At 44.9% G+C, this 140,507-nt stretch overlaps 3 protein-coding genes and 1 long non-coding RNA gene across 7 annotated transcripts; 1 reads left to right on the top strand and 3 right to left on the bottom strand.

Annotated features, from left to right (window-relative positions):
* The first annotated feature begins 5,166 nt into the window (after positions 1 to 5,166).
* LOC128324734 (uncharacterized) lies at positions 5,167 to 62,968 on the top strand. 4 transcript variants are annotated; one of them, XR_008307065.1, is made up of 5 exons: positions 5,167 to 5,269; positions 25,288 to 25,501; positions 26,883 to 27,107; positions 28,176 to 28,306; positions 58,152 to 62,968. It is a non-coding gene; the product is annotated as an uncharacterized LOC128324734 (long non-coding RNA). The 4 variants fall into 4 exon arrangements; XR_008307063.1 differs by having other exon boundaries at positions 25,288 to 25,371; XR_008307066.1 differs by having other exon boundaries at positions 25,288 to 25,371; positions 26,883 to 26,956.
* Positions 38,332 to 43,824, bottom strand: LOC128324733 (proton channel OtopLc-like). Its single transcript, XM_053249642.1, has 8 exons — positions 43,703 to 43,824; positions 43,166 to 43,189; positions 42,400 to 42,434; positions 40,422 to 41,174; positions 40,123 to 40,248; positions 39,902 to 39,943; positions 39,582 to 39,818; positions 38,332 to 38,616 (listed from the first exon to the last, which is right to left on the bottom strand). Exons 1-8 carry the CDS (start codon positions 43,732 to 43,734, stop codon positions 38,441 to 38,443), a joined length of 1,425 nt encoding a protein of 474 aa, XP_053105617.1. The 5' UTR covers positions 43,735 to 43,824; the 3' UTR covers positions 38,332 to 38,440.
* Positions 62,969 to 70,263: 7,295 nt separating the features above from the next.
* LOC128324202 (uncharacterized) lies at positions 70,264 to 75,680 on the bottom strand. Its single transcript, XM_053248438.1, has 8 exons — positions 75,565 to 75,680; positions 75,009 to 75,032; positions 74,248 to 74,282; positions 72,351 to 73,031; positions 72,044 to 72,169; positions 71,823 to 71,864; positions 71,512 to 71,739; positions 70,264 to 70,537 (listed from the first exon to the last, which is right to left on the bottom strand). The coding sequence occupies exons 1-8, from the start codon at positions 75,594 to 75,596 to the stop codon at positions 70,362 to 70,364; spliced, it is 1,344 nt and encodes a 447-aa protein (XP_053104413.1). The 5' UTR covers positions 75,597 to 75,680; the 3' UTR covers positions 70,264 to 70,361.
* A 35,856-nt stretch (positions 75,681 to 111,536) lies between these two features.
* Positions 111,537 to 116,745, bottom strand: LOC128322698 (uncharacterized). Its single transcript, XM_053244468.1, has 8 exons — positions 116,644 to 116,745; positions 116,092 to 116,115; positions 115,329 to 115,357; positions 113,633 to 114,097; positions 113,326 to 113,451; positions 113,105 to 113,146; positions 112,790 to 113,020; positions 111,537 to 111,824 (listed from the first exon to the last, which is right to left on the bottom strand). Exons 1-8 carry the CDS (start codon positions 116,673 to 116,675, stop codon positions 111,649 to 111,651), a joined length of 1,125 nt encoding a protein of 374 aa, XP_053100443.1. The 5' UTR covers positions 116,676 to 116,745; the 3' UTR covers positions 111,537 to 111,648.
* Between the last annotated feature and the right edge of the window lie 23,762 nt (positions 116,746 to 140,507).

Below are 140,507 nucleotides of genomic sequence, written 5' to 3' on the forward strand. Positions count from 1 at the left end.
TAGCCCGGTTTTGCACGCATGTGCGAATAGCCTCTTCAGCATGCTTCTGATCACCTAACCATGGCTAAGAGACTTGTAGCGGCATCCTTCTTCCAAGCTGTGGGGCTGTTAAAAGGACAGGAATGTTATCCAGGGTGTGATCCACAATGCTAGATTATTTTCAAATGGTCAGGTTACAATGTGGTTTCGGTGTCTACATGGACCTTTCAGAGGGGGTGGGGGAAATAAGATGAATTTTACTATTATATTTGTATGCTTCCCTTCCTCCAATGAGTTCAGTGTGTCCTTCCCCACCCGCATTTATCCTCATAAGAACCCTGTGAGATTGAGTGGGCAAATAAATGGTGACTAGCCCAAGGCCACCAAATGAACATCATGGTTGAAAAGGATTTGAAATTGGGCCTTCCTAGTCCAACCATCTTGCCAGTCCAACAATCTTGCCACTACACCATATCACAGAGGTTTCCAACCTTGGGTCCCCGGATGTTGTTGGACTCCAACTCTCATCATCCTCAACCACAATGGCCTCCATTGGGAACCCCTGCCATATTGGATACGTTCATACAATTCTAACCCATGTTACAAAAGGTTAATTGTTCATTGGAGCTTAATCTAGTCTATACTAAACAGCTCTGAGTTTTATTTCACTTTTAGAGGTTTATGAATTCATAAATTATGAACCACATTATGAACCAAAAGTAAGTAGCAGCTACTTAAAAGACACAAAGTGCCAGACGCAAGAGGGTGTAATACTTTCTAGTCCCTCTGACAGATGTGTCATATCATCAACAAAGAGAACACAAATTATTTTGGTTCCTAAGTAACACTTTAAAGAATTCTCACCAATCATCAGCAAAGAGCAGAGGGGTGTATATATTTCCATGACAATAGCCTTCTTCCTGATAGTATCTGATTCTGAACCAAATTACCCTGGCCCGCAATCACACAGCTTCACAAATACACAACTGGCACTCTCTGATGAACAAGGGCAGTGTAAAAAATAAAAATAAAAATGCAGTGTCAGGTCTCCCCCCCCCGCCCCCACTTCCCACACATCTTGCTGACTCTTGTTGTGTAAGCCAAATTCATTCCTGCTGTAAGTCCACTTACTGAATGGAGTAACAGCTCTAGATCAAGCCCCAGTTGGAGCACTGGGAAGCATTAAATGGATGTCTATGAAATACATATTAAAAACACACACGCGTCTGTGTCCTTTAGCCTTTTTCTATGGCTTTTGGAAACAGAATCTGGCTTAACCAGGAAAGGATCTTAATATGTCATTTATCATTTAAAAGCAGGGATGCCCTGCTAGTGAGGAAAGGTGAGGCAGCCACATCAAGCAGTGGATTGGTGGAGGTGGCTGATTGGCTGCCTCCATAGACCTGTCCCTGCCCCTGCCCTCTGGCCCGCTGCCCTCTGGCCACCTCACCCTACCTAGACCACCTACTGCCCCTCAAAACATTTTTTTTTCTTGTGACATGCCAGTCCCCACTGCAGTTATCCAGGGCTCCTCCTCCATCCCAGATTCACCCTCTTTGCAGAGAGCAGGAAAGCTAGAGCTCCGGGAAATGATTAGACACACTTTCTGCTGCTCCCACTTCCTCACCCTCTGCTTTTTGAACAGGCAAAGGGCAGGACATGGCAAGGAAGGAGCTGGGGGGAGGGGTCACCACCACAGCCACCAGCAGGGGTGACGCTGCATATAGGGCAGACGGGTTCAAAGAACTCACAGTGCCCTGCGTTGGGGAGCTACAGAGCCTCCGGAGGCTAGAGCTCCCTCCACTGCCACGGCTGCCTCCCTCAGTAACTAGCCTGACTCTGCCCTCCTCCTTGCGCCGGCCTGGCTCCTAGCTGATGCAAAGAGGAGGCACAGAGCCACGAAAGGAGGTGGCTGGTGGCAGTGATGAGCCCCATGGGCCTCCTCATTGCATCAACTTCCAGATGATGGAAGGAGACTGGGAGGAGCTGTTTGTGTGGGGTGCGTGTGCATATGTGTGTGCGCGCGCTGTCACGGGTGTGTGTGCCCCAGGGAGTGGGGAGGTTGCCCATGTAGTGAACACAGGCCTACTCTCCCCTCGCTACTCTTCTGGCCACCAGGTAAGTGGGGCTCACTTTACCTCCAAGGGCCTGTGAGGGTTGAATGGGAAACTCCTGAACTGGCCATTGCAAACCTTTGCAAGGGCACAGCATGAGGAGGGAGGCTGCTGACAACCTTCCATCTTCACATTGTGCCCCTGCAAAGGCTTTGAAAGAACTCTGCACACAGAGAGAAGGTTGCCAGCAGCACACACTCACACACACACACACTGCATAGTACCCAAGCTACTCCTACTGCATTGTGGCTTCCTGCTGTCCATTTATCTATCCGTCTTCCTTTCTCTCTCCACCACTTCTGGCACACTGCAAATTGTGTTTCCCAGCTCTGGGTCCGGCAGCTGGTCCCTAGGCAGCACTCACTGTAGCAAGCAGTGGGCAAGGTAGGTGCAGGAGGAGGAAGAATAAACAGATAGCTTCAGAATGAAGTTTTAAGGAGAAGGGGCTAATTGCTGGTAGCTTCTTCTCATTGCCCCGCTCCCCATTGCAAGCCCTGAAAAATGGCCGGGATGACAAGAGGCTGTCAGCAAGTAACCTTCTTTCCTCAACCCATGCATTGCCTAAATACTCTAGAGCAGGCATCCCCAAACTGCGGCCCTCCAGATGTTGCTAAACTACAACTCCCAGCATCCCTAGCCACAATTTATTGTGGCTGGGTATGCTGGGAGTTGTAGTTCAGCAACATCTGGAGGGCCACAGTTTGGGGATGCCTGCTCTAGAGCATAAGAACAGAAGAACAGAAGATCAGCCCTGCTGGATCAGGCCCAAGGCCCATCTAGTCCAGCATCCTGTTTCCCACAGTGGCCCACCAGATGCCTCCGAGAAGCCCACAGGCAAGAAGTGAGGTCATGCCCTGTCTCCCTCCGTTGCTCCCCTGAAATTGGGCAGGGCAAGGAAACCTTGGCTCTCCAGCCACTGTTGAACAACAACTTCCATCATCCTCAGCCACAATAAATTGTGGCTGGAAATGATAAACAGCTTTGAGAGCCAAGCCTGGTTGGCTTTCCAAACCCTTGGAAAGTCAAGAGTGCCTCCCCTGCTCTAGGGGGAGGAGCAAGGTAAGGCAGCATTTTGTGTCTCACTTCAGGTGTAAATTCCTGTGTAAATGTATGTGTATAGCATAAGATATGTAGAAGCCACTTTATACGAAAGAAGGTTGTTGGCTATTCTACCCCAATAACATCTACTCTGATTAGCAGAAACCCTCCAAGGTGTTTTCTAGATTACCCGCTACATCGGGTAAAATGCTTCAGCTTGGCAAGATCATATTGAACAATCCCCAGAATCTCAAACTCCTACAATGGGAAAATAGAGCTATTTTTCTGCAGTGGACTTGCAAAGCTGTAGCACTATAACACAAAGATAAAATCTGAAAGAAGGCATCGGAAATGTGAACGGAACCTTGCTGTCAGTGCAGGGACTGTGGTGTCACAACACAGGAAGTGTGGGAACACACTTAGCAGTTCCATAGTGACACTGTTGTAGGGTTTAATCTGGAAAGTGCCCAGGTCTCAAGCAGCAAACTGCTAGCTGAGAACTCTGAAGTGCATGCAAAGCATGGACTCTACCACTGAGTCATGGCCCCTCTACAAGCATGCTAATTTGCATCTGGTATCGTCCCACATTTCTTACTAGAAGTCTTAACACACATCCGGAAAATATGGGCATAATCCAGCCAAAGCTACCCAGGGCCTAAGCTTTTTAGGGCTTTATAACCAGCACCTTGCATTTTGCCCAGAAACATATTGGTAGCCAGTGTAGCTCTTTTAGGATAAGAGTAACATTGTCTCTCCGAGGTGATCTGGAGACCAACCTGGCTGCCACATTCTGTACCAACTGCAGTTTCTGGACTATATACAAAGGCAGCCCCACATAGAGCACACTGCAGTAGTCAAGTCTGGAGGTTACCAACATATGTACCATTGTTCTGAGGTCATTTATTTCAAGAAATGGATGCAGCTGGTGTATCAGCTAAAGCTGATAAAAGGCACCTCTGGCCACCACCTGAACCTGGGACACCTGGGAGAGGTTTGGATCCAGAAACACTCCCAGACTGTGAACCCATTCCTTCTGGGGAAGTGTGACTGCATCCAGAACTGGCATATCAAAATCATCTCTTGAGTTCTGACCCTGCACAATAAGTACCTACATCTTATCTGGATTCAGTCTCTGTTTATTATCCCTCATCCAAGCCATCACCACCTACAGGCAGGCATTTATGAAGGTTATACCTTCTCCTGATGATGTTGACATGGAGAAATAGATTTGGGTGTCATTAGCAAACTGATCATACTCTGCACCAAATCTCCTGATGCTCTCCCAGTGGTTTCATGTACATGTTAAAAAGTATTGGAGACAGTATGGAGCCCTGGGGGACATCATATAAAAGTTCAGATTTTGAAGAGCAACAGTCTCCAAGGGACACCATCTGAAATCTGCCCAAGAGATAGGAGTGGAACCACTGCAAAGCAGTGCCCCCCCCCCCACAAACCCCTCAAACACGCCAGAAAGATATTATGTTCAATAGTATTGAAATACCGAGAGATCCAAAAGGACCAACAGAATCACACTCTCTCTGTCAATTCCCAATTGGAGATCATCCTTCAGGCCAACCAAGGCAGTCTCCACCCCATAGTCCACCCGAAAGCCAATTTGAAGAGGGTCTAGATGATCAGTTTCCTCCAAGGCTGTCTGGAGCTGGGAGGCCACCACCCTCTTAATTACCTTGCCCAGCCACAGAAGGTTGGAGACAGGCCTATAATTGCCTAACTCTCAGGGATCTGATGCAGACTTCTTCTGAAGAGGGGGCCATAGGCGTAACTGGGGGGGCAGGGGGGGCACGTGCCCTGGGCGCCATTGAGGTGGGGGCGCCATACCAGTCCCTGCCACCCCCACCCCATTGCCCACCTGCCCAGCCCCAGGGCCCCTCAGCCACTTGGCTCCAGCTCCGGCTGATCGGCAAAGAGGCCTAGGATCGGCAAGGCCGGCAAACTGCAAAGCTCTTCTCTCCCTGCCTCTCAGCTGATCGGCGGGTGGGCGGGGCTTCCAGAGAGGCCTCCCAGTAGGCCTCCCTGAAGCCTGAACTCGAGTAGGCCCCAAGCAAGGAAGGAAGGAAGGAGGAAGCAGGCAGTAGACCCTCTGCCCAGACCAGACCATCCAGAACAGCTATTGCTAGGTAGGCTGTGAATTCCTTTTTGTGGTTACCCCCATATATAGGGATCTGCTTGCCATAGGGCTTTGATATGGGGGGGTGAGGCGAGACTGAGAAGTCTCTGAATATTTAATTTAAAACAGACTGAAAAATGTGCTGGCTTTAAAAACAAAAACTATCTAAAAAGGCCTATAAGTGGCTTGTTTCATGTCAGAAAATTACAAACACTTCTGGAACAAGTATATTTTATTTATTTTCATTCATTCATTCATAAATGCAATTATGTTCAAGTTGTTTTGCAGTCCAGAAGGTCTGAGTGAGAACTGTGAAGCATGTGTTGTGATTTTATTTTATTTTATTTTTCTTGTGTGTGAACTGCTCCCCAATAACTTGCAGGGACTTCAGGGTCAATCTGGCCAACATGTGAATGCAGCACCTCCATTCCAGAGGAGAGGTGTGTTAAAGGGCTTTAAAAGCCTGGTGTGAAAAGACTCCTGGAATCAAACTTGACTGAATTTGTTCAGAATTCTGAGAAAACAAACATAGGCTCACCCTGCATGGTTGAAAGTATCATTTGCTAATCTGCAGCGAGGGGTCCATTTTAATAATTAGCATTGCTAGTGTGTTCTAGGCATTAAAAGTAGCACAAATATATAGTACTCAATGTATATCACTATATACTGTGAAGTGTGCATGCATGTATTCAGTGAAATGTATTTCCAGGTAGCATACTTATTTTGAAATATCAGACTTAAATCCTTGGGGGCCTGGGGTGTGTGGAGGCCCTGGACTTTGAGGGTCTGGGGGCCCATTTTGAAATCCTGTCTCTGGACCCATTCCAACCTTGCTATGCCCCTTGCGGAATAGTTACATATGTATTGATCACTACACATGGGTTTCTGCACAACACCTGCACAGAAGAAACTTCCATGTAGAAAATGTGTCTCTTGTAAATTGACCCTGAATTTTCCATCCATGACTGGGATATCTGAGAGTTAGAGTCAATAATAAAACAACAGCACACTGCTTGTGACAGGAAGGGGCAAATTACAATGATTTCTTAGTTTGGCAGGGGCTGGTTTTGGCTCTGGCAGAACTTGGCTATCTGCTCCTGTTGCAAATGCCTCTGTCTAGTGTGGCAAACTAATGTATCCTCCTTCCTCTTGGTGTCAAAGTAAGCACTAGTGTGGTGAATGCACATATACCCCATCATGAGCCAACAGTCATCATAAGACAAAGGCTGGCAGGAATCATTCACTGGTTTATAGACACACACACACCCCACCACCTTCTTCTTCCCCTATTTTGCTAGTGGCTATTTGGGCAGGTGATCCTCTAGGACAAAGTCGTGTTTTTTAAAAAGAATGAGATGAGACAGAGAAAATGACACTTGGAATCCTCACATAACTCCTGCCTGTTGTTCTAAGTCTTTTACAGAGATGGCTCATGTTTTCAGGTTTTGATCAACAACCATGTCTAGATGGTACAGTGTTCCTTTTAACAGGGATTTCCAGAGATTGCTGACTACAAGCCCCATCATTCCTGCTTGGACAGTGGCGCAATTTCAGTGCTTGCCCTAGGCGCTATTTTCCCTAGTTACGCCTCTGCAGGCGGCCGAGTGTGATTATGACCTGTGCCAGGGGCTTTAGAGACAGAGGGGAGAGTGGAGAAAGAAATATGTGGGATAGAATAGGGGGATGATGCTTAACTTGCGGAGGGCGGTGGCAGGGCCTCCAACGGCCTTTAGGTCAGGGCTTCAAAATTACCTAGGTGCACCTCTGGCTATGATTGCCTCCTTAAGACAGGGAGACATCCTGCCGCTCCTCAGAGAAGCATTTATAATATCTACCAGGCCTTCTACAATAGCCCCCCTGCCGGATAGCATGAGCCATGTTGGAAAAGGGTTAAGAGAATAGTTGGTAGGCTGCACTGTTCCTAGCAGCTTGTCCACATCCTCAGGAGTCAGAAACTGAAGCTGATCCAGCCTAACCACATAAGAGGAGTTGCTGGACATCTCTGCATCAGACACTGCTGTAATTGCACTGGGGATTTGGTCTCCGGTGCCTGCTATTTTAAAGAGATCCCTACCCACCCCAAAGACAGACAGTGATTGTGTGTAATGCCCCATCCAGTCTGGTCCACTTCATAAGAATTCCTTTTAAATCCATTTCTGGGAAGAGCATCACCTGGTTTGTGGCTGTTGTGTTGTGCTATTGTTTGCCATATGCATCTCTCTGCAGTGATCTGCACAGCATTTGATTTGCCACTTTGGTGCCTGGTGTGAAGCCGAGCACAAAGACTCTGCCAGGTGGTGAGCAAGGGGTGACTGGGAAAGAGCAGCAGCACAGGCCATGTTTTCAGGGGAATCCGAGCATTCCTCCACCACCACGCAGCCAGGGCGAAGGGATGACAGCACACCATGCCCCATCACTCCTCCTGCAGCTGTACAAATCACAGGAGGAAACAAAGACCCCCTGGTGAGTTTGCATCCCCATTAGATCAGGCACCTGGGCCTCTGCCATTGTTTGTTCAAGCAGCTCATTAAAAAGCATCAGCAGCTCTTTTCTACTTGGGGGCATTTGTTTGGTGGAAATGGGCTGCAAATGGATAATAGCCATTGTGTTTGATTGCCTATTGCTTTGTTTCCGGGCATTTAGACAGCCAAAGGGAGGAAGAAGAAATGCAGTAGAGCTGCTGGTGGCTGCTGGAGGACTGGCCGAGGTGTGGCCCCGCACAGTGTTTATGAGATTCTAATCAGGACTCACAATCCCTTTTTGCTCCTATGTAGACATGGAAACAAAGAGATGCTGGGTGAAAGGAACATGAGCACAACATACCTCTGTTGATTATTGTTTTCTTGATGTATTTTTACAATATCATTAGAAGGAACCATTAGGGGCCCTCCCCCTTCGTCCATTGATTAATTTCTAGAAAAAGAGATGCTGGGATCAAAATTGTCTGGAAGCAGTACTTGCTGATCCAAAAGTTGTTGATGAGGCCATAGCTTAGTGGTAGGGCATCTGGCTTTGCATGCAGAAGGTTCCCAGGTCAATCCCTGGCATCTCCAGGTAGGGCTGAGAAAGACTCCTGTTGGAGACACTGGAGAGCCACCGCTAGATGAACCAATGGTCAGAGATGCACCTAGGTAATTTTGGAGCCTGGACCTAAAGGTCTTTGGAGCCCCCACCCCACCCCACCCCCCGCTGCAAGTTAAGCATCATTTTTTAACACGTAGGTACTTGGGGGCACAAACCACACCACCCAGTTCAGACTAAAGAGGATTTGGGGGCCCTCAGGGGGTGTGGAGGCCCTGGACTTGGGCCCCGAAGTCCAGGGGTAAGAGCGCCTCTCCCACTGGTCTGACTCAGTAGAAGGCAGCTTCCTATGTCCCTATGTGTCTGGATTCTCTTTGATTCTACAATATTGCGAGGAATAGAATCTGATTCTGAACCTCTTCAGGACCATTGTAATATATTTAAGGCTGTTGAAGACACTCCTGGCTGTGCTGCGAATGCAGTGCTGGCCATCTAACTCCTGAATGGGGCCGTGTGGCTCCATTCGGGAGCTAGATCGGGGACAGTGCTGCATTTGCAGTGTGGCCAGAAGGAGCTCTTCCTACCTTTAAGGCAGGGAAGATCCACTCCTGGCCACGCTGCGAATGCAGCGATGGCCATTTAACTCCCAAATGGGGCCGCACAACCCCGCTTGGGAGCGAAACCAGCTCCTCCCCCACATCTGACATCAGACGTGAGGAGGCGGGCGTGTCGGGGCTGTGAGGTGCGGCCTCTGAGGGGCAGCGGCCCAGCTTCTTTGAACCCGGTCGCCCAGTGGTGGCTACGCCCCTGGTATGCCGCTTTTCAACAACAATAACAACAAAACAAACAAAATTCAGAAAGCAGTTTGCATAGCAAAAGGAGTGAGGAAATGAGAAAAAGAAATACGAAAATGGTTTCAAAGAGGCTCACCATCTGAAAAGAAACAAACATAAAGAAGATATCATCAACAAAAAAGGTAATTTTGGAGCCTGGACCTAAGGGCCTTTGGAGGCCCCCCTACCCTGCATATTATGCATCGTCATGCTCCGCCGAGGAACTGCACCACCCGGGACATACTAAAGAGGATTTGGGGGCCCCCAGGGGTTGTGGAGGCCCTGAACTTTGTCCCTGAAGTCCAGGGGTAAGAGCGCCTCTGGCTGACCTGGACAGCAGAATCAATGAGGTGCATTAAAACTGAGCAAGTACACCATCTCTGGAACCCACTGAGTTTACAACCACTGTCCACAGAAACATGATCCACCATTTTCCTTGCCCCCAAAGTACTTCATGCCATGAAACAAACTGCTTATCCCTCACTCTCCACACTCTTCCCCAGAATTATAGGGCAAGTTCTGACAATACTTTCAGCACATGATTAGATTCCTCTACACATGTACAATTGATCATCCAAATTGAAAAATGTACATTCTCTACCCAGGATTTAAATACTAGATATACAGTGATGTAGGATTTAAAATATCATGTGATTAGATGATTGTTCAGATGGCTAAGTGGTGTTTTTTTATCCTCTAACCATTGAGTTCAAATTGTTAAAACAACAAAGCCCAGAATATAATCATTTACTCTACCCACATTAGTCTGTTTATCTGAATTTGTTTTCCAAGTGGGAATGCAACAAAAACCTCAGCTATACTAATCGTGCCACACATTTAAAGGTATCATCTGAACTGTGCCATACAGAGTAAAGATTAAGCAGGGTAGAGGAGAGAGCTGTCCTATTCACTTGTTAGCTGCAACACACGTACAATTTGTTTTCAATGCAAGTACCAGGGGTGTAGCTAGGGGAGAGGGGCCCCGTGTTCGCCCCTCTCCCTGGAGGCTCCTCAGAGTAAGGGGGATAATGGAGAAAATAGGGAGGGGTGGAGCTGGGGGGCCCTCAGGAGCTGGGGGCCTGGGTTCTCTGAACCTGTCCGCTCAATGATAGCGACACCCCTGGCACATACATACAGCTCTGCATGCATGTACAGTTATTCACACATTATGTTGAATGCACGTACAGTAGTACACTTCCTATCCGTAGCATGTATTTGAGAAGCTAACTTCTCACCCCTGCTAACTGGACAAAGAGGCACATTATTAATGTGGTGATTCTCTTTATTGAGCAGGGGGAGAGTAACTGGCCCTATTCATCCCAAGCACAGTACCTCCCCTCCAGTGACTGTTGCTGGTGTCTATCTTATGGTTTCTTTTTAGACTGTGAGCCCTTTGGGGACAGAGATCCATCTTATTTACTTACTTACTTACTTACTTACTTACTTACTTGTCATTTCTCTGTGTAAACCACTTTGGAAACTTTTGTTGAAAAGCAGAATATAAATATTTGTTGTTGTTGGCCTGTAGCCAGGTTGTCTTTTTAAATGAATGCATGCACAGTAACTCTCACAAAAAACATATACATGTGTACAGACACTTGAACACATGTACAACATACTGTCTGGACAGGGCTACAATTTCTTTGCATTCAGAAGCCACTTTCCGGTAACGTGCTAAAAGATAACACACCATTGAAATGGGAATAGTGGGCTGAAGCTCTTGCAGGAGGACGGGTGGAGCCATCATTGAGCAAACGCATCCAAAGAACCCGGGCCGCCACCAATCAGGGGCTGCAAGCCTGACGTCAGACGCGGGGGGTGTTATTTCGGTCCCAAATGGGGCCACGCGGCCCCATTTGGAACCCAAACCGGCCCATGCTGTGTTGGCAGTGCGGCCAGAGTGACTCTCCCTGCCTTAAAGGCAGGGAGAGCCACTCCTGGTGCCACTGCCAACGCAGTGGGGCCGATGGATCTCCCTCCCAAATGGGACCGCGAGGCCTCATTTAGGAGGGAGATCAGCCCATGCTGCATTGGCAGAGCAGCTGGAATGGCTCTCCCTGCCTTTAAGGCAGGGAGAGTCACTCCGGACCGTGCTGCCCAATGCAGTGCGAGCCGACTTCCTTTCCAAACAGGGCCATGCGGCCCCATTTGGGAGGGAGACCGTGCCCCCATGTCTGATGTCAGATGCAGGGGCGTGGCTAGCTGGCTCCCTGCATCTGATGTCAGACACGGGGGCAGAGCCAAGGGGCTGCGGCAGCTGCCGCACATGGGCCGCCGCCAGCCTCCCTACACTCCTGTGCTGGAGATCCCCCCCCCACACTAATATGTTTTACAATATCAAGCCATTTAAATCTGCAGAATTGCTTTCAATAGTCACCCTCCGCAGATGGATGCCAGTTCCCAGAGACTCCAAGCCAATCCTGGAAGGCTGGCAACTCTCCCTGTGGATTATTCCACTGATTGCCAACTAATTGTTAACAGGAACCATATGTTCCACAGAGCCACGTCTGCAGGGCCAGCAACATTGGCTCCTCCCATGGACTGCTGCTTTAACCCCCCTCCCCCCCAATACAAACAGCATCACAGGCTTTGACATCATCCTTCCTACAAGCAGCTCAGCTGCACACTGCCATGCCCCCTTGTCTTTTGGCTTGCACACAGCTAAGGTGAATGATAAGGTGAAGGCTCTATCAAAGCCACCCTTGCCATTCACATTGCAGGATTGGAGGCTGGAGCTCTTTGACTGTGCCTGAGATGGCGGCAGGGCAGGGGAGTGATTTAAGGGCCCAATATTGGTGGTGGACACCTTTGGGATCAGGGATGCTGCTGCAGGTCAGATGGAAAGACACTGGGGGATGGATTTGTCCCCCAGGATTCCAGGTTCCTATTCGTGCTCTGTTACATCTATTCTGTTCTTATATCCAGGTACGTACCACAAAACTGTACAATGTCATTCAGATCTTGGCATCTTGTTAGTTTCTTGTTAGTTCAGCCTGTACTTTTCATTTTTTTAAAAAAAATTAAGTAAGAATATAGGTCCCTCAGTGATAGAGAGAAGTTCAGAAACAAGTGACAGGGTCCACAGCAAAAGCAGATGAAAGTTCAGCTGGCCGTCTCAAGCAATTTGTGAATGCAGGCAGGATTGTGTCAGCATCAGCAGGCACGAAGAGACTCTGGAAGGAGGAGAACAGCTTTGCAAAATCATGAATTCAATCTAAACTCCACACATCAATTTCCACTTAACTCCCTCCCCCTCCATTTTTTATAATGAAAACAGCCAATTGAGACTGCAATCAGGAGTGAACAAAGGTCAGGTCAGGGGATTCTTAACCCTTTACCTGCTGGTGAATTTCCTCTCAGAATCGCCTCCCAGCTACTGTCCCCCACTGCAGAGGAAAAGATACAATCTCAGATGATCAGCCCATCACCTCCACTATAATGTAAGGGGAGATGAGGGAGATTACATGGAAGAGATGGGATGAACTGGCACACTGTGAGGAAGGGAACTGTGTACTGTGGGGAAGGGAAGGCTAGCGGGGAGGAGATCAGCTGGGTGTAAATCAGGAGTAGTGGGAAGGGATTGTGAGGTTGTGGGGGTATCAGCAGTGGTGGGGGACGGGGAATAGTTGAATAGTGTCACCTCAGGCACCAGTGTGGCTTGGGCCAGGCCTGATTGCTATAGATCAGTGGGTACATATGGGAACAAAGAGAAAAGGTCTATCTGAACTATATTTGAAAGCTGAGCATTCCTGAGGTATGGAAAGAAGAAACCAAGGGCTGTTAAATCCCTAGTAAATTCAGAGATAATTTGCTGCATTTCATCTCCTGTTTATTTTCTGTATATATTTGATAATGCTCCTTTCTGACAGCGTACGGTTGTGTGGTGTGACAGAGCTCAAAACAAAACAAAACACCCTTAATCAAACACAGAACACTTTATGTAGTCATAAGCAAATGTCTGTACTATTTTCCTCATTTCAAACAAGAAAGTTAACTCTCCGTCTAGACAAGCCTCCTGGTAGACCTTCTCCTGCAAACCTTAAGCCCTGAAGGACACATCAGCTCTGAACATGTTTCTTATTTTCCAGACGAGCCCAGGGGATCTGCATCCTTCAATAAAATTCCTGTCTGCCTTAAATTGCCCTTTAGTACTGATTTATACAGCAATAACATGATTTTTGAAAACAACACCAGGAGAAGCAGAATCAGTTTTAATCATGCAAATGACTTGATGGCAAGCCATATTGCTGGTGATATTTTATGTGACAGTTTTTAGCCTTTCAGATTAAGCTATAGAATTCTATAATTTTTAGGCTTCTAAAAGTGTATGAAGAAGCCTCTCCTTTTTATCTGCAAGAAGAATAAGAAAAGAGAGCAATTGGGCATTGTCCATTTACTGTGCCATCACATCATTTAAGGTAAACCTGGTTACATGTATTTAATTTCAGTCAAACGAAAATTGTGCAATATTATCTTGCCCTCTCCTAGTGCTACTGCTTCTCAAATAGGGTTACCAACTGCTGGATTGGCTAGATTCTCCCTGAATCAGGATCCAGCATCCAGGAGAGTATTAGGCAATCCGGGGGGTTTTAATGGCTCGATATTGTGAAAAACATTGAGGGGGAAATTAAGAAAGGGGGAAGATCTCCAGAAATATCATCAGCCAGAGTTGGCAAACCTAAGAAGACATTTAGATATGAACCTGAAATCTTATGTGTGTTTCCATAAGAAGAATATGCAACTTGCCCATTCTTCAGAACTTCAGTGGAACTTTATTATGAATCCAAGTATTTAAATACTTTCTGGAATGTTTGGATGTATGACAAGGCCTTTCTTTCCAGCTCCCTTCCAGCCCCCAGCAAAACCCAAAGGCCTTCATATTATGACTAAATCCCAGGGTTCAAGATTGTGAATTGGTCTCTAAAATATTGAGTTCATCTTATTTTGCTTTTGCTTTTCATTTCTAAAACTTTGAGAGACAGCCACTTTTTTGTTTTTGTTAATTCTCCCACTGCCATTTAACCATTAAGGTTCTTTTATTTGTTAATGAAATCTGAAATTCTTGTATGTTTAGGGCCCATGAGACTACATATGTATTATTACATCATAACATACCCTCCAACATCCCACCAATAAAAATAGAGATATTCCTGTTGTGCATCCATTGACATGCAGGTTCACTAGACATGATGCAACCACTAGGGATGTGCACGAATAGTGATTTGACACGCGATTCGGAACACATCCCCGGTCCCTTTAAAATGGAGGAGAACAGGTGAATACCTGCTCCTTCACCGCTCGCCGCTACTTCCTGAATTGGCAGCGCTCCTCCCAGCTATTTTCGCTTGCCAGTAGCACTCTCCCCCAGCTGCCCTTGCACAAATACCACATGTGCAGCAGCCATTTAGACAGTCAGCAAAAGGCCGTGCCCGCTGCACATGCGTGGAGGCCATGTATGTGCTGGTATTGCATGAGGGCAGCTGGGGGAGAGTGCCACCTGCACTCGGAAATAGGAAGACACAGGAAGTTGCCTTATACCAAGTTAGACCATTGGCCCATCTAGCTCAATATTGTCTACATAGACTGGCAGGAGTCTCTCCCAGCCCGCTCTTGGAGATGCCAGGGAGGGAACTTGGAAAGCATGCAGGTGCTCTGCAAGCACCTGGTTTCTTGGAACTTGGAAAGCTGCAGGTGCTCTTCCCAGAGTGGCCCTGTCCCCTAAGGGGAATATTTTACAGTGCTCACACATGTAGTCTCCCTTTCAAATGCAACCAGGGCAGACCCTGCTGCCCTGATTGCATTCAAAAATTCACGTTTGCTACCATAAGACCAGCTCTCCTCCCCTAAAGGAGAGGGGTGCAGCTGAATCAAAATGTGGCAGTGAGTGATGAAGGAGCAGGTATGCACCTGCTCTTCTCCATTTTAAAGGGGTTAAGAATGTGTTCCGAACCACATTTTGAATCATGATTTGTGCACATCCCTAGCATCCACACACCCAGTTGGGAGATTTAATTTGAAGACTCTGCAGAGCTGAATCTTGAAGAATGACAACTCAAGGACTGTCCCTAGTAAATAGGGACAATTGGAGCCCTGTCATAAATGTTTTGCAAGCTGCACATATCTTTTCTCATTTTAAAGATTCAGAATAGATAACAAACATATTTGAAAGGAACAACCACTGAAACAGATATAACAAACATATACAAACATATAACAAACATATGTACAACCACTGAAGCAGACTGTATTAAAAATCTCATACCCTTCTGGCTTAGCCTCTGCTGTGAAAAACCAGCCCCAGAAACAATGGTTTAATGTAGTCTTGTAAAAGAACATTCTCCTACATTTTTTAGCATAGGAAAGAATATTTTGGAGAATTAGTCTACCCATTCTACTAAATGTATTGGATAATATTCTTCTACAAGTCTAGTTTAATGTGTGCTAGGGCAATTTTAAATGTTACATGAAACATGCAGCCACCACCACTCCATTTCTCCTGGTAACATTGAATGGAACATTGAACAGCAGATGTGTGATGTGGAATCATAACATTCTCCCGGCATGTGGCAGCCAATAAAATGGTGTGGGAGAAATGCTGAGTGTGATAATGTCATTCTTCAGCCAGACATTACTTGGAGATGCAGGAAAAAGATGGGGATAGGAGAGAACCAAATATTTTCAGTTTGAGTTTTCCAGCTGTCCTTCAGACCATGTCAAGGTTTTAAGGAAAGAAACAATTCATCAACAATTATGAGTTCACCAATAAAAGTCACTTCAACATTGCTGTTTTTGTACACATCTAGTAAGTCATTCCCTTGGCAAAAACAGCATTATCAAGACGACTTGTACCCATGCCTGCCTGCAATCAGACACAAATACGCCAGTGTTCCCAAGGGCAGATGGCTATTCCCATCATGTCTGATATAAGAGGAAAGACACATATAAGCTCTTTTGCTTCATTGTGGGTGGTCTTCCATAAGCAGGGATGACATGATCATGGGAATGTGGCTCTGTGTGCCCTTGTTGGATGAACCTAGCAGAAAAAAGATATAATCAAGATGGCGTTCTTGGATGACATTCACACAATGCGTTCCTAAAGTTCTGAGAACTTTAAATCATGTAGAGATGTGGCACTGGCAGGCTGCCTGCTTTTTGGATGGATTCTTTGGGCTCAAGGGAACCTTTAATTATTTAGTGGATTTATGTTTTGTGGCACACTAGCTGTTCTCTTACAGTTCATAGTTTGGGAATTAACTGCATTAAAGGCTTGGACTAGAAATCATAGAAAATGAATTAGTCTAGTAAGAATGGAATGTCCGGCCTAAGTAATTGCAAATAATTTATAGATCAGAACCAGTATGTTGAATTGTTCCCAGAACTATAGAAAGCTGGAACACCAATAAAACATATTTGGGGTAGTTGTGTTGCTATCCACTCATACCACTCTTCCCATGAAAGTGGGTTTCCAACTCTTGGGTGTCCAACATGTAATAGTCTCCTTCTTGTTGGTCTGCTGAGGAGAACTCACTGAGTGAACTTGCCTCTTGATAGGTCTGCCCCAAAGCCAGAAAACAGGAGAGACCAGACTATATTCCAGCAAAACAAAGCATGCACAGCTTGTCCAAATGGTTGCAATAAGACCTGGAGTAACTGGTTCCAACCAGACTTGGAGTAAAAACTCCACCCATCTGCTAGGGAAGGGGAGGCAACCAACTACACTTGGTCTTAAAGCAACATAGGCACACACACACACACACACTCACACACACACAATACCACACAACCTGTCTCCAACAGTGTAAAGAAGCAGTTGTCTTTAGCCTGACTACATAATTAAACCCACAAGGCTTAAATATGGAATAGACTATGGATGAGGCTGTCTGTCTCCTCAGTTGGTTAAATGGTAGGCCTTTGGGCAGGTACCAAGAGGTTCCCTGAAGAGTGTCTTGTCAGAATCCATCCTTTTAAAAGACAATTGGACCAATACGATTACCAAGCCTCTGATTTTCTTTATCAGTCAGGAATTGTCCCATGAAAAGGAGATTAGTCCCTTGGTCAGCTACAACCACTTTCTTCTGACACACTAAAGTTACACATTTTCATCAACAGAATAATCTTTAGTGCTGTATCAGCCCTTCTCTGCCCCTGTGGTATGTACTCCAGGCATTTGCCCTTTAACAACAACAACAACAACAACAATTATTATTATTATTATTTTAATTAATTGTTATTGGTATTGTTGTTGTTCACCACCTAGGGTCTTTGGAGGAGGCAGTATATATGAAAATTTGAATAAATAAATTAATACTCCACTAATTACAAGCTTTCCCCATGAATTCCTCCTCCTCCTCCCCCCCCCCCCTCCTCTAAATTGCCTTGTTAAGACAGGGTGCATGCACATTCTCTCATTGCCACTTGGGAACTGTACTGCAGGGGCAGGCAAGAACAGTCTGTTTCACATGAGCAATTGCACTGTACTCCTTTTCTGCTGTGCCCCTGACTGGTTGCTAGAACATGGAGGAGATGGAGACATCAGTAGTTCAGGCAGCATTGGCAGCAATAGTGAGTGAGACATGGATGGCAGTGTCATCCACCAGATGGTGGTTGGATCTGCCATCCCTGATCATGTTCTGTTCCAGAAGCACACATCTTCCATTTCCCCTCTCTTTCTCCCCTTGATGAAATGGAGCCTCATGCCAGCATGTGATAGCAAGAGTTTCTGGGAGAGGTGGGAATGGCAGGGTGGGAAGATTTCATGACTCCAAAATTGGGATGGAAAGCAACCAAACCCTGCCTCCAACAATGTGAATATTAAGGCAGGACTAAAAATGAAGCTACAAGGAAGAAACAACTGGAAAGTATCAAATGCTAAGCATGCATCAACAGCAACTAATGACCTTGCACTGTAAATGTACAAAAAGAGGATATCAGTTCAAAATGCATCTTGTTGTTAATCACTAGCTGTTTAAAGTTTAAGGTTAAGGTTGCCTGACTCATAATGAAAGCACATATTACAGGCTAGGGATGTGCGAAATGGTTTCATTAGAACCGTGGTTTGAATCAAACCGGTTGGGTTTGGCTGGTCCGAGTTCAAACCAAACTGGCTCCAGTTCTAAAAGAACCAGTCCAAACTGGTTTGGGGGATATGCCTGTAAAGGAAAATCCGGAGAGGATTCCTCTTTACAAGTAAAGGGCCATTCCCTATACTAAGGCAGTGTGTGTGTGAGAAAAGGGGTACTTAGTGGATAAAGGTGATCCAGTTGACATAGTCTACCTGGACTTCCAAAAAGCTTTTGACAGAGTTCCTCATCAAAGACTCCTGAGGAAACTTAGCTGTCATGAGATAAAGGGACAAGTACATGTGTGGATTGCTAACTGGTTGAAAGACAGGAAACAGAGGGTAGGTATAAATGGAGAGTTTTCACAATGGAGGGAAGTAAGAAGTGGGGTCCCGCAGGGATCTGTACTGGGACCGGTGCTTTTTAATTTATTCATAAATGATCTAGAAGCAGGAGTAAGCAGCGAGGTGGCCAAATTTGCAGATGATACCAAACTCTTCCGGGTAGTTAAATCCCAAACGGATTGTGACGAGCTCCAAAAGGATCTCTCCAAACTGGGGGAGTGGGCGACAAAATGGCAAATGCGGTTCAATGTTAGCAAGTGTAAAGTGATGCACATTGGGACGAAAAACCCCAACTTCAAGTATATGCTGATGGGATCCGAGCTGTCAGTGACGGACCAGGAGAGGGATCTGGGGGTTGTGGTTGACAGCTCGTTGAAAGTGTCGACTCAATGTGCGGCAGCTGTGAAAAAGGCAAATTCCATGCTAGGGATCATTAGAAAGGGGATTGAAAATAAAACGGCTAACATTATAATGCCCTTATACAAAACTATGGTGCGACCACACTTGGAGTACTGTGTACAATTCTGGTCACCACATCTTAAAAAGGACATTGTTGAACTGGAGAAGGTAGAGAAGAGGGCAACCAAGATGATCAGGGGCCTAGAGCACCTTTCTTATGAGGCAAGGCTACAACACCTGGGGCTTTTTAGTTTAGAAAAAAGACGACTGCGGGGAGACATGATAGAGGTCTATAAAATCATGCATGACGTGGAGAAAGTGGAGAGAGAGAGATTCTTTTCCCTCTCACATAACACTAGAACCCGGGGTCACTCCATGAAATTGATTGCCAGGAGGTCTAGGACCAACAAACAGAAGTACTTTTTCACACAACGCGTGATCCACTTGTGGAACTCTCTGCCACAGGATGTGGTGACAGCCGACAACCTGGATGGCTTTAAGAGGGGTTTGGATGACTTCATGGAGGAGAGGTCTATCAATGGCTACTAATCGGAGGGCTGTGGGCCACTTCCAGCCTTGGGGGTGGGATGCTTCTGAGTACCAGTTGCGGGGGAGTAATGGCAGGAGAGAGGGCACACCCTCAACTCCTGTCTGAGGCTTCCAGCGGCATCTGGTGGGCCACTGTGCGAAACAGGATGCTGGACTAGATGGGCCTTGGGCCTGATCCAGCAGGGCTGTTCTTATTTTCTAGTATCAGTATCAGTAAGCTTTATCACGGTCATTGACCGAACAACACAAAAAAGTACAGAACACAGTAAGGATAATACAAGTAGGGCAAAACATAGTGTCAGGGTCCATTGCCAATTACCATTGCCTCCTCCCGTGCAGTATGAGATGATGCCTTTCAGCATCTTCCTATATTGCTGCTGCCCGATATAGGTGTTTCCCATAGTCTGGGAAACATAGTCTGGAAACATACCAGTGGGGATTCGAACCAGCAACCTCTTGCTCCCTTGGCAAGTCACTTTCCCGCTGTATCATTAGGTGGCTTGTACCTCCCCATTAATCTGCCTGACATGCTTCTTAGGTATGATTTTAGACTTTGGGGCATTTAGACTTTGGGGCTCCTCTTCACAGTACTGAGCTAGCCTACGTAAAGCTCTTCTCAAGCCAACAGATGTTCTAGATAGAATAACCATGTCGTCAGCATAAATAAGAACTGTAATAGGTTTACTGGCTAATTTAGGAGGGTGGAAATCTGGGTTAGCCATACACTCAATAAGAGAGTTTATATAAAGATTGAAAAGGAGTGGGGTCAAATGCATCCCTGTTTTACTCCCTTCTGTGTGGGTATAGACTGGGTCAAATGTCCTTGGGCACTGCACCTCACTCTCAGTGAGGTCAGGTGTTCTCATGCAGCATTTGAAAAAGGAGAAGCAGCCGAAGATCAATGGAGGCATTGGCAAGTTTACTCCACAAACATTCCCAAGAGATGGAGTCAAACACTGCCTTAAAACCAATAAAGGCCGCATACAATGGTGAATACTTTTCAGCCAGATGTTGTAATACTAAGGCCTGATCAAGAGTTGACCGACCAGATCTGGACCCTGCCTGTTCCTCACTTAGTATATTCTCCTGTTCCAGCCAGTCCCTGAGTTTAATATATAAGATGTCTAGAATATAATTTGCTGATAATACTCAGCAGACTGATTGGATGATAATTAGAAGGGCTGGGGTAATTAGTACATTCTCTTTGCAGGCGGTGGCAGAGACATTGGAGGCACACATGCAGAGGCACATGTGTGGAGGTCACGAAAATGGCCTCCAAACATGCGCAGGCACCAGAACCAGGCTGCAGCTGGCCCGGGCCGATCTTCAGGAGGCTGGCAGGGATTTGGAGGAGCACCTGCTGCCTCTGCTGCCAATGTCTCTGCCACCTGCAAAGAGAAGGTACTAAGTACCCTCTCTCTCACCCCCGCCTTAGTATAGGGCATACTCCCTTACTTGTAAAGGGGAATCCTCATTGGATGCCCCTTTACAAGCATATCCTCCACACTGGTCCATAAACCAGTTCTTGCTGGTTTGGTGTCCGAACCGGACTGGACCTGATTCAGCCATACATAGAACCAGACTGGAACCGGGTTGGTTCAAATTTGGTCTGAAATTGAACTGAACCAGCCAAACTGGTTCTGTGCACCCCCCAATTATAGGCAGTGAAAATTCATGATTTGAAAATTTCATCAGCATCACAAATAATTTTCAAGATGAACCAGTGATGTTTGAGGACTTGTCTGTGTGTTCAATGAGCACACCTAGGGCAGGGATGGCCATGCATCAGGGATGGTCGTGGATGGAGTGCATCCACTCCCACCCTACATTCATTCAGCTCAGCTGTCCCTAAATGTCTGAAGAGGAGTAGTGAAAGCAATCTCTCTGACTGTATAATTTTTGCACTCTGTCTTTCTCCTCCTCCTTCCCAAAGTTCTTTAAAGGGGACAAATTGAATCTGACTTCAGCTCCATGATCTGAAGGCTGGCTGAGCTCTGAAGTTTAGCTGAGACATTCTCCAATGATGGCCTAATTGGTAAAACGATCTCATTTGGTCAAATGTTATGTAATGCTAATGATATATAATTATGAAGCTTGGACGTGCTTACGTACGCCAGTCATATTCACACAAAATCCCACAGCTTAGTCAAGGAGGTTTGTGCTTGAGCCAGGAATGCAGCTCTTGTCAATGTTTTTGGTCAGCAACTATTTCCAAGTATTCAAACAGCAGCAATGTTTAAATAAGAACACGGAGGCCTCAAGATAATTACTAGTGGAACCCTTCAATGGAGAAAGCCAAGGCAGTGATAATAGCATTCCTGCTTGGCTCACTTTCAGTCAGCCAGACCAGTTTGTTTGCTGTTTGGCTGGATTAGAACAAAATGTATATCCTTAAGAGTGGATGGTATGTGCCCTGACAAAGCTGCAAGCCCATGTGGGGCTGAAGGGCCCCAGAGGTAGCTGACTTATGACATCCGTCCAATAGAAGGAAGCAGGTATCCAGGGTCCAGGTAGCTGGATCAGGCTGAGCAGGGCTCAGTCAGGACAGATCCTAGTGCAGATTCCCAGTAGCAACAGAAGTTGCTTCATCAAAGGCCTAAGCTCAACTGAGCACCTACACAGTGAAGTGGCTCTACTGTATAACCAGGTCCCACCCCCAGCTGCAAGTTTTTAGCAAGAATTTAAAGGGATAGAACTTTGGTTTCAAGTCTGGTATTCCTGCACGGCGGCCTCCAGATGCACTCTTTGTTTTCTCTGCCAGGAGATTACATAGGGTCATTGGGTAATTGAAGGTAGAATGGAGCTGTGGATTCTGGTCCTTTATCTGAGGAGTAAGAACCCTGGACTCTCCTTCTGGGTGGCCTTCAGATTATACCTCAGGCTATCCTGGAGCAGAATTCTGCTGGCCCACCTAAGTCTGCTCTGAATGAGAATTGCTGTCCAAGGCATCTGTAGTCTTGGACACAACAGTTGTGTAAATTTGCCAGCCACTGAAAGGTACATACAATTACATGAGTTTACATATGCGGATGAGCAAGGAAGCAGCTCTTGAGAAGACAAGGCTCAAGACCAGGGGAGGCAGCAATTGTTTGTCACACAGCTTGTGGGAGGGGTCACATTCCTGAGGTGACTAAGTTTGGAAGCAGCTCTTGAGCAGAGAAGAATCAGATCAGGGGAGCTTTGCTACCTGGAACTTTGCGAACAGGAGCTTGCTAAAAGATACCAAAGGAGGCACGGAGACACACAAGTGGCCCCCTTTATCACAAAGAAGACACCCAGCATGAGGAGAAGGTGAGTAGTACCCCACTTATGTTATTTTCTTGGCGGACAGCTTAAAACCACTTTAAAACTGCTGTCACTGTAATCCGCCCAGAGATGAAAGTTTGGGACGGTGTACAAATTTGATGAATTAATTAATTAATTACCTTTAATTAGCTGACAACTGCCGCTAAGACCTAGCTTTCAAGTAAACAGGCTCTATATATTCTAAATAGTCAATAAAAGTCACAAAGGTAGAATGCCAGCAGGGGAGGGATTGCTTCCCAGTGTATTGCACAGAATGTTACATGTATGATATCTGCTTGAGAAGTTGGGTGTGTGTGCTCGGTGCAAAGAGCTCTTGTTCAGGGAACAAGGTTGTTCCCATGAAGCCAAGGTGGCTGACCTGGAGAAGTTCAGGGAGGCAGAGAGGTGTGTGGATTTCCATGGATGAGACCCTCAGGGAAGTGATAGAGGCATCCCACTCCCATGCTGACAGCTCCTCTGCTGTCATGGAGAATGAAGGTATCAGGGAAGGAAGGCATAAGTCTGAGGAAGATGGGACCCATATCCTCTTGCACAAAGGATACTCCTCGATGGGTTGGGGGCCTCCTAGTAGTGCGTGATTCAAAAGTTAGGGGCATAGAGAGATGGGTTTGTGACCCATGTGTAGACCATAGAGTGACTTGTCCGGCTGGTGTGAAGGTTGCGGACATAACGCAGCATCTAGATAGGCTGTTAGGCAGTGCTAGAGAGGAGTCAGCTGTCATGTCTCCACTTGAACCAAGAGGGAACCAGACTTCTGGCACTTAAAATAAAAAAGGTAGCAGAGCAGCTTTTAAAATGACATCTGGGGGATTCCTGACAGGAACTGGGTGTTATCAGGTTCAGCACACATAATCTCCTAAGGTGCAAGGGTGCAAACCTTTCAGATAAATCAGATGGGGATAGAGCAGAATCAGGAGTAGAGCAGACAGAAACACATGACAGCTGGTCAAAAAGGTCAATTGACTGTAAGGGAGATAGCACACGCCAATTCCAAGGTAAGAGACTCACCATATAGGTGTTTATATACCAATGCCAGAAGCCTCTGAGCAAAGATGGGCAAGCTGGAGTGCTTGATTGCTAGTGAAAACATAGACATAGTGGGCATAACAGAAACCTGGTGGAATGGTGAGAACCAGTGGGACACTGTTATTCCTGGATACAAAACTCTAAAGAAAGGAGAGGTAGGGGAGGATTGGGGGTGGAGTAGCGCTGTATGTTAAGGGATACAATCCAACAAGCTAGGAAACCTAGGAAGACCGGAGTCCTCCACAGAATCATAACGGGTGACGATACAAGAACTTAAATGTGTTACTAGGGATGTGCTAGTCTCCTGCTAACTGAGCATTCCCCTGCTAACTGAGCAAAGAGGCACCTTTTCAAAGTGGTTTTTCTTTACTGAGCAAGGAGAGAGCAACTGGCCCTATCCACCTCCGGCACAGCATCCCTCCAGTGGCTGTTGCTGTTGTATATCTTTTTATTCTTTTTAGATGGTGAGACCATTGGGGACAGGGATCCATCTTTATTTATTTATTTTTATTTCTCTATGTAAACTGCTTTGGGAACCTTTGTTGAAAAGCGGTATATAAATATTATTATTATTATTATTATTATTATTATTATTATTATTAGTAGTAGTAGTAGTAGTAACGCCCTCCAGATCAATACGCTGAGAGTGACCTGGAGTGGGAGAAGCAAATCAGTCAGAGAAGTGTCAAAGAGAGACAGAGCTGCAATAATGAGTAACTTCAATTACTATCACACAGACTTGGCAAATTCATGTGCAGGAATTGACAGAGAGGCCAAAACATGCTAAATGACTGTGCCTTAGAACAGTTAGTTGTGGAAACAACCAGAAAGAAGGCAAACTTGGATTTAATCCTGAGTGCCTATGACCTGGTATGAGATGTCAGAGTTGTAAAACCATTGTGGAACAGTGACTATACTGTGATCCAATTCAGCTTATATGCAAGTGGGGCATTGCTAAGGAAGTCCAACACAGATGTGTTAGACTTCAGAAGAGGAAACTTCTGAAAAATGAGGGGATTGGTAAAAAGGAAGCTGAAAGGAAAGTCAGGGGGGTCAAATCACTCCAGAAAGCATGGAACATATTCAAAACCACAACAACAGAAGCTCAGTTGGTATGTATACCATGAAGGAGGAAAGATACTACCAAGTTCAGGAGGACGTCAGTGGGGCTAATAAGTAGTGTCAGGGAAGCTATAAAAGAGAAGATTTCCTTCAGAAAATGGAAGTCCTGCCCAAATGAGAACAGAAAGGAACATAAACTCTGGCAAAGTAAATGCAAGGAAACAATAAGGGATGCAAAGAGAGAGTTTGAGGAGCATATAACTAGAAGTGTCAAGGGGAATAACAAAAACTTCTTTGAATGCACCAGAAGCAGAAAACCTGCCAGGGAGGAGGTTGGACTCTTAAATGATGAGGGAGTGAAAGGGATTATTAAGGAGGACAAGGAGACCGCAGAGAAACTGAATGAGTTCTTTTCATCTGTCTTCACAGCAGAGGAGACGGACCATATACCCGCTCCAGAACTGAGCTTCTGGAGGATAAAAGATGGAGGCTGAAGAACTGGGCCAATTTGAGGTGATGGTAGATGATGTTCTAAAAAGTCTTGTAAAACTAAAAATTAACAAATTGTCAGAGACAGATGGCCTCCACCCAAGAGTTTTGAAGGAACTCAAATTTGAAATTGCTGATCTCCTAGCAAAAATATGTAAGTTGTCCCTACAGTCAGGTGCTGTACCGAAGTAGCTAATGTAACTCCCGTTTCTGTACTGGTCAAAGACTGTAATAAAGTTTATCTATCTATCTAACTCCCATTTTCAAAAAGGGATCTGGGGATATTGGGAAACCACAGGCCAGTTAGCTTAACTTCTGTGCCTGGTAAACTGATGGAAAACATACTTAAGGACAAAAGCATATAGAAGAAAAGGCCTTGCAGAAGGAGAACCAGCATGGCTCCTGCAAGGGAAAGTCTTACCTCACTAACCTTTCGGAGTTCTTTGAGAGTGTCAACAGGCATATGGATAAAGGTGATCCAGTTGACATAGTATACTTGGACTTCCAAAAAGGTTTTGACAAAAGTTCCCCACCAAAAGCTCTTGAGTAAATTTAGCAGTCATGGAATAAGAGGACAGGTTCATGTGTGGACTGGTAACTGGTTGAAGGACAGGAAAGAGAGGGAAGGAATAAATGGACAGTTTTCACATTGGAGAGAAATAAGAAGTGAGGTCCTCCAGGGATCTGTACTGGGACCAGAGCTCTTTAACTTGTTCATAAATTATCTAGAAGTTGAGGTAAGCAGCGAAGTGCTCAAATCTGCCGATGATACTAAACTATTAAGGGTAGTGAAATCCAAAGCAGATTGTGAGGAGCTCCAAAAGGAGCTCTCCAAACTGGGTGAGTGGACAACAAAATGGCAAATGCAATTCAATGTAAGCGAGTGTAAAGTGATGCATATTGGGCTAAGGAAACCAATTTCACATATACAACGGTGGGGTCTGAGCTGTCAGTGACTGACTGGGAGAGAGATCTTGGGGTCCTGGTAGACAGCTCATTGAACGTGTCGACGAAGTGCACGGCAGATGTGAAAAAGTCAAATTCCATGCTAGGGATCATTAGGAAGGGGATTGAAAATAAAATGCTAACATTATAATTCTCTTAAACAAATCTATGGTGTAGCCACATTTGGAGTACTGCATGAAGTTCTGGTCACCGTATCTTAAGGAGGACATTGTAGAACTAGAGAAGGTGTTAAAGAGGGCAACCAAGATTATCTGGGGCCTGGAGCACCTTTCTTATGAAGCAAGGCTACAGCATCTGGGCATTAATAGTTTAGATCATTGCCCCTCCCCATGATGAGCAGAATGCAAATTTTGCAAAACAATGAAAATGGAAGAAAACTTAATGCAAAATAAGGGAAACGATGCAGGTCTGCCCAACAAGTATATTTTATAGAATTCTTCAAATTCAGTTTTTCTTGGTGCAGAATTTGGATCGCCTGGGTTCAGAATGTGGTGTGTGTGTGTGTGTGTGTGTTACATTCAGCCTTATGTATAAGTCATTCACTACTGTATTTCTTAATCCTCTTTTAGACCTTATACTTGGATATGATGAACCAGGCTCTTCCACATGAAGCACCTTGTGCTATCCCAAGCCTGCATGCCAGGTATAGAGGTACTTTTTGGATCAGAGGAGGAGTGCTAGACTGGGCCAGAGGGCTACTCCTTTAAATCTCTCAGCACTCCAGCCAGGGAAGTGGAGCCTGGAAGGACACACAATTTTATTCAGGACCATTAACAGATAGAATTTCTGATCTGGTAAACTGGTATTTCAATTTGTTTTGTATCAGGGTACAGAATATTTCCTTGGTAAGATTAATTAAAATCAAACAAAACATACCTTAGGGTCCAATTCTATGAAAGTGAAATTTCCAGTTACCCAGGGTTTCCCACAACTTATTTACAATATTTCAGTAATTATAGGAAATTCATTTTATATTCTTGGCAAGTGATCCTACTTTTTCTCACTTAGTTCCACATCCAGGATTTCCTTGTTTTAAATGTTCCCTCTTGGATACAAGGGCCTTTTGCCTCTAAAACAAAAACAGCAGAAAAACACAGTTGCTAATCAGATAAAGGATTAGCAACACCTCTCATGGCATTGCCACACAGCCAATCGAGCATTCAGGCAGAATTCTCTTCAGACTCTTGCAAAGGTCACAGAGAATTGGTTCTCCCTTCTGCTGTAATGGCTGCCAGTTCGGGGAACTTTCCTACTAGCCCGATTCAGACATTATGCTGTACAAGTGTACAGATGCCTGTACACTCAAACATGTGTTTGGGTGAATGACTGTACATGTGTTTATTTTAAAAGTGAACCTGGATACAGACCTTTCAAATGCATGGTACAGACAGGAAGTGTACTTCTGTGCCCACGTGCGTTCAACATAGGAACATAAGAAACTGCCAAATACTGAGTCAGACCATTGGTCTATCTAGCTCAGTATTGTCTTCACAGACTGGCAGCGGCTTCTCCAAGGCTGCAAGCAGGAATCTTTCTCAGCCCTATCTTGGAGAAGCCAGGGAGGGAACTTGGAACCTTCTGCTCTTCCCAGAGCGGCTCCATCCCCTGAGGGGAATATCTGACAGTGTTCACACTTCTAGTCTCCCTTTCATATGCAACCAGGGTGGACTCTGCTTAGCTAAGGGGACGTCATGCTTGCTACCACAAGACCACCTCTCCTCTTTATAGTATTCATAACATATGAATGACAGTATCTGTGTACACTGTACTCTCATTGCACAAATGTTGAACGTAACGTGTGAATGGGCCTATTGCGAAGGCCTGATGAGATTTCTTTTCTTCACTGTAATCCATGTACTCAGGCAAAGGTGGGGAGTCAGTGAGTTGTCTTGGTTGCTCCTGCAGAGAAGTGATGCTGGTCTGCCAGATGTCGGAGAGTTCTGCGGAAGCATGTGGATTTGATGGAGTTCAGAGTGCAGAATGGGTATTACAGGTAGAAAAACCTTCTACATTTCTGTAGAACAGCATAAATCTGTATAAGTTATTTACTTTGAAAGCATGTTGCTGTTGCTGCTTATGGCCTCCAGAAACCTTTGAACATATAATTTCACCTTTGGGGGAAAAGAAAAAAAAACCCAACCAAAACCCAACCACCAGAGGCCACAACTATTGTAAAAAGCTATCCAGTTATTATGGAGTTGGACTGAGTCTATAAAACATAAACAGTCCACAAATTCTGAATGAGTGGCAACCTTAATTCAGGAACATGCTCAGTAAGAAACACTTTCTGACAGCTTCCAGGACGTGGCTGCATGCCTGTGAACACTTGCTTGGGAGTCAGTCCTGTTGACTTCAGTGCGACTTGTGCCTGAATAAAACCAGTTCAGAAGATTGTAGTGCACAAACGTTACTGCATAGTTAGCATGAGTGAAATTGACCCAATCAAGGAAGATCTCTGTGTTGAAACAGGCTCAGCTGATGCCGGTACAGATAAACATGCCCTGTTGAAATGGATATAGAAGCAACCACTCAGTAAGTGTGGATATGAGCGCATACATCTGTCTTTGTATCTGCATCTTCAGTATGATACATACCCAAACTGCAATAAATAGATTGGATGAATCTCATAACTGGGGTGAGAATGTACATGCCCATCTATGGCTCATTAATTGTTACATGCAGCCAGTCACATATTACTAGACCTGGACCAGGTCTTGTACCTTTTCCTATGGTTAGGGAATTAATGCTAACAATACAGTAGTGGCAAACTATGCTCATATGAATGGTCTGCTCAGATGAGAAGTGCATATTGGAGGCATGAACTCATGTGTGATCACAAGTCAGCCTCCATGAAAAGAAAAATTGCAAATATACAACCTCTTTTCATGGAAATAAAGCCATGACTTCACATGAGCTCTTGCTTCCAATCTTATAATGTTGATGTGATTAGTTTGCTAAAGCATTTTTTTCAAATTAGCCACTGGCATATCTTCCAGATCAAGGAAGAGAATATCCAGTTCCACATCCTATTTCCTCACAGATTTTCTATCCACTTACCTCCCCCCTCCTGCCACCCAATAACATATTTTGAATACATCACACAGACACAGTTGTATAAAAAGTGAAAGTTATACCATCACTACCCAATACTATCAAAAGATGTGAATGTTTGCTTAAGATCAAGGCCTTCTATCAACCTTAATATTTATGCACGAACAAACATAAAATAATTTGCAGGTGTGGCCATTTATTTGCATATATAGACAAATATATGCATGATACATTTAATTGCAATGGGACATTTGTAGATTCTTTTAAAACTAGTAAAATAATCACACACCGATGTATTTATTTTATTATTTATCTTTAGTATTTATATACAGGTTTTCAATAAAAAGTTCTCCAAGTGGTGAAATGAAGGGCGGGAGCGGGGGTGGTGGGAGAGTCCAATTCCCTAGGGAGCTCAAGAGAGACACCAGCACAAAGCCACTGGAAAGATCTGTTCTGGGATTAAAAGTTATCCCACTGCTAAATAAAACAGAGCCATCTCTTTAAAAGGTGCCTCTTTGTCCAATTTGCAGGGGTGGAAATTTGTGAGATCCACACACAACTGTCTGATTTTCTTGTTCCCAACAAATGAGGAAAACTGTTTGCTTGGCAAAGGTTTCGTCCATCTGTTTGGAAGCAAAGCATTAAATCTGCACTTCCCATGAGAGATAAATGGACTGGTATTTGGGGGCAAGAGCCAACTACTCCTTTCTTTTGTGTCTGGCTTCCAAATACAGAGGGGAAAATGTAGCTGCTTGAGCAAAATTTCCTAACTCCATTCCAAACTTAAATATTTACAAATTCCATTTACTACAGCAAGAGAGAGAGAGAATATACTGGGAATGTCAGTGATTTTATAACGTGGAAGCCCTTTTATTTCCACATCTGCCTGTTTGGGGCAATACCCAGGGTTGTTGTTGTTTTTTTTAGTGATCCCAAAACAAATAAAACTATGTTCACATCTACAACTGGAGCTCTCTGGGAATGCAGGGAGATCTATCTATTCAAAGCCAGTTGTTGGATCTCAGCCATGGGCTGTAACATCTGTCTCTGCTTCTCTGAGCTCTCCTGTAGCCTATCTGGAGTACCTATCTGGAGCAACTATATTTTCTGCTCACTTTTGTCACTTTTGTTCCTGGGGGTTACTTCCTTTTTCTTCTCAGAATGCTTCTAGCTCGCTCTCTCTGAGCACCATGCTTCTATAAGTCTCTCTCTGACGAACATGTAGCCAGGCGTTATAGTTTTATCATCATCATGTACTTCTGAATAAAGTAGATTAGTTAAGCCTTACATGAATCTCCATGCACATCATTTACAAGCTGTTGCCCCTGAGACCCTATTAACTTCTGCTGTAATAGGTTAGCTCCTGAAATACTCTGCTATATAAGTAATTACCCCCAACAGTTTGGTGAGGATGAGGGTTGCAGCAGGGGTAGGACTGTCTGGCTGGCTGTCTTCTTTCTGTTGGAAGTTAAAGGACTTTGCGCTGTCTCTTGTCTCAGACAGTGGAGGACAGACTAGTAAGTCAGAGGGCTAGAGGGTCAAGACATTGGTCATCACTTCTCCACTGCTCTGATACTATCCCTTTGATATGTAGATTGCTAATCTCGGGGACTAACTTCCTTTCTCTCTCTCTCTTCCCTACCTGCCCTTCTACCTTGCAACATGGCAAGCCTCTCTCCCTGCACCATGTGTGCAGAGAAGATGCAGAATCCATCTGCATCCAGGTAGATAGATAGATTAGAGATCCTAACTCCTCACTTTCCTATCTAGAATGGAGTTCCTTAATAATGCCTTTTATATTGATTTGAAACTATGAATTGGCTCCAAGTTACTTTACTCTCAGCATACACGCATGCCTAACTAAACTACCGCTGTGTTGTGCCTCTGTGCACTCTGCTATAATGAGAAAGGGATTCTCTCACCACAGAGAATTTCCAACACCTCCCCCTCTGCCGATTCTCCCACAATCAGAGTGCTCTGGCATGGCACTGATGATATTTCAGTACTGCTACCTGGTTATCCAGCTCTCCAGGCTGGAGCTGCCAGGCTAGCTATTTTATTAGAGCAGGATTGGCCAACCTGAGGCTCCCTAGCTGTTGCTGTACTACAACTCCCACCATTCCTGGCTATTGGCCATTGTGGCCATTGTGGCCTGGGATGGTGGGAGCTATAGTCCAACAACAGCTGGAAAGCTTTAGATTGGCCACCTGTGTATTAGGGACAACACAACAGTTGGCTTACATGTGGGTGAAGCCAGGCTTGTAGCCACTCTCATGGCTGCTGCCTCCACTGCTGTGTTCTATTCCATCTCAGATGCCCATCACCTCCATACCACCTGGGGTGGAAAGAAAAGTGAAACCTGGGTGTGCAAGTTTTATGAGGGTCTGAGGGTAATTTCCCAGGATATTTAAGAGAATGTCTTCACTATGAGCCCCACCACCCACTGAGATCATCTGCAGAAGTCCATCTCCAAGCGACAGTTGCCACAAGTTTGTCTGGCGGCTACTCAGGGATGGGGCTTATCCGTTGCCGCCCAAAGGCTTTGGAATGTGCTCCCTGCACATTCTAAATAAGAGAATCCCCCCTCTCTGAAAACATTTTAAATGATTCTCAAGAGGCATTCACCCAATCTTTTAAACTAGATTGTAGAATTGTGGCTTGCTTTTAAACTGTTTGTAATGTTGTAATTCCTGTTTTAATTTATGTCACTGTTGTAAACTGCCCAGAAACATGAGTTTTGTGCAGCACACAAATATGCTAAATAAATCAATATCATGGGGATGCAGATCCTGTGGTTTCACACGACCTACCGGCTGGGTGGGAGGAAGGCTTTGCAAACCTTGCCTTCCCCCCAATTGACCTGTCCTGGTGGGAGCACAGAGCGGAACTTCTTGTCTCGGCCTCTGAGCATCTCACAGTGCACTCCATGCCGAAAGCAGTGCACTGGGGATTTCCCCAGGGGACGGGTGCTCTAGGCGCCCATCTCTGTGTCAGTGCGAGCTGCAATTACCTCACGCAGACACATGATCCCGGGAGCCAGGTTAAGGGCGACGAGCTGGGCTTCAGTGACGGGCCGGGTTTAACACTGAAATCCATGCAGAGCCTGGCAGTTCTCATGGACAGCCAAGCCCAAGTTTGGCTGCCTAAGCCTGAACCGCTCTTGAGAACAGTGGGGGGGGCGGGGTGGGGGGGAGACACATCTATGTGATGTGGAGTGACTGGTATGAGGGGGCTTTGTGTGATGTGTTTCTGTGATGAGGATATGGGGTGCATGGGATGTGGTGAAGAGTTTGTCTCTGCTTATGAGGTTCAGTGTTCACAGTTACAACAGTGTCCCCTTGTTGTAAAAGGGGGTTAATAGTGATAAAGAAGGGCTGCCTTTTTTTGAGTCTCTGCCATGGGTTTCCCAGTTTGTCTTGTTCTGTTCTACTTCTTTTTGAGTTTTCTACCGTGGATTCATTGATTATCCTCAGGATTCATTTCAAGAGGGTAAAGGTAAAGTGTGCCGTCAAGTCAATTTCGACTCCTGGCACCCACAGAGCCCTGTGGTCGTCTTTGGTAGAATACAGGAACGATTTACCATTGCCTCCTCCCACGCAGTATGAGATGATGCCTTTCAGCATCTTCCTATATCACTGCTGCCCATTATTATTATTATTATTATTATTATTATTATTATTATTAATTCAATTTCTATACTGCCCTTCCAAAAATGGTTTAGGGCAGTTTACACAGAGAAATAACAAATAAGATGGCTCCCTGTCCCCAAAGGGCTCACAATCTAAAAATAAACATAAGATAGACACCAGCAACAGTCACTGGAGGTACTATGCTGGGGGTGGATAGGGCCAGTTACTCTCCCCCTGATAAATAAAGAGAATCTCCACGTTAAAAGGTGCCTCTTTGCCAGGTTAGCAGGGGTTATGCCAAGTTAGCAGTTAGTGCTCATGAGGATACAATGCTGCATTTCAATACAATGCTGCTTCAGGTGTTATAAAGACGTGGATCGATCCACCCTCGCATTCAAGGAAGCACCCGCCATCAGGGGTAGGGCTTTCCCCACTTCCATCAAGCCCTGCTGTAAGCATGAGAGGCAGGGCATGCGGGTGAGTGATGCAGCTGGGTGGGACTTCCTCCCTCTTTGCACTGCTATACGCAGGTACAGCAGCACGGATTCCTAACATCTGAAGCAGCCTGCAGTGTTCTCCACCTATAAAATGGGGAAATGTTTTCTACATGCTTAATTCTTTGATCATATACATGTGTGTGACTTGACTAGTCGTCGTTGTCTTGATACTTGAGTTTGAGGTCTCTTGCACAGAGTAACTGATTGTTCTTGGGACTAGTCTCAGCCTAGACTCTTCCACCATGTAAAGGTAATATGATGCATATTGCATATGATGCAATAGTAAGCAATATGATGCAAAACACATGACATTATTTATTGTTATTATTTCTGACTAATGTGACATTCTGCACAAGGGGACACGGGACAACTTGGGGGACAACAAAGGGGACACGGACAGCTTGAGCATTGCACAATCAGCCACAATGGGGCTGCACCACAGGGTAGCAGCGCTCAGGTAAGGGCTCAGTGCATGGAATGGCACAATGTGACACCCACTGGAAATAATGGGTGTCGTGCTGGGTAACTTTGTGCATGGAACCCTTACCACTGAACACTACTACCTTGAGGTGCAACCCTATTGTAGCTGTTTACACTTGTGACGGGCGTGGCTGGTGCTCAAGCTGCCTGCATCCCCTTGTGCAGAATGTCAGCTGTTGTTCTTTAGCCTTTAAAATGAATGCTGACATTGCAATTTCATTTGTCTGTGGGATCTTTTTCTGCCTACTCTAAAACATGTTCCACCTCCACTGAAGGGAGTGCGTGGGGGTGGGGGGTGGGGTGGGGATCTGGTGGCCTGTCACCTTCTTCTGAATAGTGGGGAAAAGTGACCTGACAGGAGACCTTTATGTCCAAACTCCAGATGGTGCCTGCAGGCAGAAGTTAGCTGGAAGCAAGTTTGTGTAATTCAGTCAAACGGAAGTTCAGAAGATTAATGTGTGTGGAAACAGCAAAGGAGTGGAAACTGCTTGCTTGATTTCCTGAACTATATAAGCAGTCTCGTTCACGAACATGCACACAGCAAGGCATGCTGATGTGGTAGCAGTTTTTCCGTTACATACATTGTAATGATGATATGAATGGAAATGGGGAGCTGGCCCTGTGGATTAATGCAGAGATCTTTCACTCCTGGAAAATTTGTATGAAGTCAAATGATCCCCAGAGTCTCAACCTAATGGCCTGCGGATTTGTTTGTTTACGTCTTTTAGACTATGAGCCCTTTGGGGACAGGGAGCCTTATTTTATTTATTTATTTATGTATTTATTGGAACTTTTGTTGAAAAGAGGTATATAAATATTTGTTGTATTTGTGCCATCTTTGTTGTATCTTTGTGTAAACAAGTGTGTGTGTGTGTGAGAGAGAGAGAGAGAGAGAGAGAGAGAGAGAGAGAGAGAGAGAGAGAGAGAGAGACTACAGTATAAAGTTGCTCGGGCCTCACTGACTGACAACTGACTGACATGAAACTCCCAGACCAAACCACAAAAGATAGAAACATGCCATTTCTGCAGGTAGGCTGGTATGTTCCAGACCTTGTCCAGACTACCAAAAATAGCCCAAACCACAGAAAAGATAATTATTTCCCCAGAAAATCTGAAAAAACTCTCCCATTGGAAAGCATGGGGAATGAGATCTCATAGAGCTAGGAAAAGACTCGAGTTGCAACAAGATAAGATGTTAATATGCTTGCAAACTGCAAGCTCTCACTGACTCACTCACTGGCTTACATGAAACCCCCAAACCAAAACAGGAAAGATAGAAACATGCAGTTTTTGCAGGTAGGTTCCAGACCTCACACAGTTTACAATCAATCAATCAATCAATAGTAGGTGAGTAAATAAATAAATAGTAGGTGAGTAAATAAATAAATAGTAGGTGAGTAAATAAATAGATAGATAGACAGACAGAAAGACAGACAGATAGAGAGATAGATAAATAACCCCGGACAAATACATTAATGTCCCAGAAAATGAGAGAAAACTCTCCCATTGGACAGCATGGGGAAATGAGACCTCTTAGAGCTAAGAAAAGGCGAGAATCACATCAAAATATGATGTTAATATGCTTGCAAACTGCAAGCCATTTTATGTGTGTGTGTGTGTGTGTGTGTGTATCCTCACAACAACCCTATAGAGTAGCTTAGTCAGAAAGCTTGCCAAAGACCCCTATACTTCTGAATGTGTTGATTAGATTTATGACCCACCGATCTATGAACTAAAAAGAGAGGAGAGCTGATCTTGTGGTAGCAAGCATGACTTGTCCCCTTAGCTAAGCAGGGTCTGCCCTGGTTGCATATGAAAGGGAGACTAGAAGTGTGAGAACTGTAAGATAGTCCCCTCAGGGGATGGAGCCGCTCTGGGAAGAGCAGAAGGTTCCAAGTTCCCTCCCTGGCTTCTCCAAGAAAGTTTGGCAACCCACCCACAATGCTTCCGCAATCTGCCATTCCAGAACTGCTTTTACCAAAGTCAATGGAAGTGGGTCAGCTGACTTCATTGTCGCTGTGATTGTGAGCAGAGCTTCTGTTAACGGGAAGTTAAGTCAAATCAAGCATTTTTTAAAAGCTGGACACTTCAGTCCCTACATAGAGAGTGCTGGGACATCCTGTGGAGGAATGCAGGCAATGTGCCTTTCTCTTGACAAGATGCATCCTTTCTTGCCTTGTTCCAGTCACTGTCATGGTGATAGCCATGTCAAGATCTGATTTGGCACAATTTTGCTGAGCCAAGGCAAAGGGATGAGTATTAGTTGCTAGGCAACAGCAAGGGACTTTCAGTTGCTCATTTGTTGGCTCCCCAACCCCTGGGCCAAATATTCCATTTACTTTTGGAGTCGGTCCTGGGCTGGCATATATTGATAAAGATATGAACTAACTATTCGCTATCAGAAGAAGAGGGGCGGTGGGGGGAGAAACTATTAGCTAAATGTGCTTTCAGAATTCAGCCATCTGGTTCAGCAGAATAAGGAAATTCTATTAAAGTAGTTCAATGATTACTAAAGAGCATCCAAAACAGTCCTATCTCCTTGAGCTTTTTATTTCTCTAAAGTTAAAAACTTTAGTAGCTTAAATGTTGGTCATTCTGGGCCAGGATATTGAATCCTTTCAAGAAAATCAATGTATGCCTGTCGGTGTTAATAAAATGTAATAATGGTGCCAGGATTACAGAAATTCTCTCTTCACTTTTCAAATGAACCTGACGTTGAAGATTGGATGATATTCCTGAATCATTGTCAGAGTAACAAGGTAGTTTCCTAGAGCTGTCTGATTCAGGCTCACCATTTATCTGAAACATCACCTCTTTGTATTACTGCATTCATGGACACAGCACTCTTATGCTAAAGTGTTTTTCTAGGTACTAAGCCCAATGTATCCCATTCACAAGGCACCTTCTGTTGATTCTAATGACTCTTCCCAGTGCATGCACGATGAGCATCAAGAGCAAACATGTCTTTGTCCTTGACCATCTTTAAGGGCTCTTAGAGATGGTCAAGGACAGGCATTTAGTCACTGAGCTGTGTAGCTAACATAGGCTCAAATGTAGCGTTTCCTGCATTGCTGACTTATTTTATAGTCATATGAAACCTACCATCTGCAGTAACAAGTGTTCCAATTCAGGCTTTCCTTCTCTCTCCTCTTGCAGAAAAATGGCCTGGAGACTAAAAGTATATTCTCATTGCTGATCCTGCATTTGGGAGGGGGCCTGCTACATAGGGTGCCTCGTCATTGTCTTTCCCTGGAGTATCAACAGGGATGGATTGCCCTGGGTGGAGGTCTGGTGCAGAGCTTCCATGATATAGAGGTCCTCTCCTGTCTCTTTGAGTTCTTTCCCCCAAGTGTGGATTGCCCATACTTGGGAGATTTCCGATAGCAGGGATGGGATGTCCTGGATGGGGACCCGATGCAGAGTTTGCCTCTTTAGGTCCTTTTCTCTGAGTCTCAGCAGGGATGGAAGGCCCTGGGAGAGGGCCTAATACAGAGGGTGCTTCTTTTGGGTTCTTTCCTTAGAAGATCAGCAGGGATGGAACATCCTCGAAGGGGATCTGATATGGAGGTTGCTTCTTTTGGTTCTTTCCTTGGAAGATCAGCAGGGCTGGAAGGCCCTGGGAGGAGGCCGATATGGAGGTCGCCTTTTTTTGTTCTCTACTGGGAGTGTCATGCTCTACAGAGAGCCACCCCCATGGCTTTTCTTCCTGCAAAGGAAATGGGGGGCACCTCCTAGCTGCTCCCCCCGGGCCAAATCAGTCACTCAGCTTGACTCTTTGCCTGGATCCAAGCCTCTAGCTGCTGCTTTGGCTCTTGGTGGAAAATAAGGGGGCTGGAGAATAATGTTTGGCCTCCTTCCCATTTGGAACACTTGGCCTCGTTTCCATTATTCCTGCCACCCAGCAGCCCTGAGTGGTTCACCTAACCCAGGGCTGCACCACTTGGGCCTTCCAGCTGTTGTTGGGTTACAGCTCCCATAGTCCCCAGTTGCACTAACCAATAGTCAGGGTTGATGGGAACTGTAGTCAAACAGTAGCTGGAGGGCTGGTGTTGTGCAGCCCTGCCCTAAATCAAGCTTCCCCTTCTGCATCACCACTCCATCCTCTTCCACAAGAGGCAGATCCCTCTTCAGGGCCAAAATCAGGCCTCCTAGCCATACATATCGGGGCAGACAAGCTCTGTATAAGCCTCCTGGCAAGGAGCAGTCTATCTTGAGCTACCTCTTGAACCTCTCAGAACATCTCTTGGCCCCAAGTGGACTGGCCATAGAGCCTTTTCTGTGGCTGGGTTTGACCCAAAGACATTTTTACCCAACTCTGCCCAAAGAATATTCAAAGTAAGACAACTTTATTTTCTTTAAAATCAACTTTTTAATTTTAAGCAGTAAATATGCATGTTCTATTGCTTTTATATCTACATCCCATCCTATTAAAACAAAAGTTTAATATTTTTAAAATAAATATGCAGCATTTTATTGCTGGTTTTGGTCTTTCTCCTTTTCCTCCTCAACATCCAGCTCCTTTGGAGGAACCAGGATCCCCATGGTGGCTTCCACCCTTGCCAGTCTGCTCCGCAGTCTCCGGAGCTGTCCCCTCAGTGCCTTGATGTTTTGCACACATTCCTGGCAGCTGCGGAGGTCTCTTTGGCCTTGGAGGAAAGAAAACAAAGAGGGTCAAGGGGTCTGTCCTCCACAATACCAGTCCCTGCACTGACTTCTAGTCCCTTTCCATGCCCAGCACAGACTTCTCATCTCTACCTTGAAAACCCTCCATGGCTATGCCCCACCCTGTCCCTCTGCACTGATCCTCCCCCCTCCCCCAACTTGCACCCCGTCAGGTTGGTTTTTGCTCCTCCAGCTTCTGTCTTTAGCCACCTGGAGGTCTCCTGCTCTCTAAAACTACTCTTATTCTTCTCCCTCGCTGACCCTTGGGTCTGGAACCGCCACTCATGTGGGCCCACATCTCTCTCCTATCCTTCCAATGCAACCCACCTCCTCTGTGCAGCTTTTGACTTAATGCCTCAGCAGAGGCAGCTCCGTCAGCTTGAACTGAATGCCCCTTATGCTTTCTTCCTCTTCCTCACTTCTCTCTCCAAAGCCAAACTTTAGACTGTATGCTCCTGGTGACCGGGAACTTTTGCCCATGTACATGGACGATGCTATAAGGAGGATTATGATAAGCACAATTGTATGTCATCCTCCTTGGTTTCCTGTTTCAGCCCAGCTTGAATTCAAAAGGGCTGATATTAGCATTCATATTATCAGCATTCATGAATTTAGTATTCACATTCTGCTCTTCCTCAATCAGTTCAGGGAGGTATACATGGTTATTTTTTCCTCCTAACAATCCTAAGAGTTAAGTTAGACTGTGGGACAAGTGACTAGCCCAAAGTCACCCAGCGAGGTTCATGGCTGAATGAGAATTCAAACCCGCGTCTCCCTGGTCCTACGGAGGTGCAGCTGAAATACATACACATCGTTCCCCTGCTTGTCCCACCTCAACTTCCCTCTCCTTCCTCTATTGCTTGCTCATCTCTGTTTTTAGACTATAAGTGTTTTAGATTGTAAAACAACAATGAGGATGGAAAAGGGGTGCTGCCACTGTGAAACTTACAGTCATTCAGCTGATGGAACTGCAAATCCATCAAACTCTGGAGAGTTTCTCTCACATTGCTGAGGTCCGGCTCTAGTGGAAGTGGGGAAGGAGGGGGAGGGGGAGGGGGAGAGGGATGCAGGAGGAAAGAAGAGGTGGAGGCGAAGGGTGGGATGGAGCCAACTTCCAGCGAGGCCGAAGATAATGATGAACTGGACACAGGGGGGCGGAGACACGCAGCAGGGCCTTCAGGAACATCTGCAAGAGAGAAGAAGCAACAGTTGTCAGCCGCAAACGCTGGCATACTACCACACCCGCCATCACTTGCCCTCACTGCTCACCACGAGAAGCTGTCTGAATTACAGGCATCAGAGCTTGGTCACCTGAAAGACAGAAAACGAAGGAACACTTCAGCAAGCACTAACAACCCACCCACAGGCCTCCCCTCCAAAACTTAGATGCAGACTCAAATCAAACATTTCAACGTTCAGGAGAAGGAAACAGAGAGCAAAAGAGCCATTTTTAGCCCAGCAGCAACTTCAGGGGTATGCTGCAAACGTACCTTCCTTTCCCCACCGCTGCAGCCGAACTTCACTGTGGATGAGCCTTGTTCGTGCGTGTCCGATTTGCAGATTAATGGCCCGGAGAGAACGAGGGAACTCTTGGGAAATGCGGCGAACCCTCATTTCTGCAACAAAGAGAGCAAAAATGTTGTATGTTCTGACCAGGCTGAGTGCTGGTGTCTTGCAAAAAAGGGCAGTGCTAGTGCTTGGTCCATCATCTGGGCTGAGTATCAAAACTCCAGCTGAACTTTGTGCTGGGTGTCTATGCAAAAGGGTTCTGAGGTGCCACAATACTTACGCCGCTGGACATAGTCATTCTGTAATCCTGTGAGGATTTCTATTTCTTTCTCAAGATCATTGTCAGCAATGGAAGGCTCTGGAAAGGTCTCTGACACAAAAGCTTCTTCCTTTGGAGTGCCAGTGGGGATGGAAGGACCTGGCACTGAGGTTTCCTCATTGACCTCTTCCCCCCGAATGTCGTTGGTGATGTGAGGTCCTGGAAGGGATCCTGGCATCGAGGTTTCCTCTTTAAGCGTTTCCTCGAGAATATTAGTGGGAATGAGAGGTCCTGAAAGGGATCCAGGCACTGAGGTTGCCTCGTAGAGCTCTTCTCCCAGGATACCATTGATGATGTGAGGTCCTGGAAGAGGTCCTGGCTTTGAGGTGTCCTCATTGACCTCTTTCCCCAGAATGTCAGCAGGGACACAAAGTATTGGAAGGGATCCTGGCACCAAGGTTGCCTCATTGGTCTCTTCCTCCAGAACGTCATTGTTGATGCAAGGTCCTGGAAGGGATCCTGGCACTGATGTTTCATCATTGAGCTCTTCCTCCAGAATATCTGTGGGGACGTGAGGTTCTGGAAGGGATCCTAGCTTTGAGGCTTCCTTATTGAGCTCTTTCCCCAGAATGTCAGTAGGGAAATGAAGTCCTGGAAGGGGTCCTGGGACCAAGGTTGCCTCATTAGGCTCCTCCCTCCGAGGGTCCCCCAGAATATGATGCAACGTGGGTTCCCCAGGACTTGGGGCAACATGGGCTGGATTTCTGGGATGACCTGAAAGAGAGGAAATAAAGCAGGAATCTGGAAATGAGGATGGCCCATTGCCCTGATAGAAATTGCCTCCCCTTTCGGCCTAGGTTAACCAGCTGGGGTGCAGCCTGGGATTGTGGGTGAGGTGGTCCACCCAAGGAAACAAGCAAGGGATGAATACATTGCATAGCACTGGCAAGACAGCCCTCACCAACTACGCTTCAGAAGGGAGTGCAATGGCCAGGCTCTATCTGCTGAACATACCAATGCAGCTGCCTTCTACCAAGTCATACCCCTGGCTCACTTTGCCCTACTCTGGCTGACAGCCGCTCTCGAGCAGAAGCCTTTTCCTAGCTAGCTAAAATCCTTTAACAGAAGATGAAGAAGACTCAACCCAAGACCTTGTGCATGCAAAGCTCTGGTTCCACTTCTGGACTATGGGCCCTCTTTCCTCATACCTGTGAGGAAAGAGGCTTCTCCTTTGAGCAGAGTGGGAGCTGATGGTTCACATGGACTAAACAATGCATTTGCTCTCTGGCTGAAGCAACAACCCCCAGTTACAGCCTTTTGACCTATGTGCGGGGGTAGGGGTGGGGCTTGAAAATCTGCCTGGACGCCATAAGCAGGAAGCATAGCTATGATCTGAGGAACGCAGGCCCAGCTCCGAGGGGCAGAAAACTGGGATCAGAGAAAGAAAGAGTCTCTTTGGACTGATCTCAGAGCTCATTGGCCAGGAAATGTTGCCCTTGTTTGCAGGTGATCCTCCAATTGTCCAATTACATGGGTCCTAGCTAAGGGACTAGGAAAAAAGACACCAGCTGTGGAAACAAGACACTAGCATGCTTTAGCTTCCTCTTCTCCAAGGCAGGGGAACAAGGTCCAGAGGATGTCTTGGGGCTGGGTGTGGGCAAAGGGTTCTTGCAGGGCTTTTTCAGAATTGCACCACTTCCAAAGGAGAATGACCAACCTGCCTGCCTGCTTCCACAGCCCTTTCCTCATCTCCTCCTAGAAGGGAGGGTCTCCAGATGTGACTTGCCCGGGCCCCCAGGTCTCCTCCAACACATTTGGCCGCAACAAGTGCCAGCAGCAAAGGATAGAGGTGGCTGAACTTGCCCTCCTGCCCTTCACCAATCAGATGGACGTCTGCCAATATCTCTCCGTTGTCAAAATGAAACAGGTCCCCAAGGAGACACTCCCTAGGGGGTTGAGGAGCCCTGAGAAGAAGCATGCACTCTCGTCATCCACTTACCAGTCTGTGCCCCCTCTTCATCTTCATCTTCATTCCTGCAGAGATAAGGAGAAACATTCTTAGTAGCAAATCACAGGAAATTGAGGGGTCCCCCCAGTAATCCTAAGGGGTGCTGTGCCATCCCAAGCATGCCCTCACCCATAATCCTTCTAGAAGGCCCTGCTAATTTTGGATGATTCCATGGCTGGGAACAGTGAAAGTAATTGCTATTGAAAGTCACTCACTGCATTTTGCTCAAATTGTTTTCACTTGGGGATTGACTGGTTGACAGGGCGGGGGGCAGACCCACTCTCGTAGTTTATAGATATGAGGCCAGCTTTCCCACCCCTCTCTAGAGAAGATTTTCAACTTTTTAAAAAGCCCTCCCCAAAAAGGGGACACTTCAGCTGAAAGAACATACATGATGTTTTGTTTTGTTTAAAAAATGGAATAAGAGGGTTTAAATTTCTGACAACTCGAATCCCCGCCAGTATCTTCCCCAGACTATGGGAAACACCTATATCGGGCAGCAGCAATAGAGGAAGATGCTGAAAGGCATCATCTCACACTGCACGGGAGATGGCAATGGTAAACTCCTCCTGTATTCTACCAAAGACAACCACAGGACTCTGTGGTCACCAGGAGTCGACACCGACTTGATGGCACACTTTTACCTGGGTTTGGGCTATGTCAGAACAACCCCCACCCCCTCCACCCCCATCCCTTTAGCTGGCCACACCAGAGCCAAAAGCATTAAGAGGAGTCAAGAGGGGGGAAAGCAACTCACTTGGGTTCTGCTTCTCGGTGAGACCTATGGGAACATGAAAGAAGAAAAGGTTAGGCATGTTCTTGGAAATAACATGGGGGTGCTGGCAGAGGGCAGCTTTCGAAGTCAGCTTCAATTGGTGGGCAGGATTCCCCCCCCCCCAAAAAAAAACCCAAGTGGGCCCACAGGGGCCAGCCAGTAGCTCCTACGTGCTACCATTTCACAGGTCTAGGACCTGCAAGCTTAAGAAATAGTGGTGAGCGGGAAGTCAATATTTACTTAATTAGATGTAACGGGATTGTTAAGATATTGTAAAAACCAATAAAAATTTTAAAAAGAAAAAAAAAGAGATACAGTGGAAATCAGCCCAGCAAGTGACCTTCGAGGGCCACCTGCATTTCAAGGAGAAGGTGTGTGGTGTGAATACTGGTGGTGAACTTGTGACCACTGAAGTTCACATAGGGAGCACAATCGCATGTAAAACAATGGAAGGGCATCTTTAAAAACCAAGTCCAGGCAGCCATTAGATTTTGCTTCCCCATCGTGCCAGAGACTTACCTACAGTTCACCCATGACCAGCAGCCACCCATCCTGACAGCTGAGATGATAAGCTGATGATAAACGGACAGCCAAAGACAGCCAACTTATCAATGATGCTGCAGCTTATCTAGAAAGCTGCCAAGTGAGCCTCCTGCAGAATCCTCACAGGTCTCCAAGGGGAACCATGACGGCAGAATTCTGTGGCTGATTGTGAGATCGCAGGATCAGTTACTGGCCATGCTGGTTCTGGTTTGAATCCAAACACTGTCTTGGTTGTGCAGCTCAAAGTGCCAAAGCACCAGGGGAGAGTCACCCCTCTCCTGCCCTCCCTGCTCCCCACGTTTCCCACCTAATCACTTGCTGAATTCCCTTAGCTAGGAAATCCCTCTACATCACATTTAGCACTAAGGCCTGTCTCTGGTCAGAATACACAAAAAAGAAAGCCAATTTACTTGTGGAACTAGGTGTGGTGATGATCCCTGGCTTAGATGGGTTTGAAAGGGGGTTAGAGAGGCCCCTCTGTGGCGATTAGTCAGGATGGCTATAGAGAACCTCCAGGTGCACAGGCTGAATCCCAGATGCTGGGGACATGCAATGGGTGTGGCTGTTGCCTTTGCACTCTTTCATGAGTTACAGAGGACTCAGATGTTACAGAGGACTCATGCAGGTTTATTATAAACCTGCACTAGCAGTGGCTGCAGCCCACCCCTATCCACAAGCATCCCCTTCCTTCAGCATTTGCTAACAGAAGGGAAGAGGCAAATGAATAGAAAGTGACAGAGAGGGAAGGAGGGGGAAATGAGAAGGACAAAGAAAGATGGGAAGCAAGAAAAATGATGGTGCCTCACAAAGAATGAGCAAGAGAAACAGAAGGCTCTAATGTACTTCTTGTATAAGGTTATGAAATGGAAAACAAACAATATTCAATATCTCCCCCCCCCCCGTTACATCTTCGGAAACAACCTACAGTATGTCCTTATTAAACTCCATAGGCCCAACTGCACAACATCTTAGTTTCCACTGCACTTTTTTTAAAAATGCACTGCATAGAATGCACCCAGCTGCACATCAAAATGAACCTTGAGCTAAGGGACCTCCTATTTGGCCTCCCCAAAGACCCACCACGGCAGCTCATGGCCCCACAGTGGATGGATGAATCCTCCCAAGGATGCTACTCTTACATTTTTAGGGGATAGGCCAGGAGCATTCTAGCTATTGCTCCCTTGATCAATTGATTGATTGATTGAGTGCTGTCAAGTCGGTGTCACCTCTTAGTGGCCACATAGATTCTCTCCAGGATGATCTGTCTTCAATGTGGCCTTTAATGTCTCGCAGTGGTGCATTCATTGCTGTCGTAATCAAGTCCATCCACCTTGCTTGCCCCCTTACAGCTATTATTTTTGCCACTATTTTTAAACCACATGTTGTTGTTGGAAGTGCTTTTGCTTAATGTTTAGCTGACATTCTGTCAGCTGATATGTATCCTTCACTTCCTGCCCCTCTGGCTGCTGCTGCCACCAGCAGCACTGCAATTACTCTCCAGTATATTCTCTGATCAGGAAGAAAAAGGTGTAGCATAAAAATATGCAAACACTTCCTCTGCACATGCAAATAGTGCTGTGTCAGTGGTGGACAGTATCAGTGTGCCAATCCAGGAAAGACAGGCCTTCCATGGAAGAGAAGGCTAAGAGAGGCTATTTTATTTCTGCCTGTTTTGTGATGACACATTTCTTTGGCATGATCACTGTGGTTGTGGATCAATGCTCATGTGGGAACTGCTTAGAAAAACAAAAGACTGGACATACCAAAGCATCAAAGGCATGATTCCATTTTGCATAGGAACATAGGAAGCTGCCTTATGCCTTATAGTCAGACCATTGGTCCATCTAGCTCAGTATTGTCTACACGGACTGGCAGCAGCTTCTCCAAGGTTGCAGGCGGGAGTCTCTCTCAGCCCTCTCTTGGAGATGCCACCAGGGAGGGAACTTGGAACCTTCTGCATGCAAGCAGGCAGCTGCTCTTCCCAGAGCGGCCCCATCCCCTAAGGGGAAATATCTACAGTGCTCACATGTAGTCTCCCATTCAAATGCACACTAGGGCAGACCCTACTCAGCAAAGGGACAATTCATGATTGCTACCACAAGACCAGGTCTCCTCCCATACCTTGTGGCTTTAGAACTCTGGGAGATCATTGTTTGAACTTCCCCATCATCTTGCATAATTCTACCTGCCACTTTCCCCTCTCTTTTTTTGCATGTGCAGTCACTATAACCGGGCTCCATTTGGGACTATGGTCGGTCAGAAAGCTTTCCCACTGGGGAAAAACAAGAGAGAGCCCACCGGGAGCTTTCATAACACATTGTTTACATGGGTTGAGAGGTTTTGTCCAATAAAGACTGTTGTTTTGGGTAGGTTGCGGTGGGCAGTCATGTTAAAGAACTCAAGTTGGCTTGAAAAGTTGTATAGTTTGTTATGTTTGTGTAATATTAGGTTTGATTTGACTATTAGTTCTAAGGCAAGTATTAGGCCCAAGACTGTAAGAATTATTGTAGAGAACTTTGTTATGGGAGATAGAGTTATTGCTGTCGTTTGGTTGGTTGAATTGTTAGTGAAATCAAAAGGCCTGCTGCCGGTCTGTGTAAACAATACTGAGCTAGATGGACCAATGGTCTGACTCAGTAAATGGTAGCTTCCTATGCCTGGACAACAAATATGTTTTCATGGGGTGCTGCCAAGAAGAAAAGGTTTGCCAGGTGAATGTTTTTGCGAATGAAATCCTAGAGACAGGATGAGGGAAATTACTAAGTTTTGTCCCTTTGAAATGTAAAGAACAAGTTAGGCAATGCCTTTATTTTGAGCTAACTAATTCTATTTTGTGCTAAAGTTTCTGAACAATCTTTAGAGGCAGCCCCACATACAGTACATTGCAGTAGTCCAGATGAGATGTTACCAATGGATGAATAACTGGGAGTAGGCTATTTCTGACTGCACTCAAGGCAAAACTACTGATTTCTAAGAAAATGTGGAGTTCTAATCCCATCTTTCTGTCACGATGGTAATGCAAGGCAAGGAAGCATTTGCAGGGGAAAACTGGTGGATGAGAGGGAATGCCACACCTGCCCATTCTTCCCTGCAAACCCCCCCACCCCATGCCATTTTTCATGACCAGGCTCTGAAACGTTCCCCCCAGCCAAGCTCCGAAACTATAATTATGTCTGATTAAGAGAAAGCATTTAGTGGCAAGGGTTGCTGGTAATGGAATTGGGCATGGGAGGGGTTAAATCACCTAGAGCTGCCGAGTTAGGTGCTATATGATTACGAACCACTCAGGGAGGTTTTGTGTGGGGTGGTATAGAAATGTACTAAATAAATAAATATTAAATGAATAAACAGACAATAAACCCTTGCCCTTGTGTCCCACCATTTTTTCTCTCCAGAAGAGCCTCCCCACACTTCCATATTTGTGTTTTCTTTGAGCATGCATGCTGTGTTGTTCCACCCTGGAAAAATAGGACTTGCCCAAAGCAACCTAATGAGCTTCGTGGCTGAGCAGGGATTTGAACCTAGGTTTCCCTAGTCTATGTCTCCTAATTCACAAGAGGTGGCCAGTCCAAGGTTCTCTAGTTGTTATGGACAGCTCCCATCAGCCCCATCAGAGCCCATCAGCCCCAGCTGCAATTGCAGCTGGCGCGGATGGGAGTTGTAGACCAACAACTGGAGAGAACTTCAGCTACATGATATCAGCTAAAACAGCTGGGCAAGTACATTGAGCAACTTCCTTCTCAGCACTTCAAACAACTAGCAAGTCTGGCAGAGGGCTAGGCTAGAGTGAAAGAATATTCAAATAAGTGATTATCTATCGCATCACATAACAGCTGAACATAACAGCTGAGGGTCAGTCCAGAGCAGGGATTCTCAACGTTGGGTCCCCAGATGTTATTGGACTTCAACTCCCATAATCCCCAGCCAAAGGCCACTGGGCTTGGGGATTATGGGAGTTGAAGTCCAATAACATCTGGGGACCCAACGTTGAGAATTCCTGGTCCAGAGAACCACCCCAGATTCTGATAGTAGTGACTTTTCATAGCCTCAAGTAGAGGATCTTTTCCAGCTTCACTGCTTAAGATCTTTTGGGCCAGCAACTATTATACATAGCTGAAAATTGGATTCCACTTGCCATAAGCTGTGCACTGCATAGTGCCTTTGCGTTGTGTAGCCATGCAGATGTACTATGGAGCGGAATCTGAAAGAATGACAGCTACAGCCACCTACATAAAGAGCTGCTAGATTCACATGAACAAGGCACCCCAGAAGACAAAAACAGGGACAAAATAGAGTCAGAGTCCAGAAAACAGGGACAGTTGGACCCTATAGTCCTGACGTTCCAGTTTGACAACAGAGTTAATTTGGATGATAAACTAGATTCTCAGTGGGGGGTAATATAGTCTACAGTTGCTGCCTCCTGCTGCTGGTCTGAAAAAGGATTGCTCTCTCAAGTCAGAGTATTTCTCAATGAGAAGACAAACATCACTGCTAGAACTCAGGGGCTTGCAAGCAACCTCAATTTTATCGAGAATCTAAACTTTGGACCTGAGCAATAACTGAGCAGTAAAACATGGTCTCTTGCTACCACTATGCACTTGCAGAAGGTTGGATGATTCTGTCTGGAAGGCAGTCAAAGCATTAATGGTTGTTCAGTAACTATTTAAGTACAATCCCTGCTTGGTCATTTATGACACAAAGAACAGAATAATAAATACTTATTTGTACAAACATTACTTAAAACAATCATCTGAACGAATACAGCATACTCACAGAATGTTTGATGGTGATCTAGAAATACCGTTGTTAAGGTCTTGTGCTCTGAATTCCTCCTGCTTTGCCCACTATTTCTGAAACCTGAATTACTGGCCCCTGCATTGCTGCTAGAAATTGAGGAGAAGGGATGTATTCTAGCTGTGGCGTTTGTTTGGGCCCTTTTGGGGTATTGTGTGGTTCAGGCCAGGAGACCTGGGACCTAAGAAGGAACTAGGCCTGTGCACCACCAAAAATATCAGATCAATTCCAATCCGATTTTTAAAATGTGTTGGGTGGCTGATATAGTCTCCCCAACACCATTGGGGTCAAGTCAGAATTGACCCAATATGTCTTTCAAAGAAAAACATAACTCCACCTCCTAAGGTGGATTTTAAGGACTGCATCCCCAAAATCAGTGCTGAGAGGACCCACTAAGCCACTCAGGAAGGGCCCACTAAGCCAGTGAATCCCTTATGAAAGGTTATTTTTGTCCCACCCACCACAAATTTAGGGGTGTAGTGCTTAAAATCAAATTTGGGAAGCAGCTTGGAGAGACTTTCTCAAAATCGTGGGTTGGAGGGGAAAAGGTGACCCCTCATGAAAGACCTACTAGGAACCCCCACAAAGGAGCCCAACGAAGCACCCACATTCCTATTGGACCCAAACCAGGCTGGGAGCCGGCTGGGAGAGAAAGCATCTCCAAACTGTCTCCCAGGATGTTTTTTAAGTACTGCATTCCTGAAATCAGGGAATGGGGGCAGAGGTAACTCTTGAAGCACCACTGGCCCAGTGGGTACTTCATGGAGGGTAAATTCCTACCCTTTGGTTTTGGGAGTGCAGTCCATAAAAACCAGCCTGAAGCCAGCTTGGAGAGAAAGTATCTTCAAGTCGGCTGCCAGGCTGGTTTTGGTCCAATAGGAATGTTGGAAGTAGAAGAATTTCTGACATGAGAACAGAGATTTTAGTCAGAATCCCAAATATCAGGGCTCCCTGCTGTTGTATTCAAAATAGTTCTGAAAACACCCAATCATGGGCATATCAGTCCGATATTCTTGTCAGATCAATACAACTGCACAGACCTACAAGGTACCACTTTCCTACTCCTTACACTACAGGTAGGAAGAGGGAACTCCAGGCAGTCACCAGTGATGTGGGTCAACAGGTATGGACCATATGTGGGGGGCAAGGCTCACTGGCAAATTGCTATTTCCCCCCTCACCCATGTGTGGGAGGGGAGAAAGAATGTCTGCATAAGGCTCTAGCTTGGCCCATACGTACATGTAGTGATCAGCCACCCTTCCCCCTAAAGAGTTAACCAGAAGTGAACCCTGTCCTGATTGACAGACTGGTCAACTCCAAGGCTCAGCCAATCAGCACACCAGGTGGGTGGGACCTAGAGAGCTGTTGGGAGGAAGAAGGCAATTATTTGAGAGAGGACATGTGGCCAAGAAGGAAGGCTGCAGGAAAATGACTCTGCGGATCCTTGAAAGATAGGAAGGCAGGAAGCTTGAACTCTCCTCTGGAGTTTGGTGAGTTCAAGAAAAGGAAACCTGGGCTTTGACTTCAGGAAGTTTAGTCTAGGGAAAAGACTAAAAAAAAAAAAAGACTAAAAAGTTTGTTTAGTCAGACTTTATGTTAGAAGTTATATTCCTTGTGTGTGTGTGTGTTTTCTATATTCCTGATACTTATATTATAGTTTAGCTAGTAATTGAAATTACTAGTTTTTAAAGTTAATTGAAAAACCACTAGACTAAGCTCCATACACTTAGGGTGTAGCAAAAGACTCTGTACACATTTAAGTGTGCTTTTGCATTTTTCTACATACCTCTTCTTTGCAACTGGGTAACCAAGATTTTTAAAGTGTGCCGCCCCAACATCATTCGGGGTGCTTTTGAAGTATCCTTGTAACCTACTGACTCCAAGTATTTTTATCTGTAACTAAAAGCTGAGTAAGCCTCAGAAAGAAGCAGTCTGTAGTACCTGAATAAAACTGTTTTTCTTTTTTCTTTTCTTTTACAAGTCTCTCCAAGTTGGTTTTTAACTTAGGAAAAGCGGGGGGCTAAAGGGGGATTTCTCTGGTGCAAACATGTCTCCTCAGGCATTCAGCAGCTATTGGTTTTCTCACGTGGAAGATTTTTGTACTTGTCTAGTAGCAAAATAAAGAGAGTTTTCACTGGATTCCACCACAAGCCCAGGGAGGTTCAAGCTCTGTAATAAAGAGGGGTGTTGGTCAGTGTTCTCTCTAATTTTTTTCATCTGTGTGCAGAATAAGTTTTATTCTGTGCAGCAGTGTCAAGGCACTGTGTGTGCACATGCATTCAGAGTGGGACCTTCCTGATTCAACCCGAGTGGGATCTAAAATTGACTTAGTGCACACACATATGCATGCACATGCTCACGCCTTAGAGGGAACACTGGTGTGCTGTTGTCTGGAAGTGCTTTAAAATCATTCTGCAGCAGCCCTAGCACTACTCCATTGGGGCTCCTTTGAAGTTGCACAGCAGCCCTGGCAAGCCCCTAGCATGGACGAAGGGACTGCATTGCATGTCAGCCAGTTTTTCTAAAAAAAATTACCCTTTTTCTTAGTATTTGGAATCAATTTATTCCCAGAGAGACTGTACAGTAGAAACTGTTATCATTGTTTTGATATATACATAACTTTAGAATTGACTGACTTTTAATTGTAATTAGAGTGTATGTTTTCGCATTGTGAACTTTAGATTGCATACTGGGTTTTGTATAAACTTTACTGTACTAGATAATTAATTTGACTGATCCTCTCAATTATTAATTTCTTCTAATATTGATAAAGATGTGAGGGTACAGTTTTCAATGGTAGCTACACATCTTCTGTAACATTTAACTCCAGCCTCATAAAGCAAATTACCTTATGTGAAGATGAGGGCTGGAAAGAAAATACAATTCTGGCCACAAGAATTAATCTTTCTTGGTGTCAGACGGTTGACAGATAACCAAACACTACTGTTTTGAACAGCAGCTGAATAAGATCAATGAAAAATGTGTAGTATCTTGACAGATGATACGTGTCTGTCCTTACTCTCACCTCTCTTAATTTTGGAACCATATTAATTGTCCAGCAGAGGGATTTTTGAAATGGAAGAAAAATATCTTCAACCACTTGAAGATGGGACAAACTAGAAAGCTACCTGTCAATATGTTGTGTCATTTTGGTTGATCCTAGTCAAGGCATTATTGAAACGTAGTGTTTAGATTTACTAAGAATCATATAACCTATTATGGGAGGAATGCTAAATACAGGTGCTCATAACACAGTGTATTTTTAACATCCCTTAGTAAACTTGGCCTGTAGGTGATCCTGTTTCAACCATCGTCTGATATTTTATTCCCTTTCTCCAAGTGAGTTATATCCAAAATGATAAATTGGCTCCACTTCAGGCCAGACAAAATGTTAGACCAAATACATTACATTCAGGATGCTTGAATGATGTATCAGTTACCTTCCCTTGACACATGAGTAATAATTCAGCTTCTTAAAATACTCCATCTGGATTTAAAAGGATCATCTGAGTTCATTTTGCTTCAGCTTAGCAAAGAGTTGTGTAGCAGCACATTAGTCCATACAGAGGGAGAATGTTAAATAAGTAGATTAATGAAGGAAAATTATAACTCAACCTAAGTTCAGCATTGTTTCCTTCAGCTGTCCATCCCCACTGGTTAGGGCTGCACCAGTCAGGCAGTAAAGCAACACAGGCTGCCAGTCCAAAGTCATTACATTTCCACCAGTCTCAAAATAGATGGTCTAAATTTACCAAAACGAGCGTTGCACAACAAAGCAAAGCAAAGGCCCCAGCAGCGACCAGAGCTGCTTGCCAAAAGAGCACTCAGCTTTTCCTCACGATTGCCTTTCATGGCAACTTTGATGTCTCAAGTCTTCTCTGGATGTTTCTCCAGTTAAATAACAGCAGTGGCTTCTGTGGATGGAAATGAACAAAGCTGTGTTTTGAAAGATGGCATTTACTAGAGGAGGAGTTGAGAACAGTTTAGGATATTTGGGAAACTGGAAGGAAGAGAAATGTTATTCTTGTTGGCCTGGATTTGGCTATGTGAAGGATGAAGGTTAATCCTCCATTTTGTTGCATGTTTTACATTTGTGAATTAAATTGCTTATTTTATAAAATGGCTGCTTGTTCTCCACTGTGTGTTCTAATAGCTTGTATTCTAAGGTCAAAATTCAAAGTTTCTGTTATACTGTTTTGCCTAGAAATGGGAAAAAAATGATCTGGTTTTTGTTAGTTCTGATTTGGGAACCTCAAAAAAGTAAGGCCCAAGGCCCATCTAGTCCAGCATCCTGTTTCACACAGTGGCCCATCAGATGCCACTGGAAGCCTACAGGCAGGAGTTGAGGGTGTGCCCTCTCACCTGCTGTTACTCCCCTTCAACTGGTACTCAGAGGCATCCTGCCTCTGACTAGTAGCCGTTGAGAGACTTCTCCTCCATGAAGTTATCTAAACCCCTCTTAAAGCCATCCAGGTTGTTGGCTGCCATCACATCTTGTGGCACAGAATTCCACAAGTTGATTATCTATCTATCTATCTATCTATCTATCTATCTATCTATCTATCTATCTATTCATCACATTTTTATACCGCCCAAAACACAAGTTCTCTGGGCAATTCACAAGACAATAAAAAACCAATAAAAAGATTAACATATTAAAATTTAAAATGTTAAAACTATTAAAACACAATTAAAACACAGTTAAAACAATGTTTTATTAAAAGCCTGGGTGAACGAATGCATCTTGACTTTCTTTTTTAAAAGTTGTAAGAGATGGGGAGGCTCTTATTTCAGCAGGAAGTGTTTTCCAAAGGCTCGGGTCAGCAATGGAGAAAGCCCGTCCCCGATTAGCCACCAGATGAGCTGGTGGCAACTGCAGGCGAACTTCTCCAGATGATCTCAATGGGCGGTGTGGTTCATAGCTTAAATACCCAGGGCCCAAGCTGTTTAGGGCTTTATAGGTTATAACCAAAACCTTGTACTTTGCCCAGAAACATATCGGCAGCCAGTGTAGATCTTTTAAGATGGAAGTGATATGGTCTCTCTGAGATCTGGCTGCCGCATTCTGGACTAACTGCAAAGGCAGCCCCACATAGAGTGCATTGCAGTAGTCAAGTCTGGAGGTGACTAGCAGATATACTACTGTTCTGAAGTCATTTATCTCAAGAAATGGACGCAGCTGGCATATCAGCCAAAGCTGATAAAAGGCACTTCTGGCCACCGCCTCAACCTGGGACACCAGGGAATGTTTTGTGTCCAGAAGCACCCCCAGACTGCATACCTGTTCCTTCTGGTGAAGTGTGACCCCATCCAGAATGGGCAGATCAAAATCATCTCCCGAGTTCCAACCCCGCACAATAAGTACCTGTGTTGTGTGAAAAAATACCTCCATTTTTTGGACCTAAAGTTTTTGGCAATCAATTTCACGGGATGACCCTTGGTTCTAGTGTTACGTGAGAGGGAGAAGAATTTCTCTTTATCCACTTTCTCCATACCATGCATGATTTTATAGACCTCCATCATGTCTCCCCGCAGTTGTCTTTTTTCTAAACTCAATATTTATTTATTTATTTATTTATTTATTTATTTATTTATTAATTATTAAAACTTTTATACCACCCTTCCAAAAGGCTCAGGGTGGTTTACATTAAAACACCATTAAAATCAATTAATCATTAAAACAAAAATTATAAAACATAAAACAATAATTAACTTTATTGTTAATTTATAAGTTATAACTAGCACTTTGTATTTTGCCCGGAAACCTATTGGCAGCCAGTGTAACTCCATCAACAAAGGAGTAATGTGGTCTCTCTGAGATGACCCAGAGACCAACCTGGCTGCCGCATTCTGAACCAAGTGAAGTTTCTGGACTACGTACAAAGGCAGCCCCACGTAGAGCGCATTACAGAAGTCCAGTCTGGAGGTTACCAACAAATGTACCACTGTTTTGAGGTCATTGATCTCAAGAAACGGGCGCAGCTGGCGTATCAGCCGGAGCTGATAGAAAGCACCCCTGGCCACCACCTCAACCTGAGAAACCAAGTAGAGACGTTGATCCAGAAGTACTCCCAGACTGCGAACCTGTTCCTTTTGGGGAAGTGTGACCCTGTCTAGAACAGGCAGATCAACATCGTCTCTAGAGTTCCGACCCCGCACAATAAGTACCTCCATCTTATCTGGATTCAGCTTCAGTTTATTCTCCCTCATCCAGCCCATTACTGCTTCCAGGCAGGCATTTAGGGAGGATATGCCAGCTCCTGAAGAAGCTGACATGGAGAAGTAGATCTGGGTGTCATCAGCATACTGGTAACACCCAGCTCCAAATCCCCTGATGATCTCTCCCAGCGGTTTCATGTAGATGTTAAAAAGCATTGGAGAGAGTATGGAGCCTTGAGGGACACCATACTTAAGCTCAGATTTTGAAAAGCAACAATCTCCAATCGACACCATCTGGAATCTGTCCGAGAGGTAGGAGCGGAACCACTGTAAAACAGTGCCTCCCACCCCCAACCCCCTCAGACGTTCCAGAAGGATACTATGGTCGATAGTATCGAAAGCCGCTGAGAGATCCAAGAGGACCAACAGAGTCACACTTCCTCTGTCCATTGCCAATTGGAGATCATCCATCAGGCCGACCAAGGCAGTCTCCACCCCATAGCCCACCCGAAAACCAGTTTGAAATGGGTCTAGATAATCAGTTTCCTCAAGACCGCCGGGAGCTGAGAGGCCACCATCCTCTCAATTACCTTGCCCGGCCATGGGAGGTTGGAAACCGGCCTATAATTGCTCAACTCTGAGGGATCTAACACAGGCTTCTTTAGAAGAGGTCTAATAATGGCCTCCTTAAGACAAGGAGGCATCCTGCCCTCCCTCAGAGAAGCATTTATGATTTCTACCAGGCTGCTTACAACAGCCTCCCTGCTAGATAGAACAAGCCATGTTGGACAAGGATCAAGAGGACAAGTGGTAGGCCTCACTGCTCCAAGCAGCTTGTCAACATCATCAGGAGTCACAAACTGAAATTGATCCAGTCGAATCGTATAAGAGGAGTTGTCGGACACCTCCAGTTCAGACATCAAATTAATTGTGGAGTCTCCATCTCGGTCGGCCCAAATCCGAGAGATTTTTTCTGCGAAAAATTCATTAAACACACCACAGCAGGTAACTGATGCCTCCAAATTCTGGTTCAAGGGAGAGGGAGCAGATACTAGTCCCCTCACAACTCTGAACAACTCAGCCAGACGTGAACTCGCAGAGGCAATATGGGCAGAAAAGAACCGCTTCTTTGCCGCACGTATCGCCTGAGCATAGATTTTTAAATGTGCTCCATGTCGTAATCTGTCGGATTTGAGTCGGGTTTTTCTCCACTTGCGCTCCAGTCGCCTACCTTGCCGCTTCAGCCCCCATAGATCTTCCATATACCAAGTGGCCAATTTTGAAGCAGGTCGGAGGGGACGCTTAGGAGCAATCGTGTCTACTGCCCTGGTGAGCAAGTTGTTCCAGTTCTCAACCAGGGCATCAACAGGATCACCAGCAGAGCCAACATTAAATCCCTCCAAGGCATCTTGGAATCCTACCGGATCCAGTAACCTCTTTGGGTGGACCATTCTAATAGGCCCCTCGCCCCTGCGGAGGTGGGAAGTGGTTGTAAGTCCAACCTTAACCAGATGGTGGTCCGTCCATGACAATGGGGAAATCGTAGGAGTCCCCACCCACGGAACACCACCCTGATCAGAATAAAAGACCAAATCAAGCATGTGACCTGCAATATGCGTTGATCCAGAGACCGCTTGGGATAGGCCCATAGTCGTCATGGCCGCTATGAACTCCTGAGCTGCCCTGGACAAATTGGTCCCAAAATGAACATTGAAGTCCCCCAGCACCAAAAGTCTGGAAGACTCCAATGCAAGTTCCACGACCAAGTCCATGAGCTCAGTAAGGGATTCTGCTGGGCAGCGGGGTGATCGGTACACCAGCAGAAGTCCCAATCTATCCCTGGTCCCCAAACTCAAGTACACACATTCGTACACACAATAGCCTCAGATGTTGTAGCCTTGCCTCATAAGAAAGGTGCTCTAGGCCCTTGATCATCTTGGTTGCCCTCTTCAGCACCTTTTCCAGTTCTACAAGTATAATGTCCTTTTTTAGATGTAGTGACCAGAATTGTACACAGTACTCCAGGTGTGGCTGCACCATATACGTCATTTACATATACGCCAATGGTAATCAGGCTCTTGATTACCACTGCATACACCTCCCAGTTCCCCGACGCGCCCTCCCCAGCCCCCCACCAGCCCCCACAGACTTGTGTCTCTCATTCTGGAACTTGTGTCCCTCATTCTGGCAAAGAAATGTTGGCAACCCTATCCAGGAGAGAAGAGCTGAGTTAAGACGAGCTGCTGAAAACAGAGCTGAGTTAAGCTGAAAACTCTCTTGAGAACTGAATCACTCTCAAAGCAGCGGAAGGAACAGTCTGGAACTGAACTCACCAGTATTGGAGATAAAGCGAAAGAGCTGTGGCTGAGCAAGGGGAAAAGCCAGGCTCGCTGCAGAAGCTGATTAGAGGTGATTGTAAGAAAACTCCTGGTAAGGACTCTGGGTTAAGGCACAGTATTAGGTGCGGGTTTAATTGGATGCATTTTTCTCCCATTTTATTTGTTCCTTTATTGTATCGTCTTTCTGTTTTCCCCACCCCATGCTTAGAAGCCTTTCCACACTACCTAACTTTGAATGCAACAGAGGTTTGAAATGCTGTTTCAGTAGACATAGCTAAAGAAAATATAAATGTTTACTTGGTGGCAGCGGTGAAGTTTAAAATCATGGGACTGGTTTAGACTGGGCTGTGATAGCTATCCTTATGTACATGGAGTACATTTACGCACCAGTAGAAGTCAGGGTGAAGACAGAACTAGTATAAAAAGAGACTTCACAGTGGGTCCCTCAGCACTGGGCTTCTTCCCGATCTGAATGATAGATTACACACCAATCACTAGAATGCTGGTTGAGCCATCAGTCCTGCATCAACCACCCACCATGCTTCAGGCTATTGATCTACTTTGTTTAAACAATTAACCTTCCATACATACATATTTACCTGTTTGTCTGTCCATGTGTCCCGTTGCATGCCTCCTGCATCACCAGAATGAGACATGCTTGCACTCTGACAGCTGCTACTCCTCTCTATGATCTGACAAAGTGAACATACAAACCTCATGTTGAGTCACCTGGAAGCAATATGGAGTCTTTTTGTTATGACTGCTGCTGATTATTTTTGATGATTTTGTACTTGGGTTGCAAGCCATCCTGAGTATCCCGTGGGAATGGAAGGTGTGGGATAAACATATTTTTTTAAAAATAAAAGGAATGGCACACACTAGCTTGTGAGAGCAATCCGTGGTTTGTATTCTGGTTAATATAGGTAGACCTACATTTAAATAAATTTGGTGTCTATTTCATGCTAAGTAAATTCAAAGGATCATCACAATTGGGTACCTAACCCTCTGTCTGTTTGCTTATACTCAAAACACTTGTAGATGAAACACATAATAAAAGAAAAGGTTACGTGAGCAACTTCATTGCATATATATATGCATCTGCTAATAATGAATTCTTCTTGCTTCTTTCATAGGTTCTTGAAATGCAAGTTGGAACACTGCAGTCTATTATAGCAACAAGATTACTAAAACGATACTGAAACTGCCATTTCAGTTTATATATTGGTTGGTTTCATAACCTGATGCTGTGAGGTTTTGCTTTGGACCCTGTTGACTATGCCTGTTGGCTAACTGTAGAATTTGGCAATGTGATGTCTTTCAGCCGACAACATACACCATTTATGGCAATTTGAATAGCTGAACAAGTATAATAAATGCATATAAATCATGCACCTAATCATGCATCTAACTAGGTGTTTGAAGATATGAAACTTGTCAACATCATCTCTAGGCAAAACTGTTTATGCATTTCTTTTCAAAATCCAGATGACAGAGATATTGCTAATATTGCTGTGACAATCAGTATTTCTCCCCTGACTAATGTTTCTTGAAGCTTTTGACCATATGAAGATGCAGGCTCAGTGGTAGAGCCCATGTTATGCACACCAAAGATCTCCAGTTCAGTCCTTTGCTTCTTAGAACTTTGTTTCTCAGAACAGGACTAAAACTCAGAATAGACATACTGGGCTACGTGGACCAATGGTCTGATTCAAAATAGGGCACAGTCTCTCTCATCTTATTGTTAGCATTGCAAGCAAGATATTAGAGTAGGAAGTTGAAGCTAAGACATTCAAAGAAATACCAGTAGGACAGGAAACCCTAGTGGGCCTGTGGTTGTCATATGCAGAGGGGCATGATCAGTCCAGTTCTATGTGGATGGATGGCAGTAACCACATCCTATGCATGGTTTGCCACCAAACATCAAGTTTAAAGCAGCTTGGATCTTCACTGTGCCCGTGGTTTGTTATAGGCAGTTAGCACTTCTAAATATCTCTCATCATATGTTTTTTCTCAACATTCAAAATGCCTCATGCATCTTCACAGGAAGTATCTGCATTGCACAGGCAACAGTATGAATAAGCATCAGCAGATGTAATTTCCAAAAATGGCACAATCTAACCTAAATATAGTTCTCTACATGCTGCTGCTATTATTAGTTGCTAGATATGAATATTGGCAACCTACATCAGTATTCTAAACAGCAACATTTAGTATTGCTACATATGTTGCAGTCCTATATATGTTGATTAGATTAGTTCAAATCATACAGTCTCAGAACTGTTGCTTCCTGGGTGCTTTCCAGATTAAACCCTACAACTAGATCTGCTAAGTGTGCTTCCGTACTTCCTGTATTGTGATACTGCAGTCCCTATGCTGACAGCAAGGTGCTGTTCACATTTCCGATGCCTTATTTTGGATTTTATCTTTGCATTCTAGTGCTACAACATTGCAAGTCCGTTGCAGAAAAATAGCTGTATTTTCCCAATGTAGGAGTTTGAGAGTCTGGGGGTTGTTTTCAAAACGATCCTGCCAAGCTGAAGCATTTCACCCCTGCTGTAGTGTGTAATCTGGAAAGCGCCCTGGTATTATCTCGGCCAGTGATATATTCTCCAAGATGTTGCCACTGAGCTCTGAGACCTGTTTAGGAATTGAGAGTCACTCTTTCTCAAGTTGTTATGTAACAATTGGACAACCATATAACCACAGTTGGCTGGCTCCTTTAGACTTTGCCTCGGAATGTCCTGCCAGCTGTTTGGGGATGTTGAAACTAACCTCTTAAGGCGCTTACTAATAGTCAGTTTAACATATTTGTATTTTGAGTTCTCTCTCTCTTTATGAAAGGCTTGAACAGCTGCCTAAACCTAGAAGCAGCATGTTTGCCAGAGCGACTTTGTTACAGATGTTACTCTGAAAAGTTCATTAATCTCCTGGCGAGTTTCCCAAAGTCAATGAAAGCAATCTAGGGAAAACCTTCAGAACTGCCTATTTAGAGATAATTTCCATGATTACTTTTACAGGGACCCTTCACACCATTAAAAACAGAAACTATGTAAGGACATTTTCTCCGTGATACATACAGATGAACATAGAAGGGTGCCTTATACCAAATCAGACCATTAGCCTGTCTCGTTCAGTATTGTCTACAACAGGGGAGGAGCCTCACTGGGCAGAGTGGGTGGTGCCCACCCCAAAATTTGTCCAAGTCAGCAGTTGTTTGCCTCCCACTCTGCCTCCCAGATTGTGCTGCCCTGTTCCCTGCTTGCAGCCTGCCTGCTGCAATATTTTCACAGAGTGGGTGTCGGTAGCACTATACTGAAACACCACATGTTTTATTGGGCTTATTTAAATATTCATGAGGTAGTAGCCAATTCAAAGGCTGGCCAGCCAATCACATTTCATCATTTTGATTGACTGCTCTGGCAGCCAATCAGAATGGCCAGAGGGGAGAGGTCTTTGCTATTGAGAGGCAAGGCAAACAGAGAGTGAAACACCATTTTGGTTGAGCAGTGCTAGTAGCAACTGCTCTCTGCCCAAAGACGTGTGTGTGTGGGGGAACTTTATTACTTTGAATCTTTATTTATTACTATATCGAGATTTGCAATCTTTAATATTGGACTCCATAGCGGTGGTGAGTAAGAGTTTGTCCTGGGTAGTGGTGGGTGGACTGCTCCTCTTGGCCCCTGAATGTTGGTTTGTCTGCCGCTCATAGAAATGATTCTTCAACTCCCACTCCCCCGTCAGCCAGTGGCCTGCATCTCCAGCCATGTGCACAGCCCAGCCTGCCAGGCCCAGCCTGCCCTGCTCTGGTCCTGTTCAAGCTGGTTTCAGAAAAGGTCAACAAACAAGAGACATCATTGCTGAAGCATGCTGGATAACTGGGATAGACAATAATACCAGAAAGTCAATATGTGCTTTATTGACTACAAAAAAGCTTTTGATTCTGTTGACCATGTCAAGTTGTGGAATATCTTTAGGAAAATGGGTGTCCCAGAGCATCTCATTATTCTCATGAGAAACCTATAGACAGGACAGGAAGCCACAGTTCAGATGGAAAATGGTGAAATAGACTGGTTCCAGATTGGCAAAGCAGTAAGACTAGACTGTATACTTTCTCCTTCTTTATTCAATTTATCTGCTGAGCATATACTGAGAGAAGGTGGATTGGGAAAGATGAGCATGGTTTTAAAGTTGAAAGAAGAAACATCAATAACCTGTGCTACGCTGATGACACCACTATGATAGCTAAGAATGCGGATGATCTGCAAGCTCTAGTATATGCTGGCTTTGGGCCAAAATAAACAAATGCATGAAAGCTCTAGTAATGAAAGTCAAGGAGCACAGTGAAAAAATGGGACTACAACTAAATGTAAAGAAGACTAAATTAATGACAACTGGTACAGCAACCAACCTCAGAATTGACAATGAAGACATTGAAGTTCTGGGTAGCTTCTGCCTTTTAGGATTGACCGTCAACAGTAAAGGATCCAGCAGTCAAGAAATACACCGAAGACTAGCACTTGGTAGGGTTACAATGAAGGCCTTGGAAAGGATATTTAGATGCCGTGATGTGATGACCTACAAAGATTAGAATCATCCGGACAATGGTTTTCCCCATGGCACTCTATGGATGTGAAAGCTGGACTTTGAAGATGCAAGATAAAAAAAAGCATTGGAACTTTTGCACTTCGTTGCTGGAGAAGACTTTTGAGGATACCATGGACAGCTAGGAAAACAAACTAATGGATCATAAAACAAATCAATCCAGAATTTTCATTCGGGGCACAAATGACCAGGTTCAAACTATCATACTTTGGCCACATTATGCGAAGACCCAGCTCTCTTGAGAAGTCCATAATGCTGGGAAAAGTTGAAGGAAATGGAAGAAGAGGATGACCATCAACAAGGTGGATGGACTCCATTATGACAGCAATGAATGCACCACTGCGAGACCTTAAAGGCCAAGTTGAAGACAGATCATCCTGGAGATAATCTATCTATGTGGTCTCTAAGAATCGACACCGATTTGACAGCACTTAATCAATCAATCAATACAGGATACAGACTCAGAAAAGAAAATGACAGATAGCCATTGGTTTTCAACTACAGCACTTAATCAATCAATCAACTAGAATTGTTGGAAAGAGATTGTACCCAAATGGCACAATATCAGTAAGACTGAATGAATGACATTTCATAAATTATCCATAGACTCCGATATAATTATAAAAGAATCAGACAAGTGTGGAGCCATAGTGATACTTAACAGATCAGATTATGAAAAAGAAGTGTATCACCAATTATCTGACTTAACTACATTAGGAGAGGAGAGCTGGTCTTGTGGTAGCAAGCATGACTTGTCCCCATAGCTAAGCAGGGTCTTCCCTGGTTGCATATGAATGGGAGACTTGATGTGTGAGCACTGCAATATATTCCCTCAGGGGATGAAGCCACTCTGGGAAGAGCAGAAGGTTTCAAGTTCCCTCCCTGGCTTCTCCAAGATAGGGCTGAGAGAAATTCCTGCCTGCAACCTTGGAGAAGCTGCTGTCAGTCTGTGAAGACAATACTGAGTTAGATAGACCAATGGTCTGACTCAGTATATGGCAGTTTCCTATGTTCCTATGTTCCTACATATCAATTATGTGCCAAAATTCCGTTAATTTCCATACAGCCTAAAATCAGGGTAATTCTAGAGAAAGATCTAGGGATGGGAAATATCACAATACGTGAATATGAATTTTTGTATAAGCCAAGAACACTGGTGTTGTATATTTTAACTAAGATACACAAAACTGGGTTTCTACCACCAGGGCATCCTATAATATCCACCAATAATTCTGTTTTGGAACCATTCTCCCAATATGTGGACGATTTCTTAAAACCTTTTTATCAATAATGAGATCATATATATGAGATTTGATTGATTTTTATCAATAAATTATCTACAATTATGTACAGGAAGAGGACATTTTGGTCACTTTAGATATAAAATCTTTATATATGAGTATTCCTCAACATGAGGCATTTATGATCATTGAAAATACGCTTAACAGAACAGACAAAATATACCCACACTCATTTCATTATGTCTTTGGCAGAGAATGTGTTATTTCAAAACTTTTTCTCTTTTAATGGTAAATACTATTTGTAAACCAAAGGGACAGCTATGGGGTCCACCATGGCACCAGAATTGGCAAACTTAAATATGTATAACTTTGAGAACAAACACATTTTCTCACATAATCCATTTCTGAACGTTTTGATTCTTTGGTAGCTATATAGATAACGTCTTTGTTTTATGTCATGGCAATGTGAACCAATTAAGAGATTTCAATAGTTGGCCCAATAACAGAGATACCAATTTGATATTTGAGATGCAATATGATTTAAGATGTATGAACTATTTGGATGTTCTTGTATGTAAAGAGGAAGGAAGTCTAAACACCACTATTGGTAAGAAGTCCATGGATAGAAATACATATTTGCAATATGATAGTTCACATCCTAAACACATAAGAAACAATTTGCCTTATGGTCAGTTTTTACATTTGAGAAGGAATTATTCTGAAAGTTCCCATTTCCTGTTGGAAGCAGAAAAGTTGGAAATCAGCTTAGCGGCTAGAAGTTTTCCAAGGAAGACAATAAAAGCTGCCAAAAACAAAGGGCTTGCCATGAACAGGAAAGAACTAGTTAGGGTTAAAAATCCAAAATCTACACCAAAATCTGTGGTTTTCAATTTGACCTTTGACTCCATGAGTATAGCAAAAAAAAAAAAAAAAATCAGCAGCATTGGCAAATTCTACAGGGCATACATGCCTGCAAGGAGAAGCCACTTATTATTTACAAGAGGACAAGGAATTTAAGAGAACATTTGGTACATAGCGACACAGTAGAAAAGGAAGGCTGGCACACTGTGTACAGGGACTGTGTTTTCCAGAGAAGTCCCAGATGTCGGATTTCTAGGAGGTCCTTGAGATACAGACCACATTCACAAGCAACGTGAATGGACCCGTGATTCTGTGTCCCTCCCCCCTCCTATCTGAATTTGGACGTTCAGGAAAGCATCCTTTCTGCAGTCAGCAAGACTGCAGCGAGGTGGGGGAGCTGGTTGTGCAGGCTTCCTTCTTTACAGAAGGATAGCCTGCACAGCCAATCGGGGAGGGAGAGATAGGGGCATCCTCCCTCAACTCTAGTTCAACCAAATGCAGCCTCCAGTGCCACATTCAGATGAAAAGGTACCTTGACCCTCGGTTTGAAGCAGCTAAACCTCGCTCCAAACCGAAGGTTCAAACTGGAGTCTCATCAGCATGACCTCAGGTCGCATTGCCGACAGGACTGGAATTGGCTGGGTTCAGATGTAATGGTAAGGAAACCGCAGCCCCCTCCAACTCTGGTCATCCGTTATGTGTGAATGCGGCCACAGTTTTAGAGTCCCAAAGTGAAGCATAACTCTTGAAAGCAGCAATGCCACTGCTGATAATATGAGCATCTGCAAGACTTTTTGCAGGGGGGTCAAAATCTGCAATCCTATAACTACTTACCTGGGAGTAATCCCCATTTAATTCAATGGGGAATTCTCAATCGGGGAGGGGGGCTGACCCAACCCCTGTCCGCCCCCACCCCAGTGCCCATGACAAATCAGAGTTGTAGTATATATCAGCTGTATAACCCACAGCAAATTATGCTTAAAGTTATTTGTGCTGCTCAGTTTTCAGTTTGTCACTGGGTTTCCAGAAGTTACTTATTTATTTATTTTCAAATTTGTAGACTGCCCCAAATTTCTGTCTCTGGGTGTTTAGATTCAAAAGCTAGAATTTTTAGGTGTGTTGCTGGCCAGTTCAGGGTTTTCTCCTACTGGTCACATGTACATCTGTCTTGTCTGAATTAAATCTCTCTTTGCTACGCAACATCCAATCTTTCATGATCTCCAGACCTCCTTCTCCAGGTGGACTCAGTCTGGGGACATACTTTCCAGTGTCTTGCTCACAGGTGAACACTCCTCATCTCCTTGTACTGCACTGTATCCTCACCCACTACTGTGTTGTATCTTCACCCACTAGCAGCAGTTTGGCAACCCACCCACAATGCTTCTGCAATCTGCCATTCCAGAACTGCTTTTACCAAAGTCACTGGTAGTGGGTCAGCTGACTTCATTGTCGCTGTGATTGTGAGCAGAGCTTCTGTTAACGGGAAGTTAAGTCAAATCAAGTATTTTTTAATAGCTGGACACTTCAGTCCCTACACAGAGAGTGCCGGGACATCCTGTGGAGGAATGCAGGCAATGTGTCTTTCTCTTGACAAGATGCATCCTTTCTTGCCTTGTTCCAGTCACTATCATGGTTAGGTGTGTAGTAGCTTGTGATAGCCATGTCAAGATCTGATTTGGCACAATTTTGCTGAGCCAAGGAAAAGGGATGTGTATTAGTTGCTAGGCAACAGCAAGGGACTTTCAGTTGCTCATTTGTTGGCTCCCCAACCCCTGGGCCAAATATCCCATTTACTTTTGGAGTCGGTCCTGGGCTGGCATATATTGATAAAGATATGAACTAACTATTCGCTATCAGAAGAAGAGGGGCGGTGGAGGGGAGAAACTATTAGCTTAATGTGCTTTCAGAATTCAGCCATCTGGTTCAGCAGAATAAGGAAATTCTATTAAAGTAGTTCAATGATTACTAAAGAGCATCCAAAACAGTCCTATAGTATACTAAACTTTAGTAGATTAAATGTTGGTCATTCTGGGCCAGGATATTGAATCCTTTCAAGAAAATCAATGTATGCCTGTCGAGTTAATTAGCATAATGTTAATAAAATGTAATAATGGTGCCAGGATTACAGAAACTCTCTCTTCACTTTTCAAATGAACCCGACGTTGAAGATTGGATGATATTCCTGAATCATTGTCAGAGTAACAAAGTAGTTTCCTAGAGCTGTGTGATTCAGGCTCACCATTTGTTTGAAACATCACCTCTTTGTATTACTGCATTCATGGACACAGCACTCTTATGCTAAAGTGTTTTTCTAGGTACTAAGCCCAATGTATCCCATTCACAAGGCACCTTCTGTTGATTCTAATGACTCTTCCCAGTGCATGCACGATGAGCATCAAGAGCAAACATGTCTTTGAGCTTGACCATCTTTAAGGGCTCTTAGAGATGGTCAAGGACAGGCATTTGGTCACTGAGCTGTGTAGCTAAGATAGGCTCAAATGCAGCATTTCCTGCATTGCTGTCTTATTTCATAGTCATATCAAATCTAGCATCTGCAGTGACAAGTGTTCCAATTCAGGCTTTCCTTCTCTCTCCTCTTGCAGAACTATCAACAGGGATGGATTGCCCTGGGTGGAGGTCTGGTGCAGAGCTTCCATGATATAGAGGTCCTCTCCTGTCTCTTTGAGTTCTTTCCCCCAAGTGTGGATTGCCCATACTTGGGAGATTGCTCATAGCAGGGATGGGATGTCCTGGATGGGGACCCGATGCAGAGTTTGCCTCTTTAGGTCCTTTTCTCTGAGTCTCAGCAGGGATGGAAGGCCCTGGGAGAGGGCCTAATACAGAGGGTGCTTCTTTTGGTTCTTTCCTTGGAAGATCAGCAGGGATGGAACATCCTTGAAGGGGATCTGATATGGAGGTTGCTTCTTTTGGTTCTTTCCTTGGAAGATCAGCAGGGCCGGAAGGACCTGGGAGGAGGCCGATATGGAGGTTGCCTTGTTTGTTCTCTGCTGGGAGTGTCATGCTCCACAGAGAGCCACCCCCATGGCTTTTCTTCCTGCAAAGGAAATGGGGGGGCACCTCCTAGCTGCTCCCCCCGGGCCAAATCAGTCACTCAGCTTGACTCTTTGCCTGGATCCAAGCCTCTAGCTGCTGCTTTGGCTCTTGGTGGAAAATAAGGGGGCTGGAGAATAACGTTTGGCCTCCTTCCCATTTGGAACACTAGGCCTCGTTTCCATTATTCCTGCCACTCAGCAGCTCTGAGTGGTTCACCTAACCCAGGGCTGCACCACTTGGGCCTTCCAGCTGTTGTTGGGTTACAGCTCCCATAGTCCCCCGTCGCACTAGCCAATAGTCAGGGTTGATGGGAACTGTAGTCAAACAGCAGCTGGAGGGCTGGTGTTGTGCAGCCCTGCCCTAAATCAAGCTTCCCCTTCTGCATCACCACTCCATCCTCCAGGGGAGTAACGAGGGTGGGGCAGGCAGAGCACGTGCCCTGGGCGCCATTGCAGGGAGGGCTCAAACAGCCTGCCATGCCCCGCCCCCACCCTAACTGAGGTCCGGAGAGGCGCCCACCCCCCAGCAAGCACTTGCGTTATTTCGGCCAGGGTTTGCTGGCTGAAAGCGTCTATTCCCCTTTCTCTTCCTCCGGAGAGGGAGAGAAAGGAAGAATAGTTGCTTTCAGCCAGCAAGCTCTGACTGAAATGACTCCAAAGAGCTGGCTCACGCTCTTTGGAGCTCAAGGCCACGCCCCCTTTGCATGTGGTGTTAAAGGGGGCGTGGCTTCAAGCTCCAAAGAGCCAGAGCCAGGAGCTTGAGGCCCCTCCCCTTTGCATGTGACATCTAAGGGGGCATGGCCTCAAGCTCCGAGGAGCCTGAGCAAGCTCTTCAGAGTCATTTGAGGGCTTCCTTTCAGGCAGCAAACACTGACAAGTGCTGGGGAGGGGGAATCCTAGTAACTTGGGCGGGGTTGCTTGTTCCCATTTGCAATCTCTGCGACTTCCTGCCCTGCTGTCTCGTCTTATGTTCTTGCTGCAAGTCCTGACCCACCCCAGAGTCCAAAGTAAGTAAATTGCCTGTGCCCCGCCTGCTCTCAAGTAGTCTCAAAGAAATTATATCTGACTGGTGCTTTCTCAGGCTGATGCTTCCTCCCTGCCCCCGCGGAAGATGTTTGTTTCTTTTTAAAAATGTATACAATTAAAAAAAATGTAAGAGAACTGCAACAAACTAGTTTTTCAGGAGAGGCTGAAAGGGTTAAGTGAACAGAGAGTTCGTGCCTAGAGAGGTCCAGAAATGTGAATGCTCTCCACGTTCCATCCTGTCCCGCCTCCTTCTTGTTAAAAAAACAACTTGTGTTTGCATTTTCCAACCTGTGAGCAGTTGTGGCTTGCAGTTTGCAAGGCAGGAGGTTTTTCAAAGGAAATCCTACAAGAAGAGGGTGAGTTCAAGGAAGAGAAAGGAAGCCTTGACTGTATAGAAGAAGGGAAAACCCATTGCTGGTGGGGAAAAGGAAGGAACTGGGCTGCAGATCGAGTGCTCAGCTGCAAAAGAGGAGAAAGTGCCTTCCTTTTAGTTGTATATGGAGGAAGGGAATTTTGGTAGGTGCAGCTTTTAAACTGAGAAAGCTGATTTACACTTTCATTTTTATGAATTCAAAATTCTCTACATCCAACACATTGTACGAAATAGCCATTTAGCTCTAAAAATACAAGATGTTTGCAATTGATATAAACATTTGCTTCCCTCAAACTGCCAAAAATTTCTATTCAGTGAAACAGAATTAAAATTAACCAATTTCTTTTGTTAAACTAGATATTATTCTGAACTTCATATGATTCAAAAAATAATTGAAATGTAAATAGTCATTCAGTTAAATAAAGCCAGCTTTACATTTATATTAATGTAATTTCATTTCAAAGGCGCAGGTTAAAATTAATCTAGATTCAAGTTTTGTGTGTTCAATATTAATCCAAGCAAATTGATCTAGATTTAGATTTTGAAACATAAAGAACACACCTAGCTTGCTTCCATTAAGAGTAAAATTCAGTATAAAGTTATCCATAAACATAGGAGATATTCCAGTAGAACATGACCCTATTCTGGTCATAGGGAAAAGAGCAGGGTGTGTAGGGGTCTGCTTCTTAAACACTGTACTTTGCTTATCCTTTAATTAAATATATGTATATCATAAAGTGAAATGACTTTTAGAGACAGGAATTTCCTTGCAAATCTGATAGTTCCTTGCATATAGAACAACATATAAAAGACCTTGCTTTTGCCCAGGGTCTCTGATGCTCTTCCTGCTTTATTGTATCCAGCTTTATGCTTACATTGTCTGTGTTTCTTGGTAAATGGAACATCATTTTATTTTATTGGTTTAACATATTTTATACAACCCAAAACTTATGTGTCTGGGAGGTTTACAAGAAGATAAAAACAAATATTTTATTTATTTAACATATTTTTATACTGCCCAAATTCTTTTGTGAAATTCTTGTCCATTGCCTATCACCCAGAACTAGCTAATGTGAAGCAAAATTTCCTGTGGGGATGTCATTTTTGTAAGAAACTGTGTGGAATAGATACATATGTATTGATCACTACACACGGGTTTCTGCACAACACCTGCACAGAAGAAACTTGAACTTCCATGTAGAAAATGTGTCTCTTGTAAATTGACCCTATATTTTCCATCCATGACTGAGATATCTGAGAGTTAGGCTATCTGAGAGTCAATAATAAAAGAACAGCACACTGCTTGTGACAGGAGGGGGCAAATTACAATGATTTCTTAGTCTGGCAGGGGCTGGTTTTGGCCCTGGCAGAACTTGGCTGTCTGCTCCTGTTGCAAATGCCTCTGTCTAGTGTGGCAAACTAATGTATCCTCCTCCCTCCTGGTGCCAAAGTAAGCACTAGTGTGGTGAATGCACATATACCCCATCATGAGCCAACTGTCATCACAAGACAAAGGCTGTCAGGAGTTTGGGCAGGTGATCCTTTAGGACAAAGTCATGGTTTTTAAAAAGCATGAGATGAGACAGAAAATGACACTGGAATCCTCATATAACTCCTGACTGTTGTTCTAAGTCTTTAATAAAAATGGCTCATGTTTTCAGGTTTTGATCAACAACCATGTCTAGATGGTACAGTGTTCCTTTTAACAGGGATTTCCAGATGTTGTTGACTACAAGTCCCATCATCCCTGTTTGGACAGGGGCGCAATTTCAGTGCTTGCCCTAGGCGCTATTTTCCCTAGATACGCCTCTGCCATCCTCTTCCACAAGAGGCAGATCCCTCTTCAGGGCCAAAATCAGGCCTCCTAGCCATACATATTGGGGCAGACAAGTTCTGTATAAGCCTCCTGGCAAGGAGCAGTCTATCTTGAGCTACCTCTTGAACCTCTCAGAACATCTCTTGGCCCCAAGTGGACTGGCCATAGAGCCTTTTCTGTGGCTGGGTTTGACCCAAAGACACTTTTACCCAACTCTGCCCAAAGAATATTCAAAGAAAGATAACTTTATTTTCTTTAAAATAAACTTTTTAATTTTTAAGCAGTATATATGCATGTTCTATTGCTTTTATATCTACATCCCATCCTATTAAAACAAAAGTTTAATATTTTTAAAATAAATATGCAGCATTTTATTGCTGGTTTTGGTCTTCCTCTTTTTCCTCCTCAACATCCAGCTCCCTTGGAGGAACCAGGATCCCCATGGTGGCTTCCACCCTTGCCAGTCTGCTCCGCAGTCTCCGGAGCTGTCCCCTCAGTGCCTTGATGTTTTGCACACATTCCTGGCAGCTGTGGAGGTCTCTTTGGCCTTGAAGGAAAGAAAACAAACAGGGTCAAGGGGCCTGTCCTCCACAATACCAGTCCCTGCACTGACTTCTAGTCCCTTTCCATGCCCAGCACAGACTTCTCATCTCTACCTTGAAAACCCTCCATGGCTATGCCCCACCCTGTCCCTCTGCACTGATCCTCCGCCCTCCCCCAACTTGCACCCCGTCAGGTTGGTTTTTGCTCCTCCAGCTTCTGTCTTCAGCCACCTGGAGGTCTCCTGCTCTCTAAAACTACTCTTTTTCTTCTCCCTCGCTGACTCTTGGGTCTGGAACCGCCACTCTTGTGGGCCCACATCTCTCTCCTATCCTTCCAATGCAACCCACCTCCTCTGTGCAGCTTTTGGCTTAATGCCTCAGCAGAGGCAGCTCCATCAGCTTGAACTGAATGCCCCTTATGCTTTCCTCCTCTTCCTCACTTCTCTCTCCAAAGCCAAACTTTAGACTGTGGCCGGGAAAAGTTCCTGGTGGCTGGGAACTTTTGCCCTTGTACATTGACGATGCTATAAGAAGGATTGTGATAGGCACAATTGTATGTCATCCTCCTTGGTTTCCTGTTTCAGCCCAGCTTGAATTCAAAAGGGCTGATATTAGCATTCATATTATCAGCATTCATGAATTTAGTATTCACATTCTGCTCTTCCTCAATCAGTTCAGGGAGGTATACATGGTTATTTTTTCCTCCTAACAAACCTAAGAGTTAAGTTAGACTGTGGGACAAGTGACTAGCCCAAAGTCACCCAGCGAGGTTCATGGCTGAATGAGAATTCGAACCCGCGTCTCCCTGGTCCTACGGAGGTGCAGCTGAAATACATACACATCGTTCCCCCGCTTGTCCCACCTCAACTTCCCTCTCCTTCCTCTGTTGCTTGCCCATCTCTGTTTTTAGACTATAAGTGTTTTAGATTGTAAAACAACAATGAGGATGGAAAAGGGGTGCTGCCTCTGTGAGACTTACGGTCATTCAGCTGATGGAACTGCAAATCCATCAAACTCTGGAGAGTTTCTCTCACATTGCTGAGGTCCGGCTCTAGTGGAAGTGGGGAAGGAGGGGGAGGGGGAGGGGGATGCAGGAGGAAAGAAGAGGTGGAGGCGGAGGGTGGGATGGAGCCAACTTCCAGCGAGGCAGAAGATGATGAACCGGACCCAGGGGGGCGGAGACACGCAGCAGGGCCTTCAGAAACATCTGCAAGAGAGAAGAACAACAGGTGGTCAGCCGCAAACGCTGGCATACTACCACACCCGCCATCACTTGCCCTCACTGCTCACCACGAGAAGCTGTCTGAATTACAGGCATCAGAGCTTGGTTGCCTGAAAGACAGAAAACGAAGTAACACTTCAGCAAGCACTGACAACCCACCCACAGGCCTCCCCTCCAAAACTTAGATGCAGACTCAAATCAAACATTTCAACATTCAGGAGAAGGAAACAGAGAGCAAAAGAGCCATTTTTAGCCCAGCAGCAACTTCAGGGGTGTGCTGCAAACGTACCTTCCTTTCCCCACCGCTGCAGCCGAACTTCACTGCGGATGAGCCTTGTCCGTGCGTGTCCAATTTGCAAGTTGATGGCCCGGAGAGAACGAGGGAACTGCTGGGAAATGCGGCGAACCCTCATTTCTGCAACAAAGATTGCAAAAAGGAACAAGTGTTGTATGCTCTGACCAGGCTGAGTGCTTGCCCTTTTGCAAAAAGGGCAGTGCTAGTGCTTGGTCCATCATCTGGGCTGAGTATCAAAACTCCAGCTGAACTTTGTGCTGGGTGTCTATGCAAAAGGGTTCTGAGGTGCCACAATACTTACGCCGCTGGACATAGTCATTCTGTAATCCTGTGAGGATTTCTATTTCTTGTGCAAGATCATTGTCAGCAATGGAAGGCTCTGGTAAGGGCTCAGACACAAAAGCTTCTTCCTTTGGAGTGCCAGTGGGGATGGAAGGACCTGGCACTGAGGTATCCTCATTGACCTCTTCCCCTCGAATGTCATTGGTGATGTGAGGTCCTGAAAGGGATCCTGGCATCGAGGTTTCCTCTTTGAGAGTTTCCTCCAGAATATCAGTGCAAATGAGAGGTCCTGAAAGGGATCCTGGCACCGAAGTTGCCTCGTTGAGCTCTTCTCCAAGGATACCATTAATGATGTGAGGTCCTGGAAGAGGTCCTGGCTTTGAGGTGTCCTCATTGACCTCTTTCCCCAGAATGTCAGCGGGGACACAAAGTATTGGAAGGGATCCTGGCACCAACGTTTTCTCATTGAGCTCTTCCTCCAGAATATCTGTGGGGACGCGAGGTTCTGGAAGGGATCCTAGGATTGAGGTTTCCTCATTGAGCTCTATCCCCAGAATGTCAGTAGGGAAATGAAGTCCTGGAACGGGTCCTGGCACCAAGGTTGCCTCATTGGGCTCTTCCCCCAGAGGGTCCCCCAGAAAATGGTGCAACATGGGTCCCCCAGGACACGGGGCAACATTGGCCTGATTTCTGGGATGACCTGAAAGAGAGGAAATAAAGCAGGAATCTGGAAATGAGGATGGCCCATAGCCCTGATAGAAATTGCCTCCCCTTTCTGCCTAGGTTAACCAGCTGGGGTGCAGCCTGGGATTGTGGGTGAGGTGGTCCACCCAAGGAAACAAGCAAGGGATGAAGAGGAATACATTGCATAGCACTGGCAAGACAGCCCTCACCAACTACGCTTCAGAAGGGAGTGCAATGGCCAGGCTCTATCTGCTGAACATACCAATGCAGCTGCCTTCTACCAAGTCATACCCCTGGCTCACTTTGCCCTACTCTGGCTGACAGCCGCTCTTGGGCAGAAGCCTTTCCCTGGCTAGCTAAGATCCTTTAACAGAAGATGAAGAAGACTCAACCCAAGACCTTGTGCATGCAAAGCACTTGTTCCACTACTGGACTATGGGCCCTCTTTCCTCATACTTGTGAGGAAAGAGGCTTCTCCTTTGAGCAGAGTGGGAGCTGATGGTTCACATGGACTAAACAATGCATTTGCTCTCTGGCTGAAGCAACAACCCCCAGTTACAGCCTTTTGACCTATGTACGGGGGTAGGGGTGGGGCTTGAAAATCTGCCTGGACGCCATAAGCAGGAAGCATAGCTATGATCTGAGGAACGCAGGCCCAGCTCCGAGGGGCAGAAAACTGGGATCAGAGAAAGAAAGAGTCTCTTTGGACTGATCTCAGAGCTCATTGGCCAGGAAATGTTGCCCTTGTTTGCAGGTAATCCTCCAATTGTCCAATTACATGGGTCCTAGCTAAGGGACTAGGAAACAAGACACCAGCTTTGGAAACAAGACACCAGCATGCTTTAGCTTCCTCTTCTCCAAGGCGGGGAACAAGGCCCAGAGGATGTCTTGGGGCTGGGTGGGCAAAGGGTTCTTGCAGGGCTTTGTCAGAATTGCACCACTTCCAAGGGAGAATGACCAAACCTGCCACAGCCCTTTCCTCATCTCTTCCTAGAAGGGAGGGTCTCCAGATGTGACTTGCCCGGGCCCCCTGGTCTCCTCCAACACTTTTGGCTGCAACAAGTGCCAGCAGCAAAGGATAGTGGCTGAACTTGCCCTCCTGCCCTTCATCCATCAGATGGATGTCTGCCTATCTCTCTCCATTGTCAAAGTGAAACAGGTCTCCAAGGAGACACTCCCTGGGGGGGTTGCGGAGCCCTGAGAAGAAGCATGCACTCTCGTCATCCACTTACCAGTCTGTGCCCCCTCTTCATCTTCATCTTCATTCCTGCAGAGATAAGGAGAAACATTCTTAGTAGCAAATCACAGGAAATTGAGGGGTCCCCCCAGTAATCCGAGGGGGTGCTGTGCCATCACAAGCATGCCCTCACCCATAATCCTTCTAGAAAGCCCTGCTAATTTTGGATGATTCCATGGCTGGGAACAGTGAAAGTAATTGCTATTGAAAGTCACTCACTGCATTTTGCTCAAATTGTTTTCACTTGGGGATTGACTGGTTGACAGGGCGGGGGGCAGACCCACTCTCGTAGTTTTTAGATATGAGGCCAGCTTTCCCACCCCTCTCCAGAGAAGATTTTCAACTTCATAAAAAGCCCTCCCCAGAAAGGGGACACTTCAGCTGAAAGAACATACATGATGTTTTGTTTGTTTAAAAAATGGAATAAGAGGGTTTAAATTTGACAACTCGAATCCCCGCCAGTATGTTCCCCAGACTATGGGAAACACCTATCAGGCAGCAGCAATAGAGGAAGATGCTGAAAGGCATCATCTCACACTGCGCGGGAGATGGCAATGGTAAACCTCTCCTATATTCTACCAAAGACAACCACAGGACTCTGTGGTCACCAGGAATCGACACCAACTCGATGGCACACTTTTACCTGGGTTTGGGCTATGTCTGAACAACCCCCACCCCCTCCACCCCCATCCCTTTAGCTGGCCACACCAGAACCAAAAGCATTAAGGGGAGTCAAGAGGGGGAAAAGCAACTCACTTTGGTTCTGCCTCTGGGTGAGACCTATAGGAACATGAAAGAAGAAAAGGTTAGGCATGTTCTTGGAAATAACATGGGGGTGCTGGCAGAGGGCAGCTTTTCAAGTCAGCTTCAACTGGTGGGCAGGATTCGCCCACCCACCCCCCAAAAAACCCCAAGTGGGCCCACAGGGGCCAGCCAGTAGCTCACGGGTGCTACCATTTCACAGGTCTAGGGCCTGCAAGCTTAAGAAATACAGTGGTGAGCGGGAGGGAAGTCAATATTGACTTAATTAGATGTAACGGGATTGTTAAGATATTGTAAAAACCAATAAAAAATTTTAAAAGAAAAAAAAAGAAAAAGAAAGAAAGAAAGTGGAAATCAGCCCAGCAAGTGACCTTCGAGGGCCACCTGCATTTCAAGGAGAAGGTGTGTGGTGTGAATACTGGTGGTGAACTTGTGACCACTGAAGTTCACATAGAGAGCACAATCGCATGTAAAACAATGGCAGGGCATCTTTAAAAACCAAGTCCAGGCAGCCATTAGATTTTGCTTCCCCATCATGCCGGAGACTTACCTACAGTTCACCCATGACCAGCAGCCACCCATCCTGACAGCTGAGATGATAAGCTGATGATAAACGGACAGCCAAAGACAGCCAACTTATCAATGATGCTGCAGCTTATCTAGAATGCTGCTAAGTGAGGCTCCTGCAGAATCCTCACAGGTCTCCAAGGGGAACCATGATGGCAGAATTCTGTGGCTGATTGTGAGATCGCAAGATCTGTTACTGGCCACGCTGGTTCTGGTTTGAATCCAAACACTGTCTTGTGCAGCTCAAAGTGTCAAAGCACCAGGGGAGAGTCACCCCTCTCCTGCCCTCCCTGCTCCCTACATGTTTCCCACCTAATCACTTGCTGAAGTCCCTTAGCTAGGAAATCCCTCTACATCACATTTAGCACTAAGGCCTGTCTCTGGTCAGAAAACACAAAAAAGAAAGCCAATTAACTTGTGGAACTAGGTGTGGTGATGATCCCTGGCTTAGATGGGTTTGAAAGGGGGTTAGAAACATTCATGGAGGAGGAGAGGCCCCTCTGTGGCGATTAGTCAGGATGGCTATAGAGAACCTCCAGATGCAGAGGCTGAATCCCAGATGTTGGGGACATGCAGTGGGTGTGGCTGTTGCCTTTGCACTCTTTCATGAATTACAGAGGACTCAGATGTTAACAGAGGACTCATGCAGGTTTATTATAAACCTGCACTAGCAGTGGCTGCAGCCCACCCCTATCCATAAGCATCCCCGTCCTTCAGCATTTGCTAACAGAAGGGAAAGGGCAAATGAATAGAAAGAAAGTGACAGAGAGGGAAGGAGGGGGAAATGAGAAGGACAAAGAAAGAGGAGAAGCAAGAAAAAATGATGGTGCCTCACAAAGAATGAGCGAGAGAAACAGAAGGCTGTAATGTACTTCTTGTATAAGGTTATGAAATGGAAAACAAACAATATTCAATATCTCCCCCCCCCCCCGTTACATCTTCGGAAACAACCTACAGTATGTCCTTATTAAACTCTATAGGCCCAACTGCACAACATCTTAGTTTCCACTGCACTTTTTAAAAAAAATGCACTGCATAGAATGCACCCAGCTGCACACCAAAATGAACCTTGAGCTAAGGGACCTCCTATTTGGCCTCCCCAAAGACCCACCATGGCAGCTCATGGCCCCACAGTGGATGGATGAATCCTCCCAAGGATGCTACTCTTACATTTTTAGGGGACAGGCCAGGAGCATTCTAGCTATTGCTCCCTTGATTGATTGATTGATTGATTGAGTGCTGTCAAGTCGGTGTCGCCTCTTAGTGGCCACATAGATTCTCTCCAGGATGATCTGTCTTCAATGTGGCCTTTAAGGTCTCGCAGTGGTGCATTCATTGCTGTCGTAATCAAGTCCATCCACCTTGCTTGCCCCCTTACAGCTATTATTTTTGCCACTATTTTTATACCACATGTTGTTGTTGGAAGTGCTTTTGCTTAATGTTTTGCTGACATTCTGTCAGCTGATATGTATCCTTCACTTCCTGCCCCTCTGGCTGCTGCCGCCACCACCAGCACTGCAATTACTCTCCAGTATATTCTCTGATCAGGAAGAAAAAGGTGTAGCATAAAAATATGCAAGCACTTCCTCTGCACATGCAAATAGTGCTGTGTCAGTGGTGGACAGTATCAGTGTGCCAATCCAGGAAAGACAGACCTTCCATGGAAGAGAAGGCTAAGAGAGGCTATTTTATTTCTGCCTGTTTTGTGATGACACATTTCTTTGGCATGATCACTGTGGTTGTGGATCAATGCTCATGTGGGAACTGCTTAGAAAAACAAAAGACTGGACATACCAAAGCATCAAAGGCATGATTCCATTTTGCTTAGGAACATAGGAAGCTGCCTTATGCCTTATAGTCAGACCATTGGTCCATCTAGCTCAGTATTGTCTACACAGACTGGCAGCGGCTTCTCCAAGGTTGCAGGCGGGAGTCTCTCTCAGCTCTGTCTTGGAGATGCCACCAGGGAGGGAACTTGGAACCTTCTGCATGCAAGCAGGCAGCTGCTCATCCCAGAGCGGCACCATCTCCTAAGGGGAAATATCTACAGTGCTCACATGTAGTCTCCCATTCAAATGCACACTAGGGCACACCCTGCTCAGCAAAGGGAAAATTCATGATTGCTACCACCAGACCACGTCTCCTCCCATACCTTGTGGCTTTAGAACTCTGGGAGATCATTGTTTGAACTTCCCCATCATCTTGCATAATTCTACCTGCCACTTTCCCCTCTCTTTTTTTGCATGTGTAGTCACTATAACCGGGCTCCATTTGGCACTATGGTCGGTCAGAAAGCTTTCCCACTGGGGAAAAACAAGAGAGAGCCCACCGGGAGCTTTCATAACACATTGTTTACATGGGTTGAGAGGTTTTGTCCAATAAAGACTGTTGTTTTGGGTAGGTTGCGGTGGACAGTCATGTTAAGGAACTCAAGTTGGCTTGAAAAGTTGTATAGTTTGTTATGTTTGTGTAATATTAGGGTTGATTTGACTATTAGTTCTAAGGCAAGTATTAGGCCCAAGACTGTAACAATGATTGTGGAGAACTTTGTTATGGGAGATATAGTTATTGCTGTCGTTTGGTTGGTTGAATTGTTAGTGAAATCAAAAGGCCTGCTGCAATGCTTCTTGCCTGAGCGACAAAAGAATGCAAGATACACATAAAATATAAGATGCTCAGTTATACATATAATTTTTTGCAACTCTTATATTACAATTCCAGAGAAATGTATACAACAAACTGTACAAAGAGATGACAAATTACAATTAATGTACTACATTACAATTAAATGCCTGAAGTGGGAATCCAAGTTCACTTTTCTGGGAATAAATCCCACTGAGCACAGTGGGACATACCTATGGGTGTAGCATCCATTGGATGAGGAGGTGCAAATGTCCCTGGACCCGGAGGGTCAAGGGGCCTACAATGGCCCCACCCCCCACCCCCACGCACCCCCATGCACCTCCATTTCCCATTTCCCCTTGTTGTTGGTGGTGGTGACAGTGGCGGGCTTCTCCCCCCTCCCTGGTCTCCCTGGTCTGGGCCTCCCCATTGAATAGGGAGAGCATTGTGTGCCACACCCTCCAGATGCTGCCTCGGTAAGTGTCCTTTGCCACACACCCTGCCTCTCACCTCGCCTGCCCGCCCCCGGCTGGCTCCCCTTCCCCAGGATGCCAGCAGCCTGCTGTGTATGTAAATGCGGCTCCTGCTCTCTGGAGCATCTCTGACTGCCTGGGAAAGAGACAGCGACGCTTGCTTTGCTTTCCCGGCCAGGCTGAGCCATCCTGGAAGAGCCAAGCCAGGCGTTTCTTCCCTGCAGCAAGGGGGGTCGGGAGGGAAATGTGAAAGGATGACGGAAAGGACACCCAGTGCTGAAAAGTTGACCACATCATGGTCCAAGAGGAAGTATGGCTGGATCCTGACAGTAAGAACTCTGGGCCCAAATGAGGACTGATAACTTTGGAAGGGAATCATATTGTGTGAGCAGCACAGAAGGCAGCTCCATGGGGGGTGGGTGAGCTATGTATTAAAGATATGCATCCAGCATGCTTTCCCTCCTACCACTGCTTGTTTCTTAATCTTCCTTTCTCACATATCTATTAGGCATGTGCAAACAGGTTCGATGTCGAATAGGTTCAACAGCGAACCTGTTCAGTTCATTAATCTGATATCAAACCGACACACACACACCCAGTTCAGTACTCTATCAGGCTGAACCCCACTCGCCATTTGTTGGGGGGGGGTGCTCATGAATTACAAAAATCACCATGACCCAGGCACGTAGAGGCCCATTTGGCATGTGTAGCTGCCTCCAAAATGGCTGCCACAACAGAGGACAGGCCCAGAACAGGTTGAAAACTGCCCGAACCAGGTGACTTGTACATAAATGGAGGCCGGCATGAGGGAGGGGAAACTTCTGGAGATACACACACACCCATGGCTGAATCTAAGCCCCTGGACTGCGTGGCAGTAAGTAAAATTTAATTTTTTAAAGGGTTTTTAAAAAATTTAATCTTGCGAACCCCCGCAAACTGAACCAAACCAGGGCGTGTGTGTTCAGGGCGGGATGCCAAAACTGAACACGCCTGGTCCAGTTCAAGTCTGGTCTGAACTCAAACCGAACTGGTCAACCTGGTTTTGTGCACACCTCTAATTTCTATTAGCCACAATGAATACAGAATCAATCCTCCTAAAAAGAATGCAATAAAATCTGGTTGACATAATAATTACAGATCTACTCCTTGTTGAGTCTTGGAATCCCTCATTCAGTACATTACTGGGGAATAATGTTCTTCAACCTGTGCTAGAAATAGCCTTGGACTGTACTCTTTTAAGCTTGGCAGTTCAAAAGCTACGGTAGTATATTTCACCTCCCAGGAATAGCTACATTCCACAGGCTTGAGTTCCAAGAACTGCTATTTTAACTGATGTTACTAGCTAAATAGTGTGAATATTCCTGCATCTGATACAGAGGCCATTAAAAAAAAAATTACCTTAAAAAATATAAAGAAACACACAATTATTCCAAACGTAAGTGTGGAACCCAGATCCACTGAAATCAGTGAAAAAGGATTACATTGCCAGTTATTTCAATGAGATGTTGTTTCCCCCTAAAAGCACTCCTTTCAGCCTGATTCCCAAACCAACAAAAGTAATATCCATACACCAAATACCTAGGCACATTATATTGACATAAGCTTCATTTTAAAGAAATGGAACTTGTTTCTGAATATTTAGGATGCAATGAAACAAAATCTGAGAAAAAGGCAGAAAGTAAGGAAGTTTATATTTTCCATCAAACTCATGATGCTGTCATTCTTGATATCAAATTCTCTTGATACTGGATAAAATGACTGAGGAAACAATGCAGCCAGGAACCAAAATTTCTTAATGCCAATGTATTCTCGAAAAATAGAGTTACAGTGGTCTGTAGTCTAAAGCTCAGTATATATTTTATTAGAAAGAATAGCTGACATCCAGACAAACACTGAGTGCACTGAAAAATATTCTGCATGTGTCCCTGGAAAGGGACAACTTTTAATAGTCTCCCCTTTCCTCTGCTGCTGTCTGTGCCTCCTAAATATATGCCCCTGAGGGTGGGGATGTGTAAACCGGCTCGAGGTCAAGCTGGTTCCCCATCAAACTGGGCCTGTTTGAAGGCTCGCCCTTGAGCCAAATAGGGCCGCGTTCAGTTTGGTTCAGCTTGACCTCAATATGAACCCCCCTGGGCCAGGTTGGGGTTTTTAAATGGATATATATATATATATATATATATATATATATATATATATATAAAAAAAGAAAACTTACTGCCTGGTCCAGCAGCCTCGGGGGGGGGGTGCTGCCACAGCCGCAGGCAGGCAGGGACTCCAATGGTTCCCACTCCTCCCGCCAACCTCCCCCCGGTCTTTTTTAGGGCCAATTTCGGGCCTTTGGGGCCCTCTCCCTGCTCACAGAGGCCATTTTGAAGGCTGTTGCTTGTGTGCACTAACCAGGACTCGGGCACATAAATGGCCAGTGCACATGCATGGTGGCCTTCTAATTAATAGAGTAAATGAACAGCTATCCTTAAAAGTAGGGCAACTCAAAGTATAAAATGGTTAAAATACTATATACAAGCTACATAAAAGCAATATAAAAGCAGCGTCAAGATGATCTTATTAGATTAGGTTTCGACCAGGCTAGAAGAACAATTGTGCAACGTATCCATGGCGTGGAGTTGCAGATGGAACATGCAAAGTTACCGACTCACATTTACATAGGAAGTCAGAGCATCAAGCTCAAGCCTACTACATATTTAAGTAGCATCCTAATTCCAAAGTTTAGACGAGCTCTAACACTTGCCCGTGTAAATGCTCTCCCAACAGCTGTGCTCCATGGGAGATTCCAGGGTATATCATATGCATCAAGATTATGCCCTTGTGGATCTGGAAACATTGAAACAACTGCTCATGTTCTTCTGTATTGTGTTTACTACAGAGACATAAGATGCCAACTAATTACCCCACTTTTGATTAATTTTCTGGGTCATGGAGATGATTTTTATTTAAATTATTTGCTCACTAATCTTAATTCGTATGTTATTCATATTGTGGCCAAATATATTATTGTTATATAATATGCCAAATGCGTATAAATGTAGCCTGATTTATATGATTACATCATCATCATCATCATCATCATCATTATTATTATTATTATTATCTTATTTGTTTTATATTGTTGCATTGCTGGTCTACGACCAAAATAAAGTTTTACTTACTTTTCTATAAAAGCAGTGAAGTAAAAGGCATATTAAAATTATTATACATTCAAGCAAATAATATGCTCAAAGGTCAAACATCAGCTGCCAGATATTAACTGGTGGTCAGGACCCTGCGGATCTTGCACACTTCCCCACAGAACCTGGCAACTTTGTACGTGAAAGACCAACTGTCATCTAAGAGCAGCATCTTGGTGTAGACTTGACTAGGGCAACCGGGGTATTTAAGAAGCAGGAGAGATATGAGCCTGTCCCGACTGTCTTTATAAAAGGAACACGACAGGAGCACATGGTCTATGGTTTCCAACTCTCCAGAGTCACAAGGACAGAGCCTTTCTGTGAATGGGATCTTCTTGTATTTGCCATCCAGAATGGTGGAGGGAAAGGCATGACACCGGGCAAGGGTGAATGCCCTTCTGTGGCTTGCTACTTCCAATTGTGCCAGATATGCAGATGGGGAGACGGTAAACCTACAACTGTCCGAGGCCAGAAAGCCTATCGCCCTACTTAAATCGGCCTGGCGTTCCGTGTCCAGAATCTTCTGTTTGCCGTTTTTGTCTTGTCCCAGCCCATTGTAAGCAAAATGGATGGAGAGAAGCCCAGCTGTGCCACTTTGTTGGAGACTGCCCGTTTCCATGAGGACTGAAAGTTGTCTTGCAAGGTTAGTGGGGCCAGGCCCCGTGGGCAAAGGGCTAGTTTGAGCCAGTGGCTGAGAACTGTCATCCACACCTTCACCTCCACTTTTATCATTTATTTATTTATTTTTATTGTTAGATTTCTATACCGCCTTTCGCTAAAAACAACCCCAAGGCGGTTTTCATATCATGCCAATTTCCAGCCGTAGAGTGGCACTGGAGACACAGCAAGGCACTTGTAAGATCCCTCTCAGGAATTTAGATGGAACACACTCCAGTATGACAAGATTGGATGGAGATCCTGGGTGGGTGCCATATAGTAATTGTGCCAACGACTTTGCTTCATATAGTTTGAGTGCTGCAGGTACGTAATGGCCACCTCTAGTATGTAGGAACTTCACGATGGCAGAGGAGCTCCTCTGTGCTGCTAGGGCAACGTATTCACAGTGGGCCCTTCTTGAGCCAGAGGCATGAAGGACCACCCCCAGGTACGTAAAGCAGGCAACCAGCTCAATTCTGTGCCCATCAATATCCCAACGGTGGAACTTTGTTCTTCTAGCAAAGGTCATGACCTTGGTTTTTTGATAATTTATTTCCAATTGGTCACCCTTGCAATGCTGAGATAGTGTTGCCAGCACCCTTCTGAGACTTTCAGGGGTCCTCGAGAGGATAGCATCATCATCTGCATAGAGTAGGGTGGAGATGGGTCTTCCGGCCAACTTGGGGGCGGGGTGGAAGTCAGGGTTGCTGAGGCAGCTCACCATGGCATTGATATAGAAGTTGAACAATAGCGGGGCTAGGACACATCCTTGTTTAACTCCCTTCTGGGTTGAAATAGGGTTCATAAGGTGTCCTTGTGGGCTACATCTCACCTTAAATGATGTGTCTGTGTGAAGGGTGTGGATCAGATACAGCAGGCATCCATCAACAGAGGAGGATTCAAGGTTTCCCCAAAGCTTGACTTGGGAGATGGAGTCAAATGCAGCCTTAAGGTCTATGAAGGCAGCATAGTGGGATGTAGATTTGTTAGAAGAATATCTTTCAATGAGTTGTTGGAGCACCAGGCACTGATCAATAGTAGATCTGCCCTCCCTAAACCCTGCTTGTTCATCTGCCAGTATCTCTTCTTGCTCTAGCCCAGGGCTGCTCAACTTCGGCCCTCCTTCAGATGTTGGCCTACAACTCCCATAATCCCTGGCTATTGGCCACTGTGTTTGGGGATTATGGGAGTTGTAGTCCAAAAACAGATGGGGTGCCGAAGTTGAGCACGCCTACTCTAGCCAGTCCTTGAATTTTCCATGTATGTGCCTGGCATACAGCTTGCTGATGGTGTTGAGCAGGCTAATGGGCCTATAATTGGCAGGGTCATCCCTTTGGCTCTTTTTGAATATGGGGATGATGATCGCTCGCCCCCGCAATGTTAGTCTGGATGTCAGCCACCAAACTGAATTATTATGGGGAAGGCTGCTTTATGCATTGTTTCAAAGAGTTATCAAACTGAAACAACCTTTGCCTGGAGTATGAGAATTCAATTTCACTTTTATGAGTTCTAACAACAGGACAGATACCGTCAATGCATTTGATCCTCACTGCTGTAGAAATCAGTTTCCTTCTGTCAAGGAAGTCTTCTCTTTAGATCAGTGATGTACAACTTTGGCCTTCCATCTGCTGTTGAAATACAGCTCCCATTATTCCTGACTGTTGGCCAATGTAACAAGAGATTATGGGAGTTGTATTCCAGCAACAGCTGGAGGGCCAAAGTTGTACCACCCTGCTTTAGACCTATGGCCAGCAAAGGTCTTCATTTTGGTTTCTGTGGCTTAAAAGACTCAATTTTCTGAAAGCCACACATACTTCCTGTACCTTTCATACCTGGCCTTTTTCAGTAACTATTGCCATCTGGACAGATATGAAAAAGCACAGAAGCAAAGAAGTGCCTATCTTCCTTTTGTCTTCTCTATTGCTGTTAATACTGAAAATGGCTGAAGCCCTCTTACTGTGCTCCAAGTACTTCACACAATCATGTATAAACCATGGGATGATATCAGGCAAGAGAGAGCGAGGTGCTGCACATGATTAGTGTGAAGCACCAGGAGGATTACTGCGGGGAGAGTGGGCTTAGCACTGGGCGGCCGGATCAGCAGAACGCTTGCCCTGGGCAGCTGGATCGGCTGCCCACATGCCTACCAGCTCTGTCACGGAGCCGGTAGGGGTGGCAGATTGGAGGCTGCCTGGCCCCCAGAATTCCTAGCATGCCTTGCACAAGTGTTCAGAGCATGCTGTGGAGACCCCTGAGACCGGGAGGCTTGATAGAGCCTTCCGGTCAGAGTTCTCCTCGTGAGTCACCACGGCGCGGAGATGCACCGCAGCATCTCATGACCCGAAAACCTGGGTTAGCGGAGCGCTCGGTCCGCTAACCTGGGTTAAGGGGAGGGGTTTTTAGGTGGGCTAACCTCCGGAGAACCGGCAAGCTCTCCCACGAACCTGGTGGTTCTCACAACCGTGCAAAAGCAGGCTGGGATGTATTAGCCCGCTTTCACACACTCGTGTGAATAGCTTCAATCTTTCCCAATAGTAGCCACCCACTAAGATTGCCAAACATTTGCAAGAGGCCAAACCAACCTCCAAAATTCCTCCCAAGCCTGCATAACTGCTAGAGAATGGTGCATGCACCACAGGGCCCTAAGATGCAAGTACTAGACATGGGTATGCTGCTGTGGAAGGAAACTGAGTTGCATGAGGGGAAGCAGTGCAGACCCGTGTCATTTTTCTGCCTGAAGCAGGACATCAAATGACACCCTCCCTTCCTTCTTTTCTCTTTTTTTTAATTAAAATATCCACTTAATTCCTCCTTCAAATCTCCCCCCTTTCTTCCTTTTCAGTTACAAAGGGAAACGGAAAAGCAACATGAATGGTGCCATTTCTCTTTCCTCCTTCTACAGGCATCGATCTCAGGGCAGCCCTCAGGCCGAGGGATGTGCCTGGCACTCATTCACAAGCCTCCCTGATTATTGGTTCAGGACCCCTCAGCCAGTGACTGGCTGGGAAGCATGTCCCATGTAGTCTCCTCCCTCCCCTCTTATTCCAGAACTATAACTGCGATTCAAAATGCCCCCACAAAAGTTTATTTGAGCATAAAGGTAAAGTGTGCCGTCAAGTCAGTTTCAATTCCTGGCGCCCACAGAGTCCTGTGGTTCTTTTGGTAGAATACAGGAGAGGTTTACCATTGCCTCCTCCCACGCAGTCTGAGATGATGCCTTTCAGCATTTTCCTCTATCTGTTCAGCATTTTCCTCTATAGTACCAGTGGGGATTCGAACCAGCAACCTTCTGCTTGTTAGTCAAGCATTTCCCTGCTTAAGATAGCTTTATTTGGGCATGGCTCACATTAAAAAAACAATTACAGTAAAACACCATGCGGAGTGAGACTCAGTATGGTGTAACCAACGGCTAGAGTGCTGGATTAGGGTTAGGATTGGGAAGACTCCGGTTCCAAGTCCCACTCAGCCATGAAATCCATTGAGTGGCCTGAAGCTAGTCACCCTCTCCTAGCCTAGTTGACTTCATGGGTTGCTCTGAGGATAAAAAGGGGAAGGGGGGAAACCTTGAATTCCTTGGAGCAGTGGTTCCCAACCTGGGGGCCTCCAGACAGGGGCGTAACTACTATTAGGCAAGGGGAGGCGGTTGCCTGGGGGGCCCCCCAGAGAGACCTCACATGACTCCCCATTGCCCCCTGACAAGCTGCCTGCAAAGAGCTCCTTTTCTCCCCGCCAATCAGCTGATCGGCGGGTGGGCGGGGCTTCCAGGGAGGCCTCCGTGTAGGCCTCAGTGAAGCCTGAACTGGAGTAGGCTTGCAGGGAAGCCCCAAGGAAGGAAGGAGGCAGGCAGGCAGGCAGAGTGGCCCCCACAGCTCTCTGCAGCAGACCCTCTGCCCAGCCCAGCATTTGCCACGTAGAATGTGAACTCCTTTTTGTGGTCACACACACCCCAGCCACCCACCCAAGTATAGGGATCTGCTTGCCATAGGGCTTTGATATGGAGGGGGGAGAGACTGAGAAGTCTCTGGATATTTAATTTAAAACAGCTGGGAAAATTTGCTGGCTTAAAAAAAACCTATCTAAAAAGTCCTATAAGTGGCTTGTTTCATGGCAGAAAATTATAAAAACTTCTGGAACAAACAATATTATATTTATTTATTCATTCATTCATTTATAAATGCACTTATGCTCACGTTGTTTTGCAACCCAGAAGGTCTGAGTGAGAACTGTGAAGCATGTGTGGTGCTTTTATTTTATTTTATTTTTCTTGTGTGTGAACTGCTCTCCAATAACTCACAGGACTTCAGGGTACATCTGGCCAACACGTGAATGCAGCACCTCCATTCCAGAGGAGAGGTGTGTTAAAGCGCTTTAAAAGCCCTGTATGAAAAACCTCCTGGAATCAAACTTTACTGAATTTGTTCAAAATTCTGAGAAAACAAACATAGGCTCACCCTGCATGGTTGAGAGTGTTTCTAGTGTGTTCTAGGCCAGCACAAATATAGAGTACTCAATGTATATCACTATATATTGTGAAGTGTGTGTGTTTATTCAGTGAAATGTATTTCTAGGCAGCATACTTATTTTGAAATATCAGACTTAAATCCTTGGGGGCCTGGGGTGTGCGGAGGCCCTGGACTCTGAGGGGGGGGGGTCCATTTTAAAATCTCTTATCTGGGCCCACTCCAACCTTGCTACGCCCCTGCCTACAGATGTTGCAGAACTACAACTCCCATCAGCCCCAGCTACAACTTATTGTGGCTGGGGATGGTGTAGTTCAGCACCATCCCCAACTGGAGGCCCCTGGGTTGGGAACCACTGCCTTGGAGGAAGGGGTGGTATAAATGTGTGAAATAATGAAATGAAAATAAGTGCAGTTTGTTCACTACTGCTCTCGTCTCTTGCTGATAAACCATAATGTGGATTATTGGAATTAAACTGAAGCAGCTTAATACAGGGATGAACCTGTTTGTGTGAGGAATATTTGTGCTGTATATAATGACTCTCAGTATCCAGCCCTACATTTCACTGATTTCACCCAAATATGTCTCTTCTTTATGCTGCACCATTGCTTTGTTTTCTAATAGCAAGTGAGTAAATCTTCAAAGCAAATGAGAATACTTCCAACAATAGAAGGTGTGATGGTATAAATCCCTATTAACTTAAAAACTCTCAATTGAGTGTACATCTTGCTCTACTAATCCTTGATAATCCTTTAAGTGTTCCCCCACCCCACCCCTGCCAAATAAGCAGCCACCTGGAATCTAGCAGCTTTCTAGTAACCATCATGTGCTTGAGACCTGATCGCCTTCTGTGGGCTGCCTTCAAATGATTGTTTCGCTTTTAATAGCTGCCCAAAGAGATTAACCCATGTGCAATGGCATCCATAGAGAAAGTATTATATTTGCTCTAAATCTGGGCAGCCCATAATTTCTCCTGTCACATCCTGAAGTCATTCCTCTTTCACTACCAAATCCACCCCACAAGAGATCAGTTACTGATCCTGCTGTCATTTGATCCTAGCCGTCAATGGCAAACAGTTTAATTGGACTGTCTAGAAAATATCAGATAGACCTGGAGTCCTTTGATGGTTCCACCAGGGAAACAGCACGCCACTCGAATGCAAAGAGAGGTACATTCTACCATGGACAAAAGAGAACAAGATTTATGGAAAGGTTTCGCATTTGGTGGTGGACAAATGTTGGCTTCTAGCAGGGCAAAGGCTTTGAGAAGATGTAGTGGATGCCAAGATCCCACTTAGGAAACGTGGGAGGGGAGAAGGGCTGACCCACTGCAAGCAAAAAAGAAATATTATTAGAAGGGTTCTGCTATGCACTGCTGTTCTCACACATGCAATAGGAAGTACTCCCTGAGACTTCTCATTTTATAGTTTAGGTTGTGCAATGTATAGAATGAGAGTTTCCTCCCCACCACCACCGCCATCAGATTAGAGAAGTATTCACTGAATAGAATCATGGGAACCCCAACAATTTTTTAAAAAATAGCTTATCCCATAGACACTGCAGGAATAAAATTTCACTTTTAATACCAAGGAATCAAAATCCTATTTTTTATGCCCACTGATTTTTAGAGAGCAGGATTATAGCTCTCTCTTTTGAAGGGCTTAGAAAGAGTGAAGTGAATTAGTGAGGTAAAGGCTGACTTATGCTTTGTTTTGAAGAGTTGTCACATTGAAGCAATCTTTGTCTGGATTATGATAAAATAATTCAGTTTCACTTTCATGAGTGCTAACAGCAGGGACCGACAGATAGCCTCAGCACATTTAATCACCACTGCTTTAGAAAATGATGCAAAATAAACCAGATTTCTTTTTTCCCTGAGCCTAGCCTGGCATCAGGAAGCAGCTACTAAGAGCCCAGTACCCTGAGACTATCTGGGGATTTGTGGACCACAGTGGATGTTCAGCCTTCATGTGGTAATGGTGGTGAAACAACTCTTAGGGCCTACCCAGGTAGGAGGTGTCCCATGAAAGGGTCCCTGGAATCTGCAGCTGGCCCTGCCCTGAGCAATCAAAGCATGCACCCACTATGCTGATTCCTGGTCTGCTTTAGTGCTCGATGTGAATAATTAACTTAAATTGCAACCTTAAACCATAGAATGGATAAACTGTTTTGGGATCCAAGTTGTTAACTCAAAGCTGATGATCTGAAGGATGAATTGATATCACTGCAACACACAAGCAATTTAAGACTTGCACACTTGGCCTTGAGGAGGGAAAGCTGCTTAGTCCTATGGAAGTCAGTGGACTGGGGAAAGGAATTTCTATTTTTAAGCCCTCCATCCCAAATGCTTTGGATATGTAACCACAAGAGCACAGGAAGCTGCTTTATACCGAGTCAGACCATTGGTGCATCTGTCTCTGTATTGTCTACACTGACTGGCAGCAGCTCTCCAAGGTTATAGGAAGGATTATCTCCCAGCCAGAGGCGTAACTAGGGAAAATGGCGCCCGGGGCAAGCACTGAAATTGCGCCCCCCCCCGCCCCCCCAACATACATCTGACTGACACACATGTGTTTTTTCCTCACAACAACCCTGTGAAGTTGGCCTTGCCACAAACTATGATCTTTTATTAGTTGTCTCAGGCTGGTGCTGGTTGCTCCAATGAGGCTCCTTGTCATGGCCAATTCAAGCAGATCCCTACTCTTCTACATGGAGTGCATAGCCCCTAGGTTGCAGCAAAATATCTGCAAGCTGAGCAACCAGCACCTTCAAAAATAGTCCAGAGAGTAAGGAAGAGAATGAAATATTTTATATATTCCCCACCACCACCAGGAAAGTCTTTGGAGATACAGGTCCAAGGAAACAGGGTTCCTTCTTTTTTCAACAACAACAACAACAACAACAACAACACTCATGCTTAGCTAGTTTTAAAGACTCTTAGTCAGTCTTTAAATCGCTGTGCAACTCTGTTGTTTTAGCTAGGACAGGCAAATGTGGCCACTCTCTTGGAATTTGTCCCAGATGAGATGGGCAGGCTCAAGGAAACTATCAGGGCTTAAAACTCAGTCAGGCGCATCAAGCCGCAGAGCCTGTGGTCAGCCCTGAAACATGGGAGGCTGAAGCAACGAGAGAGTGACTTGGTGTGTGGCAGTGTCTCTTCTCTTGCATAATGAATGTCCGTATTAGGGACAAAAGCCTACAGATAGACAGTACATCTGCATGGGGCTTTGGGGAGAAGGGGAACTTTGATGCCCATGCCAATTTTGGAAGAGGAGTATAAAATTGAATAAATAAATAATAATAATAATAAATAATAATAATTCACCCACCCTTCCCATGCAGCAGAGAAAAGCCCAGAAGGCTCAATTCTAGAAGAAAGATGCTTTCAATCAGACACAATCTACTACTTTGGTTTCCCACTTTCCCAGTGGCTGAAATGTTATTTTGAATGGATGGATCGTGGGGTACATGGTGGCACTTAATTACTACTGCACTAATGCATCCTTTCAAACCAATTGGATCATATTTAAGGACTTACAACAATGACTCCAGGATCACTTGAAAAGGGTGAAGAGCAAAGATGATGGGTAAGTTTTAAGTATCTCCAAAAGAAGATCCACTGTTGAGAGCACATTTATTATTTATTTATTATTTATTTGATTATACCGCCCTTCCAAAAATGGCTCAGGGTGGTTTACACAGAAATAACAAATAAATAAGATGGATCCCTGTTCCCAAAGGGCTCACGATCTAAAAAGGAACATAAGCTAGACACCAGCCACAGTCACTGGAGGTACTGTGCTGGGGGTGGATAGGGGCAGTTACTCTCCCCCTGCTAAATAAAGAGAATCACCACGTTCAAGGGTGCCTCTTTGCCAAGTTAGCAAGGGCATGCACAAAATCAGCGCTTTACCTCCTGGGTTGATTAAACTTTCATCTGTTTCTTAATGTCCCTCTGCATACTCAAGTTTAGGTAAGGCAAATAATTTATCTGTTAGCACTCTTTTGCCATTCTACTCAGAATCAGGTTGTTAAAGAGCAGGGGACTCCTCTGCCGCACGCATACTTATGAGCACAGAGAATTAGGGTTACTGAATCAATTACTCCAGAATAATTAACACGGAAAACAATCTACATTCATGTGCATTGTATAGGTTTATTACTAGTGTGAACATCAGGATTTGGGGACAAAATTTGTAGTGAGACTAAACTTTCCTCAATGCTGGCGGTACACTGACAAAACAGCAAGCATTACGCCATGCATATATGCACGCACTAAAGATCCCAACTATGTACTATACTCCGTCCGAATCAATCTGGACTAAGTAGTACCACCTTTCAACAGCAGGACAGCCACCCTCAAAAAGTTAGCGTGTCCTCCAGTCGTAAACACGTGTGAAAGCCTCGAAAAAAGCACAAACCTGTGCATGTCTACTCAGAAGTCAGTACAAACTGAGGGGACCAATGGGATTCGCTCCCCCCCCGTAAGTGTTTGCAGGACTGCACCCTGTCCGGAACCGTTCTGACCGTGTGCCAAACGAAAGAGCGTTGCAGGCTGACTGCTCCGCGTTCAGAAGCGGTCCCTCGAGTACATGATCCTGTGCAGGAGAACCCCGCGGTGCCCCGCGATCCAGCCTTGTTTCAAAGTTCTCTGCTGCAGCCAGACTTCCTTGTATTCACGTGGGTATGAATGGCACACGCGCTTGCACCACTGCCAGCCAAACTCGACGGAATAAACCCGCAGCGTTTCTACCTGTGCAAGCAAACTCACCCAGCAGCGCCCGACCAGGGCTCCTGGCAGCGGCGGTGGCAGCAGGGCTGTGCTTGAGCGGCACGGGGTCCTTCCTCCTACCTCCTTCTAGCCCGCTGGAGCCCCGTAGCAGGAAGCTGCGCTCGTGAGGCACCAAGAGCCCCAGTCCCGAATCCCAGCTGGCAGCTGCAGATCTCGGAGCCGAGCAGCCCTCCAAGCGCACAGGGGCCCTTGCGAATCTCTTACCTAGGAAGAGCCCAACGAGCCACCAGGAGCGGAGCATTGCTGAACCCAAGCCCCACACACGGTCTTGGCAAACTGTCCCAGGCAAACAGCGGGCGGGCGGGCGCCTTGGCGAAACCCTCTCTGGCAAGAAGGGCAGGAGGAGGTGAAGCGCTGGGTGGGGAGGAGGACCCGGCCGGCTCTGCTCAGCGCGCTTTGCCTCTGCAGGGCTGGGCCCCGGGATCCATGTGCTGCTGCTGCTGCTCCCCAAAGCCCGCTAGCGACTTAATAAGGCCCCGATGGGGCGGGTGGGCAGGCTGTTGCCAGTCGCTCGCTGCACGAGATGAGAGACCAGGCAGACTCTTGCTAAGACAAGCAGCAGTGAGCAATGCATGAAAGGCGCCGGCCACCCGCCCGCCAAGCCAGCAAAGCCAGCAAAGCAATGGGGGGGGTGCGGGCGCGGAAGGGACCGCTGGCGCGCGTGGTGGGAGGGGGCGCCGACGCTGCTGAGCCGGAGAACTTTGTATTTAAAAAATTTTTGAAAAACAATTTGGATCGGCGGGGGTCATGGCGGCGCCCCCCACATGCCCCAAAAAGATGGCACCTGGGGCATGTGCCCCCCCTGCCCCCCCATCATTACGCCTCTGCTCCCAGCCTTAAATCAAACCACTCAAATCAAAATCAAATCATCAAACCAATCAAATAGATTGTAAAACTATGGACACGAAAATATTAACAACAACAAAAGCAGGTCTCTGCTTCTGCGAACATTGCCACAGAATTGCTATTTCTATCATTCTGAATATAGCTCACTTGTGAATCATTTGCCACTGAGTCGACTTTGCCAGTTCCTAGCTTATCCTGGCAGTGTAGGGAAAAGGAAGAAAAGGTCACATAAACACTACATGGCTCCTAATCTGTTGTTTGTTTGTTTGTTTGTTTGTTTGTTTGTTGTCATCAAACATTTCCCCTCAAAGTAGTGCAGGTTTTATTCAGTTGTTTTTATTGTTCCAGGTAGGGGTGCTCCTCCTTTCCAGTCATAAGAACCTGGACATTTCAACCATGTTGGGTTGGCACTGAATCAATCTGAAGCTCAACAGAGATCTAGAACTTGGTTTAAGGTCGCTAATCTCCATGAAATGTCAGATGGGTGTGGTGCCAACCTGACATTGCCAAACATTTCCAAACTCTTATGACCGGATATCAAGAGTGTGCACACCTCAGGAATCTCCCATTTTCTGGTTAGCTGCCATTATGAGGATTGTGAGAACCCGCCCAGAGTTGCCATATCTGCAGAGGTGTCACTACAATTGAACAGGGAGGGATGTCAAATGTCCCTGGACCTCTGCAGAAGGGGGGACCCACCAGGTAAGTGACGGCTTGCTCTTTGCTTTCCCACTCATGCGTCTCTGGAGGAGGAGGCAGTGGCCCATCTTCACTATTTGTCCCAGGGCCCACTCCAATCTTGTTACACCCCTCCATATCTGGTTGATGCATAAATATGTATCAATATGCATGTATGGTTGATATATAAATTATTATTTTTCAAAAAAAATTGTTTTTGATAGAAATAATTTAAAGTGTTAGGGAAAACTGAGAATGAGAGCTGATGAGATAGTTAACAAGTCTGCAGTTTGTTGGAGATCTATGTGGTGAAGAGAGTGAATAGAAAATCAGAATATCCTATTTAAAATGCAGAGAGCCAGTTGATCCGGAACTAGAATAATTCCAAATCGACCTATTTGGTGCTGCCTTGTAGCATCCGAGTATCTTCGGAAAGAGTACCCAAATGGTGCTAAATGTCAAAAATCCAGGAATTTAACCTCATGTCTTTAACCTTTGACAGGGCCATCTAATTATTTCCAGATCAGTTCCTAGATCATACAATGAATGGCTTGTCTAAAACCCGTTGGTGTCTCCTTATTAAAACTCTCATCTTCCATCATAGCAGAACTGACACTCATTTTGCACAATTCTCCATCAGCATTCAATGCCCCTCCTGTGTCTACTAATGGGAGGAAAAAACACAGGATGAGCAGAGGGAGAGTAGAATGGCGCCAAAGTCCTCAGCAGGATCTTGTGCTCTGGCATCTGTTCCAAGCCCTGTTCATTGGAACATAAGAAAGACCTTGTTGCATCAGACAAAGGTCTGACTTAGGGATAGACAATGAAATGCTCTCCAGCTGCTGTTGGACTGTGATTCCCATGATGGGAGTTGTAGTCCAGCAGCAGCTGGAGAGTCTCACCTTGACCACTCCTGGTACAACATTCCGATTCCAAAATCCAGATGCATCTGCCACTTACAAGCAGGGCATCATGACAGCTTCGCCCTGTCATTGGTCACCAGCATTTAGTAATCACATTTCCCCTGTACATGAAGGCTCCATTTCTAACTTGGAGGAGAGATTTAAGAATATAAGAACAGCCCCGCTGGATCAGGCCCAAGGCTCATCTAATCCAGCATCCTGTTTCATACAGTGGTCCACCAGTTGCCACTGGAAGCCTATAGGCAGGAGTTGAGGGCATGCCCTCTCTCCTCCTGTTACTCCCCTGCAAATGGTATTCAGAGGCATCCTGCCTCTGAGGCTGGAGGTGGCCTATAGCCCCAAGACTAGTAGCCGTTGATAGACCTCTCCTCCATGAAGTTATCCAAACCCCGCTTAAAGCCATCCAAACTAGTAGCCAACATTGAATCTTGTGGCAGAGAATTCCACAAGTTGATTATTATTTATTTATTTATTACATTTTATATCCCACTCTTCCTCCAAGGAGCCCAGAGCGGTGTACTATATACTTAAGTTTCTCCTCACAACAACCTTGTGAAGTAGGTTAGGCTGAGAGAGACATGACTGGCCCAGAGTCACCCAGCAAGTATCATGGCTGAATGGGGATTTGAACTCAGGTCTCCCCAGTCCTAGTCCAGCACTCTAACCACTACACCACGCTGGCTCTCATTATGCATTGTGTGAAAAAGTACTTCCCTTTGTCGATCCTAAATTCTTGGCAATCAATTTCATGGGATGACCCCTGGTTCTAGTGTTATGTGAGAGGGAGAAGAATTTCTCTCTCTCCACTTTCTCCACACCATGCATGATTTTATAGACCTCTATCATATCTTGCTTGAAGGAGAGCCCACACAACTAACTGGGGGTGGGGGAGAGGGCAGAGCTTCCTCCTTTAACTACAGCCCCTGCTAACTAGGCAAAGAGGCGCCTTTTACCGTGGTCATTCTTTTTATTTAGCAGGGGGAGAAAAATTGGCCCTATCCACCCCCAGCACAGTACCTCCAGTACCTCCAGTGACTGTTGCTGGTGTCTATCTTATGGTTCTTTTTAGATTGTGAGCCCTTTCGGGACAGGGTTCCATCTTATTTGTTTGTTATTTATCTGTGTAAACCGCCCTGAGCCATTTTGGGAAAGGTGGTATAGAAATCAAATTATTATTATTATTATTATTAGTAGTAGTAGTAGTAATAGTAATACAGTTTGGCCAGATGAAAAGAAGGCTCCCTGGACCCTCTGTTTATAGAAGCAAAACTCACTGCAAACTGAGGGTTCAAACTGGAGTCTTGTGAGTGCAACCTCGGGTCGCGTTATGGATGGGATGGGAGTTGGCTGGGCTCGGACATAATGGTAAGGGAACCCAAGGTCCCTCCCAAATCCAGTCCCCCATTACTTGCAAATGTGGCCAGTGTAAAGCCTCTGTGTTCTTTTAATACAGGGGAGGGGGGTGGTTCTGAGCTTCATCTCCAAAAGGGATCAAAGGAAAACAGAGAGGGTGGTCACAAGAAGTGGGGACTCCCATGTTCTTTCATTCAGGTTGCAAGAGTCTCTGTAAGGAAAGGAGACTTCTCAAGCTCTGCCAACCTATCAGACAGTAGTCCCTTCCCAGGGAGCTGGAGATAAAGCAGCTGCTGCTTCCTACTGCCCCTTCCCAAGCTTGGCTTCCTCAGAGGCTGGTTGTGGCAGGTCCTATCCAACAGTGGTGGTGGCTGCCACTGCTCCCGCCTACAGCCTCACCACCATCTCTATACCTGCAGCTTCGCCATCTTATTTAAACAGTAAAATAGAGTAAAATAGAATTCTGCAACTGGAGATGTGCAATATTTATTTATTTATTTATTTATTTTACATTGAGAGTGAAAAATGATTCCACTGTCTAGGATCAATGGTAAGAATTGCAGAGGAGGGTTTATATAAAATGACTTTGAAAGGGGGCTTTAAAAATATAGTTTATTTAATTTAATTAATGCATTTATTTATTTATTGCAAATTTTAAAAGCTGTAGATGAAATCAAAACAGCTTTAGCCCTTTACTTGGATTTCAAGGCCAGTAATGTAATTAACATGTGCATATGCATGTAGATGCATCAGAATAAGTGTTACAGATTTGTTTTGCATGCCATTGCATTGCTTTAGATCGGATCTCTTTGTTCTCATCAAAGTCACAAAGTACAAAACATGGTGCACTATCCATTTAAGGAAAAGATGTCAGCATATATTAACTTCTATAAGGCTTATTATTGATTCCAGATTGCATAGAATGCTAGTTCTCCCTCAGTGATTATATGTGGCATATGCCAGAACATAGAATGCATTACCATTGGGAGAATTCACCACCAAGATCACAAGGGGCACACACAGACATAAACAAGCACCCTGCCGGGATCGTGTGTCAGCACAGGCTGCTTTCAGCTTTCACTGACACAGAGACAGAGGCCTAGAGTGCCTGTCCCCTGGGGGGAATCCCACCACTGTGGAATAGCTGGAGGCCAGAGCGATCTGCCCTTTTACGCCCTGCACAGAGCCGCGCTGCTTGTGTGGGAGCGCACTCTATGCTCCCACCAAGCACAGCATGACGGTCTGAGAGGAAGGCAAGGTTTGTGAAGATCATGTGAATGGCCACAGTAAACAACCACCACCACAATAACATTTGACACTTCACATACATTAATCTGGTCATCCTTACAACAACTCTGTAAGGTCCTCTGTTATATTAATTATCTCCATATTGCAGGGAACTGAGAGTGTCGTCTAAGGACACCAAATGAGTTCAGGGCAAAAGCATGACTTGAACCAGAGGCTTCGTGGCTTGTACCTCAGTCTCCTAGCTACCTGGGACACTAGCTCTCAAAGGACAACATTTGGGAGCACCATTTCTGTTGGAGATGAAGTTCCAGTGCATCGACCTTTTGCACCAACTGTCCTAATGACCACTAGGGGCATTGGGAGTAGAGAAAGTGAGTAAGGGTCTCCCTATCTGTCCCTACTCTATGACCCCTGAACTGACTCGGCAGCACTTCCTGTGCTGAGTCACAATCCTTCCTTTCCTTCTAGAGAGCAGATGGAAACATCTATCTATCTCTTTCCTTACCTATCCATTATGTAGTCCTTTAGATTAGATATAGGTCTTTCCTATCCAAGTGTATTTAACCAATAAATATTTAGTATTTAGTTCTACAAGGATCTCCATGTGTTTTCTCTAAACAGCTGCAATATCCAAACCATCCTTTGCTACCTACTCTGTAACTGGAGTGTGTGCTCATTCCTTAGTGCTCTGCTGTTTTACCTATTATGGGTAAAAATCAACAACCTCTAACAATTTCTAGATGAAGGAAATGTAGGGCCTCTGCAACATATGGACCATCTCTCCATCCTCTTCCTGCTTATCAGAAGGACTCTGACATACATTCTTGGCCCTTCACCACTTCCATCATGCTGGAGCTTGAACATCAACGGGCACAAAGAACTGGCTAGGGAACTAGTTTAAAAGGCACAATTCTCCCTTCAAAACTAAGAGGAGCAAATTAGGCCTGTGCACGCTGAAAACTGTCTGATCCAATTTGACAGAGAAATTGTTGGGGATGCCCAACTGTTGAGTTGGGTCAGATTGGTTTGGATATCCGACATGTCTCCAATTTGTTGGATCCTCTCTGTCCCCCTTCCTTCTCCTGCCTTTCTCTGCCTTCTCCTTCCTTACCTAAATCTGAGAGGAGCAATGTAAGGTTCTTTTCTGGAGGCTGGAGCCAGCCACTTGGCCTCTTGCCTCTTATATCCATTAAAAGAACTATAATTCCCACAATCCACCATGCCGGCTGGAGTCTTAGGACCTTAAAGGGGGAAAATGTGCCTTTTAAAACAGAAGCTGCCACAAGAGGCAAGCAGCCAGGTCAGGTGGTTGGCTGCAGCCTCTAGAAGAGGACATCACACTTCTGCCTGCTGCACCCAGATCCAGGTAAGCGAGGGGGCAGAGGGAGGGCAGGAGAAGGGAGAAGGATGGGAAGAGGTCTGACAAGCATGCAAGAGCTCCAGCAGTGTTCCACAATGATAGAAGGAAACTTGGGGGTCCCTGCTGTCATTGAGGAATTCATTCCAATAATACTGGAAAGAGGGCATATCAGGTCCAACATGCCTGCAGATCAACACAACTGCACAGCTCTAGAGCAAATGCACCACGCGTATGGCATGAGTCTGTAAGGCACTTTCCATCTGAATAACAACATAGCTGTGATCATTAAACAAGAGAAGAGAAATAGCAAGAGAGCCAATGCATAACTTATTGGACACATCACATGAAGAAGAATTTAAAGACCCACCCCCATAACTATACCTATCAAAAGCTGCATTTGAACATGTGAAGAGTCATATCGACACTTTGCCTTTCATTAGATTTCTAATTTAAATTACATGATAGGAAATAAAGGAATGGAGGAAGGAGAGACTGACAGGAGGAATGGGGGGAGGGGGATAGGAGAAAATATTTTGTTTCAGTCAACCATGATCATTTTGAATGCTCTTTTTGGTTCCTCAACAGTGAATTGCTTTGGACAATTTTGTTATTAAATATGTCTCTGAAAACAGAAAGCAGCTGCCAACATCTTTGCTTGTTAGAGATGTTGCCACATCCTGCAGACAGCCAGATTGCAGAGCATGACCTGAGAAATTCCAGTCCTTCCTCAGCCTCTGGAGTACCACTGCATCCTACTATTATTTATACACAGGAATGCAGTCACTGTGCGGCCTGCAGAAAGAATAAATGCTATACATGACCCAAGGATTTAAGAAAAGATGCTGGAATCCTAGCCATGGGCTGCAGTTCTAAACATACAATAGGGAGTACGTTCTATTGAACGCAGTAAGACTATTTGTGCTCCACCTCTCCTTTGCTCAAGAGAGATTTACAAATCGTAATACCCAATTAAAACTAAATCTGCAGTTCCTCACACAGACCATGATTTAAAAAACAAACAAACCCAACTACAATCAAATAGTCCCCAAAGAAACCCACCACAGCTAACCCTGCATCAGATTCCAAAATCTCCAGGAATCAGCATCAATTATCTGAAGGTTATTCTCACAGGGTAAATGTTGAGTGAAGCCACCTCGAACTACACTCGCGGCATTGAGGGGAGCAGCCCCTCCCCTCTGCTCTTGGGTTTCGTTTTTGCAAGTACACATGGCAGGCGTCAGTGTTTTCATTCCTAGCCAATGGGATGGGGGCGGGAGAGAGAGTTCCCTGCAGAGATAGATCTGCATTTCTGAAGAGACCATGCCTTTTATCATGCTAATGATTCTAGTCAGCGCCTCTCCGTTTGCTCCGGCTTTTTCAGAAAAAGTAGCTTAAAACCAGCATTTAAAAAATCCAGAAATACCTTGAGAAAAGCTAGAATTCTCATCACAAAGCCCGACTTGTGTGTGGCATGGGTCGAAGAATCTCGAATGGACTTTGAGGTATGTTTGGCTGGTGTGTGAACACACACTCTTTCTCCCAAAGGAGATTCTGGACAGAAGCCCTGTCTGTAAAGCCTCCAGGAGTATTTTCAGACAGCAGTCTTTACCGTAAGTTTACTGCGAGGCTTTACTGCAAGTTCGGAGTCACCCCCCAAAACCGACACAAAAATGGATTAATTTTTTTACCTTGGTTATAAATTGGGCTGCACTCCCAACGTGCAATGAAAAACCCAAGTTGTGTTTGAAGTGCTCCCCAATAGCTCGCGAGGACTTTGGAGTAAATCTAGCCGATATGTGAACACACACCCTCCATTCCAGAGGAGATGCAAGCTAAAAGCCATGCATGAAAAAGTTCCAGGTGACTATTGAAAAATGATCCAGGTGACTATATTGGATGTTGAAATGGTTTGAAAATTGTGGGGGGATCTCCACGCATAGCTTCAGTTAGAGTTGGCATTTCAAAATGACTTCCTAAACAGATGAGGGTGGGTTTTTTTACTAGCTTTAAAATGGTTAAAGGGGGGATACATTTCCATTCCTCTTCCAAGAGTTTAGTTTAGTTTAGTTTAGTTTAGTTTAGTTTAGTTTAGTTTGTTTGTTCCGTCCTTCCTTTCAGAGCCTCAGGGCAATAGTGGGAGAAGTCTAGCTCTACACAGTGGTGGCTCTTCCCTGAGGGCAGAGTGGACAGCACCTACTTGAAAATACCTGAAAATATTTGTCAGCCATTTTACCTCCTCTGCCTGTCTTCTGTAGCTATTTCTCTGACTGCCTCCCTGTATGTGCCTCTTCCCTGCCTGCAGCCTGGCCCCAGTGTGTATGCAAGGTGGGCAATGGTACCAGAATTTTGTAAACACCAATAGGAACACACAGAGTTGTTCAAATTTGAATATTAATGAGACAGGAGCCAATTACAAGGCTTGCCTTTATTTTCAGAAGGTGGGCAGAGCTTAAAATGCCTTTCTACCTACCTGGGTAGAAGTGATTATGTGGAAGCAAGGTTGGAGGAAAACCCTAGCTTTTCTTCCAACCTTGCTTCCATACAAACACTACTACCCAGTTGTTCCTCTTTCCTTGCTTTCACACAACTGAACATTGGGAGCACACACAGCTCCCAAACCTGAATAGAACACAGTTTTTGATTGTCTGAATGACCTCGCAGTTTATTTGCAAGGAAAAGGGAGGAATGGGATGAAGATCCAGCAGTACTATGATGCTCTAACATTTTCAGACAGCATCCCTCAATGTGTTACTATGGACTGTTAAAACAGGTATCCATCAAAGAATCTTAAAGCACCTTAAAGCACAACAGATTATTTTCATGTAACTGTGTGTAACATGAAGTTTATTCATTTATCGGACTTATATAGCACATTTATTTCAAAAACTGGAATTCAAGGTGATCTACAATAAAAATAGGCAATTACAAAACACAGATTACAATAAATATATAATGGAACCAACCATTTGACATGAATACACACAGCAGAAAAAGGCCAAACCCAGAAATATTTCATGTTTAAAATGCTGGAACAGCAGAGTCTTAACTTGTCTGAGGACAACAGAGTGGGGGCCTGGCAAACCTCAAGGGGCAGTGAGTTCCAAAGGATAGGAACTGTCACTGAAAAGGCCTTGTCATGGGTCATGAAAAGTCACACCTCAGAGAGGAGTGGGGCCTGGAGCAAAGACTGGCCAAGCACATGTGGGAGAAAGCGGCCCCTAATGTACCCTGGTCCCAAGCCATTTAGGGCTTTAAAGGCAAGAACTAGCACCTTAAATTGTGCCTATAAACAAAACAGGTGCAAATGCAGATGATAAAGTTCCTATCTTGCCCGTGACAGAAATCTTGCTGCTGCACTGGACTAACTACAATTTCTGAACATTTCTCAGGGCAGCCCCATATTGAGCACATTACAGTAATCAAGCCTTGATGTGACCAAATGATGAGTGATTGTGGCCAGATCTGCTGTCCCCAGGTAAGAATGCAGCTGACGCATGACTAAAAGCTGTGCATAGGTGCTCTCGGCCACAGCCATCACCTGCTTATCCCGGAACAAAGCAAGGTCCAGAAGAATCCCCAAGCTGTGAACCTGATTTCAGGGGAAGACCAACCCCAACCAGAACAGGTCAGTAGCAATAATCTGTTTAAATATATGTCTTATTTGGTCATTGGACTGAACACTCAGAGGTCAGGGGCAGCATGCATCACAGAAGGTTGCACCCCGCTCCCCACCAATCCACACATGCTTGTTCTACTCATTTTGAATGACTGAGAAGGGTTATGATGATGGAATCTTTGGCCTTGGTGGTTTAGGATTCTGCTGCTTGATCCCACCATGAAACTCAGTTTGACTCAAAGAACATTTGATATGTCTAAGTCCCAGAATGCACATCCCAGGGTGCATTCATCTCTATCATCTCCATCCCTCCATCTACATCCCCCCAGTCATATGTCAATGAGAAATACATATGACATCCACCATGTTAGTGGATGTCCCCCCAACTCATTAGCTGCCACTTGAGAGGGGGACACGGACTCAAACAACATCATATCACTTGTTTGTTTTGCTTTTTCCTTTCAGGACAACCTTACCAGGGAGATACAGATGGGCAGTGATCCCTGCTGGCCAAGCTCCCGGGTTGCATGTTCGGCATTTTTCAGAAAGGCCTGTGTGTGCTGGGGGCTCCTTTGCATGATTTGGAAGCCAGAGTTCCCCAGTGTATGGAAAAGTCCTCCATATGTACAGTTTGAAAAAACAACAAGTGTAGCTGCCAGGGACACGGTCAGTGACCTCATTGGTATTGGGGTGTGCGGTGTGATCCTGCTCCCTCCTCATGCAGTCATTGAAAGGTGGGGTGGGGTCTGAGAAGAACAAGAGTTTTGCCCTTATTCTTTGCTGGTGTTTTTTCAAAACAATCCTAACATTGCCACTGACTTGCAGATTGCCTTGCTTGCTTTCAGTCTATTAGCTTTGAGCAGGTGTGTTCTGGTTGCATGTGACCTGCAAAGCAATGTAGGAAAACACATTCCACAAAGCCTGCTTCAAAACTGATAATGCTTTGGAATGCAAATACTGCACAAGGTGCCCTTATCACTCTATATACCTAGATACAGATATATCGAGATATATTCAGTAGTCTGAATGCGTGTGCTATGTGGGTGTGTCTTTGCTGAGCTGATTTGTTGTCCAAAAGGCATTTCTGACATGGTACCATTTGGGCACTCCTGCTTTCTGCACAGTCTAAGCTGATATGATTATATAGGACGATCTCTTGGACATATGCAGCTGCCTGATCCTTAGGCAGACCATTGCTCCATGTAGCTCAGTATTGTCTCTATTGACTGGCAGGAGCTTTTTAGATCTTCAGACAGGAATCTTTCCCAGCCCTACTTAGAGACACCAGGGATTCAACTTGAGGCCTTCTGTATACAAAGTATATGCTGTACCAATGCACTACAGACCCTCTCTTAAAGAGGTCCATATGGAGAAGGCACATGGCAAAGGCCAAGAGGCTACACTTAGTTGACTTTGAGCCCTGCAGTACATCTGAATATACCTTGTGGAAGAGCTTTTGTGGACATCTATGCTCATGTTAGAATCGATTGCCGTCTGGAAATCCTCCTTGTCCTACATGACTATTGACAGCATATGACTGTAACAATCAATATATCTACAACCCTGATTCTCAAAGATGGACACTGTGGTTGTTATCTTCAGCATGGAGTTGCTGCAATACAGACATATAGGATTGCTCAGCATCCATTACAATCATCCCTCACCAACCATGAGAGTTTCCGTTCCTGGAAAACTTCACGCTTGGCAAATTTGTGGTAGACAAGCCATTTAAACCAATGGGAAACAGGGGGTTAGGGAATTGTAAAGACCAAAAATAGGGTTAAAAATAGATAGAATTGCCCCCTGATCCCTGGAAATGACCCCCAGGACCCCCGGAAATCACACCCCAGGGCCCCCAGAAATCACCCCAGACCCCCTGGAAATGACCCCCCTGACCCTGGAAATGCCCCCCCCATTCCAATTTTTAAAAAAACTCACCAAACCACAGATACTCGGGTTGTGGTTGGCAAGGGCCGTAACAATTTCCCAGTTGCAGATAATCAGATCTGTGATTGGGAAAACCGCGATTGGCAAGGGAAGACTGTATTTTATCGTTTTGACCAGCAAGACCACATTCTGGTGGGGAAGCAATATTGGAGGCTGGAAAGCCAGCCAATTTAAACGTTGACCTAATTGTTTTAATATTGACCCCACAAGGTTTTGCCTAAGGCCTGGCCTACACATGCAGCAGAATAAGGCAGTATATAAAAAGTTGCTTTATGCTAGCCATATCCATACATTATGATGTACAGGTGTCTGTACACTTGTACATGTGTTTATGTGAATGATTCTATGTGTGTTTGTTTAAAAAGTGAAGCTGCCATATACTGGGGCTATTCTTACGATCACAAAAATTGGGCTAGGGAAATCCTAGCCCGATTTTTGTGATCGTCAGAACCCGCTCCTGTAGCCAACCCCTTAGCCTGGGTTTGTGGAGCGTTCTCCAAGCTAAATGGAAGGAATTATGGACAATGGGTTATAAAAATGGAAACCTTCCTGAAGGCAAAAGGACTTAAGAAAATGTGCCAGAGATCCAGGTGAAAGAGGAACCACATGAGTGGACTCTCATGAGGCAAGAGCCAGACAGTGAACCGAAATAATCTGTGCAAGAATCAGAAGCAGGTTCAGAAGGGAATACAGATTCAGAAGGGACTGCACAGCCTGAGCCAGAACTGAGGCACTCACATAGGCCCAACAAAAGGGTTACACCCAAAAGGCTCACACTCATGACCAAAGGAGGAGAGATACAAGAACCCACCACATGACTAGATATGATGAAGCTGATGAATGGAGAAAAGCAGCATTAGAAGAAATTGATTCCCTGCACAAAAATGAGACTTGGAGACTTGTGGAACTACCCGCTGGATGAAAGACTGTGGGATGCAAGTGGGTCTCCAAAGTTAAGCAGGATGCAGGAAAGCTGACCCCTGCCTATATTCAAGATTCAGAGATAATAGATGGACTTTCATCCTGACTTATGTTGATGACTTGGTTATTACATATGAAGAAAAACAAAACAGCCATGAGATTGTACAACACCTGAACAAGGAAATAGAGGTGAAGGAACTTGGAAGCATCTCCTATTACCTTGGCATCCAAATAGAAATAGAAGGGGATGGGACATTTCTTCTCAAACAGAAGCAGAAGATAAAGGATTTTCTAGAGTGCCTGGGACTGACAGATGCCAATGAAGTCAGTGTACCAATGGATGCAAATTTCTGGAAGCAAGATGGAGACAGCGAGCCTTTACCAGCCAACAATCAATACTGACAGGCAATTGGAAAGCTTCTATATATAGCTCCAGTTCCAGTGCATCAACCTTTTGCACCAACTATCCTACTGACCACTAGGGGCACTGGAAGCAGAGGTAGCTAGTTAGGGTCTCTTTTATCTATCCCTGCTTGCCTCTGCTCTATGACCCCTGCCTTGACTCCTCAGGTACTTCCTGTGGTGAGTCAGACCTCTTCCTTTCCTCCTAGAGAGAAGATCAAAACATATCTATCTATCTATCTCCCTCCCTCCCCCCCCCATTCATTATGTAGCTGATAGATAGGTCTTTCCTATCTCAAATGTACTTCACCAATAAATCAATTTAGTCTAGACTCTACAGTGATCTCCATGCGTGTTACTTAAATAGCTGCAACAAATAAACTCTGCACTTGGCAACTGGAGTGGTAGCTTCCTTGGTGCTTTGCTAAATAATTACAAACCCCAACAGTGTGGGCGTATATTGTATTTATATTCCTTAATGGAAATATCAGACGGAAGTAACTGATCATGGATTAGATGTTGGATTGTTAAATGTCATTTCAAAGGAAGCCTGAAGTGCTAACATTTATTATCTTGACAGGACAAGACAAAAACCGGTTCAGAAACAGGAGGGTGAGCTTTCCATTCATTTCTCTAATTAGTGTTTGACAAGCTGAATTGTTTTATGTGGTAAGAATGTATCAGAGATGGAAATAGTACATAGAAGTATATGGCTGTTGACATAATGAGCGTTTTTCATCACATCAGAAGTAGAACAGGTGCTCGGCTGAGGTCATGGCAAAGGTTTCTTTGAAGGAAGCCATGATTAATGGAACTTGTTCACAGTAACTACACCATTCAGCATGTTTGATCCTGATTATTACCTAGTTTTGCATGTGCATCTGTTCACTCTTGGCTCTTGTTTACATGGAGAATTAAAACCAGTATGTTTGAAGTTGGGAACGTATACATACACTGTCACTCCCACAAGTGATTCCTGGAGTAAGCCTTCTCCCAATTTGTCCCATTTATGTTATGATGAAATGTGTATAACTGAGAAAAGGAAATAGGAATAGGGAAATAGGAAGGGAAATAGGCAGTTAAAAAAAAAGAAAAGTTACATAGTTACAAGTGGTCTGCTAGTAACTGTGATTAGAAAGGGGATGCACCAAGAGGGCTTTTGAAGACACCCCAACACCCTCCTGACACATCCCTATATCACATGGGAGGTGAGGGTTTAACATCTGAACACTTCAGTGAACTGCAGTTCTACATGCCCTCCAAATACTTCTTAAACAGGTATTTAGAATTTGTGAAGAGTGGACCTTTGGACAACAGTCTCCCTGTAATAAAGGGATGCAGTGAGAGGGTATTAAACATCACAGTGGGTGCACTCTCTGATCGTGTGGACATCCACACTGGCCCATAGAAGGAGAAAAGGTATTTCATTTAAGAAAGACAGTGTGATGCAGTAGTTAGAGCGTAGTACTAGGACTGGGGAGACAGGTTCATATCCCTGTTCAGCCATGAAGTTAATTGAGTGATCAGTTGTACCCTCACAGCGTATCTTACCTCACAGGGTCATTGTATGGCTAAGACGGAGGAGACCATGAATGTTACCCTGAGTTTTTGAAGGTGGAACAAAAATGTTGTTCATTTAAATTTGTCAAATAAATATGTAAGACCATCCTGAGGTACCACGGATAAGCCCAGGTTTCAAGGATGAACCCAGTGTCTCCAGAGCACTGCAGAGAGTAGCTTGAAGCAATATCTTAACCACTTAAGAGATATTCAAACATTATTTGATTACCACCAGGCCTGTTTTACTGTTAAAATATGCATTTTGCTGGCTGTCCTCCAAAGCTTTCCCCAAGAGTATCTCATTCATGAAAGCGAGCTATGAATCACTTAGATGACACTTAAGTCTTAAGATGCACCTTTGAAGAGAAATGTCCAAATGATATTGGATGTATTTTTGAAGTAATAAGATGGTAGCTTAAATTCCAAGTGTTTGGAAATAGTGAAAGTGTTGTTTGTTTTCAATTATAATATTTAATTATAATATTAATTATAATCATAATATTTATGTTAAGGATGAGAGCATTAATGTGAAACAGACCTCTTTCCCCACCCCCACCCCCAGAAATGTATCATGTGGAACAAAGTCTCCCACCCACCCCCAAAATGTACTTTGCCCGATCTGTGCCCCCCACCATGTATTTTCTTTCTGGTGCCTCCACTTAAAGAGCTGAGGCTGCTGCTCAGCATCTCATAACTTCTAGTTAAGGCCTAATTTCAGGATTGTGCTGCTGCAAAGCCCTCCTCTATGTGATGCCTCCCCAGCCTGGCACTGTGTGCTCACAATCAATGAACAGTGAACTTTACACCCTTCCTAAGCTAAAAACGCCTCGATGTAAACCTCCCTGAGCCATTTTTGGAAGGGCGGTATATAAATCAAATACATTAAAAAATAATAAAATAAATAAAGAGGCAGTATTGCATCCACAACTGGTCGCTTGCATGAGCAAATGTAGGGCAATGTGCCTCAGGTCAAACTAGCAATCGTACTGAATAGAACACCCCCATCTCTTTCTCATTCATTCAGCCCATGAACAGGCTCTATTTCTCTTTTAAGGAAATCCACCAATCGGGGAGGAATTTCCTCACTTAGTCAGACAGCAGTTTGAAGCACTCCTTCTAGGAGTAGCAAAGATATGGTATATTTCCCAACTCATGAATAACAAATTGTCTGGAGAGGACTTAGTGGAGAAGTGGACCATAGAACAAGCAACTCGTAATCTTTTACATGTGAGGACATCTGATCTTGAGAAAAGCAGCTGAACTCAGTTCTATTCACTACATGCAACACATCTGCATAGCTTTATCTTAGCCTTCTGTGGGGCAAAACCCACGGAAAGTGACTCAGTCCAGCTAACAATGGTTGACTTAGTTTCCCACAAACATCCTTGCCCTGCAGAGAAGGAGAAGCCCCTTTAAGTGATTCAGTTCAAGCCTCAGGGTAAGATTTTCAGTATATGGGCCCTGGCCCCACCACATGTTTTCAGAGTCATGACTGCACAGAGAGAGTCTTCACATCATGTAGGGCAATCTCCTTGGATTACACTATCCAGCAATCTCTCAGACATGTGAGTTGTGGGTCCTTTGCCACTCGTTTCTCTCTTGTTTTTCTCCGCCTGTCTACTGGTGAAGAGGCCAACCAACGTGCAATGAACGCACCAACAACTCAAGGAAGGATAAGGTATAACTAGCATCTTGCCCTTCTAAGCCTCCTCACCACTTTCCTCTCTTTGCCACCCTCTCTGCTTCACTGGCACTCTTTAATCCAAGCGCCCAGCCAGGCTCTGGTTTAGAACCTTAGCCCAAATTACTGCAATTGAGATTACGGTTTAGAATATTAGCTAAATTTTATTGCTTTTGCCTAACCTGATTTTTGCCTTCTGTACCCCATTTTATCCTTAATAAATCTTTAAGTAGTATTTCTTCCTCCTCATCTTTTCCGATACACCAAGACTTGCTTAAATTAATACTGGTACCAAACTGTTCCCCAAGCCAAGCTAGTTTCCCCACTTTAAGCCAAAAGCACAGCCCGTGCATCTAGCCAGCACTCTGGGGAAGTTCTGGCAACAGATAAAAGCATTAATGTAAAATAGCACTCTTCCCCTTCCCCTGAAATTTATCATGTGGAACAACCCCCCCCCCCAAAAAGTACTTTGCCATTTCTGTACCCACCCACCCCCAATGTATTTTCCCCCTGGTGCTTCCACTGCGGACAGAGAGTCAAGGCTGCTGTTCAGCATCTCATAACATCCCTCATAACATCTAGTTAAACCCTAATGTATTTATTTTTGGAATCATAGGCAAAATTCCTGGTGCTATCATTGGAAGCTGGATCAAGCCTAGAGTCATTTCCTTTACAGAAATTCAAGAATCCACACTATGTGCATGTATCTTTCAGGAGAGCAGATACCAGACTTCAGGAAAATGTCGACTGTACTGTTTTCTCTTTGATGTAGCTGGAACATAATCTGACTGAATACACCTGTCCAGTCCTTTCTAAAACCCAGGTTTTACAGATCTTTGTGATATGTAATATGTAGGCTGGTTCTCCAGTCTGAGTCAGTGTGAAGCTGAGAAATTGATGCTTCTGGCTCAGCGGGCCTTACCGTGTCTTTATCAAAGGCCAGCTCCAATTACACTTTTCAAGAGGCTGATATGACTTACGTGGGCTGTTTGTGTTTGCTAAAAGCAAGACACTCCTTTTCTAAAATCTTAAGTGTATACTTGGCAGTGTGAAACCACCCCGTTGCAGGCAGCATCTCATGAGGCCGACAGAGAGTACTCAAGGTGTTCAGCAAGCAGGGGGAGCGGATTCCAAACCTTCAGTGTAGAGTAGGGGTTCTCAACCATACGTTCCCAGATATTGTTGTACTACAACTGCCATCTGAGAGAGAGATGTGATTGGCCCAGAGTCACCCAGTGAGTTTCATGTCCGAATGGTCTCCCGACTCCAAGTCTAACATTACACTGCACTGTTATGTAACAATTGGAAAACCGTATAACCACATTACTCTGGCTCCTTTAGACTTTGCCTCGGAATGTCCTGCCAGCTGTTTGGGGATGTTGAAAGGCGCTTACTAATAGGTGCTTACTAAGGCGCTTACTAATAATAATAGGCTTTAATAATAATAATAATAATAATAATAATAATAATGATTATTATTATTATTAATAATAATCAGTGAAACAGAATTAAAATTAACCAATTTCTTTTGCTGAATTAGATATTATTCTGAACTTCATATGATTCAAAAAATAATTGAAATGTAAATAGTCATTCAGTTAAATAAAGCCAGCTTTACATTTATATTAATGTAATTTCATTTCAAAGGCGCAGGTTAAAATTAATCCAGATTCTAATTTTGTGTGTTCAATATTAATCCAAGCAAATTGATCTAGATTTAGATTTTGAAACATAAAGAACACACCTAGCTTGCTTCCACTAAGAGTAAAATTCAGTATAAAGTTATCCATAAACATAGGAGATATTCCAGTAGAACATGACCCTATTCTGGTCATAGGGAAAACAACTGGGTGTGTGGGGCTCTGCTTCTTAAGCACTGTACTTTGCTTATCCTTTAATTAAATATATGTCTATCATAAAGTGAAATGACTTTTAGAGACAGGAATTTCCTTGCATATAGAACAACATATAAAAGACCTTGCTGTTGCCCAGGGTCTCTGATGCACTTCCTGCTTTATTGTATCCAGCTTTATGCTTACATTGTCTGTGTTTCTTGGTAAATGGAACATCATTTTATTTTATTTATTTAACATATGTTATACAACCCAAAACGTATGTGTCTGGGAGGTTTACAAGAAGATAAAAACAAATATTTTATTTATTTAACATATTTTTATACTGCCCAAATTCTTTTGCCAAATTCTTGTCCATTGCCTATCACCCAGAACTAGCTAATGTGAAGCAAATTTTCCTGTGGGGATGTCATTTTTTTAAGAAACTGTGCGGAATAGATACATATGTATTGATCACTACACATGGGTTTCTGCACAGCACCTGCACAGAAGAAACTTGAACTTCCATGTAGAAAATGTGTCTCTTGTAAATTGACCCTATATTTTCCATCCATGACTGAGATATCTGAGAGTTAGAGTCAATAATAAAAGAACAGCACACTGCTTGTGACAGGAAGGGGCAAATTACAATGATTTCTTAGTCTGGCAGGGGCTGGTTTTGGCCCTGGCAGAACTTGGCTGTCTGCTCCTGTTGCAAATGCCTCTGTCTAGTGTGGCAAACTAATGTATCCTCCTCCCTCCTGGTGCCAAAGTAAGCACTAGTGTGGTGAATGCACATATACCCCATCATGAGCCAACTGTCATCACAAGACAAAGGCTGTCAGGAGTTTGGGCAGGTGATCCTTTAGGACAAAGTCATGGTTTTTAAAAAGCATGAGATGAGACAGAAAATGACACTGGAATCCTCATATAACTCCTGACTGTTGTTCTAAGTCTTTAATAAAAATGGCTCATGTTTTCAGGTTTTGATCAACAACCATGTCTAGATGGTACAGTGTTCCTTTTAACAGGGATTTCCAGATGTTGTTGACTACAAGTCCCATCATCCCTGTTTGGACAGGGGCGCAATTTCAGTGCTTGCCCTAGGCGCTATTTTCCCTAGATACGCCTCTGCCATCCTCTTCCACAAGAGGCAGATCCCTCTTCAGGGCCAAAATCAGGCCTCCTAGCCATACATATTGGGGCAGACAAGCTCTGTATAAGCCTCCTGGCAAGGAGCAGTCTATCTTGAGCTACCTCTTGAACCTCTCAGAACATCTCTTGGCCCCAAGTGGACTGGCCATAGAGCCTTTTCTGTGGCTGGGTTTGACCCAAAGACACTTTTACCCAACTCTGCCCAAAGAATATTCAAAGAAAGACAACTTTATTTTCTTTAAAATAAACTTTTTAATTTTTAAGCAGTAAATATGCATGTTCTATTGCTGTTTTATCTCCACATCCCATCCAATTAAAACAAAAGTTTAATATTTTTAAAATAAATATGCAGCATTTTATTGCTGGTTTTGGTCTTTCTCTTTTTCCTCCTCAACATCCAGCTCCCTTGGAGGAACCAGGATCCCCATGGTGGCTTCCACCCTTGCCAGTCTGCTCCGCAGTCTCCTGAGCTGTCCCCTCAGTGCCTTGAGGTTTTGCACACATTCCTGGCAGCTGCGGAGGTCTCTTTGGCCTTGAAGGAAAGAAAACAAACAGGGTCAAGAGGCCTGTCCTCCACAATACCAGTCCCTGTACTGACTTCTAGTCCCTTTCCATGCCCAGCACAGGCTTCTCATCTCTACTTTGAAAACCCTCCATGGCTATGCCCCACCCTGTCCCTCTGCACTGATCCTCCGCCCTCCCCCAACTTGCACCCCGTCAGGTTGGTTTTTGCTCCTCCAGCTTCTGTCTTCAGCCACCTGGAGGTCTCCTGCTCTCTAAAACTACTCTTTTTCTTCTCCCTCTCTGACCCTTGGGTCTGGAACCGCCACTCATGTGGGCCCACATCTCTCTCCTATCCTTCCAATGCAACCCACCTCCTCTGTGCAGCTTTTGGCTTAATGCCTCAGCAGAGGCAGCTCCATCAGCTTGAACTGAATGCCCCTTATGCTTTCTTCCTCTTCCTCACTTCTCTCTCCAAAGCCAAACTATAGACTGTATGCTCCTGGTGGCCGGGAACTTTTGCCCATGTACATGGACGATGCTGTAAGCAGGATTGTGATAAGCACAATTGTATGTCATCCTCCTTGGTTTCCTGTTTCAGCCCAGCTTGAACTCAAAAGGGCTGATATAAGCATTCATATTATCAGCATTCATGAATTTAGTATTCACATTCTGCTCTTCCTCAAGCAGCTCAGGGAGGTATACATGGTTATTTTTTCCTCCTAACAACCCTAAGAGTTAAGTTAGACTGCGGGACAAGTGACAAGCCCAAAGTCACCCAGCGAGTTTCATGGCTGAATGAGAATTCAAACCCGCGTCTCCCTGGTCCTAAGGAGGTGCAGCTGAAATACATACACATCGTTCCCCTGCTTGTCCCACCTCAACTTCCCTCTCCTTCCTCTATTGCTTGCCCGTCTCTGTTTTTAGACTATCAGTGTTTTAGATTGTAAAACAACAACGAGGATGGAAAAGGGGTGCTGCCTCTGTGAGACTTACGGTCATTTAGCTGATGGAACTGCAAATCCATCAAACTCTGGAAAGTTTCCTTCACATTGCTGAGGTCCGGCTCTAGAGGAGGTGGGGAAGGAGGGGGAGGGGGAGAGGGATGCAGGAGGAAAGAAGAGGTGGAGGTGGAGGGTGGGATGGAGCCAACTTCCAGCGAGGCAGAAGATGATGATGAACTGGACCCAGGGGGGCGGAGACATGCAGCAGGGCCTTCAGGAACATCTGCAAGAGAGAAGAAGCAACAGGTGGTCAGCCGCAAACGCTGGCATACTACCACACCCGCCATCACTTGCCCTCACTGCTCACCACGAGAAGCTGTCTGAATTACAGGCATCAGAGCTTGGTCACCTGAAAGACAGAAAACGAAGGAACACTTCAGCAAGCACTGACAACCCACCCACAGGCCTCCCCTCTGAAACTTAGATGCAGACTCAAATCAAACATTTCAACATTCAGGAGAAGGAAACAGAGAGCAAAAGAGCCATTTTTAGCCCAGTTGCAACTTCAGGGGTGTGCTGCAAACGTACCTTCCTTTCCCCACCGCTGCAGCCGAACTTCACTGCGGATGAGCCTTGTCCTTGCGTGTCCAATTTGCAAGTTGATGGCCCGGAGAGAACGAGGGAACTGCTGGGAAATGCGGCGAACCCTCATTTCTGCAACAAACAGAGCAAAAAGGAACAAGTGTTGTATGCTCTGACCAGGCTGAGTGCTGGTGTCTTGCAAAAAGGGGCAGTGCTAGTGCTTGGTCCATCATCTGGGCTGAGTATCAAAACTCCAGTTGAACTTTGTGCTGGGTGTCTATGCAAAAGGGTTCTGAGGTGCCACAATACTTACGCCGCTGGACATAGTCATTCTGTAATCCTGTGAGGATTTCTATTTCTTGTGAAAGATCATTGTCAGCAATGGAAGGCTCTGGTAAGGTCTCTGACACAAAAGCTTCTTCCTTTGGAGTGCCAGTGGGGATGGAAGGACCTGGCACTGAGGTTTCCTCATTGACCTCTTCCCCCAGAATGTCATTGGTGATGTGAGGTCCTAGAAGGGATCCTGGCATCGAGGTTTCCTCTCTGAGAGTTTCCTCGAGAATATCAGTGCAAATGGGAGGTCCTGAAAGGGATCCTGGCACTGAGGTTGCCTCGTTAAGCTCTTCTCCCAGAATACCATTGTTGATGTGAGGTCCTGGAAGGGGTCCTGGCACCAAGGTTGCCTCATTGGGCTCTTCCCTCAGAGGGTCCGCCAGAACATGGTGCAACATGGGTCCCCCAGGACATGGGGCAACATGGGCTGGATTTCTGGGATGACCTGAAAGAGAGGAAATAAAGCAGGAATCTGGAAATGAGGATGGCCCATAGCCCTGATAGAAATTGCCTCCCCTTTCGGCCTAGGTTAACCAGCTGGGATGCAGCCTGGGATTGTGGGTGAGGTGGTCCACCCAAGGAAACAAGCAAGGGATGAAGAGGAATACATTGCATAGCACTGGCAAGACAGCCCTCACCAACTACACTTCAGAAGGGAGTGCAATGGCCAGGCTCTATCTGCTGAACATACCAATGCAGCTGCCTTCTACCAAGTCATACCCCTGGCTCACTTTGCCCTCCTCTGGCTGACAGCCGCTCTTGGGCAGAAGCCTTTCCCTGGCTAGCTAAGATCCTTTAACAGAAGATGAAGAAGACTCAACCCAAGACCTTGTGCATGCAAAGCACTTGTTCCACTACTGGACTATGGGCCCTCTTTCCTCATACCTGTGATGAAAGAGGCTTCTCCTTAGAGCAGAGTGGGAGCTGATGGTTCACATGGACTAAACAATGTATTTGCTCTCTGGCTGAAGCAACAACCCCCAGTTACAGCCTTTTGACCTATGTGCGGGGGTAGGGGTGGGGCTTGAAAATCTGCCTGGACGCCATAAGCAGGAAGCATAGCTATGATCTGAGGAACGCAGGCCCAGCTCCGAGGGGCAGAAAACTAGGATCAGAGAAAAAAAGAGTCTCTTTGGACTGATCTCAGAGCTCATTGGCCAGGAAATGTTGCCCTTGTTTGCAGGTGATCCTCCAATTGTCCAATTACATGGGTCCTAGCTAAGGGACTAGGAAACAAGACACCAGCTTTGGAAACAAGACACCAGCATGCTTTAGCTTCCTCTTCTCCAAGGCAGGGGAACAAGGCCCAGAGGATGTCTTGGGGCTGGGTGTGGGCAAAGGGTTCTTGCAGGGCTTTTTCAGAATTGCACCACTTCCAAGGGATGACCAAACCTGCCTGCCTGCTGCCACAGCCCTTTCCTCATCTCCTCCTAGAAGGGAGGGTCTCCAGATGTGACTTGCCCGGGCCCCCAGGTCTCCTCCAACACTTTTGGCTGCAACAAGTGCCAGCAGCAAAGGATAGAGGTGGCTGAACTTGCCCTCCTGCCCTTCACCCATCAGATGGACGGCTGCCTATCTCTCTCCATTGTTTACAGTGAAACAGGTCTCCAAGGAGACACTCCCTGGGGGGGTTGAGGAGCCCTGAGAAGAAGCATGCACTCTCGTCATCCACTTACCAGTCTGTGCCCCCTCTTCATCTTCATCCCTGCAGAGATAAGGAGAAACATTCTTAGTAGCACATCACAGGAAATTGAGGGGTCCCCCCAGTAATCCGAGGGGGTGCTGTGCCATCCCAAGCATGCCCTCACCCATAATCCTTCTAGAAGGCCCTGCTAATTTTGGATGATTCAATACTTGGGAGCAGTGAAAGTAATTGCTATTGAAAGTCACTCACTACATTTTGCTCAGATTGTTTTCACTTGGGGATTGACTGGTTGACAGGACGGGGGGCAGACCCACTCTCGTAGTTTATAGATATGAGGCCAGCTTTCCCACCCCTCTCTCCAGAAAAGATTTCCTGCTTTTTAAAAAGCCCTCCCCAAAAAGGGGACACTTCAGCTGAAAGAACATACATGATGTTTTGTTTTGTTTAAAAAATGGCATAAGAGGGTTTAAATTTCTGACAACTCGAATCCCCGCCAGTATGTTCCCCAGACTATGGGAAACACCTATATCGGGCAGCAGCAATAGAGGAAGATGCTGAAAGGCATCATCTCACACTGCGCGGGAGATGGCAATGGTAAACCCCTCCTGTATTCTACCAAAGACAACCACAGGGCTCTGTGTTCACCAGGAGTTGACACCAACTCGATGGCACACTTTTACCTAGGTTTGGGCTATGTCTGAACAACCCCCACCCCCTCCACCCCCATCCCTTTAGCTGGCCAAACCAGAGCCAAAAGCATTAAGAGGAGTTAAGAGGGGGGGAAAGCAACTCACTTGGGTTCTGCCTCTGGGTGAGACCTATAGGAACATGAAAGAAGAAAAGGTTAGGCATGTTCTTGGAAATAACATAGGGGTGCTGGCAGAGGGCAGCTTTTCAAGTCAGCTTCAACTGGTGGGCAGGATTCCCCCCCACAAAAAAACCACCCCAAGTGGGCCCACAGGGGCCAGCCAGTAGCTCACGGGTGCTACCATTTCACAGGTCTAGGACCTGCAAGCTTAAGAAATACAGTGGTGAGCGGGAGGGAAGTCAATATTGACTTAATTAGATGTAGCGGGATTGGTAAGATATTGTAAAAACCAATAAAAAATTTAAAAGAAAAAAAAGAAATAGGAAAAAAAAAAAAAAGAAATACAGTGGAAATCAGCCCAGCAAGTGACCTTCGAGGGCCACCTGCATTTCAAGGAGAAGCTGTGTGGTATGAATACTTGTGACCACTGAAGATCACATAGGGAGCACAATCGCATGTAAAGCAATGTAAGGGCATCTTTAAAAACCAAGTCCAGGCAGCCATTAGATTTTGCTTCCCCATCATGCCGGAGACTTACCTACAGTTCACCCACGACCAGCAGCCACCCATCCTGACAGCTAAGATGATAAGCTGATGATAAACTGACAGCCAAAGACAGCCAACTTATCAAAGATGCTGCAGCTTATCTAGAATGCTGCCAAGTGAGCCTCCTGCAGAATCCTCGCAGGTCTCCAAGGGGAACCATGACGGCAGAATTCTGTGGCTGATTGTGAGATCGCAAGATCAGTTACTGGCCACGCTGGTTCTGGTTTGAATCCAAACACTGTCTTGGTTGTGCAGCTCAAAGTGTCAAAGCACCAGGGGAGAGTCACCCCTGTCCTGCCTTCCCTGCTCCCCACATGTTTTCCACCTAATTACTTGCTGAAGTCCCTTAGCTAGGAAATCCCTATACATCACGTTTAGCACTAAGGCCCATCTCTGTTCAGAATACACAAAAAAGAAAGCCAATTAACTTGTGGAACTAGGTGTGGTGATGATCCCTGGCTTAGATGGGTTTGAAAGGGGGTTAGAAACATTCATGGAGGAGGAGAGGCCCCTCTGTGGCGATTAGTCAGGATGGCTATAGAGAACCTCCAGATGCAGAGGCTGAATCCCAGATGCTGGGTACATGCAGTGGGTGTGGCTGTTGCCTTTGCACTCTTTCATGAGTTACAGAGGACTCATGCAGGTTTATTATAAACCTGCACTAGCAGTGGCTGCAGCCCACCCCTATCCACAAGCATCCCCGTCCTTCAGCATTTGCTAACAGAAGGGAAGAGGCAAATGAATAGAAAGAAAGTGACAGAGAGGAAAGGAGGGGGAAATGAGAAGGACAAAGAAAGAGGGGAAGCAAGAAAAATGATGGTGCCTCACAAAGAATGAGCAAGAGAAACAGAAGGCTGTAATGTACTTCTTGTATAAGGTTATGAAATGGAAAACAAACAATATTCAATATCTCCCCCCCCCCGTTACATCTTCGGAAACAACCTACAGTATGTCCTTATTAAACTCTATAGGCCCAACTGCACAACATCTTAGTTTCCACTGCACTTTTTTTTTTAATGCACTGCATAGAATGCACCCAACTGCACACCAAAATGAACCTTGAGCTAAGGGACCTCCTATTTGGCCTCCCCAAAGACCCACCACGGCAGCTCTTGGCCCCACAGTGGATGGATGAATCCTCCCAAGGATGCTACTCTTACATTTTTAGGGGACAGGCCAGGAGCATTCTAGCTATTGCTCCCTTGATTGATTGATTGAGTGCTGTCAAGTCGGAGTCGCCTCTTAGTGACCACATAGATTCTCTCCAGGATGATCTGTCTTCAAGGTAGCCTTTAAGGTCTCGCAGTGGTGCATTCATTGCTGTCGTAATCAAGTCCATCCACCTTGCTTGCCCCCTTACAGCTATTATTTTTGCCACTATTTTAAAACCACATGTTGTTGTTGTAGTTGTTGTTGGAAGTGCTTTTGCTTAATGTTTTGCTGACATTCTGTCCGCTGATATGTATCCTTCACTTCCTGCCCCTCTGGCTGCTGCCGCCACCAACAGCACTGCAATTACTCTCCAGTATATTCTCTGATCAGGAAGAAAAAGGTGTAGCATAAAAATATGCAAGCACTTTCTCTGCTCATGCAAATAGTGCTGTGTCAGTGGTGGACAGTATCAGTGTGCTAATCCAGGAAAGACAAGCCTTCCATGGAAGAGAAGGCTAAGAGAGGCTATTTTATTTCTGCCTGTTTTGTGATGACACGTTTCTTTTGCATGATCACTGTGGTTGTGGATCAATGCTCATGTAGGAACTGCTTAGAAAAACAAAAGACTGAACATACAAAAGCATCAAAGGCATGATTCCCAAGACAAAGTTGCATTTTGCATAGGAACATAGGAAGCTGCCTTATACCAAGTAATCAGACCACCTCTTTCTCATTCATTCAGCCCATGAACAGGCTCTATTTCTCTTTTAAGGAAATCCACCAATTGGGGAGGAATTTCCTCACTTAGTCAGACAGCAGTTTGAAGCACTCCTTCTAGGAGTAGCAAAGATATGGTATATTTCCCAACTCATGAATAACAAATTGTCTGGAGAGGACTTAGTGGAGAAGTGGACCATAGAACAAGCAACTCGTAATCTTTTACATGTGAGGACATCTGATCTTGAGAAAAGCAGCTGAACTCAGTTCTATTCACTACATGCAACACATCTGCATAGCTTTATCTTAGCCTTCTGTGGGGCAAAACCCACGGAAAGCGACTCAGTCCAGCTAACAATGGTTGTCTTAGTTTCCCACAAACATCCTTGCCCTGCAGAGAAGGAGAAGCCCCTTTAAGTGATTCAGTTCAAGCCTCAGGGTAAGATTTTCAGTATATGGGCCCTGGCCCCACCACATGTTTTCAGAGTCATGACTGCACAGAGAGAGTCTTCACATCATGTAGGGCAATCTCCTTGGATTACACTATCCAGCAATCTCTCAGACATGTGAGTTGTGGGTCTTTTGCCACTCGTTTCTCTTTTGTTTTTCTCCGCCTGTCTACTGGTGAAGAGGCCAACCAACGTGCAATGAACACACCAACAACTCAAGGAAGGTTAAGGTATAACTAGCATCTTGCCCTTCTAAGCCTCCTCACCACTTTCCTCTCTTTGCCTCCCTCTCTGCTTCACTGGCACTCTTTAATCCAAGCACCCAGCCAGGCTCTGGTTCAGAACCTTAGCCCAAATTACTGCAATTGAGATTACGGTTTAGAATATTAGCTAAGTTTTATTGCTTTTGCCTAACCTGATTTTTGCCTTCTGTACCCCATTTTATCCTTAATAAATCTTTAAGTAGTATTTCTTCCTCCTCATCTTTTCTGATACACCAAGACTTGCTTAAATTAATACTGGTACCAAACTGTTCCCCAAGCCAAGCTAGTTTCCCCTCTTTAAGCCAAAAGCACAGCCCGTGCATCTAGCCAGCACTCTGGGGAAGTTCTGGCAACAGATAAAAGCATTAATGTAAAATAGCAATCTTCCCCTTCCCCTGAAATTTATCATGTGGAACACCCCCCCCCCAAAAGTACTTTGCCATTTCTGTACCCGCCCCCCATGTATTTTCCCCCTGGTGCTTCCACTGCGGACAGAGAGTCAAGGCTGCTGTTCAGCATCTCATAACATCCCTCATAACATCTAGTTAAACCCTAATGTATTTATTTTTGGAATCATAGGCAAAATTCCTGGTGCTATCATTGGAAGCTGGATCAAGCCTAGAGTCATTTCCTTTACAGAAATTCAAGAATCCACACTATGTGCATGTATCTTTCAGGAGAGCAGATACCAGACTTCAGGAAAATGTCGACTGTACTGTTTTCTCTTTGATGTAGCTGGAACATAATCTGACTGAATACACCTGTCCAGTCCTTTCTAAAACCCAGGTTTTACAGATCTTTGTGATATGTAATATGTAGGCTGGTTCTCCAGTCTGAGTCAGTGTGAAGCTGAGAAATTGATGCTTCTGGCTCAGCGGGCCTCACTGTGTCTTTATCAAAGGCCAGCTCCAATTACACTTTTCAAGAGGCTGATATGACTTATGTGGGCTGTGTGTGTGCTAAAAGCAAGACACTCCTTTTCTAAAATCTTAAGTGTATACTTGGTAGTGTGAAACCACCCCGTTGCAGGCAGCATCTCATGAGGCCGACAGAGAGTACTCAAGGTGTTCAGCAAGCAGGGGGAGCGGATTCCAAACCTTCAGTGTAGAGTAGGGGTTCTCAACCATACGTTCCCAGATATTGTTGTACTACAACTGCCATCATCCCTAGACCCAAAGGCCATTGTGGCTGGAGATGATGGGAGTTGTAGTACAACAAGATCTGGGGGGACCCAAGTTTGAGAACCACTAGTGTAGAGTGATCTTTTGATGCTCTGGAAATATATCAAGAAAAGAGAGAGGAAGAAAACAAAATTATATGGAAAGTTGTTTTTTGGGGGGGGGGTTGCGTGTGTGTGTGTGTGTGTGTGTGTGTGTGTGTGTGTGTGTGCGCAAACAAGAAGATATTGATCATTCGTCTTTAATCTTGATTAAACAGTGGGGCTTTATATTAAATGTATTTTCCAATTAATTACACAACTGTAGTTATTCTCAAACTCCTCTCCATTCCAAATCAAGAGAGAACATATACAAAAACTACACCCTCACCCAACCCATAAGAAACCAGAGGCGCTCTTACCCTTGGACCTTTGGGCCCCCAAACCCTCTTTAGTCTGTCCCAGATGGTGTGGTCGCCCAGCCGAGCATGATGATGCTTAATTGGGGGGGGGGCGGTCTCCAAAGGCCTTTAGGTCCAGGCTCCAAAATTACCTACTTGCATCTCTGGTTGGGGCATAGGTGTAGGATTGAGAGTATTTCCCTCTCCTTAATCAGAACTAGGAGGGTATCTTCTATACCACTAACTGAGCTAATTGAGACCTCTGCCAACTGAACAAAGAGGCACCTTTTAAAGTGACTTTCTTCAATTTTGCAAGGGGAGAGCTACTGGCCTTATCCAATGTCAGCACAGCATCCTTTCAGTGGTTGTGCTGGTGTCTACCTTGTGTTTCTTTTTAGATTGTGAGTCCTTTGGGGACAGGGAGCCTTCTTCATTCATTCATTCATTCATTCAACATAAACCACGTTTAGAATTTTTGTTGAAAAGTGGGATATAAATATTTGTGGTAGCAGTGGCCGTACACCAGAGACTTAAACTGGTTTAACTTCCTCTCCCCAAGGAACTGTAGTTTTTGAAAAAAGCTAGGATCTGTAACACACTCAGCACCCTTACCAAAAAATTCCTAGGATTCCTTGCAGAAACCATACTGGCTGCACTGGTATAAAACTGATATCACTTTGCAGTGTTATATGATTTTTAATAGTGTATGTGCAACTGTGTTCAACTGTTGTGAAAAACTAAACTTTAAAAAGCATTTCCTGTATTATATATTGCTCCATCTGTTTTAATTGCTTACATTTGTTTTAATGGTTGGTTGTTTTTAGATTTTTGAATGGTATGTAAGCTGCCTAAAGAGGTTTTATTAGGCAGTTTGAGGGAGAGGGGTTTCATGTATTTTTACATGTACACCCCACTCTTCCTCCAAGTAGTCTACAGCTATGTTTATCCTCTCAACAACTCTGAAGTAGGTTATACTGAGAGAGATGTGATTGGCCCAGAGTCACCCAGTGAGTTTCATGTCCCAATGAAACGTGAATTTGAACGCGGGTCTCCCCACTCCAAGTCTAACATTACACTGCACTGGCTCTGCCTTGATTGTTATCACCTTTCTGTGGTGATAACAGAAATTACATGTACGTCCTTTGCTTTATAGTACTACAACAAAACAGTATTTTTTAAAATAAAAAACAACAACCTGGTGTCTTTAATCATATCCTCTTCTCCAGCCAGGTCAGAAAGATGACTGTGGGGTGAGGTGAGGTGCGGTTAGGTTAGGTTAAAAAGAATTCATTACAGCAGCTGCCAAGTATCACATGCATTGGTAGCTGCGGCTGACAGGCCAAGGGATACTGATGCTTTCTCCACATCAAAAGATCCCTCTCAAGAGTACACTGGAGACTCACAATCCACACACCCCACCCCCATGCCAGGTTCTTCCATGTGTGCTACTTAAACTCGGCTCTTAAAAAGCAGTGGCTATGTACACCTTTCATCTAACTCGTTAAGTTTTTGATTAGCCTCCCTTTGAATAAACCCGACTAAGGAAAATGTATGGGCAAGTTCAAACATTTTAATATGGCCTCTTCTTTTCTGAATACTATCCAGAGACTTTTTTCAGTTCAAACAAATGAATAAAATTGAGGTCATCAATATGCACTCAGTATTAAGATATTCAGAGAATGCAATAGGAATGGTCATTGTTATGACACATGAGGGCCACAAGTGTACGCTGAGGGGTCTTGAGGAAAAGAGCGAAAAGAGAGTTTGAGGAACATTAGTTAAAAGCATCGAGGGGAATAACTAAAACTTCTTCAAATACATCAAAAGCAGGAAACCTGCCAGGGAGGCGGTTGGACCATTAGACAATGAGGGAGTGAAAGGGATTATTAAGGAGGATATGGAGCTTGCAGAGAAGCTAAATGAGTTCTTTGCATCCATCTTCATGGCAGAGGATACTGAGCATATATCTGTTCCTGAAACAGGCTTTTTGGGGATGGAGGCTTAAGAACTGCGTCAGATAGAAGTTACAAGAGATGATGTTCTAAACTGACTGGAAAAACGGAAAACTAGAAAATCGCAAGGGCTTAAGGGCATCCATCCAAGAGTCCTCAAAGAACTCAAATGTGAAATTGCTGACCTCTTTGCTAAAATATATAACTTATCTCTGCAATCAGGCTCTGTACCGGAGGACTGGAAAGTAGCAAATGTAACACCGATTTTCAAAAAGGGATTTGGGGTGATCTGGGAAACTACAGGCCAGTTCACTTAACATCTGTTCCAGATAATTTGATGTAAAACATTCCCAAGGATAAAATTGTAATGCACATGGAAGAACAGGCCTTGCTGAGGGAGAATCAGCATGGCTTCTGCAAAGGGAAATCTTGCCTCACAAACCTTTTGGAGTTCTTTGAGAGTGTCAAAAAGTGTGTGGATCAAGGTGATCCAGTTGACATAGTATACCTGGACTTCCAAAAAGCTTTCGGCAAAGTTCCTCATCAAAGACTCTTGAGAAAACTTAGCAGTCATGGGATAAGGGGACAAGTACATGTGTGGACTGCTAACTGGTTGAAGGACAGGAAACAGAGGGTAAGGATAAATGGAGAATTTTCATAATGGAGGGAAGTAAGAAGTGGGGTCCCCTAGGGATCTGTACTGGGACTGGTGCTTTTTAATTAATTCATAAATGATCTAGAAGTTGGGGTAAGCAGTGAGGTGTCCAAATTTGCAGATGACACCAAACTATTTAGGGTAGTGAAATTCAAAACAGATCGTGAGGAGCTCCAAAAGGATCTCTCCAAACTGGGTGGGTGGGTGGGTGACAAAATGGCAAATGCGCTTCAATGTTGGCAAGTGTAAAGTGATGCACATTGGGATGTAAAACCCCAACTTCACATATACGCTGATGGGATTTGAGCTGTTGGTGACTGACCAGGAGAGAGATCTTGGGGTCCTGGTGGGCAGCTGGTTGAAAGTGTTGATTCAATGTGTAGCAGCTTCGAAAAAGGCCAATTCTATGCCTTTTAAGAAGGGGGTTGAAAATAAAGCTGCTAAAATTATAATGCCCTTATACAAAGCGATGGTACAGGCACACCTGGAGTACTGCATACAATTCCGGTCACCACATCTAAAGGAGTACATTGTAGAACTGAAAAAGGTGCAGAAGAGGGCCACCAAGATGATCAGGGGCCTAGAGCACCTTCCTTATGAGGCAAGGCTACAACACCTGGGGCTATTTAGTTTAGAAAAAAGACGTCTGTGGGGAGACATGATAAAGGTCTATAAAATCATGCATGGTGTGGGGAATGTGGATACAGAGAAAATTTTCTCCCTCTCATATAACACTAGAACCATGGGTCATCCCATGAAATGGATTGCCAGGAAATTTAGGACCAACAAATGGATGTACTTTTTCACACAACACATAATCAACTTGTGGAATTATCTGCCACAAGGTTTGGTGACAGCCAACAACCTGGATGACTTTAAGAGGGGTTTGGATAACTTCATGGAGGAGAGGTCTATCAACGGCTACTAGTCAGAGAGCTATAAGGCACCTCCAGCCTCAGAGGCAGGATACCTCTGAATACCATTTGCAGGGGAGTAACAGCAGGAGAGAGGGCATACCCTCCACTCCTGCCTGTAGGCTCCCAGTGGCATCTGGTGGGCTACTGTGAGAAACCAAATGCTGGAGTGGATGGGCCTTGGGCCTGATCCAGCAGGGCTGTTCTTATGACAGATGAGCAAGCTCCCCACCTCCAACCTTGTTTTTATGTAACACACAATCCATTTGCATGGGAGTAACAGCAGGAGAGAGGGCATGCCTTCAACTCCTGCCTGTAGGCTTCCAGTGGCATCCAGTGGGCCACTGTGTGAAACGATGCTGGACTAGATGGGCCTTGGGCCTGATCCAGCAGAGCTGTTCTGATGTTCTTATGACAGCAAGAGGTAGCCTGAGCACACACGTGAGAATGATATAACAGGGAGAACACACACTTCTAATGCAAAATAAGAGATATTTATTGACCAACAATCAAAATATATATTCTCATTTGGGGAATCAGTGCAATAGGTACCTAATTGTGATGCTAGCAAATTCAGTTGTCAACGTGGGGAATTTCAATAGACTAAACATGCTTGCATGTAGAATGACATGGAAACGCAATGATGAAAGGGAAAATGAGAATGGGTAGGAAAAGAAAGAGAGAAGGAAAATAACAAAGGAAGGAGGGGGGAAATGAGAAATGTCTGTCAACCATTTCACTGCATCCCTCTTTCTCTTTTTCCATCATAATTACCCAGCCACCTCTCCCCTCCCTGAACATTTCATAAGCCAACAAATGACCTCCAAGAAACTTGGGCTGTTTCACATATTGAAGCAGGGAAGCAAAAGGCTATTGCTGCCAGCCCTGATTTTGCAGCCCAGACTTTTCATTATGCAAAGCAGTTGTTGGTTTCAACAGTTGGATTTCGGATCCCATTGGCCAAACCAGTGTGCACAAAATGTTTCACAATGAACCCCTCAGGATTGAACCCCACTGAGAGGTACTCAATGGTGACTCAATGATCAGTGGTGACTAGATAGAGCTCTACAGAATTATGCATGGTGTGGGGAGAGTAGAGAGAGATAATTTTGTCTCCCTCTCTCACAACACTAGAATCAGAGGTCATCCCATGAAACTCATTGCCAGGAAGTTTAGGAATGACAAAAGGAAGCACTTTTCACACAGCACATAATTAACAATGAAATTCGTTGCCACACAATGTGGTGATGGCCACCAGTCTTGATGGCTTTAAGAGGGGATTTGACAAATTCATGGAGGTCAGGTCCATCAATAGCTACTAGTCTGATGGTTATAGGGCACCTTCAGCCTCAGAGACAAGATGCCTCTAAATACCCATTGCAGGAGAGCAACAGCAGGAAAGTGGGCATGCTTTTATCTCTTGCCTGTGGGCTTCCCAGAGGCATCTGGTGGGCCACTGTGAGAAACAGAATGCTGTATTAGATAGGCCTTAGATAGATCCAGCAGGGCTGTTCTATGACTTACCATAGTTTGAATATACTGTACAGCTCATCTACTTTGTCCCAAGCTGAGAAGAGATAAGACACCCCAGTTCTCCCCAGAATTCAAAATAAGTCTTGCTTCTTACATCTCTCAGTACTGTATATATCAGGGTCAACGTCTATATATATATTTCTCCTGGGTGTGCCCAGGAAAAATGCATCCCGGCAGCCCAGCTGATTGGCTGGGCTGCGGGGGCGCCTGATTGGTCCTGGCGCACCCAGGAGAATTGCCTAGCTGGGCGGCTGCAGAGGCAAGGTGGCGGGCCCGGTGGTGGAGGACCAGGCGGCGGCGGCGGGCCCGGCAGCAGAGGGCCAGGCGGCGGGCCAGCTAGAGGCACAGATGCTCTGTGCCCGGGCCCACTAGTTTTGTTTATAAGTTATCTCACATCATCATCTTTGAGCCAGCCTCCAACCACTGTGTCCCCACATAGCTGAAGACAATGTTGCATGTTCCAGCAGCCAATCTGCACTGAAAAGACTATTTGTTCATTAGGTTAAAAGGTAAAGTGTGCGGTCAAGTCGATTTCGACTCCTGGCACCCACAGAGCCCTGTGGTTTTCTTTGGTAGAATACAGGAGGGGTTTACCATTGCCTCCTCCCATGCAGTCTGAGATGATGCCTTTCAGCCTCTTCCTATATCACTGCTGCCCGATATAGTACCAGCGGGGATTCGAACCAGCAACCTTCTGCTTGTTAGTCAAGCATTTCCCCACTGCGCCACTTAAGGTAGCTGTTCATTAGGTTAAAGATACATTATAATCATGTTTTAAAATTTAATATGAAGAGTTCAAAATGAGCCTCACTAGCTGCAGCACATGCAATGGTATGCTCATGTTTATTTTAAATGCATGTGCAATAAATAGAAAATGCCATTCTCCACGTAAACATTTTACTTCTATAAGCAGGGTAGGGGAGGCTAAAACCTGAAGAATGGCAACTTTAGTGACTCATAGTCATAATATTTTAAAAAGACATTCCCCAAATTCCCTGCTGCCCACCCAGAAGACAAAACCAGGACAGTAATTTATCAGGGACATGTGCCAGAAAATCAGGTCAGACCCTAGTGGTAACAACAGACTATTGAATTGGATGCTAATGCAGGTTGATTGGCTGAATCTACAGTGAACCTAGATTGGCCGAACCATTGTGACCTCCCTTCCATAGAATTTTAAGCCATGTTAAAGCTGGAAATTTAGTTTTCAGCCCTTCGTTCACTCTAATGAAGCATGGCTTTGCACATCTATTTTTGGGATTATCTTTTAATTTTTATTGTAAGACTTATAAACCAGCTTTTCAATTAAAAATACCTCAGGAGGCTGTGTTGTGATCCCCACAGCACAGAGAGGCACACATGAGGAGGAAGCCACTTCTGTTCTAGGAACATCTCCCCATTTACAGTGCTAGTGAAAAGCAGCCTAGGGGTCACTTATTCACTGGTGTCATATGCAAAGAAAATAAGCCCCCCCCAAATGCTCATGTGAGAAGCTGTCCCCAAAACATATTCACAGCTAATTAAAATGTTATTTTTCCCCCCCATGATTTATTTTAATGTGAATGATGGGGACAGAGAAATATTTTTGTGAGAACAAAAATAGCAATGATTATTTTTAAATAAAATTGCCCTCATGCAGCTTCATTATATCAAGGTTTGCCCCTAAATGGTAACCATAACAAGCACAGCTGGGCAGTTGTTTCCTTCTCTTTGTCTTCAGATCTATCGGGTTCTTTTTTTAGTTATGAGGTGAACAGAATAGCATGTATACATACCTCACACAGTCCGATAGACCAGCTGGTTACGTAATGCTCTGCTCTAGGCCTCTGTCTGACAAAGGCAAAGTGCTGAGACATTTTTTCCTTTGTAAGCTGTTAAGAAAGTCTGTGGTTTTGAAGACCAAGTAATGAAAGGCTGGGAGAATCCAGTTATACATTCATTGGGAAATGGTTACCTTGGTTTGCTTATATTAGAGGGGTCTTGTGTCAGGCCTCAGTACAGGGATGGCTTTTACGACCAGCCAACAACAGTACCTATATAATTGAAAATGTTGCTGTATTTGCCCTTGCAACAGCAATACACATCAAAGGGTTTTCCCCATATGCATGTGGTAGACTGTTTTAATTACCTATGACTATAGATGTCAACATTCCCCAAATTGTCAATTCCCCAAAGATGTCAACATTCCCCAAAGTGCTGTTCTCACGAGCACTTAAGACTGAGCTAAGGCTGCCTGTAGGAACCGCCAGAATCCATGCAGATCCCGGAGGTGTCACAATGGCAAACTCACCTATGGAGCTGAGGTTAACGGCGTGAGCACACTCTTAACTCGGACTAATTGCTCATGTGCGAGTGCTGGCTGCTTCCAGCCATCGGGCTCCTGGCTGCCACAACGGAGATCCCCACAATGCACTCACGCGATGCATTGTGGGATTTCCAGGGGCCGGAATGTGTCCCAACCCCACACCTCTGCACTGCCCGAGGCAGCAGCAGATCATCTGGGCACGTGATCCGCACACCCAGCAACGTCTTGGTAATCATCTGCAGGGAAGGGAAGGTTATGCAGCCGTCCTCCCTGCCCACCCTCCCAAATGGTAATGTGAATGGGCCCATTGTCTATCAAATGATGGTTTTTCTTAGCACTTATGAACTTAACCAATACATTCTCTATTTATCTTTATTTCCTGCTTCTTTGATTATTTTACAAACCTGCAGAACACACACAATTCTGGGTCTAACTCAGGACAGCTTCACTCCTTCAGCCCTCCTGCAGATGTTGGACCAGTGGTGAAGCAAACTTACAGGCAGCCGGGGGACAAAGTGCAGCCAGGAGTCCCCATTTTTCCATCACCCCAGCCACACACCCCTGCATATGCTAAAGAGTGGAATGTGGACTCCCTTTATCCTACTGAGTTCAGTGGAGTTTTACTCCTCAGTAAAGAGGAGGGCTGGTCTCATGGTAGCAAGCATGACTTGTCCCCTTAGCTAAGCAGGGTCTGCCCTGGTTGCATTTGAATGGGAGACTTGATGTGTGAGCACTGTAAGATATTCCCTTAGGGCAGTGATTCTCAAACTTGGGTCCTCAGGTGTTATTGGACTTCAACTCCCATAATCCTCAAGCAAAGGCCACTGAGGCTGGGGGTTATGGGAGTTGAAGTCCAATAATACCTGAGGACCCAAGTTTGAGAATCCCTGCCTTAGGGGATGGGGCCGCTCTGGGAAGAGCAAAAGGTTTCAAGTTCCCTCCCTGGCTCCTCCAAGATAGGGCTGAGAGAGATTCCTGCTTGCAACCTTGGAGAAGCCGCTGCCAGTCTGTGTAGAGAATACTGAGCTAGAATGGTCTGACTCAGTATATGGCAGCTTCCTATGTTCCTATGTTCCAATGTTCCGATGCATATAATCACTCACCCAGGCATCTAGACCTTCTTTATTTATCACCAACCCTTCCCGCTTTCCAAGCTGTACACTTCCACCAAGCTCCCTCAGCTCAGCCAACCACTAAATTCAAACACAAGTGGCTTATCATTCCAAGGCGTCTGATTTGTTTACAACTGTACAATGTCAGATGCACAACCTGGTCTGCAATAATAACACATCTTGGACAGCAAATGGACTAAGTTAGTCATGGCTAAGTTCCATTGAGATTAATGGGACTTGTTAGTCATGACGACCTTGTCTCATTGGGCAATGTCCAGACTAATGTTGCCCTTACTAACATTACTAAGGGCATTTTGTATGTGCAGTCATTTTTGCTGACCCCACCACCACATTCCTTCTGCTGCCCCTGATATATGTCCCTGAGGGTCCACCAGCCCTCAGTGATATATTTTAATGGGCACTGGGGCAACAGGGGCCAGGCAAAAATCACTGTGTGTGTGAAATGTTCTAATTTGAGGGCAGCATTAGTCTGGCTGCCGCCCATTGATTTCAGTGGTGCTTAGACATGACTTACTAGTCTAGATGCTGCCCTCTTTTTTAAAAAAAGATCTCTCTACCATGAAGAGCTCCTGCTGGCTGCTGCAAATCAAGCTACTTTGAGAAACACAAGAGCAGATCTACAGCTTTTTTCTGGTCATTTGTCAAGCCTATCTTTGCCAATCAATTCAGAAATGAGCGTTTCGATAAGCATTGAATAATGCTTCAGAGTTAGAGAAATGTGGGTAGTCTGTGCGTTTATTCCCAGTTAGCCCAATATGCAGATGTTCACATTAATCAGGAGCATGACTTGACAGGAAGTGGCATAATGGCCTAGTCAATGAAGTCTTTCACATGACCTCATGGCCACTGCTGGGCACACTGCAGGGCAGACAGGAACTTGCTTGTCTTCCCCGGCTGATGAGCAGTAGCTGCCCTCCCCTCTGCTGCACCACATGCCCACACAAGCCATGGTGCGGTGACCGCAGGAGTTGAGAGTGGAAGGACTTTTCCCCTCCCACATCTCAGGGTGCATCGTGCTATGAGTGTGGCCTCTCCTTCCCCTGCCGCCCGGCTCACTACTGGAAATTGTGATGGGCAGAGGGGGGAGCCGTTTAACCCAGCGGCAATTGCCCAGTTGATCGCTGGCTGAGGTTAAGTGAACCATAGGTTCAATTAACCTCAGCTAAACACTGGGTTAAAAACTTGGGCTTGGCACAGGGGCAGTGCCGGGAATGGGCTCGATCCCAGCACTTCACACACACGCCGCCTAGCCCAGGCTGGACTGCCCTAACCTGGTCTAAGCTGCATGTGTGAACAGCCTCAATATATTATGTAATTCCTGGTGTAGGACTGCTAGGTCTGCTATTCAAAGCACATCTACTTGGAATGAAGCATTAAAATAATGAGATTTGCTTCTGAGTATATTGGGCTAATTGTAGACTGCAGTCCTATGCATACCTGCTTGGGCAAAAGCCCACTCAAATCAGTGGAACCTATTCTTGAGTAAGTGGGCACAGCACAGCAGCTAACCACTGCAATCCTACACATAATAAAACTCCATTGAAGTCAATGCAACTTATTTCTAAGTAAACACGTTTAGGATCATATGGTAAATGGCTGCTTCCAAATTTATTTTTCAGACGTTCTGAAAATTCATTTCAGGAAGAACCAGAATGGTTATAGATGTGCATTTTTAGCCTCCTGAGCATGTGTCCCACCTTATCAGGTTCACAATGCCTGAACCAATATGTACTAAATTGGGTTCAGTTGTAGGGACACATAGGGACACCTCAATGGCATATTTTGTAATGATGTCATCCTCCCCAATTCAAGATGGCAGATGTGTGAATGTTTGAGGCACAAGTGGGCTAACCTGTAAACTGTCTAACTGATTTGAACCAAATTTGCTACAGTTGTAGTGAATAATACATAGGGACACCTCAGTGGTGTAGTTGTGTAGTGTAGTGTAGTTCTGAGATAATGATCTCAGAACTGTGTTGCACTCTCTGGTAACCTCTAGGCTTGACTACTACTATGTGGGGCTGCCTTTGTGTGTAGTTCAGAAAATTCAGTTTGTTCTAAGCAGCTAGATTGGTCTCCACGGTTTATCAGAGAGACCATATCATGCCTATTTCAAAACAACTGCATTGACTGCCAGTAGGTTTCCAGGCAAAATACAAAATGCTGGTAGTAATCTTTAAAGCCCTAAATGGCTTAGGACCAATTTACCTGGGAGAACGCCTTCTTCTGCAAGATCCCCACCGCACATTAAGGTCATTGAGAGAGATCCATCTTCAGATGCCACCTGCTCGTCTGGCAGCGACTCAGTGGGCCTTCTCTGTCATTGCTCCTGGGCTGTGGAATGCACTCCCTATAGACATTTGTGGTTTAACATCTTTACCAGCTTTTAAAACAACCTTTAAGACACATTTTCTTAGCCTGGCTTTCAGTAATCTTTGAATGTTTTAAAATGTTTTTAATTGTTGTTTTAACAGTTTGTTTTATTTTGTATTTATTGTATTTATTTTTGTGAACTGCCTAAAGCCTTTGGAGTCTGGCAGTATAGAAATTAAATAAATAAATAATAGTTCATAATGATGCCATCCATCCCAATTCAAGATGGCGGACGCGTGACCATTTGAGGTGCAAGAGCACTAACTTGTGAACTGCCTAACCGATTCAAACCAAATATGCTACAGCTGTCGAGAAACATAGGGATGCCTCAATGGCATAGTTTGTAATTCACCCCAATTCAAGATGGTGGGCGTGTGAATGTTTGAGGTGCAAGTGGGCTTTGTGGACTGCTTAACTGATTTGAACCAAATGTGGTACAGTTGTAGTGAGTGACACATAGGGACACTGCAATGGCGAGTTTGTGGTGATGACGTCATCCACCCTGATTGAAGATGGCAGATGCATGAACGTTTTAGGCTCAAGTGGGCTACCTTGTGAACCACCTAACCAATTTGAAACAAATTTGCTACAGTTGTAGGGACGCCTCAGGGACACCATCATTGAATGATGTCATTCAAGATGGTGGGTGTGTAAATGTTTGAGGTGCAAGTCTGAGGTGCAAGTAGGCTAACTTGTGGACCACTTAACCGATTTGAACCAAATTTGGTGCAGTTGTAGTGAGTGACACATAGGGACACCTCAACATCATAGTTTGTGATGATGTCATCCATCTCTATTCAAGAAGGCAGATACATAAATGTTTGAGGCACAAGTGGGCTAACTTGAGAGGATGGTAATCTTCAAGTAAGATTAAGAAAGGAAAGTATGTAGATTAGTTCTTACCAGAACAACTTGTTTCTAATGTGGGGGGTGTTCAGATGCCTCCCTGAGATACTTTAACACACAGTTAGATGTGGTAATTTTGTCCTGTGCTTTTCAGGGACAATTTTCTAGTACTTCCCTTTCATGTGCATTCACAATGTGACTAGGTAAAAGAAGTATCATGACTGCCTCTATGGCAGTGATGTTCCCTGTTTTTTAATCAAAGGGGCCACTTTGGCAAGGAAGGAAGGAAGGAAGGAAGGAAGGAAGGAAGGAAGGAAGGAAGGAACCCTTCAATGTGAGAGCCTTTCCCGTCTGCACAGTACTGTGCTTTGCTCAATGCTGGGAGAGCTATTTAATTTAATTTAATTTAATTTAATTTAATTTAATTTAATTTAATTTAATTGTTAAATTATTATACCACCTCTCATTAAAACAGTCTCAAGGCGGTTCACACAAAAGTTAAAACAAGACTACAGAAATTACACAATTAAAATATCAGCTAGAATATAAAAATACAGATCTGATTAAAAGGTTTAAAAAACAGCACAATATAATCTTTAAGAGAGATGAAGCCCTCTCTTGAGCTGTATGGAAGCTCGGTGGAAGCACTGAGAAGGGTTACCCTTCCCAGCATTCCATGGAAGTGTTCCAAGATGGTGCAAGGGCTCCATTTCCCCTAAAGAAGCCCCACTGGTGTTAGGCAAAGTGTAACCCTACACATTGGAAATGGTCAACTCTGCATGGTGCCAGGGGCCTCTGAAGAGTATTCAGCCGAAGCTTTGCACAAGCCTAATAAACAATGTGTCAAGGAGTCACAGTTAGGCTTGATGGGGGACCTGCCACTGGCTCCCAGGCCTTACAATTAAGAACACTGCTCTGTGGACTGGTTCAAGTGTTTGATCAGAGGAATGGAACCTCCAAGCATTGCTACATTTTCTAATATAATAATTGCCCCATTCGCAAAGAACACGGAACTGGAGTGGAAGGGGCCTGAGGTTGAAATATTTGTAAATTTGAATGTGTGCAACTGTGATTCGGACCCCAAAGCAACCTGAGGTTTCTCTCCCGAAACTCCAATTTGAACCTTTGGTTTGTAGTGGGTTTTACTGCTCCTACCTGCAGTTTGACAGTGCCAGTACTATGTCTGAACGCTGCACCGCAATCCCACTGTGCTACAACCAGAGTTGAGGGAGAAAGCTCCTCCCTGGCTCTGGCTGCAATTGGCTGTTGAGGCTGTACTTCAGCCCAGAAGGAAGCCCACACAGCCAGTTCTACCTCCTCTCTGCAGTCTCTCTAACTGCAGAGAGCCTCCTGTCTGTTATGCGGACAGGAGAGCAGCAGGGAGCAGAACTGTGGGTCCATTGGATCTGCAGTTCCTCATGCAAATGCAGCCAATATGTAGTATTTGTCTGGCACTTTCCGTGTTTCCCTAAGAGCTTCATAATTCTTAATAATACTTAAATATCCCTTTAAGGTAATATTCTATCCATATTATAAATGGAAACATATCACAAAATATACAGAAGCTCATGGACTGCATATGACTCACTCCTAAATTAGGTAATTTATGCCTCCTGTCTTAGCTAGAGCAGAGCAAATTTATTTGTGGTGGTTGAATAATATGAGTTTCGTCCAATTTGAATTCCAGTCTGTAACTATTTATGAGAACACATAGTAATGTAGAAATAAGAACTGGTCAGTCATTTAACTGACTCTACATAGGAACAAATTCCAGCTCAGTAGTTTCAAGCACACACACGATGTATTTGTTTCATGTTATTGCTTCATTGTGATTAGCAAACTTAATTAGTTGTCACATAGTGTTCTCCAGAAATTCAGAACTGTACAAAACAATGGTGGGGGTGAATTACATAACTGGGCCATAATGACGTTATTTAGGGACAGTGAAAATATTGTTTAGAGAGGAGTAAGACATTTTTAAAAACTGGTCTGATTCAAGATGCTTCGATCCTTTTTCATGTCAATCTTTTAAAAGCAAAGATTGATTTGAACATCACTTTATGAGACCTGGCTTTTCACTGACAGGAGCTCCTCTGTAGGTGTGAGGAGGAGGTGAGAACATCCACACTCTTCTCACACCTACAGTAACATGTGATGCTGCCTGATGTACAAATGAGTCATACAATCTTTCCTCCCTGCTCCCTTGCAAGAGCATCTGCCTTAAGTAAATATGCAAAACAGGCCTTAGATTATTGCATTATAAACTGTGTTATGTAAGCAAATATATGAGAACACATTATTTATTTAAAGCATTTATAGCCTGCCTTCCCATCTCATAGTGGAGACACCCAAGGTAGACGTCAACCAATATTTATTTATCCAAAAGATATATACTCCACGTTTCTGGTTAAAACCCTCCGAAGAGATCAATACAACAAGAGATCAAAAATACAGGCCCACATGCTTTACAGCAGTAAGTGGGCAGAAGACAGGCTGTGCATTCGCAGGGAGCCTTCAGGATCACTGTGAGCAGGCTTTTTGCGCAGACAAGTGGACAACGTGGAGGGCAAGCAATTTTTAGCTTCTCTCCCTTCACTGCAAAAGTCCTTTCTGCTTGCAGGAATACATTCCCGAGGGCTCTGTGACCCTCAGGGACATATTTATGCAAGCAGAAATGTATTTTCCAGTGAGAGGAGAGACGTGAAAATTGCTCCCTCTTCATGCCCATCTGGCTGTGCAAAAAGCCTTTGCCACAAGAACGCTGAAGTCTCCCTGTAAATGTGCAGCTTGTCTTCTGTCTTCAGTATACAACACTAGTAATATAATGTACCAAAATATTACATTCAATTTACAGTTCGTAAATTTACAAACACAAGCAGAAGCAACAGTCAGAATCAACTATAGAGAAAGGGCCAAAAATATTAACTCAGTCACTGGTCTGGCCATAGGCCTCCTAGAACAAAGACCTCTGCAGCTAGTGTCAAAATGCTTTCAGGGAAGGCGACAACCAGACCAATCTCTCAGGGCAGGGAGTTCCACAGTGCAGGCACCAACATTTTTTGTTGTAAACTGCACAGAGACGTAAACGTTTTGGGTGGTATAAAAATACGTTTAAAAAAAAAAAAACAATGAAGAAGGTCCCTTTTCCATGTTCCTGCAAACAGCCCCTCAGATGGTGGCAGGATGTGTCAAACGGAACCCATCCACCCCCACCCTGCATTGACCTAAGTGAGCAGTCAGGATCACATGGGAAGAGATGGTCCTTTGATGATCATGGTCCTCCCAAGTCATTTAGGGCTTATAAGGGAATAGTAACCAAAACCATTTAACTGAACCCAGGGGGAACCATGAATTTGTGAAATGTGAATCTGCTGAAGCTTATTGTTAGTGGAGGGGTGGCCTACATACTGTGGTGCCTGAGACAAGGCACAAAATGCTGCCTTGCATGTGGCCCTGGTGGGGGCCAGCCCCCTTTCAAAATGGACCCTTGCAAGTTTTGAAAGTGGATGGGGGACAAGGAAGGTTGCCAGTAGCCTACTATTCTATCTTCATGCTTCTTGCAAGCTTTGCAGAGGTCAGACCAGTCCCAAAGAGTTTTTATGATGGCAATGGCGGCGGAGTATGTGTGTGTAATCTTGCCACTTTGCTGGTACCCCATCAAACTGCCTCACCTTGCCTCATGTAAGGGCTGCCCCTGGTCAGTTGAAAAGTAGATTAAGAGACCCTAGTCCTTTTTCTTGAGTTCCACTCACAACCGCAATGCTTTTCTCTAAGTAATTTTATAAATGTTGTAACAGAAAATAACTTTGCTGGCCATGCAATTTGACCTCCAGTGGGTAAGCAGCAGTGTCCATGTTAGAAAAATCCTCTCCTCTGACTGTGTGTTAATGAAGAAAAGAGCCAGATAAACACTGAGGGTTCTCCTTCATTAAGGGTACTTGGGGAAATCAGTAATTTCCTCCAGCTGTTGGCAGAGTTTGGTCCTGGGGCTTTCTTGTCAATGGTTTAAATCAACAACATAAACAAGCCCATTAACTAGGTCTTCCAAAACAGACATCCCAGCAGTGTTCCCCTCAGTTAGTGGGGGAGAACAAAGGCCGAAAAGATTAGATCACACCTTCAAGAACAAAGGAAACAAAAGGAATGACAGGAATTCAAGAGCATATTAAAACTGCTTTAAAAATGTCAGGAATGCAAATGAAAGCCATACAGCAGCCTGCAATCAATAAAAGCATGTTAAGTATCTACAACTTTGGAAGGCTTTGTTGTACCAGTAAATTAAAATCCAAGCACAAATAACAGAGATTGTATGGCACTGGCAAAAATAAAGGAAGATGGAGAGACAACAACAGTAGCAGAATTAGACTTAATACTTTCTGGATCAAGAGAAGGAAATAGCTGGAGAAAAGGTTATCAGAAATTGACAAACTACTGGTGAACTATTTGCCCTTGGACTGGAAGCAATGGGGAAAGGGAACAGTGCCTCATAACAGAAGCTGCTGAATAGGTCTAGGATCATTTAATTTAAAATAAAATAAAAAGTTTTCAAAGTCATCCTATGCAAATTCAGAGAGACAACAGCCAAGACCCAACTCTGATGTGATATCATCCACACACCGCAACTGCTCTGTTACTACAGAATGTATTGGTTGCTGAAACAATTTTGTGGATAATGGAAAGTAATTTCTATTTTTACAGTTAAAGAATGGTCAATCAAGATTTGGGAAATAGCAGAAATGGACAAATGGACTGAACTATATGAGAATCTGTGTGTTTTCCACTGTGGAGCACAAAGATCAGTTTTGGGAAGAGCAATCTAGATCTGAAAAATAACATAGGGGTAGGAATTTAAAAAATCCTCTTCTAGTGCCACAGCTTCTGATGTCTCAGCTAGTTTTGCCCCTAAATCCTGTACAGCACATCTACATGTTAAGTGGCTTCCACCCATGCATTGTTTTCATGTTCAACTCCATCCTATGCACAAGGTGGCCTGCTACTTCAGTTCCTCTTGCTTATTTAGTTATAAGTTTTGTCCAAGTGTTTCTGCTATCACTTTTTTGAATACATGTCTTCATATTACTCTGTAATGTTCTCAGTACCCTCAACTTCATTTACACCTGTGCACAGGTTGAGGAATGTATACAGGCACACATCATTTTTCAAGTATAAATATCTTAACATAGAGCTGCCTCTTCTTTACTCAGGTCTTTTGTAGTTCAGTGAGTAAAAGGTTTAGGAAATGGCAGGCAATGACCCCACAGGGCTGTGATCACGACCATTATGAGGGTAAGAGAAGCCTCCTGCCCTTGTTTAGGAGCTGTGTGCTCTTCCGATATTTGATTGTGTGTTACATAAAAACAAGGTTGGAGGTGGGGAGCTTGCTCATTTGTCAAAAGAACAGCCCTGCTGGATCAGGCCCAAGGCCCATCCACTCCAGCATTTGGTTTCTCACAGTGGCCCACCAGATGCCACTGGGAGCCTACAGGCAGGGGTTGAGGGCATGCCCTCTCTCCTCCTGTTACTCCCCTGCAAATTGGTATTCAGAGGCATCCTGCCTCTGAGGCTGGAGGTGCCTTATAGCCCTCTGACTAGTAGCCGTTGATAGACCTCTCCTCCATGAAGTTATCCAAACCCCTCTTAAAGCCATCCAGGTTGTTGGCTGTCACCAAATCCTGTGGCAGAGAATTCCACAAGTTGATTATGTGTTGTGTGAAAAAGTACATCCATTTGTTGGTCCTAAATTTCCTGGCAATCAATTTCATGGGATGACCCCTGGTTCTAGTATTTTATGAGAAGGAGAATAATTTCTCTCTATCCACATTCCCCACACCATGCATGATTTTGTAGAACTCTATCATGTCTCCCCACAGTCATCTTTTTTCTAAATTAAATAGCCCCAGGTGTTGTAGCCTTGCCTCATAAGGAAGGTGCTCTAGGCCCCTGATCATCTTGGTGGCCCTCTTCTGCACCTTTTCCAGTTCTACAATGTCCTTCTTTAGATGTGGTGACCAGAATTGTACGCAGTACTCCAGGTGTGGCCGCACCATCGTTTTGTATTAGGGCATTATAATTTTAGCAGCTTTATTTTCAACCCCCTTCTTAAAAGGCATAGAATTGGCCTTTTTCGAAGCTGCTACACATTGAATCAACACTTTCAACCAGCTGCCCACCAGGACTCCAAGATCTCTCTCCTGGTCAGTCACCAACAGCTCAAATCCCATCAGAGTATATGTGAAGTTGGGGTTTTACATCCCAATGTGCATCACTTTACACTTGCCAACATTGAAGCGCATTTGCCATTTTGTCACCCACCCACCCATCCAGTTTGGAGAGATCCTTTTGGAGCTCCTCACAGTCTGTTTTGAATTTCACTACCCTAAATAGTTTGGTGTCATCTGCAAATTTGGACACCTCACTGCTTACCCCAACTTCTAGATCATTTATGAATAAATTAAAAAGCACTGGTCCCAGTACAGATGCCTAGGGGACCCCACTTCTTACTTCCCTCCATTATGAAAATTCTCCATTTATCCTTACCCTCTGTTTCCTGTCCTTCAACCAGTTAGCAGTCCACACATGTACTTGTCCCCTTATCCCATGACTGCTAAGTTTTCTCAAGAGTCTTTGATGAGGAACTTTGCCGAAAGCTTTTTGGAAGTCCAGGTATACTATGTCAACTGGATCACCTTGATCCACACACTTGTTGACACTCTCAAAGAAAGCCAAAAGATTTGTGAGGCAAGATTTCCCTTTGCAGAAGCCATGCTGATTCTCCCTCAGCAAGGCCTGTTCTTCCATGTGTATTACAATTTATCCTTGGGAATGTTTTACATCAAATTGTCTGGAACCGACGTTAAGCGAACTGGCCTGTAGTTTCCCCGATCACCCCGAATCTCTTTTTGAAAATCGGAGTTACATTTGCTACTTTCCAGTCCTCCAGTACAGCGCCTGATTGTAGGGATAAGTTATATATTTTTACAATGAGGCCAGCAATCCAACTGCCTCCCGGGCAGCTTTCCTGATTCTAATATTAAAAGCCTAAATAAGTTTTTGTTATTCCCCTTGATGCTTTCACTAAATGTTCCTCAAACTCTCTTTTCACCTCCCTTATTGTCACCTTGCATTTCTTTTGCTGGAGTTTGTGTTCCTTTTTGTTCTCTTCATTTGGGCAGGCCTCCAATTTTGGAAGGAGGTCTTCTTCTTCTTCTTCTTCTTCTTCATGGCTTCCTTGCACACCCATAGCCAGCTGGTGGCATGGTGTGTACCTGCCACACCAAAGAATTCTCATCCCTCCCCAGCCTCCCTGACTGTTTTCACTGAACATTTTATAACCTGCCTCCCCTGACTTCTGCAATCCCACCACCCAAAAAAGTTTTGAGGCTAGTTACAGGCCTGCTTCCTTGACTTTACCTGTTAGCCATGCTGGCATCCTCCTGGACATAGTGATACCTTTCCTCCTTTTTGGTATACATTCTAAAGACCCCTGCTAACTGGGCAAAGAAGCACCTTTTACCATGGTGATTCTCTTTATTTAGCAGGGGGAGAGTAACTGGCCCTATCCACCCCCAGCACAGTACTTCCAGTGACTGTTGCTAGTGTCTATCTTATGTTTCTTTTTAGAATGTGAGCCCTTTGGGGACAGGGTTCCATCTTGTTTGTTTGTTATTTCTCTATGTAAACTGCCCTGAGCCATTTTTGGAAGGGCGTTATAGAAATCAAATTATTATTATTATTATCATCATCATCATCATCATCATCAATAATTATTATTATTATCAAGAAAATCAAGAGAGTCACTTCACCTCAGGTTGCATGGAGTTTACTCAAAACCACTATCCTAGAAGCCATAATAATAATAATAATAATAATAATAATAAGAAGAAGAAGAAGAAGAAGAAGAAGAAGAAGAAGAAGAAGAAGAAGGCGGCTTCTAGGATAGTGGTTTTGAGTAAACTCCATGCAACCTGAGGTGAAGTGACTCTCTTGATTTTCCCGTTCAGTTTTCTT

Source organism: Hemicordylus capensis, chromosome 4, assembly GCF_027244095.1.
Source record: "Hemicordylus capensis ecotype Gifberg chromosome 4, rHemCap1.1.pri, whole genome shotgun sequence".
NCBI classification, from domain to species: Eukaryota; Metazoa; Chordata; class Lepidosauria; order Squamata; family Cordylidae; genus Hemicordylus; species Hemicordylus capensis.

Excerpts from the sequence above, each read along its gene's own strand:
- LOC128324733 (XM_053249642.1), bottom strand. The coding sequence starts at position 43,734 with ATGGGTGGCTGCTGGTCATGGGTGAACTGTAG. Across the intron at positions 39,944-40,122 it reads GCAGCGGTGGGGAAAGGAAG|GTGACCAAGCTCTGATGCCT; the intron begins GTACGTTTGCAG and ends TCTGTCTTTCAG. Across the intron at positions 38,617-39,581 it reads GTTCCATCAGCTGAATGACT|GCCAAAGAGACCTCCGCAGC; the intron begins GTAAGTTTCACA and ends CTTTCCTCCAAG.
- LOC128324202 (XM_053248438.1), bottom strand. The coding sequence starts at position 75,596 with ATGGGTGGCTGCTGGTCATGGGTGAACTGTAG. Across the intron at positions 73,032-74,247 it reads TGAAGAGGGGGCACAGACTG|GTCATCCCAGAAATCAGGCC; the intron begins GTAAGTGGATGA and ends CCTCTCTTTCAG. Across the intron at positions 72,170-72,350 it reads GAATGACTATGTCCAGCGGC|AAATGAGGGTTCGCCGCATT; the intron begins GTAAGTATTGTG and ends TCTTTGTTGCAG.
- LOC128322698 (XM_053244468.1), bottom strand. The coding sequence starts at position 116,675 with ATGGGTGGCTGCTGGTCGTGGGTGAACTGTAG. Across the intron at positions 115,358-116,091 it reads CACCCAGAGGCAGAACCCAA|GGATGAAGATGAAGAGGGGG; the intron begins GTGAGTTGCTTT and ends TTATCTCTGCAG. Across the intron at positions 111,825-112,789 it reads GTTCCATCAGCTAAATGACC|GCCAAAGAGACCTCCGCAGC; the intron begins GTAAGTCTCACA and ends CTTTCCTTCAAG.